The following is a 135,123-nucleotide window of genomic DNA, read 5'->3' as shown; positions in this document are numbered from 1 at the left end:
GGCTTGGCTGGCTGGGTCTGCCCACTCCCAGAACCAGCCCTTCTCCATTCCCTCACAGGAAGCCCATTCCATCCAAGGACTGCGGGAGCCTTGCTGCACCGAGGCTGCGCGGCAGCTGCTCTTAACAGCTCTGCCTTTCAGGTGGGGACACTGAGGCACAGGAGGGAAGGTCACTAGCTCAAAGTCAAAGCAGACTAAGCAGAGACCCAGTCTGGATTTGAACTCACATCTGTGCGACCTCAAGGGCCTGGAGGTTAACTCGGGGGATCTGCACCCAGACCCTGCCCTGTTTGTGGGCCTCAGTTTACCCACTCTGTTCCTCAGTTTTCCCGAACTCACCAGCAGGTGGGGGAAGGCGTCTTCCTGGGCGTCTGTGCAGAAGCTGGCAGCTGGGCCTTCCCTGGAGGGCTCAGGGCAGGGAAGAGCGGGCAGCTCACAAGTGGCTAGAAGAGCAAGTGGGAGCCAGGGTCTGGCTGGAAATCAGAGGGGCTGCCGCACCTGTGTGAGTGTGAGCCTCAGTCTCCCCACCTGGCAACAGAAGAATCGATTGTTTGCCTGGGCACTCTCTTCCCGCCGCCACAGGATAGGGTCTGAGCCCCTCAGCCTGGCTTTTGCAACCCCACCTTGTGTGGCCCAGCCCACACCACTGGCCTCCTAGCTTACCACTTCCCGTCCTTCCTCTCTGGAGTTCCTAAAACAAGCGCCGGGGTTTCGTGCACACGGCCAGCCTCTGTCCTCGCTGTTTCCTCATCCTGGACCACTTTGCTTCACCCCACCGGTTCAGCGGGAGAACTCCTATTCATCCTCCAAAACCCTACTGGGGGTGCCACAAACCCTTCCCTGACTACTGCTTCCCTGAACAGACCAGGTCAGGTATCACCCCTCTGGGCTGTGGGGGTCTCTCAGAGTGGGTTCAGGCGACAGCAACGGCAGGAACTCGGGTCCAACTATGCGCGGAGCAGTGTGCTGTGACCATCACGTGCACCACTTTTATTTATTCTTTTCAAGAGCACTGTGACAACGATGCCATCATCGTCCTCATCTTCTCAAGAGAGAAAACAAACACGGAGCGAAGTTAAGTAACGACACCGTCTGGAAAATGAAACAGCTAAGAAAGGAATCAAAGTCGACTGACTCCAGGGTCTGAAATCTAAATTATTGTGTTATCCTGCCCGAAGAGATACATATTCAATGAATGAATGAATGAACACCCTTGAACAACCAACCCGCAGAGGCTGCAGGACATATTTGCAGAGGGAGACAGACCAGGAGGAAGGAGGAGCTAAAGGCTAACAGTACAAAAGACAAGCAAAACCTCAGATGGTTCCTCCAGAAAAGAGATGGCCACCAGGACTGCAGGGTGCGCTAAACCAGGAGCCCAGACGTGACCCGCCTTCTTGCCCTCACCCACCTCACCTCCTTGTATGGCTCCACCGCTCATGCATCTCTGACCCCAGTTTTCTCTGCTGGACAATCAAGGTCTATGAAGAGTCCTATAGGGAGCCTGGCTGGTGTGGCTCAGTGGACTGAGCACTGTCCTGTGAACCAAAGGGTCGCTGGTTCAATTCCCAGTCAGGACACGTGCCTGCGTTGCAGGCCAGGTCACCAGTTGGGGGCATGCGAGGGGCAACCACACACTGATGTTTCTCTCCCTCTCTTTCTCCCTCCCCTTGCCCTCTCTCTAAAAGTAAAAAATAAAATCTTTTTTTTTTAAAGACTCCTGTAGTGAAGAATACAGCCCATCGCAGACCGCCCTGGCATCTCCCCAAGGGCTCCCCGCACCCCCTCCCACTTTCCTTGACCCCACAGCTCACTCCAGCCCCTGGGCCTTTGCACCAGCTGCGGCCCAGCCCGGAGTGCCCCCCCCTACATATGCTCTGGGCCAGCTCAGGGCATCCAGGTCTCAGGTCTCTGCTCAGGCATCTAAAACAGCAGCCCCATCATCACCAGCTCTCCCTAGGAACCCTCCTGGCATCCCATGCATCACACTGGCAATCACGTATTATTTTAAGTTTCTGTCCCGTTTCATTGTCGGCATCTCTGCCCCCAACGCTGAGCAATAGAAATTCCGTAAGTGTGGGGCTTTTCATCCCAAAGTAGCATCTGGCACATAGCAGGTGCTCAGGAAACAAACATGGTTGAATAAAGGGGTCCGTGGGTGCAGGTAAGGATCCCCAAGCCCGTTGCAGTAGGCAGAGTGATGGCCACGTCCGAATGCTCAGAACCTGTATGTTACATTAGCTAGTGAAGGGAATTATGGGTGCTAAGCAGATGACCCTGAATTAGGGAGAAGACCCTAGATTACCCAGCTGGGCCCAGTGGAGTTCTGGGGTCCTGGTAAGTGGGAGAGGAAGGCAGAGAGCCAGAGGCGCTGCCCCACTGGCTCTGGAGGTGGGGTCACCTCCTGGACCTGGAAAAGGAGGGGCAATGGATTCTCTAGAGCCCGTCACCCAGTTAGGGCCTCTGACCCACCCCCACCCCCCAAATCATGAGATATGTTTGTGTTGCTTTAAGTCACTGCGTTCAGGGGAATTTGCCCCAGAAGCCACAGAAAACGAATATGCCCGTTCCGTAGACCAGACAGCGGAGGCTCTGCAGGTCACGCAGCCCTGCTCCGTTGCTGGGTCTGCCTCTGGAATGACAGGGGGTAGGCGGGGTGGGGTGGGGCAGGCCACAGAGAGCAGAGGGTCTGGATGCAGGACCGCCGAAGGAGGGGCCTGGCAGGAGTGGCCAGGCTGTGGTGGCAGCTGGTGTCCTGGAAAGAGGAAGGGAGGGGAGCCCTGTGGGGAAGTGGGGGCTGTGCTCTGCCACCCTTATCCTGTGGCTCCCGTGGGCCCCCAAGCACCCAAGACTGGGAGGGCGGCAAGGCGAGGGAGGAGGAGAGGGGGTCCTGGATTAGAAGCCACACACTACAGCCTCTCCCTCCCTCCCACAGTCGGTGCTCCAGCACCCTCTGGTCTGGCCGGCCCCTCCCCGCTCTCCCATCTCTGCAGCCCGGCTCCTGTTCTGGCCCCTCCTCTCATGCTGGACCCCACTCCAGCCTCCTCCTGGCCTCTTTTTACCTCCTCGCAGGGCCCCAGAAGGATCTTTCTACACATGACATTGATTCCGGGCCTCCGCTGCTCACACACCTCCCATGGCTCCCCAGTGCTTCTGGACAAAGACCCAGCCCCTCAGCCTGGCCTTTCGCTGAGGCCCATCGAAGCCCCTAAACTTAGCTCTGGGCCCTGCATACCTGGCACCTGCTCTGTCATTGCCATGAGCACCTTGGTCACTCACTGGTGGTGTCCACCCCTGGGGCCAGCCTGCGGCCTCTGGGGTCCCCCACACCACTCACAACGGGGGTGTCTAGGAAGACATTAACACCTTCAACCCAGGCCTGGGTCAGGTCCCGGGGAGGCTGAGGGGGTGGGGCAGCACGTCGTTCGCCACAGGACAGGTCCCAGGAGCGGGGGAGCGGGGGCACCAGCGCAAATGGAACAGACAAGGGTGTGAGACGGTGACATCGCTCGCTCTTCATTTTATTCCACCCGAGCAAGGACAGGAACCAGGAGGCCCATAGCTCACAAGTTCGGAATCCGACCCTGACCTTCTGACCCTGGCTGGGGCCCTGGCCTCGGGCAGGTGAGTCCCACCCCAACAGGGCTGCTGGGGGTCAGTCCGAAAGCAGTCGGTGCCCAGACAACGGGAACAGCCTCACTCCGCAGCGAGGCGCGCGCGCGCGAGCGAGAGGAGGCAGAAGGTGTCAGGCGTCAGGGGTGTGGAGTCTCCTGACAGCTATTTCCCGACTTGGGTGACAGTCTGTCTGTCTCCCACAGCTGGGAACATATCAACCCCTGCGGGTTGGGGCTCCGCCTCGCCTCTCCGTGTTGACAGAAGCAGGCGGTGATTAGGGGTGTGACAGCCGCCCTCCGCGGGCTCTGGCTCCCGGCTCTTCCCCCGGCTGAGCTCCGAGGGCACAGGCTGCGTTCTCGGCAGGCGAGCGCGCATCCCAGGGATGGCAGAGACTTGGACGTGCTGTGTGCTCCGTGGATACTTGTAGGCAGAGAGTAGGGTGTGGACGTGCGGGCTGTGGGACCTGAAGGGTGAGGAGCGTCAGCCTCGGCCCCCTGGAATGCCCCACCACCACCACCACCACAGCCGCAGGACAGGCAGTCCCGCAGCCCCGCCCTCTGGAGTGGCAGCCCCTTTCCATCAAATGTGGCCCCTCCCCCTCAGATGGTAGTCCTTCCTTCACCTTCCTACGCCCAGGTCCTAGAACCCAGTCATTCACGGGTCAGGCACCCACTAACCATGCCTGGATAGATTAGTGGGGTAAGACCATTCAAGTCCCAACTACTACTTACTTGCTGTGCGACCTTTGGTAAGTGACTTTGCCTCTCTGAGCCTGTTTTCTCATCTGTACAATGCACATGATTGCAAGATGCCACTTTTAGGTGTCCACAAATTGAAAAGGCTCTGGACAGAACCTGGTGCACAGGATGTGAGCCACACCTGTGAGCGGTCCCTGTTTGATGACTGAAGGAGTGAGGCGCCTTCTGGGTTCTTACAGAAATCGTATTAGAAAAGGATTTTTAGTTTCTATTTGGCACAGTAAGAATCCGAGGCCCAAGGCATCCTTCACAAATCTCTCCCCAGGAGGCTGCTCAGGGAAAGGCTGAGTTCCTTGCTGGACCACACCCAGAAGCTGTGCCCTGGTGGGGCTGGGTCTTAAAACCAAAGAGTCACAGGTTCGATTCCCAGTCAGGGCACAGGCCTGGGTTGTGGGACAGGTCCCTGGTTGGGGGCGTGTGAGAGGCAATCACACATTGATGCTTCTCTCCCTTTCTTCCCCTTTCTCTAAAAATAAATAAATAAAATTTCTAAAAAGCAAAAACATGGCCCTGGCCAGGTAGCTCAGTTGGTTAGAGCATCGTCCTGATACATCAAGGTTCCAGGTTCAATACTCCGTCAGGACATACACAAGAATTAAGCAATGAATGCATGAGTAAGTGGCACAAATTGATGTTTCTCTCTCTCCGTCTCTCTCTCTTCCTTCCCTTCTCTCTCTCGCAAATCAATAAAAAATTTGAAAATTAAAAAATAAAAAACCTGCCTCACCAACCACCCCCATCCTCCCCACCAGGAGAATCCTGCAGCCAGCTCAAACACCCGCAGTCTTGGAGAAAGACTGCTTCAGTGCCTCCATTAGGCAATCAATGCAAATTTAAAACCTCACCCTGATTCCACTATTCTCCTCAAGAAGGCAAAGGTCAATGACACTGGCAGGGACAGGCTGGCAGGCCCTCGCCTTGGCCACACCTGGGAAACAGCCTTGCAGAGCCCTGGCAGGGTCCAGCCATGTGAAGCAGGCCCTCTGACCACGCCAGTCTCCCAGGAGGCACCTAACAGATGAGAAGAGCAAGAAAAGCAGACACTTACATTGCACCTTCGCAGCACCGGCAATAACGTGCGTAATTCGCACGGCCGCTCTTTGAGGGGGGGGCTACTGTTTTCCTCTTTCGCACAGGTAGAAAGTGAGGCAAGGAGGGTGGATGCAACTTGATTGGTGTCACCCAGGTGCAAGTGGCTATCATGCCATTCTGCCTTTTGGGAATATTTACTAAGGAACACAAGTACAGCCCTGGCTGGTGTGGCTCAGTGAATTGGTGCTGGACTGAGAACCAAAAGTTCACTGGTTCGATTCCCAGTCAGGGCACATGCCTGGGTGGCAGGCCAGGTCCCCAGCTGAGGGTGCGCAAGAGGAACCAATGGATGTAGCTCTTGCACATGAATGTGTCTCTCCCTCTCTTTCTCCCTCCCTTCCCCTCTCTCTAAAAATAAATAAATAAATAAATAAATATATTTTTTTAAAAGAACACAAGTACAAATACAAAAGGATATTATTGTTAGAGAAAGAGAGAGACCCAGTTTCTTATCATTATCTACCTTCTTTTTGGTGAATTGCCTCAATATCTATCAACGCTTTCCTTTATTTTGTCAAGCATTTATTGTATTGGTGTTCTTCTAGCCTCTTGAGTTGCTTGCTTTGTTCACCCCGTTTGGACATCTCTTTTTTCTAATTTGCATTTTAAAGCTATAAATTTTCCTCAAAAGACAGCTTTGGCCCCACCTCTCAAATTTTTATGTAGAATGTGCTCATTTCTAAATAAAGTGGCACACCAGTTTTATTCTTTGTATAATTCAGGGTTTACTTAGAAGGGTGTTTTAAAATGTCCAAGGCAAGGCTGTGTTTTCACTTACCCTTTGTTATTAATTTCTAATTTTTAATGTGACCTGTATTATTTCTGCTTTAGGGAATCAACCTGTGGTGTGTTTTTGACCTACTACTTAGTCCATCTGTGGGGGAGGCAGGGGGAGAATGTCATTACAAGCTTTTGATTAAAAAAAAATGCAATAGAGTTTATTCTTGGGATAATTAGGAAATTTGAGTACAGACTGTTTATTAGTTAATATCAATGTTACAGTTCTTAAGGGTGGTCATAATAGTATGGTCATGTAGGGAAAATTGACTTATTCTTGGGAGACACAGAGTAAATAATTTAATGATAATGGTAGGATGATTGCACCTACTTTCAAAATGTTCGAAATGTTCTAGAGGTGTCGCTAACCACTGGCCCATTGAGGGACAGCAGTGATGGGCTCCCTCCTCGGCCTCAGAGACCTCAGGTCTCCCTAGGGGTCTGTTCATCATGACAGGTGTCCCATGGTATGTACATATGTGTGAAGATAGATGGACAGAGAGACAGGCAGGGGAGATACACAGATGAGGAGAAAAAGAAGATCAGAGGGAGAAAGGAAGAGAGAGAGAGAGAAGTGGGGGAGTGACTGAGGGAAAGAGAGAGAACAGAAGCTAAACCTATGAAATGTGAGGATGGGCCAAGAGCAACATTTGGTACATTTAGTTGAAAGGTATATTGTAGTCTTCTCGTAACTGTAGATCTGACATGCTTCCAATGACACTTTTGAGAGGAAAAGGACAAGGCTAAAAAAAGTCGCAATAAAATTTAGTAGGGGGGAGGGGGAAGGGAGAGAAGGGGGATAAGTAAGGGAAGGGTTTATTCAAAGAACGTATATAAATGACTCATAGACATGGACAACGGGGAGGGATATGATTGCGGGAGAGGGGGTGGGTTGGGTAGGGGAGAGAAATTGGGAGAAAAGGGGACAACTGTAATTGAAAAACCAAAAAAAAATAAAATAAAATTTAGGACAAAAGTTGTCTCTGGAGGAGGAGAACAGGCCGTGTTCCGGGTGACGGACCGTGTTCCGGTCTCTGACCAGGCTGAGTTGTATGGGTGTCCACTCTGATAAATCAATGAATTCCTCCACTTCTGTGTTTGTGTGTTCAGGATGTGGGTTCTGGAGTTTTAAGTTTAAAAAATATCATCACAGCAAATTCAAAACCAACCTAAATGCTCATTTGTAGGGGATTGATGAAATACCTCTGAGCACAGTCTATTCAGACAAGGAAATACCTGGCCACCTGTACCGAAAAGTAACGTGGCCAATCTCTTATGTACTTATATGCAACCATCCCCAAGATATACTCTTCATCAACACAGACACAAAATGTAGGACCACATATATGGAGTGTTTTCTTTGAATCAAAAATGCTGCCCTGGCTGGTGTGGCTCAGGGGATTGAGCACCGACCAGCCTGCAAACTGAAGGGGCGCCAATTCGATTCCCAGTCAGGGTACGTGCCTGGGTTGTGGGCCAGGCCCCCAGTTGGGGGTGTGCGAGAGGCAACCACACATGAATGCTTCTCTCCCTCTCTTTCTCCCTCCCTTCTCCTCTCTCTAAAAATAAATCAATAGTATATTTTAAAAATGCTTACGCATGAATAGGATATCTGAAAGGATACACACAAGAAACTAACAGTCTCCGGGGAGAAGTTGGATGGTGGGATGGGGGTGGGGCGCAGGTAGTCCAGAAGAATAGGAAGAATTCTTTTCTTTTTATTTTGAGCTTTAAAGTTTTGATTTTGAATAAACCACTTTTCCCAGTATATTGTTTTTAAATCCTCACCCAAGGATATGTTTATTGATTTTAGAGAGAGAAAGGGGAAGAGAGAGAGAGAGAGAGAGAGAAACATTGATTGGTTGCCTCCCGTATGTGCCCGGACCAGGGATTAAAACCACAACCTTCAGGTGGATGTGAGGATGTTCCAACAACTGAGCCGCCCAGCCAGAGCTCCCAGCTTACTTTTTCCACGCGCCTCTACCCTTCCCAATACTCAGTCATTGCACCACTTCACCTTCTCCTCACCCACGGACCATGAAAGCACGTGGGGCTCTTTCAGAGTCAAGAGAGCTGAGGTCAAGAGCAGGAGTTCTCCAGGTAATCCGAGCAGGACAGAGCTGTCTCTTCTGATGATGAACAAGTGACATGGTAGCTCTTGGGTTGACTGATTATTTATTTATTTGTTGATTTATTTTTTGCCTCTACCTAGAATCAAAGGAATGCTCATGGTGACCACAGGCCACTGGGACACATCGGTACGGTTACTATGGGTTTCAGGGAACAGAAAACCTGACTCGAAACAGCTTCAACAATAAGGAAATTTATTATGTCACTACGCACAAGTTCCAGAGTTGGCGGCAGGAGAGTGAGGGTAAAGATTCAGCTGCTGTGAACAAAGACACAAAATAATAGTGGCCTCAAAGAGCTAGAAGTCAAACTCTCTCTCCTCCCAGCGTGGGGTAACACATCCCGGGGCAGGGATGGAAATGCAGCCGCGTGCCACATGGTTCGCCACCACGCACGCTGTGGCAGGTTGCAAAGATGGCCCCAGCTCCGCCTGCCTTCCGGTATCTAGGCTCCTTCGCCACATCGCTTTGCAGATTTTTCCATCGAGAGGTGATGCGCACTCCGCCACCCCTTGAACCTGGCAACATTGTGCAACGTCACGTCTCACGCCTTCCCTCCTGCTCCCTGAACCCTCCCTCCTCAGCCTGCAGTTCCACCACTTGCTTGGCCAATCCCATCATCCCAGCCGCCCCTCCCAGAAGCTGTCACTTAGTGGGCCGGCCACCGGAGGAAGCCCAGCCAAGACCAGAAACTGCTCAGCCGAGCCCAGCCCAAATCGCTGACCACCAAAATTATAAAAGGTTATGGCTTTAAGCCTCTAAGCTTTGGGATGTTTGTTATGTGGCAAAAGCTAACTGATACATTTGCATTCTAGATCATGGCAAGGGGAGGAATATAGGACAGACCCCCTTTCCATTCAAGGGCACTTCAAGGAAGTTAGATTGATTACTTCCACTCATACCGACTGGCCAGAAGTTAGTCACATGGCCATACCTGGTTGCAAAGGACACTGGGAAATTTAGTCTTTTTGCATTTTCTTCCAGCTAACCATGGGCACGGTTTAAAACAAATAGAAGTCAAAAATAAAAACAAAAATAAAAATAAAACAAATAGAAGTCTCCCTATAAAGGAAGGATAGGATGGATACGGGGAAATAATCTGGTATCTCTCATGCAGAGATTTAGATAAAGCGATGCCAGAAAGACTTCCTGAAAGAAGAGGCAGGATTGGGCAGCATCTCGGAAGCCAGCCTGCTGAAGGGGCTGCAAACTACGCAGCAGGATTTCCAGCTTCCACTTTACGGTCTCCCCTTTGCCCTGCGCACTTCACCTCAGCAACATGCTGATGGAGAAACCCCTCCTCACCAAATGCCCTGGCCAGGGCAGAAGGCAGAGACTGGAAAAACTTTTCTTTGAAGTCTCTGCCAATGAAGACGTAGAGGAAAGGGTTGAAGGCGCTGTTAAGACAGCCCAAGGAGAAGGTAGCCCACAAGATGCGCAGCATCTCATGGTCGTAAAACTCCTGTCGCCTCAGCTGGACCAAGAGGACCACGTTATACGGGAACCAGAAGATGAAGAAGGTGCTCACCAGCACCAGCAGCAACTTCTTCGGCCGGCTGGCGTGGACCCAGCCCTCCCGCCGGAGCCTGGTGCAGATGAGGCAGGCACAGGTGCTGATGACCACCAGGGGCAGCAAGAAGCCCACCATGAAGTGAGTGATCATCACTGCCCTTTTCCTTTGGAAAATCACTTGATTCCCATCACTGGAGTTTCCCTGCTCCTTGAACCTGAAGTAGCAGTACTTACATCCCTCCCATTCCACTGTGGTCCGGAATATCAGGTGTGGAGAGGTCACGAGGGCAGCCAGGAGCCACACCCCGACAGCCAGCCAGCTTGCTCGCTGCACAGTGCGGTGGTTTCGGGCCCAGATGGGGTAGAGGACGGAGATGCAACGGTCCACAGAGATGAGGACCAGGAGGCAGATGCTGGTGAAGAAGGTGAGGGCCAGGAAGGTCATGTAGAGCTTGCAGGCCAAGTCCTCAAGGAGCCAGCGGGGGTTGATCAGGCTGTGGATGGCAACAGGCAAGGACAATAAGACCACGAAGTCAGCAAGGGCCAGGTTGAAGAACAAGATGGTGTTGACTGTGCGGATCATGCGGAAAGCTGTCATCCAGAGCACCAGCCCGTTGGCCACCACGCCAAGCACAAAGGACACAGACAGGGTGGCGATGGTCAGTACACAGAGACTCCCCATCTCCTCAGGTTGGCATGGAGGAGCAGTGGTACGGTTCATCTTCCTAGAACAGGGGTGACCACATGTCAGAGCCACGGGCCATCTTTCACTGCCTTTCAGCCCTCTCAGTCCCCTCGGAGACCCCTTTATTTCTGCACACAACACGGGTTTACTGAGCACTTATTATGTACATCACTATGATATGGCTCTAGGTACTGTCACTTAACAGAACAGGTCCTCATGGAACTTACATCTTAGTGGGGGCTGTCCGATGGGAAATATTATATACATAATAAATAGATTCATGATAAACTACTTGAGAAGGTTACAAGTGCTGTGGAAAGAGTAAAAATTATTTAGATTTTTTAAAGGGGCTTGTGATTTGGGGGGATGCCTGAGTAACTTTGTCAGATAGTCCTGTAAATAAAAATTCATAAAATCTGGACAAAGTATGAAAAGTCACTCCACTTTTCAAAGATACGGGGGCATGACCAAACTCAAGCTTAAACCGGAGGAGAGTCTCCCCTTGATGGGTGTCAGAGTTATGAGTTTGCGTCTTCTTGGCGTGAGGGCTTTGTGAGGGCCACAGCCTCACTCGCCCGAAGTAGGAAATGACGGGTTAGCTGGCAGATCAGCCAGAAAGGCAGCGAGAGGAGAGGGAATTGTGGAAAGAAGGGAGCCCAAGAGAAGGTAAACTCCAAGATCTGCACATAAAAAAAAAAAAAATCCATCCAATAAGCGGGATAAATGGTAATGGGAAAAAATACAATAAAGAAGAAGAATTAGCAGAAAAAAAATCCATCCAAATTCTTGGCTGATTCAATTACAGCAGTCCCTCGCTATATTGCGGTTCACTTATCGCGGCCTCACTGTATCGCGGGGTTTTTTAAAATATTATATTTAATTATTTATCGCGGGTTTTTTGCTATATCGCAGGATTTTGCAGTACTGTATATGTATGTTGTTAAAATTACGTTGGTTTAAGAGTGTAGAATAAATGTAAGGTTCCTATTTAGCGGGGGCGGGGGTGTCTAGAACGTAATACCCGCAATAAGTGAGGGAATACTATATTCATGTTCATCCCAAGATGCCTGGTGAACACGCAACAGCTGAAATGGGAAAGAAGGGAGCAGAGATTTCAGCTGTTCCCCATCACCGAGTATACTCCGAGTTGGGAGATTGAGTTCCTCCGACTTGACTGCCAGCCAGAACAAGAATCACTCTTCAGAGGAATGTAACACAATGACGAGCCTCTACGATATATCATGCATAACAGCCAGGATCTGATTAAAAACCATGACACACGTGAAGTAATGGGAAAGCACAAGCCATATTCAAAAGAAGAAACAGTCGAAAGAAACCAAGGTAACAACTCCAAAACAGCATGGCTGTAGCAATAGGCAAAGACGTTGAAGCACTTCCTACAAATAGGCTCCAAAGCATAAAGGAAAAGATATGCATAATTAAAGAACAGTTTGGGAATCCTAGTGGGAAAGAGAAACGGCAAACATGCTAGAGCTGAAAAATACAACAACTGAACTAAAATTTTCACTGGCTGAACTTTAAAGAAGGTCGGAAGTGAAATCAATGAACTCGATATGGATCATTAGAAATGATCAACCTGAAAAAAAAAAAAAAAAAAAAGAAATGATCAACCTGAAGAACAGAGAGAAAAAAAATATTAAAGAAAAGTGAATAGACCCTCAGAGGCCTGTGGAATAATAACAGTCAGTCTACCCTACAAGCAAGCAGAGTTTCAGAAGAAGAGGGAAAGGGATGAGACAGAAAAGTATTTGCAGAAATAATGGCCCCCAATTTACCAAATCTGGTAAAAGACATTTCAACAAACTTCAAGCTGAATAAATATGAGAAAATCACACCCAGGCACATGATAGTCAAATTGCTGACATCCAAAACATAAAGAAACGATCTTGAAAGCAGCCAGAGGATGTTGCCCTGGCTGGTGTGGCTTAGTGGATTGAGCATTGGCCTGTGAACCCAAAGGTCACCAGTTCAATTCCCAGTCAGAGCACATGCCTGGGTTGGCGGCCAGGTCCCCAGCTTGGGGCATGTGAGAGGCAATGGATTAATGCATCTCATGTAAGAGGCAACCACACATGGATGTTTCTCTCCCTCTCTTTCTCCCTCCCTTCTTCTCTCTCTAAATATAAATAAATAAAGTATTTTTAAAAAGAGAGAGAGAACAGGGATGTTAACATTAGCTGACTTCTTACAGGAGTAGATGGGAGGCCATAAGACCATGAAACAGTACCTTGAAGGTCCTGATAGAAGAAAAACATTGATAACCCATGAAAGTAGTCTTCCAAAAAAGATGGCAAAATAAAGATATTTTCAGAGAAACCAAATTTAGGATAATTTATTGCATGCAGGCCACAAGAATTGCTAAAGGAGTTCTTTAGGCTGAGGAAATGACACCAAATGGAAGGAAGGAAGGGAGGAAGGCCATCAGAATTTATTTTAAATCAAAGTAAGGGGGATTGGGAATGTGGGGTGAGGCAGAAAGGAGCTCTTTGCAGTATAAAGAGGGTGAGAAGGCACTAAAAATGTAACATTTGAGCAAAGATTTGAAGGTGGTGAGGAAGTGAGCCCTATGGATATCTGAAGGAAGAAGGATTGCAGGCAGCAGTAACAGCTTGTGCAAAGGTCCTGAGGTAGTATGTTCAAGGAACAGCGAGGAGGCCAGTGTAGTGGAAGCAGGGTGATCAGTGGGGAAGGGGATGGAGGTGAGGAGACAGGGAAAGGGGGAAGATCATGCAGGATCTTGTGGGCCACCATGAGGGCTCCCCAGCTTCTACTCCGAATGAGGTAGACACCACAGGAGACTCTTGACCAGAGGAAGGACAGGCTCTGACTTGGGTTTTAACCATCACTGTGGCTGCTGAGTTAAGACTAACCTAATGGGGGCTAGAATGGAAGCAGGAGGCCAGTACAGGGGCGACTGCAATGATACAGGTGAGCAATGCACACCAGATGGGGCCTCTGCCAGCCCCTCCAGACTCCTCCGGCACCTCACACCCCATCACGCACCGCATTCCGGCCTCCCTGCTCTCTCGCCTCCGCTGCCAAGACTCCCTGTGTTCCCTTCCACCTCAGGCCCTTCGCATATGCTGCTTCTCTGTCTGGTACACCCTTCCTTTCTCTCTACCCTTTTTATTTTAAAGGTTCTATTTATTTATTTTTAGAGAGAGGGGAAGGGAGGGAGAAAGAGAGGGAGAGATACATCACTGTGTGGTTGCCTCTCACATGCCCTCAACCGGGGACCTGGCCCACAACCCAGGCGTGTGCCCTGACTGGGAATCAAACCAGTGACCCTTTGGTTTGCAGGCTGGTGCTCAATCCACTGAACCACACCAGCCAGGGCTGCTGCTTTTTATTTTTATTTTTTTAAATTCATTCTTGAGGTCTCAGTAAAAATGCCTCTTCCTTCCCAGAAGCCTTCCCTGGCCACCTTGACTGAAGCAGACCCCCCTGTAGAAGCTTCTCACCCACTAAGGGACCATGACAGGTAGCAGTTAGACCTGAGTTCATGGGACTGTCTGATGCACATCCATCTCCTCCATCAGACTCTGAGCTCCACAGAGGCAAGGCCAGTATGTGGCTCATCCACCAGCCCCTAGTACATAATAGGCACTCAGTATATAACTAACAACTCACTGATTAAGGAAGACAATCTTCTTTGTCCCCTGGACGACAACTTCAATTCACTTAGTCTAAAAATATGTATTGACACTGGCTGGTGTGGCTCAGTGAATTGAGCACCAGCCTGCAAACCAGAGTCGCTGGTCCGATCCCCAGTCAGGGCACGTGCCCGGGTTGCGGGCCAGGTCTCCAGTTAGGGGCGCGTGAGAGGCAACCACACATTGATGTGTCTCTCCCTTTTTCTCTCCCGCCCTTCCCCTCTCTCTAAAAGTGAATAAATAAAATCTTTAAAAAAATAAAAATAGGCATTGAGCTCATATTTTCTCCCAGACACACTCTTCAGCACTGGGACACAGTAGTGATGGCAAGGGTCAAAATAGTCCAAAACCTCTTCCCTGGGGGAAGCGACAAGGGGCACGAGAAAGCCCCTCGCCCAGGCGAGGTGTTGCAAAACTTCCCAGCTCTCCGGCCCTCTCCTTCTTGCATCCCCCTGGCCTGCGGTACCCCAGCTGACCTTCCCCCCAAGCTCCCACCCTCGAAGCCCTCTGAGGCCCCTCCCACCAAATTCCCATCCTTTGTCACCGTGTCCTGTGTTCCAGGGCAAGGGTCAGGCCAAGGAAACTCTGTCTGCGTCTGTTGTCTGTCTGTCCGGAGCGACTGCCAGCCTTGAGCCTGGGGTGGGGTCAAGTGCATAGGCAGGAAGCTGGTCAGTGAATTTGGGAGCAGATAAGGGCCCAGGAAAGACTCTTGAGCAAGCATCGTGGTGGCCTCAGAGACCAATACCACTCACTAGATGTGGGTCCTGATAGGCCCTGGTGGCCAGGAGTTTGGGGACCAAAGAGGAGAGGGCCCCAGAGAGATCATTTCACTGTGTCGTTCCAATTCTCTTCATATGTGCTTTGCGTGTCCCAGCCTGTGCCCCTTCTCTGGAACGGGACTCGGCTTCCTTAAACACCTACTAGGTGTTGTCCATGTGTTACTGACTGCTTAGGGGTTAGGGAGAGGTGACCTGAGTTCGAATCCTGGCTTCACCTCTTTGAGCTGTGTGATCCTGGGCAGATTCCTTGACCTCTCTGTTCCTGAGTTTCCACATTGGCAACACGCAGACGATCATACTTCTTGCTCACCGTGCTCGGCTAGGTGAACGTCAGCTATGCATCACCCCGGGCACGGACTTATTTCTGTGGATGGGGGTGTCGATGTTCAGGTTGCGGGCACAGCTCTGGCAGCGGTAACTGAGACAGACGCCTGGGCGGTTGTATGGGTGACGTGAGTTTTACCTGTGCTGCGCTCTGAGCTGCGCCCGAACGGAACTTGTGTTTTGTGCCTGTTAAATAAGTACATAAGCAAGGCACCCTCAAGGAAGAGTTTGCGGACTGAGAGCGAAGTTTTCTCTAGCACTTGGGTAAATGGTGACCATGTCATGAGGTATTATATTTTAAAGACTTCATTTATTTATTTTTAGAGAGCAGGGAAGAGAGAGAGAAAGAGAGGGAGAGACACGTCAATGTGTGGTTGCCTCTCACGCGCCCCCAACTGGGGACCTGGCCCGCAACCCAGGCGTGTGCCCTGACTGGGAATCAAACTGGTGACCCTTTGGTTCGCAGGCCAGCACTCATTCCACTGAGCCACACCAGCCAGGGCTAAGGTATTTTTTTCTTGATTGATTTTCAAGAGAGGAAGGGGGAGAGAGAAACAGAGACACAGAGAGAGAGAGAGAGAGGCAGAGAGATTTGTTGTTCCAGTTATTGATGCATTCATTGCTTGATTCTTGCATGTGCCCTAACCGGGGATCAAACCTGCAACCTTGGCGTATCCGGACGGTGCTCTAACCAACTGAGCTATCCCAAGAACGAGATCTCAGGATAGAATTACTGCGTGTTTGTAATCGATGTTACCGGCTTCCTTTCCAAAGAGACTGGAGTATTTGCATTCCCCACAGGCTGGACGGTGGGGAGAATGGGTAGAAAACACCCACAGACCTGGGCCCTGCCTGCAGGGAACCCTTGAGAACTGAGAGACAGACAGGAAGCAAACAGACTCAGATAAATGTATTTCTTTACAAAGGGGGCTCAGGCTTCCTTTGATAAAAGAGTTGCAACAGAGGAAGTGGCATTTGGCCCAAGTTTTCTGGGTAAATGACAACCAAGGCGAGATCTCAGGATGATAGGAGTTCACTGCAGGAGGGGAACCTGGTCCAGGGAGTGGGAATGGCATGCGGAATGGCATGTGCAAAGTCCCTGAGGATTAGATCTGCTTTCTCTATAGCTGCAGCCACGCCCCGCCCCGCCCCCTTCTTATCTGGTGGAGGAGAAAGAGAGGGAGAGACGCACCAATGCGTCGTTGCCTCTCGCGCACCCCCAGCTGACGGCCTGGCACACAACCCAGGCAGGTGCCCCACCTGGGAATTAAACCAGCGACCCTTTGGTTCACAGGCCGGCACTCAATCCACTGAGCCACACCAGCCAGGGCCCGTGGGGAATGCTTTTACCGGCTGTTTAGAATGGCCTGAATTTCCTAGACTGAGCGCCGGAATCACCATAGTTGAAGCTTGGGAGAAAACAACAGATAGGCAAGGCTCAAAGCATGAATACAGGAAGGAAATTTTCCGTAAGGGATTATCAGCAAATAGAGAATAGGAAGCGTGAAGTGTGTTTATCTACACAGAGGAAAGCCGAGAAGCCAGCTTGGAGAAGGCCCGACGTTTTTAAAAATCAATTTCATTGAGATATAATTTACGCAGAATAAAACCGTCCTGTGTTTAGCAAACTCTCATGTACCTTCTTCTAAATGTATATGCCCATGTAACCAGCACTATGATCACAATATAGGACATTTTTATCCCCCCAAATTTCATCACAAGACACCTATTCTGCCAGCTGCATTGATCCTAGACTTCTAAGTCTCCGGAAGGACAAGAAATAAGCGCCCGTTGTTTATAAGCCCCCCCATTATGGAATTCTGTGGCCCCGGGCAGTAACGAAGGAGTCTCTGAACATCCAGACTTGAAGTGTAACGTCTCCTGCTCCCCGCAGGGGGTGCTCGTGGCCCCTGAACGTGTGGTCACGGCAGACGCGTATGACTGAAGACCTAGGGAACTGCAATAGTGGGCGGGCACCTGACTCTGCTCCTGAAAAGCCCCACACTCACCTCTGGTGGGCAAGGTCCTCCATCCTGTCTTCTCTCTCCCCACTCTCCTCTCTCTCTGCTTCCCAGCGGCTCACAGTGATGCGATTAGTCCCCACAGTTGACCCTTGAACAACACACGGGTCTGAATGACAGGGGTCCACTTATACATGGATTTGTTCTTTTTCCTTTTTAATATAGTTATTTTTTAGAGAGAGGGGAAGGGAGGGAGAAAGAGAGGGAGAGATACATCAATCGGTTGTCTCTCGTGTGCTCTCTATTGGGGACCTGGCCCGCAACCCCAGGCATGAGCCCTGACTGGGAATCGAACTGGTGACCTTTCTGTCTGCGGGCTGGAGCCCAATCCACTGAGCCGCACCAGCCAGGGCTGTAAAAACTACCCTTACCACATAGCGGCTCTGCAGAAACAGGCCATCGGCCACGGTTTTCTAACCTCGAACTAGACCCCCATCTAGCTTTGGTGAGTGAGGCAGCCTTTGTTTAAAGATGACAAGTGAGAACTAAAAATCATTCCTACTGGGCTCTTGAGTCAGCTTTGCAATTATGTGCTCTAGGCTATCTATGATTGAGTCCTGTTTCCAGAACATTTCGAAACACAATTTACGGACCACCACTTCCTGCCCGTGCCCGGCCCCCAACAGACTGGGCCAGTTCCTAGGGGCCGAGGGCACTCCACTCTCTTCTGCAGGGTTTTTTAAAATCCTCACCCAGGGATGTTTATGAACTTTTCTAGAGAGAGAAACGGAGAGAGAGAAACATCCATGTGAGAGAGAAACATGGATCCATTGCCTCCCGTACACACCCCGTCTGGGGGTGGAACACACAACCTAGGCATTTGCCCTGACCAGAAATCAGGGGCAGCTGGTAAGATGACAACTGTCCTCACCAGGCTACACTCTGCCCGGATATTAGGATTGCTTCTTACAATAGTGACATTCTAAATAGTAGATTCAAGCGGGCAGCCTTGTTTTGTATAATTGATTTCTAGAATTAAGTATTTCCCCTGCTGTGCTATATTCTTCAACCATTTACAAAACATAATACCCCATGCCATGTATGGAGGAGAGACTGCTCTGTGACGTGACCTCTGGCCCACCAACTTAGGAGACCAGAGCAGAGGTTGCTTATTGCAAACCCCCCTCAGACAGAGACTGTCTGGCGGGAATGAATGTTCATTCTGACATAAACTAGCACCCTCCCCTGCCTCCTGCCCCATGCTGGTTCCCGGGCATTGTCCTGTCCTGCTCAAACACATAGGGTAATTTCCCGCACCTGCTATCACTCACATACTAGACTATCCCATCGTGCCCCCATCGTGCCCCATATAATTAATTCTCTGACTCCTCCTAAGCAGCATGAGGAAGCAGTTCACCTTGCAGCAATCCAAGATGTGCTTCGTATATAAGTTTTCCTTAATCAACTTTATTAATTAGCAGACTGGAGCGACAGCCTCTTTCTTCCAACTTTCCCCAACTTATTTTATTTTATTTATTTCATTTTATTTATTTCTTAGAGAAAGAGGGGAAGGAAGGGGGAGAGAGAGGGAGAGAAACATTCATCGGTTGTCTCTTGCTCACCCCCACCTGGGGACCTGGCCTGAAACCCACTCATGAGCCCTGACTGGGAATCGAACCGGTGACCTTTTGGTTCACAGGCCGGCGCTCAGTCCACTGAGCCACACCAGCCGGGCCTTAGCCAAGTCTTTTCAGGACAAATGTAAGTTGTCCCATCACCACCACCACTGCCACCGTGTGCTTTGCTGTTCTAATTCGTGTTGTAAATAACACTCTGGGGGATAAAGCTTTTTTTCCCATGGTGAGGTTTATTTCTTTGGATTCCTAGAATTGGACCCCAAAAGAGAAAAGACCTTGACTTCCTTACCCAGAAGGATGTGACGATAGACAATAGGGCAGGAGAGGGCCCAGCCCAGCCTCAGTCACCAGCTCTGGGTCTTCCTGTTAAAAAATGCCCATGTTTATTGACTTCATTGGAATGATTTTGATTTTTTTATGTGATGGGATATCACCCAAGAATGGTCAGTAACTCACCATATTCCCTCTTTTATGAACTGTCTCTTCATATCTTTTGCCCACTTGCCTCTTGGAATCCTAGAGTTTTGTTTCCTTTTCTGTCACTTGACATGATGACATTATTAATGTGATTTCTGTCACATGAAGTACAACTTATTTTCAAGTCAGTTTCTTCACTTTTTATTTTAGCATGACTTGTTTTTCTACACAGAGCTTTTAAATTTAAGGTTGTCAAATCTGTATCCTTCATACAAGAAAAAAAAAGGAAAAGAAAAAAGTATTTTTAAAATTGAAGCATTACCTGCATGCAAGAATTCCCCGTTTGCAGGGTAGGTCTAGGGTTATGACAAATGCATACATTGTGTATCCCCCCCAAATTCCCTTGTACCCCCTTTTCTTTAAATATTTTAAAACACAGGAAAGCTCAAAGAATCGACGTGGAGAATAGGTGAATCTTTTCCCCTAGCCATTCTGTTTTTAACTATTGAATCCAAACACAGGAGGTCTCTAGCAGAGACAATTACTGTTGACACCATCAAGCAGACCAGCACATCCATCATGGAAGTACCAGGAGAGGAGAGAGAGAGAGGAAGAGGAAAAGAATTGAGTAAGTAATGGTTGAAAACTTCCCAAATTTCTTACACTAACCTACCTACACATCTAGGAAGCTCCGTGAGCTCAAATAGGACAAACATGAAGAGACCCAAAATCAGACACATCCTAGTAAAAATGTGGAAAGTCAAGGACAAGGAGATGATCTTGAAAGCAGAAAGAGAAAAGTGACTTTTCACCTGCAAAGAAACCCCAATAAGATAAGTAGCAGAAAGGATGGAGGCCAAAAGGCAGTGGCATGGCAGTGGCATGACCTATTCAAAGTGCTCAGAGAATAAAGGTGTCAACCAAGAATCCTATACCCAGCAAACTGTCTTTCAAAGTGAAGGCAAAATAAAGACATTCCCAGAAATGCAAAAACGGAGAGAATTTGATGCTAGCAGACCTGCTTTACAAAAACTTATTTTGAAAAACGTCTTCAGTGGAAAGCAATCTGACCCCAGGTGCTAATGCAAACCCACAGGAAAAAAAACTAGCAAAGGTCATTATGTCATTATAAAAGATAGCATAGCCCTGGCTGGTGTGGCTCAGTGGAATAAGCACCGGCCTATGAAACAAAAGGTCGCTGGTTCAATTCCCTGTCAGGGCACATGCCTGGGTTGCGGGCCAGGTCCCCTGTTCGGGGTGTGCAAGAGGCAAGCACACATTGATGTTTCTCTCCCTCTCTTTCTCCCTCCCTTCCCCTCTCTAAAAATAAGTAAATAAAATATTTAAAAATACTTTATAAATTTTTTTAAAAAAACACACTATACATGCATAGTTTTTCTCCTTTACTCTCTTGGCTGATTTTAAAAGCAACTGTAGAAAACAATATGTATATAACTTATTGTTCAGTCTACAAGATACAGAAATGTGGACTTCCGGCCAAGAGGGAGGCCTAGACAGACACACTGCATCTCCCTCCACAACTAAGAAGGAATACAACCACCTCAAAACTAGAGACAACTAGAAGTTCCAGAAAATCGAGCTGCATGGAAGTCCAACAAACAAAGATATAAAGAAGAAATACTCATCCAGACAGGTAGGAGGGGTGGAGCTGGGTTGGAGAGGATGTGGTGTGGGGGTGGCAGCAGCTGCTCCAGCAGCAGGATGGCAGAAACCACAAGTCACGCATTTTAAAGAGTCAATAGGGACACCTGGAAAGTGCTCCCAGCACCAGCACCAGACCAGACCACACAGCTCACAGTCCCAGAGCCGGGGAAAATAAAGCCTCATTGCTTCTGACTGTGCAAACCAGTGGGGGTTGAGATGGAGGAAGAAACTGCTGGTCTCTCAGCAGAGTCTGCTTGTTTAAAGGGCCCCCACGGTCCTAGAACGTTCGCAGACCCACCCACTCTGGGAACAACGGCCAGGGCAACAGTTACAGAGATACCAGTCCCATATAGAAGTGGAAGAAGTGCCTGGAAAAGGGGCAAGTGCTGAGCAAGCGCCATTGTTCCCTCTCAGATCCCTGCCCCACATACAGCACCACAACGTGGTGAAACGACTTGCCTGTACTGATGATGAATAAATTAGGCTCCACCCCTTACAATGTAACAGGTGCCACAGCTCTACCTGGGACACAGAAGCAAACAAACGCAGGAGCCTGTCAAGATGAGGAGACAGAGAAGTATGGCCCAAAAGAGGGAACAGATCAAGGTTCCAGTGGGAGAACTAAGCGATAAGGAGAGAGCCAACCTAACAGACACAGAGTTCAAAATACTGGTGATAGAGATGATCACAGGCTTGAAAGATGTGCTTAAGTATGGCAAACGCATAAGGGAAGAAGTGAAGGCTATGCTAAATGAAAAGAAGAAAACTCCGCACAAAATTGATGATGAAGGGAAGGAAACCAGGGTTCAAATCAATGATTTGGAACATAAGGAAGAAAGAAACAGTCGACCAGTACAGAATGAGGAAACAAGAATTGGAAAAAATGAGGAGAGGCTTAGAAACCTCTGGGACAACTTTAAATGTGCCAACATCTGAACCATAGGGGTGCCAGAAGAAGAGGAAGAGCAAGACATTGAAAGCTTATGTGAAGAAATAGAAGGAAAACTTCCCAAACTTGGAGAAGGAAATAGACATACAAGTCCAGGAAGCACAGAGAATCCAAAAAAATCTAGACCCAAGTAGAATCACGCCAAGACACATCATAATTAAAATTCCAAAGGTGGAAGGTAAAGAGAAAATCTTAAAAGCAGCAAGAGAAAAGCAGAGAGTTACCTACAAAGGTAACTGATCAACTATCAGCTGAGCTCTCAAAAGAAACTTTGCAGGCAAGAAGGGACTGGCAAGCAGTATTCAATGTGATGAAAAGCAAGGACCTACAATCAAGATTACTCTATCCTGCAAAGCTATCATTTACAATGGAAGGGCAGACAAAGTGCTTCCCAGACAAGGTAAAGCTAAAGGAGTTCATCATCACCAAGCCATTATTATATGAAATGTTAGAGGGACTTATTTAAGAAAAAGAAGATCAAAACTATGAACATTAAAATGACAACAAACTCACAACTATCAACAACTGAATCTAAAAAATAAAACCAAAATCCAACTAAGCAAACCAGAACAGGAACAGAATCATACATCTGGGGATCATTTGGAGGGTTATCAGCTGGGAGGGGGAGGGGGAGAAATGGGGAAATGGTGCAGGGACTAAGAAGCATAACTAGTTGGTACAAAATAGACAGGGGACGTTAAGTATAATACAAGAAATGGTGAAGCCAAAGAATTTATATGCATGACCCATGGACATGAACTAAGGGGGGTGGGATTGCTGGAGGGAAGGGGGTCATTGGGCAGAGGGGAGCAAAGGGAAAAAATTGAGACCACTGTATCAACATAATCGATGAGATATACTTTAAAAAAAGATATGGAAATTTAATATATTTGTAAATATTTGCCCATAAAGGAGGTAGGCGAGAGTAAACCTAAGGAAGGGACTACAGATGGTAAGGTATTAATGATAATAATGTATTTATCGTTGGGTCTGTAACATCAGTCTGTATAACAATAATACCACAGAAAGCAAGTAAAGGGAACAGAGTTCTACAGGAGTAACAATTCATTATCTCACTTGAATTAAGCTTGTATTAATCTGAACCTGATTCTTCTCAGTTAAGATGTACGTTATGCCCTGGCTGGTATGGCTCAGTGGATTGAGTGCGGGCCTGTAAACCAAAGGGTCGCTGGTTCTACTCCCAGTCAGAGCACATGCCAGGGTTGCAGGCCAGGTCCCTGGTTGGGGGTGAGTGAGAAGCAACCACACATTGATGTTTCTCTCCCTCTCTGTCTCCCTCCCTTTCCCTCTCTCTAAAAATAAATAAATAAATAAAATATTTTTTTCAAAAAGTATGTTATAAGCCCCAAAGAAACAACTAAAAAACTAGAATATGTAAAGAACGCTAACAACTCAGTAACAGAAAGACAACCCAATTTTTAAATGGAGAGAGGGTTTGAATAGATGTTTTTCAAAGAAGCTACACAAATTCTCAAAAAGCACACGAAAATATTAACATAGAGTCATCAGAGAAATGTAGCGGGGAACTAATTTACACTCACAAGGGCGGGCGGAATAAAGAAGTCAGATAGTAAGAAGTGTTGGTGAGGACGTGGAGAAATCAAACCCTCGCCCACAGCTGGTAGGAATGTACAATGTTGCAGCTGTTTGGGAAAAGTCCGGCAGTTGCTCAGACAGTTAAACAGAGAGTTACCATGACTCAGCAATTCCACTCCTCGGTTATATCCGGGAAACAGGAATACAAGTGTCCACAGAAAAGCTTGTAGACTTGTTCATAGCAGCATTATTCATAATAGCCAAAAAGCGGTAGCAACCCAAATGATAAGCAATGAATGGATAAACACGTGGTATATCGATACAGTGAAATGTTATTCAGCCTCAAAAAAGAACAAGGTACTGCCCTGGATCGAGTGCTGGCCTATAAACCAAAGGGTTCGCAGGTTCGATTCCCAGTCAGGGCCTGAGTTGTGGGCCAGGTCCCCAGTTGGGAGCATGTGAGAGGCAACTTATTGATGTATCTCTTGCATATCCATGTTCCTCCTCCTCCCTTTCCCTCTCTCAAAAAGTAAATAAATAAAATATTTAAAATATTACTTGTTAAAAAAAAAAATAAAACAGAACAAGGTGCTAATATATGCCTCAAGCTGGATGAATCTTGAAAACATTAGGTTAAGTGAATAAAGCCAGTCTCAAAAGACCACATATTATATATTTCCATGCATCTGAAATGTCCATAATGAGCAATTTTAGAGAGACAGAAAATATATTTATGATTTCTTGGTGAAGAGGGTCAGATGGAGAGATGGGGGTGCTGATAATATTAAAAGGAAGGCTCCCAAAATTTCTATGCTGTTTGCTGGAAGCTTTAAGAAGTATAAAAAAATTCATTAAAAATTGAAACAGTAAACTAGTAAGAAAAGGAATTTTTTAAAAATGTCTTAAAGCTTCTAGCAAACACCATAGAAATTTTGGGAGCTTTAGCAAATTACTTGTCTACATTGGTTGAAATTATTACATTTTATTCCTTTATTCCTTGGTCGATTAAATATGATGAATTACATTAAAGACTTTGAAATTTTGAACCATATTTTCATTAGTGTGATAAATCCTACTTAATGATGGTACCTTAGGATATAATCTTGGATTTAGTAGGCCGTTAACTGTTAGGGTTTTTATGCCCACATTCACATGGACCTATAGTTTTCTTTTCTTGTGTATGTTCCTTATCTGGTTTGGGAACCAATATTGCAGTAGTTTCTAGTTTCTGCGACAATGTATATAAAATAAGAATTAAGCATTCCTGGAATGCTTGATATCCCTCCCCTAGAAAATAGTCCGTACCTGTGGATTTTTTTCAAGAAAGAATGAAGAGATCTTTGACTATCCGTCGTCGGCAGCCGTCCGTCTCGAGAGACGATGGTGTAGCTTCTTAAGAGTCTATCTGCACCGCCGAGAATGGCTGTGCAGTCCGACTCGGGAGTGACACGGTATCTGTCTCCTCCCGTGTATCTTTGACTATAACTTCAAATACTTTAGTACTTCTTTATTTATTCAAGTTCTTTTATTTTGTATAACTTTTAGCACTCTATGTTTTTCTCGTAATTTAGCCACTTCTTCTAGGTTTTTAAATGGTAGCACAAGTCTAAGCCGAAACAAACGTTAGACTGTAGATTTGGGTTTTTCTACCGGTTGATGCGTGACAGAACTACATTTCCCATAGTACCTCGGGGCGAGGCCCAAAGGGTGGGGCAGGTGGGGGTGTGAACTCTGACTGGAGCCTGATGAGCTCGCTCTTTACTGCGAAGGGCGTGGTCCTAAGCTTTCAGGGAAATGTGGGCGATCCCTACGCGGAAGAAGGGGGCAGAGCTTGCGGAAAAACCAGCGTGAGGCACCCGATGGCTGCCGGGAAACGTGGTTCTAAGAAGGCTGTAGGGGGCCTATCGCTCAGCCACCTGGGATTTGTAGTCCTGACCAGCTCGTGCGGCTACCGGTAGTTCTTCCCCTGGCTGAATCATCTCGGACCTTGCGTCCTTCCTCCACCATTTCCCTGGGGTTCATTAACGTATCGACCCCAATCAGTTGCGGAGGCTTTCTCTGGTTCGCGGCTCCGAGCTCTCAAAGCAGGTGCTCCGCGGAGAGCCAGGGAGGAGCCATCAGCGAATGCTGACCCTTGATTGGTCTGGGAGGGCTTCTTGGAGGACGGGGGGGGGGGGGGGGGGGTTAAGGGCTCCCATATGCAGACCTGAGTCAGAAATCAACTCAGAATGCTGCGTACACGTGCGCTGATCTGGTGCACATACGGTCCTTGCAAATGCGCTCCACTCACCACCTCGGACCTCTGTGTGCCCCACACAACTGTCTGTCTCTGGGCTGGTGTGACAGACATTCACCAGACAGAGAGATACGAATCATCTCTGAGTCCCCAACCTGGCCGCACACAGCCATCCGCCATTCAACAGGCCCCCAAGTGCCAGGGTATGCTGGGCACACGGAGCTGGTCCTACCCAGCCCTGCCCCACAACGGTCCCCCAGTAGGGCTGATTAGTGCTGGCTCAGAAGTCTCACTCAAGTTTGTCCAGTAGGAAATGGCCTCGGTAGGACTAGAACTGGGGCCGCCTGGCTCCAGAGTCCAGGCGGGTATAACCATGGAACTGCCCAACCCACTTACTTTCCAAATGTTAAGTCTGTAAGGATGGACCCCTCCTGGGCAATAGCAGATACTCATCCATGTCCTCTGGTTGCCTCACTCCCACCCTGGAAAACAAGCTCAGGGGGGAAAAATTTAGAGCAAGGTCATCAGCCCCCTGAATGAAGTCTTCCTGATCAGAGGCCATCCCCTCACCCTCCAGAATGAGAGCATTCTGCACCTCCTATGGGGGCTGGGGGCTGAGAAATGGCTCCTGGAGGGGTTGTGTGGTATATCACCCCCTTTTGGAAATAACAGGGTTACTGAGACTGGTTGATCCAATGGTGACACTTTAGACTGGTGGTGCCACAGCTGAGGGAAGGAAAAGAGATATAAGGATAGACAGGGTCCCACTTCTGTTCCTGGGTTCCATGATGGTGTCAGGGTCAGAACCATGATGCCAGCATCGGGGGAGGGGGGTGGGGACAACGGGGGTATTTCTCGGTGTCCTCACTGCCCCAGGGAAAAGAGGTATGAAAAATAGCGGAGAAGGGAAGGTATCTTGTGGCTCATCTTCCACCATCTCCCAAATGCTCGTGTTCCTGGGCTCACCTGACATCCCAAGAGCCATACAAGGTAAGAGTGATTGTGCGTACATTCAGATGAGGAAACTGAGGCTCAAAGCAGGGAAGACTGGCTCATGGCCTCGCAGGCAGGGAGTAGAGGAGGGAACATTGGGAGGGAGCCCACACTTCCAGGCTGGTAGATCTTCAAGTTTGTGCCTGATGTTATGTTTCAGTACCATCTGGTGAAACAAGTTTGAGACACACTGAACAATATTAAACCGGGGTTTCTTGCAAGGCTTGTCAGAGCCTTCAGCTCCTCCGTTGTGGTTCCCAGATATCTTTGATCAGGACCAAGACCTGAGACAAGGAGTGCCAGGCCTTGGGTCCCCAAAGCCCTGAGTGAGGGGCACAACTGGGATAAAGGTGTCAGCAGTGTGTGCACGTATGTACTCCCGACATCTGTGTGCAGGAGTGGATGACCGTGGGTACGTATGCGCAAGTGTTCTCCATCACTCCGATTCTGGGGCATCCAAAGGCCAGGTTCTTGCCTTTCCGTGCCTGCCACGTGGCGAGATAAGTGCCAAGTGCTTCCACTGCCCGCTCAAGTCAGATTCCACAACGCTTTATTGTCGCCGCACCTAAGCCTTCCGTGTGCGCCCCACTCCCAGGGAAAACAAAGGCAAGAAAGGGAGGGGGGAAGGGCGTTTTTGCGGGGTGCACGGCCCTGTCAGAGGGGCGGGCGGCGGGATGGAAGGGAGAGGCAGGGACCGGCCCCGCTAGAAGGGGAACTCGCAGACGTAGTAGAGGCGCCTCTCGCAGTCGTGGTCCCACCAGGGAGCCGTCGTCCGAGGCCTGCGCCACGCAGTTCTCTAGCGCGCCGCCGTTGGGCTGGTTGGGGCTGAGCACGTGCGGCGCGGCGCTGGGCTCGGAGCCGGGCTCGGGACGGGGTGCTTGGTGCCAAGCGAAGAAGGACACGCGCTGGCCGTTCTCGAAGAGGTAGAGGCCCTCGGCGCGACGGTCATGAACGCCCAGCCACACGGGCCAGTTGTAGGGAGCCAGCGCCGCGCGCAGGTAGCGAGTGAGTGCTTCCATTTGCTGGCGGTCCGCCGGCTGTGCCAGGCTCCCGCCCCGCGCCACGCACCGCGCCTGCGCCGCCGCCTGCGCTTCGAAGTCGCGCGAGAGCAGGAAGCACTTGTGGCCAAGGCGCAGCCCTTTCAGGCAGCCTGCGGGTGGGGCGGGGTCAGGTCCTCGTGGGGCGGGGCGAGGCGGGGCGGGGCGGGGTCAGAACCTCCGGGGGCGGGGAGAAGGCGGGGTAAGAGCCTACAAGATCGGGCTGGGAGGAGGCGGGGCCAGAATCCAGCAAGGAGGCGGAGTCAGGGCCTCCGGGGGCGGTGCCAGACTCGGGACCGAACTGTAGGGGGCGTGGCACGCGTATAGTGGGGTCGGCACTACAGCGTGTTGTGGAGTATGCCTCCCCCTCCGCCTGCCTGCTCTCGGCGCTCACCCTCCCCGCTACTCTAACCTCTGCATCAGCCAACACACCCCAAGTCTCCAGGAACCCCCCCAGCCGTGATGCCCAGGGTCCCCAGACCTCTCCGGACTCCCTCCTCCCACTAGTCCCCGGCCAGACCGCGATCGTCCCTCTTTCCCAGCCCCGCGCTGTGCGGACTCACCCTCTAAGCGGCCATGCTCGCGCTCGGCGCGGCTCTGCGCCTCCTGCAGGGCTTGCACGGCGTCGCGGGTGTCGCCCACCGCCTCCCGCAGCTGCCGCAGCCCTGTGGTCAGCTCGACCACGCGGGTGTCCAACACGTGCAGACGAACGTGCACCTGGTGCAGGCCTGCGTCCAGGCCGGCCAGGCGGCCCACTGCGGACGGACAGGGAGCACGTTGGACGGGGATCCTGGGGGCGAAATCGGGGGACCGGAGGATCTGGCGGGACAGGGACCTAAGGCCTCTTGGGGCGGAATTTGTGGGGGTTGGGGGACTCGGGAGTCCTGGAAGGTCGGTGGTCCCGGCTTTGGGGAAGCAAGGCCGGGACCCGGAGCTCATGACGGTGTGGGCGCAACGGGCTGGGTCGTGAGCAATCGAAAGGTCCTGGACGGTAACAGAACAGTTTGTTTTGGTGAAAATGATGGCGGAGGACTGGGGGGGGGGGGGCAGGGCGGAGCTAATGATAACTCACAGATGTAAGTGACAGTGTCCTCCGGGGTAGGAGAGGGGCTGGGGCTGGAGGAGGGGATTGGAGTGGCTTCCTCTTCCTCCCCCTGACGGTCCTCCCCGGCCCCTTTGTCTTCAAGTGTTCCCTCGGGATTTCTGTCCCCCCTTGCAGCGGGCAGCCCCAAGGCCTCCTGTAAATGCTGGGGCAGGGGAGGGATGGTGAGGGACATCTTGTCGCCCCATTCTGACTCCCCAGATGCTCCAAGCATCCCTCTCCAGCTGTGAGCCGGCTCACTGCCCTCAAGTTCCTTCTGTGAACCAACCACCCCCATCCTCTGAGCCTGTCCCATCACTCCCTCTTGCCCATTTCCCTGACCCTGCAATGCTCCTCCCAAGCCCATAGTCATTGTGGTACCCCACATCCCCCCACACACCACTCCCCAACTCACCTTCAGCATCAGGGCCTCCCTCTCCCGCTCCTCCTCCTGGGCGCCTCCCCAGCCCCCCTCCCACTCCCTCTCAGCTCCTCGAGCCCCGTGGCTGAAGCCCAGGAGCTGGGGGACCACCAGGGCCCCAAGGAGCCAGGCTGCCTGCATTAGGGTGGGCTCACAGCACCCAAGGCTGCGGACAGATGTCTCTGGGGAGGGGATGTCTCTGGGAACTGGAGTGTGTGCAGATCTCTAGCCCCGTAGCCCCCACCTCTCCCAGCTCCTCCCTGGTCCCTCTCCTCCCAACTCCTGTCTCTGTTGGTCTCTGTTCCTCGATGTGTGTCTCTCCCCGCCTCTCTTGGCTCCCCTGAGGCCCTGCCTCTGTGGCCGGAAACCTCCAACGTTCCAAAGCCTGGATCCCGCCCTGGGTCTCCCCCCACCCCCCTCTTCCCACTTTCCAGAGCTCATTTCCGCCCTGTTCTTTCCTTCTGCCCGCGCCAAAGCTCTGATGGTCAGGAAAAGCGTGGAGCTAGCTCTCCAACGGATCCTGGAGACACAGTCTCTGCCCAGGAACCCCCTCAGGGGGTTGTTGGGACTTGACCCCACTCCCCTCTGTCCCCTGGCCACTCCTCACAGGGTCTCTCCAAGGCTATTATTACTCTGTGGCCACCGTGGCACACACTCTCCACTGGAAGTGGCTTTCACACCATCTTCAAGCTTTAGGGCACCTCTGCCCCCGGATCTCCCATACCACCCTTCAGGCTCTTGCCCCAACCTGCAAGGAAGCATGTGGGGAACATAGGAAGAGCATGCATGTGGCTTTGCGTCCAGCCCTAGGAGGCTGGCCTCTGCGATTCATCTGTCATACTTTTCTGGAAGCCTGCAGGCCAGGCCCTTTGTGGGGACTCCAGACAGGCAGAGAGCCCATCCCACTAAGTGAGGGGCTAGGGCAGAGTTGAGGGAGGAGGCTGGCTGGGTGGGGGCCAAGCCTCCAAGAGGTGGAGCAGGCTGAGGCTGGGCTGGTGCACACCGAGCTCCGAACAGCCGGCGCAGTACATCTCTCCAGCCTGGACCACTGCAGTGAACTCCTCCTGCTCTCCCCCTCCTTCCTCCCTAGCCCCTCCAATCCACGCTGCTTGCCGCAGCCAGAGCAATGCTTCCAAACTGTAAATCAGATCGCGTCACTCCCCACTCCCCTGCTCCCCCAGCTTCCCATCACAGGCAGAAGGGAAGCCAAAGCCCGGTCTGCACCGGCCTGGCCTGCCCTGCAGTGGGGCTGGGATGGGTGGGCCCTTTGCATCTCTGCAAGCTCATCACCCCCACTCCCTTGTCCCCCAGGATCCATCACACTGGGGTGTGGGTAGCCTCTTGGCTATTTCCTGAATGCTAAGCTCCTTCCCACCTCATAGCTTTTGCACTGGTCTCTTCCTCCTTCTAGAATACAGCTCTGTGGCCCAGCTCCTTCTCATTTCTGAAATCTCAGCTCAGAGGGGCCTTTCCCCTGACTGTTTTATCTAAAGCTTCTCTTCCTCAAGTTATTTTATTAAAACGCCCCATTGTCTTGCTTGTTCGCTTACTTGTTTGTGGTCGGTCTACTATCAATGAAGGCAGGAATTCTGGTTCCTTGCTGTATCCCCGGAGCTAGAGTAGGGCCAACCTAGCACATAGTAGGTGCTCAATCAGTCTGCTGAATGAGAAAGTAAGTAGCCATTCATGGCGGGGGTAACAGCTTAGCCAAAAGGCTGCAGGCTTGGCTATTGTGTATAGGTGGCACCCCAAGTTCCTGACGCAGAGGCATAGGGGCATAGGGAAGGGTCGGGGCAGCCAGGATAGAGGTGGCGAGGGCAGCGGGAGAGGCTGCACAGGCAAGAGAAGCAAGAGGCCATGCCATGCCCGGTCTATGCCAGGTTCGTGACTCATGCAGGGCTTTCCCAGCTTCAGCCTGGCTGGCTGTGCCGGCAAGCATGGAGCGCCCTGGCCAGGGATGGAGGGCCCAGTCTTCAAGGGAAGAAACCAAGGCTAGGAGAGGGGACAGCACAGCCTGCCGGAGGTCACCAGCATGAAGGCAGCAAGCCAAGGCTTCTGGCTCTAAGCAAGAGCAGGGCACCTGCCCTCAGCTGCTGGGAGCCCCAGGAGGGGTCTTGGAAATCAGTGCATCCAGGCTTCTGTTTTCCAAGAAAGCAGAGGGCAGCGTGACCTTGGGCAGGCTGCTCACCGCATCAGCCTGGACCTCTCAGGTGCCCAACAGGGTTCTGGGGACCCCTCATCAGCATCTAGAGGCCTCCAGACATAATGCACAGGCCAGGAAAGGCCTTGCAAGCTGTAGCGGGGAGGGGGTGCTCTGCCTCTCTCGCTGCTGCCGCAGGCACCAATATGGGCAGCTGTTCTCTCCCAGGGCCCAGCTGCTCACCACCTGGGCTGGTGGGTGTGCATCCAGAGGGGGGCCTCCCAGAGCTGGGCTGGCACCTGCTCCAGCTCAAACAGCAGTACCCCAGAACCTGCAGCCGAAGGTGCAACCAGAGGCTACCTAGACTGCCCCGTAGAGGCACCTGGGCTCAGGCTGGCGGCCCTGGAGGTGCTTTAGAGCTGGGAGGAGGGTAAGAATTTGAGCTATGGGAATGCTCTCAGCAAAGCCCTGTGGGATCTGCCCTGTCTCTGTGGGTGCATCCGGGGCACCAGCAAGCCGAGCTGTGAAGGGTCACATAAACCACGGTGTTCGCCACAATGAACAACCGTGGCGTGAAGACTTGGAGCCGGCCTACCTGTCCCCAGTCCCTGGCACCACCTGGGTGACCTGGGGCAAGTCGCTTAGCCTCTCTGAACCCCTACTTAGCCCTTGGATTGGTGGGAGAAGTTGATGAGTAAATTCAGAACAGAGCCTGGCACACAGGAGGTGCTCAAGGAATGTCAGCAGTGATTACCGTGGAGGTGAGCTGTGGTCCTGTGTTGGGCATCCAAATGGGCGTGTGCACACCTGTGTGGTGGCCGGTGAGGTGGGTGAGCGTGATGGGGGCGTGGGCACACATCTCCCTAGAGTGTGTGTCTGTTCCGAGGCTGTGTGTGAGCTGGAGAGCTGAGCGTGCACACTGGGGTGCATGCTGTGTGTGGGGGGGGTGCATAAATGCACGCGCTGTGCTGCCCATGTGCTCTGGTGCACAGGTGTGATGTGTACACACTGTAGCTGAGTGTGTTTGTGGAAATGTGCACTCAGGTAGGGCGGTCATACAGGGCCACGTGTGGGGATGTCTGCAGGGCCAGCTAGTGACTATGCACCTGTGCCTTGGGGGGAGGGGTGTGTGTATGTTGCGGGAACAGCCCAGGAATCTATAGCTTTCGGAATCCAGTTTGGGGGTGTAGAGTTCAGCAACAAATATTTGTGGCACCCTACTGTGTGCAGAGAGGGTGGGAAGCCCTCTGGGAAAGGGCGGTCCCCGGGTTTGAGTGTGGAGGGGGGTACCCTGAGGGGGCGGGGCCCCATCGTCGGGGTTTGGGAGCAAGCAGGGGTGCAGTCTGTGTTTGGGATCGGATGTCAAAAAAGAGTAGTGGGGGAGGGCAGGGGGAGGGGCGGAGCCGGTGTTGGGGGGGATGGGCAAGGTTTGGGGGCGCGGGGAGGGGCGAAGTCTCCACCGCCGGCTCCCGGAGGGAGGGGAGAGGGCGGAGGGAGGGGAGGGAGGGAAAGAGGGAGGGAGAGAGAGAGAGAGAGAGAGAGAGAGAGAGAGAGAGAGAGAGAGAGACAGGGTGAGGGAGAGACTGCGAGAGCGAGAGAGCGAGAAGGGAGACAGAGGAGGTGCGGAGCGGGCGGCGGCGGCGGCGGCGGCGGCAGCGGCGGCCTGAGGAAGAGGAGGAGGAAGAGCCGGCGGAGCCGCACCGCCCGGGGCCGGCCGGACCGAGCCGGGGGCAGGCTAGCCAGGAGGGGCGCGGCGGCCGCGGCTAAAGGGGGACGCTCTGCGGATGGCCAGGCCCGGTCCGCGGGGGGGGTGAAGTCCTCGGCCCCCCCGCCTTCCCCTCCCCCCCGGCCCCCGCCTGCCCCCTCCCCGGGCCGCTCGCCCTCCGGGGCGGTGGGGCATGGCCTGAGGGTCCTCCTTCTCCGGGGGGGTGGGGGGTGGGGGGGAGGGGGGGAGGGGCTGCGGGCGCCGCCGACCGGGACTCAGCAGCCCCGCCAGGCAGGTAAGGAGGCTGAGAAGCTGGGGGTTTGGGGGCGCCGCGGGGCGCGAGGCTCGGGAGGGGGCGGGGGCGCCCGGACGTCCTTGGCTGCGCGCCGGGCTCCCGGCCGGGGCATGCGATGGGGGTTGGGGGCCGGGAGGGGAGCACTGCCCCAGGCGAGGCCGAATTGGGTTACACCGGGGTCCCCGGTGCCCCGTCCTAGATCGCAGACTTGATGGGAGGATGCGTCCCCCAACCCCACGCGAGCGGAACCCCCCAGCCCGAGCCCACCTCCCGGCGCTCCACGCCAAGGGCTCGGTCGCGGTACCCGCCTCCCGGCCCTGCCCGGCCACTCCCCCGACTCGCCCACCCAGGCCCACCCAGGCCCCTGGACCCTTCCCGCTGCCCCGCCGCGCGAAGCCCCTCCCCCGGGTCACCCCGGTGCCCACCGCGTCCTGCAGGGGTCTGGGCCTCGGCCTCCTCCGCCCCCTTCGACCCCCTTTTAGCTCCTGCTTCTCCTTTCAAGCTCCTTCAATCCGCTCCCACCCGCTTCACAGGCTCCCCCCGTCCCCACCCCGTCGCCTCTCGCTCTGCACCGGCCGGCGCGCCCCCTCGGCTCCCGCCCCCGAGTCCCGCTCCCGGGTGCCCCCGCCCTCTCTCCCGGCCCGGGGCTCTCCCCCGCCGGCTCCCTCTCCCCGCCTCTCGCCTCCTTTCATTCTCCGGGTCCCGCTCTCAGCCACGCCAGCCGCCCCCGGCCCCCGCAGCCTCCCAGGGCGCCCCCCTCTCCCCTTCCCCGCCCCCCCGCGCCGATTCCTCAGCCCGTCTCAGTGCCAGCTGCGTGCCAGCTATTCTTAGCCGCGGAGCGTTTGATTCATGCCGCCCCGGCGGAGTGTGCCCGCTCCCTCCTTCGGGGCCGGAGGGGGAGGGGCCGGAGCCGGTCCCGGGGGCTGGGGGCAGCCGCACGCGCGGCGGGGGTGGGGGAGTGGCGGGCCAGCTTGGCTGGCATCCCAATGGCCACCCCTTTAGTGCCTGGTGTCGGCTGGGGGTCAGCCAGGGTCAGCCGAGGGGGAGTGGCTGAGGGCCCCCTGCAGGGAGGTGCGTTATGGAGTCGAGCAGAAAGGAGGAGGCCGGGGTTCCCCCAGCGGTGGGGCAGCGCTGCCCGGTACCTGGAGGGGGAGGGGGCTTCATAGCCCTGGGCACGCATGGGGGAGGGGCCGGCTGGCCCAGTGAGGATGCGGCTCGCCCACAGCTCCTGGAAGTCTCCTTCTCATACACACATTTCGCCTTCCCTCCTCCAACCCCCCAGCCCATCCCCACTCCCCCAAACTCAGCAGTACCCTCCGCTGCTTCCCATCTCCATGGAAACGGTTCAGGAGCTGGGCCTGGTGTTGGGGGGAGGGACCAGACCAGACATTCTGTTTTTCAGTCCTGGGGTAGGAGTGGGGGAGATGAGCCAGGCGGACCCGCCGGAGGCCCACCTTCCTAAGGCTACCTCATTGGAGAAGAGTAGGGATCTGGCCCCCCAGACCCTCACCCCACGCCTTGTGCCTCCCAGTCCCCCCAGTCTCCCTCAGAGTGGGGCCCCCTGTCCCAAGCAACACGGATTTATCCACCCCGAACAGCCCGTCCTCAAACATGCCCACAGGTCATCTTCAGCCACCCCCACTGACGTAGGCCACCACACTAGTGTGCCCCCACCATGCCAGGGCCAGCCTCTCCAGCCTCCCACACGCCCTCTTAAGATGCCCCCAACACCCTGCACAGCCCACCCCTGTGGTTCCCTCAGGGGCACCCCACACCTGGCGCTCTGCCCTGTGACACCCCCACCCCCGTGCCTGGCTTCCCTGGGACGCTGGTTCCCCAGCCCTCGGCACACGGTGTCGGCCACACTTCGGTGAAGTCACCAGCTCCACCCGCTGGTCCAGGCGCCACGCGCCTCCCGCTCCTACTGCCCCAGGTTCACGGCACCTCTCTCCCCCCTTTACTACACCTCAGCACCCCCCTCCCCAGCTCTGCAGGAGGAGGATGGGAGGGCTTCGGGTGAGAGGCCAGGCTGGGGCCGGAGGGCAGGGTGCCGGTGGGCCGCTCGTCCACCTGTCTGTACTCAGCTAATTTTAGCTGCATTTTTCGTGGCCTGGCAAAGTGGGCCAGTAGCTCCCGCGGTGATTCTGCGGTTTCTGGGACACTGCCACAGTGGGTCAGCGGCAAAGTGGGGCGCAGGAGGGGCGGGGGCTGCGAGCAGGGCCAAGGGCAGGGAAGGAGACGTGCTAGCAGTGTGGCAGGGATGGGGGTGTGTGCACCAGGCGGTGTCTGGGGGTGTGTCCAGCCTCCTTCCTGTCTCCCTCTGGCGGTGTGGGGCCTCTGCCCTCAACCACTGGGCCACCGAGTGCACCTGTGGCCTTGGAGGGTTGGGGCTCCTGGTCCAACAGCCGCCCTTGCCCCCCCCCACAGCGACCTGTGATGCTGCCGTCCCCCACCGCCCCGTGGCCCCACGATGACCCACAGCCCCGCCTCAAGCGAGGACGAGGAACGTCACAGTGCCAGCGAGTGTCCCGAGGGGGGCTCAGAATCCGACAGCTCCCCAGACGGGCCCGGGAGAGGCCTCCGGGGGACCCGGGGCCAGGGCAGCGTGGTACCTGGTAACCTGGCCTCGGCCGGAGGCCTCCAGGGCCGCTCCATGTCCGTCCCGGACGACGCCCACTTCAGCATGATGGTCTTCAGGATTGGCATTCCGGATCTGCACCAGACAGTGAGTGACCTGTCACAACACAGCAGGGGGACAGAGGCCCAAGCCCGCACCAGGAGGCCTCTGCTGCATGGGTGTCCTACGGGGCCCCCCGTCCAGACCCACACATGCTCCCCCAAACCCACCGCTGCGCCCAGAATCACCCTTGCTCCCTTCCCAAGCCCCCTGAGACTCCCTGCTGCCGCCTCCCCCACCAGAAATGCCTGCGCTTCAACCCGGATGCCACCATCTGGACAGCCAAGCAGCAGGTGCTGTGCGCCCTGAGCGAGAGCCTGCAGGATGTGCTCAACTACGGCCTGTTCCAGCCCGCCACCTCGGGCCGCGACGCCAACTTCCTGGAGGAGGAGCGGCTGCTGCGGGAGTACCCCCAGTCCTTCGAGAAGGGGGTGCCCTACCTGGAGGTGAGGCCCATGGCCACCTCCCTTCGACACCTTAGCCAGGCATCTGCCGGATCTCCAGGCCTAAGAGTCAGAAAGAATCAAATCACTGTCCCTTCTCTGGCCAGCAGAGTGGCCTTGGGAAAGTCATTTCCCCACCCTGAGCTTCTCCTCGCCTGTCGAATTGGGGCAGAATTCCTAGTTATAGCAGGTGTTCCAGAACATTCCCTGTGGAATGCATACTCCTCCTTCCCGTTAGGGATTACAGACTGCACCCGGCCCACAGCAGCCCTGCACCCCTCTGCCCACCCAGCCAAGGCTGGGCTGTTGCCACCTTGACCTCACTGAGCTCAGAAGGGAGTCCAGCCTCGTCCCCAGGCCCGACTCTGTGTCTCTGTCTCTCCCTTGACCCTGACCCTCACCTCAGTTCCGGTACAAGACCCGAGTTTACAAGCAGACCAACCTGGATGAGAAGCAGCTGGCCAAGTTGCACACGAAGGTAAGCCTGCGGGCACCTACACCCTCCTTTGTACTGATCTCCCCCCCCCAGAACCCCCACCCCAACCACTTCCTCTCCCACCTCTTCCTCATAGCCCTCCACATTCCTCAGCCCTACTGTTCCTCTGCCAGGGTCCCCATCTGGGGACATCTGGGATGGCCCCAAATATCCCCCACTCTCCCTATCATAACCCCTTCTTAACCTTCCTTTTTTTCCTTCATTCCTCTGCCCGGGCCCACACCACTTGCACCTGGCTCCCACATTCTTCCTTTCTTTTTTATTATTGATTTGAGAGAGAGAGGGAATGAGAGATGTGTTGTTCCGCTTATTTATGCATTCGTTGGTGGATTCTTGTAATGTGCCTTGACTAGGGATCGAACCCACAACCTTAGTGTATCAGGACAATGCTCTAACCAACTGAGCTACCTGGTCAGGGCCTAGCTCCTACTTTCTTCATCCTTGGACTCCCCCGTCTTGTCTCCTAGTCCCTCATGGTCACACAGGGCCCCTTATCCCCCTTAGCCTAGATTCTGACATCCAGTGTCCCTCTGCCTGGGGCTGTTTCATAGATGCCCTGCAGCCCCCCAGTCCCAGAGCCTAAATCTCTACCAGATCCAAGGATGCCCCCCATCACCAGCCCACATCTACCCTCCACGTGCCTTGCCTTCCTTCCAGTCCTTGGATCACGTGTCCACGGGTCTGCCCTGGCCCCCTAAGAGCTAGGAGGAAGCCAGGGAGCTGTTTTGGTCGATAGTGAAGTGAAGGATTCTTGTCACTTGGGTAGATAGCCCCCTGGTTCCTCCTCACCTCCCCCCACCATGCATTCACCCTGTCCTTCCCCAAGTAGTCCGGCTCTCCACACCTGTGCTGTTCACTGCGGGAGCCACTGGCCACACTCAGCACCCGAGCACTTGCCGTGTGGCCCGTCCCCAGGCTTAGCTGGGCTTCAAGTGTGAAATGCATGCCCGGTTTCAAAGACTCAGGATACCTGCCCCCCCAATAAAATGTAAAATATCTCCTTAATAAACTGTATACAGATCCCTAGTTGAAATGGTGGATATAGCAGCTTACAAGAGGTATATCACTAAGGGGAATTCCAACACGGTCGATCATCCCCTTCCTTATTTCTTTATTTACTTTTATTTATTTATTTTTGTTGTTGACTTTATTAGGGTGGCATTGGTTAACAAAATTATATAGGTTTCAGTTGCACAATTCTCTATCTGTACATCGTATTGTGTTCACCATCCGAAGTCAGGTCTGCTTCTATCACCACTCATCCCCCCCTTTACCCTCTCCTACCTCCCCCACCCCAGTCCCCTTTCTTTTTTTTAAAGATTGTATGTATCTATCTACTTATTTATTTACTTACTCCAGAGAGAGGGGTAAGGTTGGAGAAAGAGAGGGAGAGAAACATCAATCGGTTAAATCGAACCAGTGACCTTTCCGTTTGCAGGGTGATGCTCAACCCACTGAATCACCCCAGCCAGGGCCCTCTTCCTTTAAAGAATTTATTTATTTATTTTTAGAGAGAAGGGAAGGGAAGGAGAAAGGGAGAGCAGCATCAATGTGTGGTTGCCTCTCTTGCACCCACAACTGGGGACCTGGCCCGCAACCCAGGCATGTGCCTTGACTGGGAATCGAACCGGCGACCCTTTTGTTTGCAGGCCAGTGTTCAATCCACTGAGCCACACCAGCCAGAGCCCTGTTCCTTTAAAAAAAGAAAAAGTAGCTACTAGGGACTTTTCGACATCATAAGTGGCTTGCTGTGTGTTTCACTGGACAGTGCAGTTCAAGACCCCATCTTTTCTTTCTCTTGCTCCTGATTGGCCTGCCTTCATCTCTCGTCCATGGCTCAGACCGGCCTGAAGAAATTCCTGGAGTACGTGCAGCTTGGCACGTCCGACAAGGTGGCGCGACTGCTGGACAAGGGGCTGGACCCCAATTATCATGACTCGGATTCAGGAGGTAGGGAGGCGGCGGGGGGCTTGGGGAGCGGGACACCCAGCTTGAGGCCTGGGGGCTTCACATGATGGGCCTCTCACCCCTCAGAGACGCCCTTGACCCTGGCTGCCCAGACGGAAGGCTCTGTAGATGTAATTCGAACCCTGTGCCTGGGCGGAGCCCACATCGACTTCCGAGCCCGGGATGGCATGACAGCGTTGCACAAGGCCGCATGTGCTCGGCACTGCCTGGCTCTCACGGTGAGGTGCCAACTCCCCTGGGCCCCTCCGCAGATATGAAGCACCCCAAGCTTGCCATGTTTCCCACACAGACAGCCCCGGGCAAATTGCCCCAGACCCTCCCCCCACCCACTGAATCTGAGAGTCCCCTCAGACCCTCAGGTGCAGCCACTCTCCCCAGCTCAGGACCAGCTGGAAGTCACACAGACTTCCCTGTGCCCAGGTAGATGGCCTGACTCTCCCGACACCCAGATACTTGGTGTCCTCCACTTCCTCTGACCCAGCTCAACACCAACCACTGTCTCCCTGAGGTATAGACCCTCCTGCTGTCCCCTGAAATGCACAGTGAGCCCTGGCTGGTGTGGGTCAGTGGATTGAGCGCCGGCCTGCAAACCAGAAGGTCAATGGTTCGATCCCCAGTCAGGGCACATGCCTGGGTTGCGGACCAGGTTCCCAGTTGGGTGCGTGCGAGAGGCAACCAATCGCATCTCACAGATGATATTTCTCTCCTCTTTCTCCCTCCCTGCCCCTCTCTCTAAAAATAAATAAATAAAATGTTTTAAAAAACTACAAAGAAATGCACAGTGAACTCCCTGCTTTGCCCCCAGATAGAGACCTTCCCCCATCCACACCCTGCAGACACAGCCCCTCAGCCTGCCTCCCCAGACACTGGCCCGACTCAGGCCCCATCTGCCCTTCCCGACCTAGTGCCCACGTCCCCAAACACACTCCCCCTTCTCTCCCATGCAAGTACAGCCCTCTCCTCCCAAACAGATGAACCTCAGATACCCACAAAATGCACTCACAGAGTCAGCGGGCAGAGTCTTATTTTAAAATACTATTTCCATCTCTCTCTCTCTCTTTTTAATTTATTAATTTGAGAGAGAGAGAGGGAGAAACATCAATTTGTCGTTGTACTTATTTATGGACTCAGTGGTTGATTCTTGTATGTACCCTGACCGGGAATCAAACCTATGACCTTGGGGTATGGGGATGACTCTCTAACCAACCGAGCTACCCGGCCAAGGCTGCCATTTCCTTCTTCCTACCCCCTCCCAAGGGTTCTTGATCCCTCTTCCCACACAGGTCGGGATAGACTGCCCCAGAGATGCACAGCTGTGGATGGATACCCCCATTCACAGATACCCCAGCTTAGTGAGCCCCCTTTCCCTTCTCCAACCCTTTCACCAGCCACAGAGGTCTCTTATACCCCCGGAACCCACAAACCCTCTTATGTACCCCCAACGCACTGCCCTCCCTCAGACCCAGACCTGCACTGGCCAATCCAGTGGCCACTAGCCGCCTGGAGCTGTTTAGCTTGAAACTGGTTAACATGAACTAAAACCAAACCTTCCGCTTCTCGGGCTCACGAGCCACATTCAAGCGCTCAGTCGCTGACAGGGGGCCGCCGCGCTGGGCGGGGTAGTTGTGACTGTGCCCAACGGCACGGGACGTGCAGCTGGACAGCGCCACCACCGCCGTCCTCACATACAGCCACCGCCAACACTGTCCTACTGACAGCCAGCGCCACCAGCCTTCTGTGCTCAGAGCTGTTCCTCGAGGGGGACCACTCCCTGTCCCCAAGCCCCTGGCCTCCATGAGGCTGGCCCCCTTGCGTTAACCCAAGCTTGCTCTTCCCCAGGCCTCCTTCTGTGCCCCACGCTTGATTTGCCCCCACAGCCACCCCACTGACTAGCTGGGCGTCAGCTGTGGGGGAAGGGCGGGCTGGGTGTCAGAGCGGGAGGGTCCCCTGCAGGCCTCTTCCCAACCCCCTCATCGTGCACAGGGCATGGCAGAGGCTCAGAGAGAGGAAGGGCCGCGCTCATAGTCGCACAAAGCCATCGTGACGGAGCGGAGGCGGGCGTTGGGCAGTGGAGGTCCGCCAGGACTGCTCGTCCCACCAGCTCCTCAGAGTGAGCCAGTACCCCCATGACTGTCATCTGCCTTGTCTCCTTCCTAGGCACTCCTGGACCTTGGGGGTTCCCCCAACTACAAGGACCGCCGGGGGCTGACCCCTCTGTTCCACACAGCTATGGTGGGGGGCGACCCCCGCTGCTGTGAGCTGCTGCTGTACAATAGGGCGCAGCTGGGCGTCGCTGATGAGAACGGCTGGCAGGAGATCCACCAGGTGCCCCTGCCTGGGCCGGGGGGCTGGGGCCGGGGGCGCGGGGCCTGGGCCCAAAGGGGTCAGGGATCAGGGCCGCTGGCCCGAGGGGCTGGGCACCCACATGCTGGGGGCCTCATAAAGGATGTGGTGAGGGCACATGGTCCCCAGAGGGGAAAAGGGGGAACCCTGGAAGAACCTGGTCTGGGGGCTGGACTCTGGGATCCCTGACGTAGGGGGGGATGACCTCTGGGGCTTCCTGCGGAGCAAAGCCGGACACCTGGGCCTTGGAAGGACTTGCTCAGTGAACGGCCTGGGCCTCTAAGAAGGAACGGGGGCTGAGAGGAGAAGGGGTGGTGGGTACAGGGCTCCCGGGCCTTGAAGGGAAGGGTGCAGACGGCCGCCATGTGCGGAGGCTCTGACCAGGCTTCTCGCCCCCCACCCCCGCCCCAGGCCTGCCAGCGGGGTCACTCTCAGCACCTGGAACACCTGCTCTTCTACGGGGCTGAGCCCGGAGCCCAGAACGCCTCGGGGAACACGGCCCTGCACATCTGCGCCCTGTACAATAAGGTCTGCCCGGCCCTTCTCCTGCCTCCCGCCCTGCCTGCCTGTGCCCTCTGTTCCTTCTCTGTATCATTCATTCATTCACTCATTCATTCATTTGTTCACCAAGTATTTCTTGAGCATCTTCCCTGAGTCAGGCCTGGAACTGCGTGCTGAGGGCCAAGTAGTGAGCGAGCAGGACAGTCATCCCCCCCATCAGGGCAAATGCCTGCCGTCACCGTCTCTCAGAGGGAGCTCACAGGGAATGCAGGTCCCGGTGGGAGCCCACGTGTGGGCTTGGGCTTGAGGCTGGGCTGGGGGTGGCTCTCGGGGAGGTGCCCCTGTGCTAAGGTGAGCAGGAGGCAGCCGGGCAGAAAGAGGCGAGCCACAGCATCCCAGGCAGGGGCCATGGCCAGAGGGAGGGCGTCAGGGCCGTCACCAGGTTACTTTGAGGTTCTGTCTCCCATGAGTCTCATTCAGCGGCACATGGATTCCCTGCTGAGCGCGCGCGTGTGTGTGTGTGTGTGTGTGTGTGTGTGTGTGCATGCGTGTATGTGTGTGTATGTGTCTGTGGTGGGGCGTGACCACTGCTGGGCACAAAGGAGAAGCCAAACCACAGCCCCCAAGGGGACCAGAGCGTGTGGCAAGTTGTAGCAGCTCAGGACCAGGTGGATGGTCCCCACTTCAGCAGTGGAGGTGACCAGTAAAGAGCTGACAGGGACGTGTCCCGTTCCCGCTCCAGCACTCTGTGTTGGCCAGTTGTGTGACAGGCAATCCCAGGTGGATCGGCCCCCTCAGTGCCTCAGTCTCCCCTCCCACTCCCCAAGGCTCCCTGTCCTTGGAGGGTTGCTGCCCTGGGGCCTTGGGAGGACAGGGCTTGGCCCACGCTGCTGCTCGTGGGCCCCGTCCCCCCACCCCCCACTGTTCTGTCTTCCAGAACAGCCCAGCCCCGTCTGCCTCATCAGAACGTGCAGTGCTGGGGCTGGGGCAGCAAGCAGCCTGCTTGGCGCCGCAGAGGGAGAACTCAGTGTTTGTCACACCCAGCGAACATGATGCCGTCACTTCCCCTCCTGGCGCTTCTGTCCCTCCTGCTCCCTGACACGGGCCTCGTGCCCGGATTCCCTGACTCCACCACCGTGGGCATGGCCCAGGGTCCCCTGAACAAGCCCTGTCCTTTCTGCAAGGGTCTGTCCTCTCCCCGAAACGGGAATCATGTCAACTGAGTGAAGGGGATGAACGAGCGTGTATATTAAGTGCTCGTCCCTAGAAGGCAGCGATAATAATAATAATTATTGTCATCATCATAACCATTATCAGTCAGGATCCAGACAGAAGGTGGGAACCGTACCATTAATTTAAACAGGGAAAATTTAATCTGAAGAATTAATAACAAGAGCAATTACTCTTAGTAAGTGAGATGAGCCTGTCATCCCCCTGCCTTGGACTTTCCCTTTCTCGTCCGTGAAATGGGTCCGTAACAAAGGCCCAGGGGGGGCGGATATTTGCTTGCTCTTGGCAAGGTGCTTAAGGAACAGATGCTTGACGCACGTGAGGTCTTTTCTTCTTCTCTCTCCTCGTCTGCCCTCCCAGACTTGATGTTTCCAAGGCCCAGCGCTGGGCCTGGCATTTCCTCGCTCTGCTCCCCTGGCCCCTAGCGTGCCTCCATCCTCTGTCCCAAGGCCCCAGCACATGGGAGGCCTAGAAGCATCTTTGGTGACGTAGTGAAGGAGGGAGTGAGTGAATGAAAGAATGAAGGATGGGTCAGCCACCCCGGATTTCCTCCAAGCCTGAACAGCACCCAGCTCAGAACGTTTAACAGAGATTTGTCTCGAGATGGACTGAATGACTCAAGGAAGGAATGAATGAATGACTTGAGCAAATGAATTTCGAATGACCCAGCACCACATCCGCCATCCTCATCCTTTCCCTGCTTGTTTCTTGAGCAGCTACTGTGTGGGGGATGGGAGATGAATCAGCCGCTGCACAGCGCCTGCCCTGGGGGCGGGGGAGGGGAGCCGCAGTCTGGCAAAGACGCAGACGTGGAAACACATAATTGCCAAGCTGAGCGATAAACGCTAGGGCACCAGTAAACACAGGGTTCTTGGGGAGCAGTTTGAAGAGCCGGTGGAGCTGGTGTTGACGCTGGGCATGCGAGGCGAGGGCTGGGGGCACGCAGACACACAAGAATACACCTGACGGTGGTTGACAGTCTAGTTGGGGGAACAGCGTGTGCACACACAGATGCACACACTTACCAACACACCCAGGAGAGTCACCAGGCTAGCGTTGCTGTCCACTGACCGACTTGGGCCATTGGAGTTGTGCCTTCACAGGAAACAGATAAGCAGTAGGATTAGAAGTCCAGACTCAAGTCCTAGCTGCTCCACTTCCCAGCTGTGTGACTCTGGGCAAAGATCTGCCCTCTGTGAGCTTGTCCTGCAGGATAGGGTTATCCAAGCATCCTTGGGGGGCTTGTCGTGTGGAGAGGGTCAGACCAAGTTGGTTCCTGGTGAATGCAGGTTTGATGAGTATCTGGGGAGCTAGAGAAGAGTTAAGTGTGGGTGGTTGGGGCAGGCTGGCTTTGGCCAGGTCAAGACAAAAGGCAGACGACCTTCCCTGATTCAGCCCCTGTTTGTTGAGCAGCTCCTATGTGCCAGGTAGTGAGTGCCACAGGCAGAATCTGCCCCTACAACATGGACAATGTAGTGGGATGCTAAAGAGACAAAATAGAAATGTAATTTCAGGGGACAGTGTTATGAAGAAAATGAGCTAATACTGGCTTAGAAGACTGCCTGGGATGTAGCAGGTGTCATATAAATAAAAATAATGCAGGGAACAGGGACGGGGTTATTTTTGACAGGAGCCCTCTCTGAAGAGGTGGCATTTGAGCAAAAACCTGATGAAGTGAGAGAGCCATGAGAAGATGGTGGGGCAGAGAATTCCAAGCAGAGGGAGCAGCAGGTGCAAAGGCCCTGGGGCATGACTGTAACTGTCTGAGGAAGGAGTCCACTGCGGCTGGAGCATGGGAAGTGAAAGGAGGGCATAGAAGATGAGCTTGGTGAGGCTGGGGGTGGCAGGGTAGGGCAGATCAGGTGGTACCTCCTGGGCCATGGGAAGGAGCTTGGGTTTGACCCAGAGTGAGAGGGAGTGACATGTGAGGGACACAAGTAAGGAGTTGACCTGTGTGTGGATGACATCCCTACCCCACCGCCTGCTTCCTTCTGGTTCTAGCAGTGTGTGATAAGAACATAGACTTCGGAGACAGACAGATCTGGGTTCAAATGTGAACATTGGTCCACCAGCCCCGTGACCTTGATCTCTTTGTCTGAAAAATGGGAACAAGAATTTCTATCTCATGTCATTGTTGGGTGATTCAGGAGGCTCCTGCCTCTGAAGCACTGAGCACCTGGCATGCAGCATAGTAAGCCCTCCATGAGGTTTGGATGGGTGGCTCTCAGCCAGGGTGCTTTTGCCCCTCACCCTGGGGACATTTGTCACCATCTGCTGACATTCTTGATTGTCATGACTGGGAGGAGACGCTACTGGCATCTAGTGGTAGAGGCCAGGGATGCTGCTATACATCCTTCTATGCACCAGACGGTTAAGAAACCCTGGTTTAGATGAGTGCCATCCAAGTCACAGATGTAATTTTAAATGTCCCAGGAGCCACATTTAAAAAACAAAGAAGGAGCCCGGCTGGTGTGGCTCAGTGGCTTGAGCACCGGCCTGTAAACTGGAAGGCCATGGTTCGATTCCTGGTCAGGGCACAGGCCTGGGTTGCAGGCCAGGTCCCCAGTTGGGGGTGTGTGACAGGCAACAGATCGAAGTTTCTCTACATGTGTTTCTCTCCCTCTCTTTCTCCTTCCTTTCCCCTCTCTAGTAATAAGTAAATAAAATCACTAAAAAGGAAAAAGGAAACAGGTGACATGAATTTTAGTAGCATTTTATCCAAAATAGTATCATTTTATTTTATGTTTTTTTAAAGGTTTCCATTCATTTATTTATTTTCAGAGAGAAGGGAAGGGAGAGAGAAAGAGAGAGAAACATCCATGTGTGGTTGCCTCTCACACGCCCCCAAATGGGGACCTGGCCCGAAACCCAGGCACGTGCCCTGACTGAGAATCAAACTGGTGACCCTTTGGTTTGTAGGCCGGTGCTCAATTCACTGAGCCACACCAGCCAGGGCAAAAACAGTATCATTTTAACATGTGATCAACAGAAGCATTATGGAGACTTTTTTCTCCGTGTTAAGCTCTTGGATTCCAGTGCATTTATTGTACATGCATAGCACGTCTCAAGTTGGCCACACGGAAAAGGCCTGGGGGCCGCACCCAGCGAGTGGCTGCCAGCCTGGGCAGGCCGGGTTGAGATCACATTGCTCCTGAAGTTCTTAGCACAGACCTGTGTCCACTCGTGGTGACCTTTACCTTCCCCTTCCTTCCCCCTCACCCTCAGGAGACTTGTGCCAGGATCCTCCTGTATCGGGGGGCCAGCAAGGATGTGAAGAATAACAATGGGCAGACGGCCTTCCAGGTCTGGGGCTGTCGGGCCTGGTTGGGGGGCAGTGAAGAATTGCAGAGGGGTTGAGGGAAGTGGAGCAGTTGGGTATGCTGGGAGGGAGGGAAGGCAGAGTTTCAGGGGTGAAGGTCTCGGGGAGCCGGGGGGCAGAGGGAGAAGCCAGCCAGGGGCCTGACAGTGTTTCCGGTCCCCTCCCTCTGTACCTGGGCCACCCCACCTCCCTGCCTCGCCTCCCTCCAGGTGGCGGTGATCGCTGGGAATTTTGAACTGGGGGAGCTGATTCGGAACCATCGAGAACAAGATGTGGGTGAGTGAGTGGGGCTGGGTTAAGGGAGAGCCTCAGGTGCTTGGGCAGAGGGGTGCATGGTGGGATCGACAGAGGAGTCAGGGGACCTGATTTGGGGGCCAGGATGGGATTGAAAAATCTCTGGAGAACCTCGGAGGTTTGAATAGTGGTAGGGGGCATGATTCCAGCCCCCCCCCCAAGCCTTTCTCATCTACATCTTTCTTCCCTCATGCCTTTCCCCACCAACGCTTGCCTGCCTCTGTCTCCCTTGCCCCTTGTGCCTTCCCAGTGCCCTTCCAGGAGTCCCCCAAGTACGCGGCCCGGCGACGGGGACCCCCGAGCGCTGGGCTGACGGTGCCCCCTGCGCTGCTTCGAGCCAACAGCGACACCAGCGTGGCCCTGCCCGACTGGATGGTGTTTGCTGCCCCGGGGACCTCATCTGCCGGGGCCCCTGGCGCTACCTCAGGGCCCCAGGGCCAGCCGCAGCCCTCAGCCCCCAGCACCAAGCTCAGCACTGGGACCCTCCGAAGTGCCAGCAGCCCCCGGGGTGCCCGGGCTCGCTCCCCATCCCGAGGGAGGCACCCCGAGGAGGCCAAGAGGCAGCCCCGTGGACGGCCCAGGTAGGGGAGGGCTCAGCCCTGGTCCCACGACAGACCCCTCCCCAGGCCAGCTCGGCTGCCTCCCTCCTGTCCCAGGACAGCTGCCCACCCTCCCAGGCCTAGACCTCTCTCCCAATCCTTAAGGGAGAGTATTGTGAGCCAGTCTTGCAGCTGTCCCAAGTGCGTGCAAGTTCAGCTGAGCATTTGCTCCGCACCAGAGCCTTGAAGCACCCCAAAAATGTTGTTCCTAACCCCTGAGGTCAGACAGAAAGACAGGGTGAGGCGAGAGGAGGCCGAACAGGGTGGGAGGCATTGAGGGGCTTGGGGAGAGGTGCCTGAGCTTGGAGATGAAGCCGGCGGAGGGACTGGTGGGAGGGGAGCAGAGAGGGTGCTCAGGGAAGGGCATTCTGGGGTGCAGAGGCCAGGCTGGCTAAGGAGGGCGAGAAGGGGAGCTGTGGCCGGCCAGCATGTCCTGAGGACGTGGGAGGGAAGAAGGTCATGGCCGACCCGGAATGGCGGACAGGGGGGCTGGTCCCAGCCCAGGAGGAAGCTGGGCGTCCCTGAAGGCTGGCGTGGTCGGAGCTTAGTTTCAGGAGGCGGGGTTGGTGGAGGGGGCAGAAGCGTGGAAGGGGGCAGGGCCGAAGCCAGGAAGCAGGAGAGGGGTCTGGGGAGCAGCAAAAGGCAGAGAGCTGGGAGCCCCGGGTGCCCTCTTCCCCCAGGACTCCAAAGCTGGGGAACCCGCTCAAACCCCCTCCCCCACCCCGCTGCTCCGTCTCTTCCCCGCCCCTCCAAGGAGCCCTGTTCCCCCAGAGGTGCCCCCTCCCTCCACTCTGCCCCGCCTCTCACACCCTCTTGTGTACGCAGCTCCAGTGGGACCCCCCGGGATGGGCCGACCGGGGGCACCGGGGGCTCCGGGGGGCCCGGGGGCTCCCTGGGCAGCCGCGGGAGGCGCAGGAAGCTTTACTCCGCGGTGCCCGGACGCTCCTTCATGGCCGTGAAGTCCTACCAGGCTCAAGGCGAGGGGGAGATCTCCCTGAGCAAGGGCGAGAAGATCAAAGGTAAGGGGCAGCCCGCGCACGCTGGGCCCGGAGGGCAGGCCGGTGCGCACTTCCCAGCGTGGCCTCGACTCTCTCGTGCCCGCCCTGCAGGAGGGTGTCGTGACCCAGGGGCACAGCTGGAGGATTATAGCCTCAGGCAGGGGAAGCCCCTTTGCCCCAGGTCCCCCCGCTGCACCCCGCAGTCTTCCCTGCTGCCTGTGCCGAGCGGGAGGCCAAGCTGCCCGCCTCCGCAGGCGGCCGAGAAGGGGGGCGGGGCCTACTTTCCGGGGGGCGGGGCTCCGGTGCAATGCCGGGGGTGTGAAGCCGGGTCCAGGGCAAGGGCTCCCGAACCAGGGGCTGCTGTTGGAGGGAGTCACCTCTCTGTGGTTTTCCTGTCTTCGTCGGGACAGTGGTGCCGGTAGCCCCCACGTGCAGACTTGCGGGCTGGTGACTTGCGTTCCGGACAGAACGGTGCGCATCAGGGTAGTTAACACGGGTTGGGGGAGCAATTCTTCGCTCAGCTCTAGGCTCCAGAGGAGCTGAGCAATATGGAGGTTGAGAGCCAGGCTGCTGGGGTTCAAATCCCGCCTTCACCTCCTCAGGCAAGAGACTTCTCTGGGCCTCCGTTTCCTCATCTGTAATATAGGACCCTTCTGAAGATGGAAGGAATCATCTCACATAAAGCACTTAGAACAGTGCTTCACCCATAGAGAGCACAGCCATTATTATCCTAAGCGCCACCCCCCCCCAACAGGCACTTAGAGGAGAGGGACCCCTGGTTAGCATCGGGGGATGCTGGGGTGCCCCTCGCATAGGAGACAGAGTTGGAGGGGGCAGGGATCAGTGTCAGGCCGGTTGTGCAGTTGCATCTGTTTTGTGGCCTGAGTTCCTGAAGGTGGGGTCACATGACATTGGTCTCTGGGTCACAAGGGCCCAGTTTAATGACAGAGCACACAGGAAGCCTCAGTGCACATCTGAGGGACCAAACGCAAGAGCTAACGGTGGCGCCACAGCAGTGCCTGCAGAGGAGAGACACACAGAGAGTGTGTGTGTGTGTGTTGGTGTGTGGAGGGTCTGTCTGTGATTTGGAGGGGGAGAAAGAAGAAAGGGGAACAGGCCAGGGGTGAGGGGCCTTCCAGGCAGGCAGAGGGAGGGTCATGGGCAGATTCTTCCCTCTGTCTTACTGAACCTCAAGCCCAATACTGCTGCCCTGTTTTTAAAGCCCTTCCCTTTCATTAACAAGACACTTAATTGCCTCAAAGCACGCCCACGTCCACGACGTCACTGGGTTTCGCCACATCTCGCCAGGCAGCAAGGCTCCTGCTCTCAGGATCCAAGCCCAGTGCCTGAGCCTGGCCTGTGAGATGCCCCTCCCCCCACCCCCAACGCCGCCCGCCCACCTAGCTCATCTCACACCGCTTTTTCCTCACGCACAAGGTTCCACAGACCGTGTGCTCCCCTCCACCCTTCAAGTGCTCCAAGCCCTTCTTCACACCAAGTGCTTTGCATGTGCTGCTGCTTCTGCCTGGACGATCCTTCCCCCTCTCATTGCAGCCTTGATTCCTAGGATCCTTCAGGTCTCAGCCTATCGGTCACGTCCTCCTGGACGCCTTCCTGGTCTCCCTTGGCCATCTGATTTATACGCCCCCCTCTGGATATCCTCTCTCTGATGCCCTGTCTCTTGCCCTTGCATGCTAACCTCGACTTCCGATTGTGAGGTCGCTGCAGACTGACACCTCCCGTGGGCAGCTGTGTGGAAGCTCTGCGTGGGCAAGGGCCACATCTGTGTGTCCAGCAGCTCTGGCTCTTGGCTGTTTAATGAGTGAATGACTGATCCCCAGGCTACCCAGCCAGGTGTGGCAGAGCCAGCCGAGAGCCCAGATCCTTGTCACCCCATTCCCTGTTCTTCCGTGACCTTGAGCGTCTCTTGATTTCATCTCCCAGATCCTCTCAAGGCAGGTGGCCTGAGCAGGGAAAAGCATCACATGGACCCAACTCCAGTTGGAGCCTGACTTGAACCATCTCTGGGCAAGGAACTTCCCTCTTAAAACTTTAGCTGCTTCATCTGTGAAATGGGAAAGCAGTTGTTACCTATTGGGGTAGGCGTGAGGATTGAGCGAGTGAGGTGTGGGAGGGGCTGAGTGTGGACAGGGCCAGGAAAATGCTGGAGGGATAAAGGACTGGGGTTTGGACCAAGTGCTGGAACAGAGAGACAGCAACTTAGTGACTGAAAGCATTTGCGCTTGAAATGCACAGAGCTGTGTTCGAATCCAGGCTCTGCGTATTGTAAGCCCTAGAATCTTGAGCAAATGACCTCGGATCTCCAAACCTGTTTCCCCATCGGTAACATGGAGATAAGAAAAGTAGCCCAGCTAAGGGTTCTGGTCCAGAGTGAGCTCTGGATAAACATGAGCTGTCCCTGCCATTCGTGCTTTGACATCAGCACCCAGACCAGTGGCACCGGCCAGGCCACAAGCTGTCGCTCCTCGTGGGCTGATGGCTTAAGAGGTGGGGCCGGCAGGAGGGGTGGAGAGAAGGAAAGAGGGGATTTTAATTGCCTCCCTGCTAGAGACTGGGGAAGCCAAGAGAGGTGGGAAGATGGGTCTGGGAGCAAATGACAACAGATTAAGTGGCAAGGAGACCGCAGGAGGTGGCAGGATCATGATGGGGTTGCCTGGGGGGGGGGGGTTGGGGAAATTACGGAACTGTAACTGGTCACCGGGGAGATGAGGGCCAGTCGCGACGTGTCCCTAAGCTGTGAGGTCCCATGACATAGCATCTTCCCCATTGCCTCTGGGATGTCCCCATTGCATCCGGAGAGCTAGAAGACAGGAGTGACATGATTTCCTTCTCCCCACCCCCTCACCCCTTCTTGGGACATTGATCAAGGATGCCCTGGGGCCAGGTGCAGGAATTATGGAAAGGTTATGCAAAGTGCATTGGGGGTGGGAGCAGCATGCAAACGTAGACACGTTTCTATGTTCCTGCTCCCCACCCACCCAGTGCTTAGCATCGGGGAAGGAGGCTTCTGGGAAGGCCAGGTCAAAGGTCGCATTGGCTGGTTCCCCTCTGACTGCCTGGAAGAGGTGGCAAACCGCTCCCAGGAGGGAAAGCAAGGTAACGAGGAACCCTGACTGTGTCCACTTTACCCAAGGGTGCTTACTCTCATCCTTTCCTGTCCCCCTCCTGATGGGGGTGGGGTGTGGGAGGATGATCATGGGAAGGCATGGGCCAGGAGCACTGGGGGTGGGCTTGTGGTTTCCAGGCTGAGGGCCCAAGGTCATCCCTTGTCCCCCTGCAGAAAGCCGCAGTGACAAGGCAAAGAGACTCTTCCGGCATTATACCGTGGGCTCCTACGACAGCTTTGATGCCCCGAGGTAAATGTCCTCACTCCCTTGGGTGCCCCACCTCCCTTTCTCATCTGCTGCCTCTAAAGTTTGACCAGGGGTCCGAAGTCCAACCTGCCTTGGCAGCTTTGGGGTGGATGGGGGGGGTGGCGGCGGTGCCTGGGAGCCCTGGATCTCGGGCGTATGCCTGGCTGGAGGTCATGTGCAGTGGAAGTGGCTGCATCCCATGCACTGGGGGTGGGCAGAGCCAGGCCAGGCGGGGTGGGGGTTGGGAGAGGGGCACACTGACGCCTTTCCCCTCCCTGGCTGCTGGCTGACTTGCTTCTGAAGCTTGATGGATGGGATTGGCCCAGGGAGGTGAGAGGAGAGGGGAAGGGGGGGGGCGGGGTCAGGAATGGGAAGGAAGGGGTGCCTGCGGGTGTATGGATGTGAGCGTGTGCACGACCTGAGCTGAAGTTTCCTGTGCGCGAACAGCTTATCCAGGCAAGGGCCCTGGTACTGTTTCCTGAGTGTGTTCTTGCCCATGTGTCTCTGTGGGTGTGCATGACACATGTCTGTATGCATGTGTGACCGGAGGCCCCTGGCCGCAGAGCCCTGTGCCTGCGCCTGTGAAGGCAAGGGGTTCCTGTCCTGCTCTGTAGAGACGGGTGCATCTGTGGCTGTCATTTACGGCTGCGCGATGGTGGCTAATTGTCTCCCTGAGTCTGTATGTCTGAGAATGAGGGCCAGTGTTGCCAGGGATGGCAGCGTGTCTGCTTACCGCGTGTGGACAGGTGGGTCTCTGCACACATCTGTCCCTCTCTCTGCATGTCCCTGTGTGTGCCCATTAGCACATAAAATCGTGTGCATGCATTTGCATCTGTCTGATTGATCTGGAACTCAGGACCTGGGGTGCTGGGGGAGGGGGCACAGAAGGGAGGACTCCAGCAGTTGGGCTTCTGGAAGGGCATGGCTGTGGGGGAGGGGAGGTCAAAGCTGGGCCTCAAAGATGACACCCTCCCCTGCGGCTCCCCTCATCCAGGGAAGGGTCTCCTTGTTCGTAGCTTCCCTCCATTAAATGTGTCCAAACCTACGTGTCTGTGTTCTGGCCAGTGGGGATGAGTTGGGATGGGGAGGAAGACAAGTGACAAATGGGGAGAGAGGGTGGAGCAGGGGCGCCACCCTGCGCCCCCCGGTGTCCGAGGCGCTTGGCCTTTGTGCATGCTCGCCTGGCACGTCTCTGGCTCTGGGCGCCTGGTGAGTACCGAGGTCCTCCCCACCCGAGTCTCCCCACCAGCCTCAGCGCCTCGTCTCTGTCCATGTCTCTCTAAGCCCCTCCTGGGCCTGGGGGTCACTTGATTGCCCTGCTGGATGGCTGTGGTCCCTCTGGCCCTCCACTCTGTCCGGTCAAGTGCGTAGCCTCCCCTCCTTCTCCACTTCTTGTGCTGCGACGTCTGTGATGTGTCAGCCTCTCCTGCCTCGCCCTGCTCTGCCCGACCCCTTCTGTGGCCGCCTGGCCTATCCTGTGCTGTGCGCCTGGCCCCCCACCCCCCACCCCTGCCTGGGCCGCCCTCTCTCCTCCCCTGTGGGTCTCCAGTGAGGTGTGGTGTGTGTGTGTCCCTCTGCCTGGGATTCTTTGCAGCGAGGGGTGTCTCTCTCTGCCTTGGGGCCTGGTCTGAATGTCCTGGCCTTCCCTTTCCGGCCCTTCCAGCTTGTGTTGGGGTGCTTTGTATGTCGGTCTGTGTTGGGGGGCTGTGTGTCCCCTCTTGGAGCCTCTCTCACCTGGATGTCCCTGCCCTGGAAGTGGGGCTCGGTCCGTGCGTCCCTGCACGAGGTTTCGAGGCATCTTGTGTGGTGTGCGTCCCTCTCCCGCTCTCCCTCGCTCTGCACCTGCGCGGGAGGGCTCTGGAGGGGGGAGGGGGTTAAGGGGGGGGCCCAGACCGGAAGTGCCTCCCCTTCTCCTCCCCCCCGCGCCTCGCCCCTCCCCCTTCTCCCGCCAAGGGGGCCCCCGCGTTCCCATCCCGGCCCCCTCCCCCTTGCCCGGCCCCCTCCGCCGCCCCGCGCAGGACGCCAAGGGGTTAAGCCTCGCGCCGGCTGCCCGCCTCCGGAGCTGTCCGCGGTGCTGAAGCCCGCGCCGGCCGTGGTCCTTGCGCTCCCGCGGCGGCCCGACCCCGCGCCCCGCGCCCCCGGCATGTGAGCCCCCGGCCCTGCCCTCCCTCCCACGGGAGGGTGCGCGCCCCCTCCCCCTCCCCCCTCCCGGCGCGGGTCAGCATGAGGCGGGGCCTGGGGGCCCGGACACGGGGGTTCGGCCGAGCGGGGACGGGGACGCGGCGGCGGCGGCGGGGGCGGCCGGCACCGGGACCCGGGCCGGGGCCGCGGTGGCGATGGCTTTGTCTGCGGTCGGCGGCGGCGGGGGTCTCGGGGGCGGCCCCAGCGGGGGCTCCCTGCCGCAGCCGCCCCCCGCGCTCTCCTCCAGCTGGCCGGCCCTGGGGCCCCGGCGGCGCAGCGTCTGGTACATCTACAGGTAACGGAGCGCGCCGCCCCTTTCCCCCGCGGCCCGGCCTGGAGGCCCCGGCTCGCTGTGACGACCCTCCCCCCGCCGCTGATCCCTCACCTCTGGGACTCCTCCTCACCCCCCAAGCCGCCCCCTCCTCCACCCCTCTCCCCTAACCTTCTCTGAACGCTGAACGCGTATGGGGCCCCTCTTCGCCACCCGTCTGTCATCCCTCTCCTTGGGCCGCGCTTTCTGAGTACCCCCTCCCAGCCAGGAATCTTTCCGCCAGCCCCGCACAGGCCCTTCCAGGCCCCCTCAGCTCTTCTCCCAAGATCTTCCCCCCAGCGAGGGCCTCCAAAGGATCCCACCTTCGGGTTGGGAACCCATTTGTCCTTTCTGCTGCCCTTAGCGCCCCCACCCTGGGGAGCCCTCCCCTTGGGGAGCCACAGTGGCTCTCCTTCAGGCGCCTACACCCTAGGCCCCTGCTCCCCTGCTCCCCGTATCCCCACACCCCTGCACGGAGCTGGCAAGTCCCCCCATTCATACCCCAGTCTCCCATTCACAGTCACCCCCCCCGCCCCCATCACACACGCATCCCGCCCGCCCAGCCTCCTCTCCCCTCCGCTTTTTCCGCTGCGTGTCACTGAGCGGCTGTGCGTGTGTCAGTGTGCATGCGTGTGTGTGACCGCCTGCAGCTGTGTGTGTGAGAGGGAGAGGGCAAGGAAGAGAGAGAAAGGTGGGGAGATGGTGGGCTCCCATCCCACCCCCCAGCTCTGTCCATCTGTGTGTCTCTGACAGCGTCTGTCTCTGTGTGTGACTTGGAGCGACAGAGAGGCTGTCTGGGGACTGTGTGTGTGTGTGTGTGTGTGTGTCTGTCCCAGGCACTGCGGCTGTTTCCCCACACCCACCCTCCCATGCCAGGCCGCCCTCCCCCACAACCCCCCCACCCGTCCCTCTGTGTGCCTCGGTCCCTCTGTGCCCCTCTCCCTACCCCCAGGGGTCTGTGTCTGTGAGGGGCACATGTGCTGGGCCATGGCTGAGCTTCTGCACGGGGCGCTGCATCTGCTGTGTGTACCACTTCTCAGCATGGGAGGGGGCTGGCGCCCCTGCCTGGGGCCTCTGTGCTGGCCCCGGGGATGCCCATGGAGATGGGTACATGGGGAGGGGCTGAGGACTGGAGGCGGGTGCCAGCAGCAGCAGCAGGCTCAGGGCTGTGGGATCCTGGGTGTGTGAGAGGGACCTTCAGGGTGGGGGTGGGGGGAGTGGACGCTGCTGCAGTCTCCGCGTGTGGGATCCAGTGAACAAGAGCCGGCTGCTGAGCCTGAAGGCCGCTCGGGGTCTCTGAGAGATGGCCTGGGGGAGAGCATTGTGTGTGTCCCTGCAGGGCAGGTAGTCAGCAGCAGGGATCCTGAATGGGGTGCTGCGTGGGTAGCAAGACTGGAGCAGGGGGTGGGGTTAGAGGGTCTGGGTGGGAGGGCGTCGGATGAAAATGGAACAGGGGAGAGCGGGGCACACTGAAGTGGGGGAAGAGGGGGAGACCGGAGCAGGGAGGTGCACTGAGTGTGCGGAGCAATGGGGTAAGGAGGGAATGGAGGAGCAGGGAGGGAGATTTGAGGGTGGGGGTTTAGGCAGTGCAGACAGAGGGTGCAGGAAATGGACGTGAAATGCAGCTGCAAGTGACAGGAGACGGAAAGGTGTGTGATGGAGGGAGCTGAGGGAGAGGCCTTCGCAGGTGATGGGGCGGTGGGGGGGGGGGACCAGGGCGTATGAGAGGAGCCGAGGGTGCTGTAGGGGAACACAGTGGGACTCGTGCAGAAGGGCGGGGAAAAGTGGGTGGGACAGGGGACAGGGATGGGGCAAGGTGGCGTGAGAGGAAGGAGAGGTCACAGGAGTCTGAGGAGGACACTTTGGGGAAGGGGATGGGGGTGTGCCAGCCAGAGTGAGGGGGAGGGGGAGGGGAGGGGCGGCCCCATGGGCCTGAAGAGGGCTTTGGGAAGTGAGGTCTGATGGTGGCCAGGGCAAGCGAGTGAAGCCTTCGGATGACACATGGGGCAGCGAGCAAGGTGCAGAGAGGGGAGGGGACACACAGGAGTGAGGGAGAAGGAGCACAAGGTTGCAGGAAGCTGCAGGGGCAAGCGTGCAGGCGGGAAGTTCAAGGAGAATGCAGTGGGGTGAGGGAGACTCCACGTATAGCTGGGGATTGGGGAGAAAGCCACAGAAGTGGGGGCACATACATGATGGGGATGCCCGAGAGGGAGGGAAAGAGAGGTGCTGTGACCATTGGGGGTATCAGGGTTGTCTGTGGGGGATTCAAGTCTTGGCTTTGACACTATTCTAGCTGGTGTGACTTTGAGCAGGTTATTTCTCTGTGCCTCAGTTTCTTCATCTGTACAATGGGCACAGTTCACAGTCAACCCCTAACTCCCCACCCAGGGGTGTTTTGGGGGCTAAATGAATAAGTAAATGTGAGGTGCTTGGAACACTGGCTGACCCGCCGCGATGGTTCAGTACAGGCTATCCGTTGCTGTCAGGCTGTGATGTAGCCGGGATAAGTTTCAGGCACTGGAAGGGCACTCATGGGGGCAGAATGGGGCCGGGGAGGTGCGCTTGAGGCGTCTGGGTGCTGTGGAGAGTGGAGGGTGTTACTACTGCTGTTACCCAGGTATCTTCTCGGAGGCTGTTGAAGAATGGTGTGCACTCTGTGACCTGAGACAGACTGTTAACGTTTCTGTCCCTCTGTTTCCTGAGTTGCAAAGTGGAAACAGTGCCTGTGCCCACCTTGGACGGGCTGTGGAGACAGTTGTGTTCTTCAGCAGTGAAGGTTTCAAGTCTTGCCTCGCACGTAGCAAGCGCTTCTTCCTTGCTTGTAATGGATGTGGGAGTTTTTTTGAATTATCTTGAAGAATGGGGGACTTGGGGAAGGCTTATATATGGGGTGTCAGGATAATCAGGGGGGAGATTCCAGGGCCAGGGGGGAGAGATGGGGAAGGTGGGGGTTCAGGGCATGAACAAAGGAAAGCAAATTGGCTATAAATGAGAAATAAAGGAAGCTGAAGGGCACGGCTACTGGGGGGCCCTCGAGACCTGGAAAGGATATGAGGCTAGCGAGGGCCTGAGGGTTCAGAGGAGGTTGTCAGGGTAGGTGGTGGGGACAAAGGTGGGGACAAGGGCGTCACAGAGCACGTGATCAGGAGCAGGCATCTCTGACCTCCCAACCAGTTTCCGTTGGCCCTATCCACTCTCTGTTGGACCTTCTAGGCCCCCCTTCTCCCCTCCCCTCCCTCACTCCTTTCAACCCCTCCCTCCTCCTCTTCCCACACCCCCTCCACCCAGCCACAGAGGTGGCTGATCTCTGGGCTGAATATAAAGGAAGACATAGTGGGTATGATGGGGTCGTGTTTGCTGGACATGGTGAACTCTGAGCGAAGGTGGTGGCAGGGGTGAGTCTCTGTGTACAGACACGTGCTGTTGAGCACATGAGTTATAATGGGGGGGGCTGGGGCAGGGCTGGCGTACCCACGCATGTGCAGAACGCTGTCGCTATGGTACAAATGTATGGATTTAACGGTGGAAGTTTGGGGGGGGGGGTCGTGGGACTATACAGGGTGCTTGTGTGGCTGGGCAGCAAGGTTGCCAGAATACAGCAGGAGCACATTAGGTATTATTGGAGTGTGCTGGAATGTGTTCAGGGGGCGTGTTATGAGAATATACTGAGATCAAAGTGAGGGGGAGTTATTATTGGAGCATACTGGGATGTGTGGGGCTGTTACTGAAATATACTGGAGTATTCAAGGAGGGCTGTCTTGCTGAATTTGTGGGGGTAGGTAATTGGAGTGCACGAGGAGCATGCGCGCTATGACTGGCGTTGTGTTGGGGCTGGGGGAGATGATGGGAATCTGCTGAGGGGGTCTGCGCATGCGCTGGGTCTCAGCGGTCACTGCAGGGTGCTGGGTCGCAGCGGCCGTGCGTTCTGCTCATCTCGGTGTCCTCGGGCACTCTGAAGGGAGCGGGGTTGGAGCCAGGGTGTTTGGGTATTCCTGCTGTATACTGGGGTGCCTGGAATGGAACAGGTGCGTAATATTGAGGTACACGGCGGTGACGTCAAGGTCTGGCGGCTGCGTCTGAGCGAGCCTGGGTGGATACTGAGGTACACGGAATCCGCTGAGTTGCCTGGTGTATGAGCATTCCCTCGATGTGCTAGCAGGCGCGGTGGCCTTCCTGAGAAGCATCGCCATGTTCACGGGCAGTTTGCCTTTTGCTAGAATCTGCCCACTGGGTGCAGGAGAAGCGTTTGAGGCATACCAGGGTATACAGATGTCAGCGTGGCCCGCTAGAACTTCCCTCCGCGATGAAATGTTCCGCATCTGCCCTGCCCAGCGTGGGAGCCACCAGCCTCATGCGGCTACTGGGCACTTTGGAATATAGCTAGTGAGACTGAGGCACTGAGTTTTTCTGTTGAATTGTTAATTCATTTGCATATAAATAGCCACATGCAGCTAGTGGCCACCATATTGGACAGTGCTGAATAAGCAATGTTACAATATGCTTGGGGACCTGGGGAGGTATTGCTGTAGTGTATATATATATATATATAGATATATAGTCAGAGTTGGGAGGGATATCAGTGAAGTACACGTATCCTCTTGACTTAAGAACTTGACTGAGACAGCGAAGGAACTCTACTGAGCGTGTAGGATGTGCTGGGCACAGTGCTGAGTACTATATGTACTTTGCTACCACAGTGACCTGTCACGTAGAGCCTGCTCTTATAGATGAGGAAAGAGAGACCCCAAAGGTCAAAGTCGTAGGCTCAAGGTCACAGACAAGAAGCAGTTAGCAGGGGTTCGAGCCAGGCTGTCTCACGATCTGGCGGTGGACCTCTCCGTCCCCGGATCCATGCCTGCTGCGCAGTGGGCTTGGTAACCGCTTGCTGAATGGATGGGTGGATGGATGCTCGGATGGATGAATGAGGAAAGTGTGAGTGGGAGAGCAGGCACTCTGAGCTCTGCGGGGGAGGCCCGTCAGAGGTGCTGGGAGCGGAGCTCACTCCCAGAGTGGGCGAGGAAGATCCTAGGTGGGGTGAATGGTCCTGAAGCAGGGGCTCAGGCCACCGGCTTGCTGGTGGGGCCTGGCTCCATGTCTCATGATTCCTTCTCCACCCGCCCCACCCCTGTCCCTCCCTGCCCTCCCCCCCAGCGATTACATCATTAAGGAGAAGACAGTTCTGCTGCAGAAGAAGGACAGTGAGGGGTTTGGGTTCGTGCTCCGGGGGGCCAAGGGTGAGTGCCGGCCGGGAGGGGATGGGACAGTGGCTGACTGACCCAGGGGGATGGACAGGGGAGGGGACCCCAGCCCACCCACCACCCCAACCCCAGGGTGCTGGTCCCTCAGCTACGGTGAGGCCTCCGTGACTTGGGTCTGAGCCCCATCCACTGCTCGGCCTCTCCACCCCCTCCCCTCCGACCCCGCCGGCTCCTCCCATCTGCAGCGCAGACCCCCATCGAGGAGTTCACCCCCACCCCGGCCTTCCCGGCGCTGCAGTATCTGGAGTCGGTGGACGAGGGTGGCGTGGCATGGCGTGCTGGACTGCGCATGGGAGACTTCCTCATCGAGGTGCGTCCTGGCCCCAGGCTCCAGGGGCCTTTCCAAGCCCCAGCCCCAGGGCCACCTGCCACAGACAGCCCTCTCTTCCCTGGGACCCTGGTGACAAATCCAAAGGCCCCCTGTGATGCATGCCAGGATCTGGCTGCCCAAGTCCAGGTTCTCTTTTGGCACCAGGCTTAAGGCCTTTCTGAAATATCTCAAAAGATGGCAGAGCTGTCCCCTAACACATGCAGGTTCTCTCTCTCTCTCTCTCTCTCTCTCTCTCTCTCTCTCTCTCTCTCTCTTTCTGCAAGGGGGACAAAGAGGAGGAGTCGGGGTGAGCAGGGTGGGCCCAGCCCCTCCCGCAACCTTGAGGTCAGAGGAGTTATAGGAACCACGAGCTGGGGCCTTGCAAGGGAAGAGAGTGGTGGGGAGGGTCGGAGAGAGGGAGGAGTGGCCCACGGTGCTACCCACAGGGGACTCTGAAGCCGAAAGCACCCCTCCCTCGTGTACTGAGTGTGATTGGGCGGGAATCTGTGCCACAGGTGAACGGGCAGAATGTGGTGAAGGTCGGCCACCGACAGGTGGTGAACATGATCCGCCAAGGAGGAAACACGCTGATGGTCAAGGTGGTGATGGTCACCAGGCACCCGGACATGGATGAGGCCGTCCATAAGAAAGGTGACCCCCGCTGATTGGCCATGCTGGCAGCCCCACCCCCAGACCAAGCCCCTTAGGAGCGCTGCCCAATGCGGGCCTTCCCTTCCTCAAGGTTGCTCATTTGGGCGGCCTTTCTGGGGAGAAGCTGAGGCAGGGAGCGTTCATCATGCTGGTGGGGGCTGTTTTCTGAGCTCTGGAAGCACTGCGGTGGTGTTGGAGAGGGTCGCGGGGCTTCTCCCCATGCCTGACCCCCCACCGTCCCCTTTTCAGCACCCCAGCAAGCTAAGCGGCTCCCACCCCCAGCCATCTCCCTGCGTTCCAAGTCCATGACCTCGGAGCTGGAGGAGATGGGTGAGCCCCTGGGGCTGCCGGGCCAGGTGCTGCGAGGGGAGGGCCAGAGGGGGGGGACCCGCCGCGAGTCTGTTAGTGTCGTTAGTGACCAAGGGTCCTCGTCCTCCTCCCGTCCCCAGTCCGTGGACCAGGCTCTCTCTGGCCTGCGTGTGTGTCGCTCGGAAGGGGCGTCTGAGAGTCGAGACTTGCCTCTGTCCTCGTGTTTGTCTCTCTGTCGGGGTCTCTCCGGGTCTGTCTGTCCCTTTCTGAGGGTCCGTTTCCTTTCTCGCCCCCTCTCCATCTGTCCCTTATTCTTCATCACCCGCCACTCGTTGCTCCCACCCCCACTGACAGAAAGGAAGGCCAGCCCGCTCCCCCGAGACAAAGCGGACCTTGGGGGTCCGGTGTCAGAGGCGGGTCAGGCAGCTGAGCGTCCCCACCCCGGGACCCTAAGGGAGGCGGGCGTTCCAGACAGGGGGCCCCTCGTCTCCCCCTGAAGTCCTAACTCTTGGCTCCTCTACTGCCTCTCCCCCGGGCTAGTCTCCCCCTGGAAGAAGAAGAGTGGTGAGTGGGCACAGGACTGGCGGGAGGGCCCCCGTCCCGATCCCGCCGGCGGACTCGCCCCTCCCCGTCCGGGCCCCTCACTGCCCCTCTCGCGCTCGCGCGCGCCCGCTGGCCACGCCCACGGGCCCGCACCTGCTGGCCACGCCCACGGGCCCAGCCCGCTCCGCCCCGCCCCCCGGGGCGCCCCTGGGCTACAGCGGCATCCTTTGCCCACAGAGTACGAGCAGCAGCCCGCGCCAGTGCCCAGCATGGAGAAAAAGCGGACCGTGTATCAGATGGCGCTCAGTAAGATGGCCCCGCCCTGCTCTCCGGGCAACCCGGGGCCCCTGACCCGACGCCCCACGGCGGGCGTTGCTTATCTGCTCTGTCCCTCTTCTGGTCCGCTGATGACCCTCATACCCAGCCTTAGCCCGGCCCTCTGGCCTGCGCTCCCACCTCCTGTGATAGCTGTCCTGTTCACCACCTCACCCCTGCCATCGCTGGGTCCTGCCTGTCCACCGGGATGGAGACGGGTGTCCTTCTGTGGGTCTCACAAACCGCTGCGTGGGCTCCCGGCAGCTCTGGCTCTGCTTGAGGCCCAAGCAATCTTTACTTCGCTGTGTTTCCACCCCGCTTCTGCCTCGCTCTAGATAAACTGGATGAAATTCTGGCTGCAGCTCAGCAGACCATCAGTGCCAGCGAGGGTCCTGGGCCTGGTGGCCTTGCGTCCCTGGGCAAACACAGGCCCAAAGGCTTCTTTGCCACTGAGGTAGGTGACCTGGTCTGGGGAACTGGGGGAAGGAAACTCGGTGGGTGCACATGCCAGCCTTGAGCCCCATCCCTTCCCTTGCGAACACTTTCTGAGCTCCTGTATTTAATGCCAGTCCTGGGGGTGCCACTCTTCCTGGGACCCACTTCTTTTCCCACTCTGGGGCCTCCTTTCCTCTCTGCCCATCCTCTTCCTCCTTGTTCCTACTGTGCCCCACCCCCATTCATTCTCTCCCTCCTGCCCCCCCCACCCCCCGTCCCTTCACTCCACTCTCCATTCCTGCTCTTCACGTTCACTCCTCCCTGTCCATCTCTGTCCCACTTCTCAGGGAAGGTAAGCCAATGTCATGACGGAGATCCCTGGCATAGGCCCAGCACATACTAAATGGGAGCTCAACAAGTGGTCATTACTAAAATATTAATTATGATCTCTGTCTTGGCCCTGTCTGCTTTACCCTACGACAGAGGCTAGCTGTAGCGGGTATTGATAGTATTTTAGAAAGCACATTTTATTTACATGGATCATGTCATTCATGCCTTAGAATCATCTGGTGAGGTACGCATGGTAGCCCACTTACAGGGGGGAAATTGAGGTTTTGAGAATGAGCCAGGATTTCAACCCAGAAACTCAGGCCACTGGATCTATGGTCCAGCCACAGCACTGGTTCTTCTGGTGGGGCCCTGATGGTCCCTCCCTGGCTGTCGTCCCCACTGACATGTGCCCCTTCATGGGAACACCCCCTGCCACCAGCTCTTCCTTCCACCCTCCAGAGGTCACACTCGGCCCTATCTCTCTCTTAGCATTTCCTTCTTCTCTGCCCAGGCTCTGCTCTATGAACCCCTCTTCTCACCAGCCATATCAACCACCTGGTGGCCAAGAAAACCATTTACTCAAAAACTAGGTTCTTTGGCTTCTGGGGAGGGGCCATGGACCCCAGTGGTGGGCTAGCATAGTGCCGAGAATTATGCTTATAGAGGCATACAAGAAAACACATCAGGTAACAAAAGAAGCCAATTGCGCTGAAATGCAGCTATCAATATATTTTTAAAAAGCAAATTTGCAGTATAGTAACATAAGTTCCTTTTCGTCAGCATGTTAGCCAGCAAGATCGGGTGGTGAATCTTAACTCCTCGAATATCCAAGACAGAGGGAGCGTAAAACACTATTTTGAGAACCTGCAACCACTGCGATGAGATATGGAAATATCTGTGATTTCTGTTGGGGGTAGAGTCACAGGTCCTGCTGACACTAACGTGATTTGTGGCCTACATTTTTAATTGAGGAAATGTTGCATTTTAGTTGGAGGACGGTGAAAATAAAGATGTCACTGTTCTCCTGTCCTGGTGCAGAGCCTACTCAAAGAGGACCTAGTACTTTTACAAGAACCAAATGCAGGTGGGGCATTTTGTACCCAGACTGCTAGAATTTCTTTCTGATTTAGAGGTGGAGGGTCCTTGTCCCTTCTCAGGGCTTGACAGAGACCCCTGTATACAGTGGTTGCTCAAGGAACTCGAGGTCCTTGGGACTGTTGGGGTCATCTCCTGTGCCCACCCCTCACCACCACCAAGGTCAGTGTAAGAATCACAGCATGGGCCACCACAGAGCCGTGCAGACCTGCCTTTAAATCCCGACTTCCTCTCACTTACTTGGACCTCACTACTTAATTTCTCTGCACCTCAGTTCCCTGTCCTGTAAAATGGGACAAAAGCCGGTCCTGCTGGTTCTTACAAGGAATGAATAAGATCAACTCCTAGCACAGCAGGTTCTCAACAGACAGTGAGCACCCAAGGCCACCAAATAGCAAAGTAGAGACCCTGTCGTGGCTCATGCACGCCGGAGACCCCACAGTAGTGTATCGGGCGTGGTGTGGAGTCTCCTATAACAGATTAGAGTGTTTATTCAGTGACTGTCTAGAGCACCCATGGAGTGCCAGGCAGCCAGGGTGCCAGCCCCTCTGCATGAACTGGGGTTACAGGATGGACAAGATCCTGACCCTCACAGTATTCACCATCTGAGCTCCAAAGACACCCCTAGATGGGCCCAAATGCTGCCCAACAGTAACAGCAGCTTCCTGCCTGCCCCCACTCACCTGAGGGCTTCCTTGGGGCCTCCCTTCCCTCCAGGTCCTCGAGGCCCCGGTTGGGCCTCCCCTACTTTTCCCTCCCTCTTGGGGCCTACCTCTGGGCCTTCCCCAGGTACCCCTCTCATGTGCGGTTCTCTCTCTCCCTTCCCACAAGCCATCCAGATCTTTCTCACCCCGAGTTAGCACAGGGGCCCCTTCCTGAGATTCCTGCGTCTCCTCTCTGTGGCTGTCTTGGTGTGTGGCCTTGTCCTCTGTGTCTCCATCTCCCATTTGTTTCCATTTCTGTCCCTTCTTCAGTCTCCCTGTTGAACCCCTCTGCACGAGACTGGGGGCAAGTGGGCCTCTTTTATCAGACCTGCACAACGGTGAGCAAGAGGAAAATATTGCACGAGAGGCCACTGTTATAAACTTCAGAATGGGGAGATTTCAGCCCTTCGTAAGAGACACACATCTGCATAAAACCTATGGGGTTGGGGGAGACCCACTAATGCCAACAGTGGGGACACAGACCCCAGGCCGATCCACTGTAGGTCAGGGCACGTCGTGGGTTCTGTCTCCTGGCAGGACTTTGCTGTCTGAACACCTGTTCTTTCCTCTGTGTGGCTTTGGCTTTCTCAACAAATGTCTCTGCTACCTGGTCACTGACTCCCCACTCCTGCCCACACAAGGGGTCCCCTGCCCATCCTCTCTCCCCCCGTGTTTGTATGGGTGCAGCTTTCAGCCTTTCTCTGGACTCAGTTTCCCCTCTGATTATGATTATCATGCCTCTGGGTTGCATTCTCTGCCTCCGTCTTACCCCAGTACAGCCTCAGCCCGCCCCATTTCAGGGTCCCTCGGGTCTCCATCGCGTCCCTTTTCCTTCCCGTCGCTGTTCTGTCTTTCCTCCCGTCTCTTAATCTCTGTCTCTTCCCTTTCTGGACCTGAGTCTCTGTGCCCCGCCCCCCCACCCCCATCTCTCTCTCTCTCTCTCTCTCTCTCTCTCTCTCTGTCTCTGCACCTGTCTCCCACTCCTCTCTCTCCACCCTGGCCCCTCTCAGGGCTGTCTCCGTGGCGCGACTTCCCCAGCACATACTCTGTCACAGAGGCACCAGACCCACAGACCACTCACGAGATGGCACAGCAGGAGGCTGGACCTCCGGCCCACTCGCTGGGGAGGAGTCTGCCCGGCAGCTGGTGACGTCACGCGCACCTGGCGCACCCTGATTGGCTGCCTCCTAGGCGCAGGAGAAGGTGCTCCCAGTTTGCTGATGGAGGTCCTCCGCGCCCACCTTGAATCACTCTGCCCCTCAAGTAGTCAGTTCGCCTCCTCAGAAGCTGTTATGGCTCCTCCGTTAGTCTGACATCGCCTCTGCCACTCTGACGCCTCAGGACGTCAAGCTAACCCGTTATTTGATCCCTCCCTTCCAATTGGATGTGTCCTCTGTCAGTTTGTAAATCTGTTGCCTCTCTCTTCACTCTGAGCCCTTTTCAGTTAGGGGCACCTGCCTCTGTCATTGTGACTCCTCTTCTATCTCTCTGCCCCCTTCTCTGCCCCTCGGAGCCCTCCCTTGACCCTCTGACCCCCACCTCGCCCACCCCAGGCCTCCTGCAGGCCGCTTCCCAGACCTTCCCTCCCTCCTCCCAGCGATCCCCTTGCCCTGCCCCCCCCCCCAGCCTGCTTCTGCCCCTCAGGGGTCCCCACATCCTTTCTGGCAGGTCACACCCCTTTTCTTTGCTCTTTCTAACCCTTCTTCTTCCCTCTTACTTAATCTTAGCATTTTCTAGTCCCTCCAGCCTGTTCTCTACAAGAGCTCTGTAACCTCCTCCCTACTTGCTGGCTGGCCTGGAACACGGCCCTTCCCCGCTGATCCCCAGCCTCTTTCACTATCGTCAACATGCCTGTAACCAACCCTGAGTCATGAGTTTGAGGATTCAGTGAGGACTTACACATAAAACAGCCAGCAAAGTGGCTCGCACAGGAACGGCTCCTTTCACTTCTTTCTCTCTCTCTCTCTCTCTCTCTCTCTCTCTCTTCACCCTCACCACCCAATCTCTCCTCTTTTGTGGGGTTCAGCTCCCTGATACCACACAGATCCTCATGAGCTGCAGGACAGGATGGAAAACCAAGCAGGATGTTTGGCCGAGGCTTAGGGAGAAATGGCTGTTTGAGGAAAATATGAAACAAAGTCAAGAAGAGTTGGCAGCCGAGAATTCTGCTCAGAGGAGATCAGAATGGGGTAAACCAGGCCAAACGGGCATGCCTTCATGAGACACTTCCTGATGCCTGCTTGGGGCCCCCCGGCTAGTGGTTCATGGGGATGTTCAGAGGAACAGGACTGGGGGTTTGCCTTCAGGGTGCTCCCCCCTATCTTGTGAGCTTATATCATCACTCCCAATCAGTCCTTCATTCTGCAAATATTTATTGAGCACCTACTATGTGCTGGCCTGCTGCTGGGCCCTGGGGGTGTAGGAGCAAACCAATCAATGAAGGTCACTTCTCTTCAAAAGTTTACATTTGGGGGAGGATTGTGTAGAATGGGATTCTGCCGTATATAAGGGAAACTTCCAAATAGCAATGCCTGATGTTGGCTCTTTCTGAGGCTCTTGCTCATTTGACATGAGCTTACAGAGCATAGGGCCCTGTTTAGGGACTGGGACCCAGCAGACAAGACCAACAAGGCTGACATACTTAACCAGTTTCCATGACTTCTGTGGATCTCTGGCAGTTTTGCCTTCATGTGCCCCAACCCCCTTTAAAAAAAAAAAAAAGTTAAAAAAATCTGTATTTTATGACTGTGTTGGTACAAAGGTGAATAACATCCAGGTTGATTATATTTTTTCCCTTCTGATTTTAAAAGAAATTAAAACATTTCCCCTGAAAGGATCATGGGCCCCCAAGACTGTACCCCCTGTTACCTAGGATAACACCTGGTGCCTTCAGGGAGCTGACGTTCTAGGCCGGGAGACAGACAAGCAAGTCAGCGAGATCGTTTCAGATGGAGAAAACTGCCAGGAAGAAAACAGCACAGGGCCATGCAGTAGACGGTGACCGGGAGGGGACAGTGGAGCGCAGAACTTAAAGACGGAAAGAACCTGTGACAATCAGGAGGAAACCACTGCAGAGAGAAGATCGAGGTCTCCCAAAGCAGAGATGGACCTTGGGGCCATGGAGGAGCAGGGAGAAGGGGACGTGGTGCGACCAGAGGGAGCAGGAAGGAGATGCAGTCGGGGCTAGATCATGCAGGGTATCTGAGTCTGGGTCTCCTACAGTCGGAGCCTAGATGGGGATTCTCCTGCCACCTAAGGGGGAACTGGTGACGGAGTGAGAGAGGCAGAATGGGCTGCAGAGGACAGCAAGCCTGGTCCCCGCCAGCGCCCACCTTCAGCCTGACCCCTGGGAGAGCTCTGCAGTGTCAGCTGCACTGGGGAGTCAGTCCTGCCTTGGACCTCCCTGTCTCTCAGTCAGTGGCTGCTGGTGGCTTCCAGAAGCGGGGACATGGAACTGAATGGGCTCGTCAGCTTCTTCACAGCAGCTGAGGATGGGCACAGCATCCTGGTCAAGGGGACCTGGGTGGGTGGGGGGCGCACTGTCTGCAGCCGAGGAACTTGAAGACCAGAGTTGGGAATTAAGATCCCTCTCTAACTGATACAGGCTGTGACTGTAGGGTTTGAAGCAGGGCAGTAGCATGACCTAAATTACTTTTTGAAAAGATCCCTCTGACCCTGTGCGGAAAACAGACCAGGAGGGTGTGGGGGAGGGTTAGGGTGGCAGCAGGGAGACAAGGGAAGGGTCTACTGCAGCCATCCAGGCAAGCCATGGTGGTGACTTGGACCTGGGCAGTGACAGCAGGAATGAAGACAGGTACCGAAAGGAGCCATCAGCATGGCAAGCAGAGCCAACAGGGTGCACTGAAAAATCTTCCTTTTCCCTTCTCTCCCCCCACTACCCAGACCTGGAGACCTTTCCCTCCACCAGAATGCCCTTCAACCCCCGCCCCAGGCCCCTCTCCCTGCCTGCAAAGGCTTGGAGGTGGAAGAGGGGCTGGCCACTCATGGAAGCAGGAGTCTTCCTGCCCTGACTGTTCTTCCTCTGCTGTCTTTTCTCTCTCTCCTCCCCGACTGCCACCCCCAAGTCGAGCTTCGATCCCCATCACCGCTCGCAGCCAAGTTATGACCGTCCTTCTTACCTGCCTCCAGGACCTGGGCTGATGCTCCGGCAAAAATCTATTGGTATGTCAGTGGGGGCAGGGGGTGAAGGCTGCTGGCAGGGGAGGGGGAGGCTGGAAGGGTGACTGTTCACAGAAGGAGCAAGGGGGCTCGGAAATGTTCCTTTCTACTTCCATATGTGGCCTCAGTTCCAGGGAGTTGGGCAAAGAGCTCAGGCTTTGCTGCTGGGCCAACCTAGCTTTGAATCCTGTCTCTTGCCCATCCCAGCTGTGTGACCTGGGGCAGGTGGCTTTCTGTCTCTGGGCCTAGGGCTCTGCATCTAGAAAATGGGTAGATTATTGGCTCTTCCCAGATATAGTTGAGTCGCCCTCACCACAGACCCTGGTTCCTTCTCTCTTATACTCAACTCATTCATTCATTCATTCAACTCATTCATTCATTCATCCACTCTACAAATGGTTTTTTTTGAGCACTACTATGTGCCAGGTTAGACTGTCGGGGATATGTCTGTCAGTGAACAAAAGAGACTAAAGGTTCCTGCCTCCTGAAGCTTACATGAAGGAAAGACAGACAGCATACTATAAATATAAGAAACAAGAAAATTATATAGTACAGTACATGTGGTAAGTGCTATGGGAAAACAGAAAGTGTAGAGTAGGATAAGAGAGATCACAGATTCTGGAAGGGGCAGATTTGGGCTGAAACTTGGAGACAATCTCCAGAGGTAAGGCATTCTAGGCAGCAGAAGCAGCCCGTGCAAAGGTCCTGAGGTAGGACTGAGCTGCCATTTGTTAAGATGGGGGAGGCCAGGGGTGGGATGAGATCAGGAGCTCAACTGGGGATCTGCTGAGTTTGAGATACCAGTGAGACATGAAGTGGATGTGGCATTTAGCTATAGGAGCCTGGAGCTCAGGGGAGGACACTGGGCCGGAGGCAAAGGTGGGGGTCTTCAGCAGAGAAGCAGCAAATGAAGCCATGACACTGGTCAAGGGAGGGAGTAGCCAAAGGCTTGAGAAGAGGGTCAAAGACAGAGCCCTGATGTTGATAAGTAAGGAAAAGACTCCCCTCCTCCAATCTTACGAGTTGCTTTGCTAGTTGGATCTCGCTTTTCCTCAGCTTCCAGTGTCCACAGTCTACCAGTGTGTGTCTTGCGTGTCTGTGAGGTCTGCCTCTATCTCATCCTTTACGTAATGTCAGCCGCCTATAAAAATGTACATAACGTCGTCCATCGGCTCCCTCTTTTAAACCTTAGCCTCATCCTGAGCAGTTCTATCTGTGACATCAGGGTTTGATGTGCTAATTGCATCTCATTACTGCCTATCCATGAAAAGAAATCTGTAACTATGCCCATAACCATGGGGTCTCTTCCTGGCTCAAGCCACTTTTGCTCACCCCAAGCCACCACCGCTAACCAATACCGTGGTCGTGCGTAGATTGGAAATGGCGCCCCCTCCTGGCCGTGGGTGGAAGTTCAGCTGAATTTCGCCGCAGATCCCTTTGCTTCCTTGGCTCTTCGGTGCTACTTAGAGCACAAGCTGATTTGAATTTACCATAGCGGTGGCATCCCATGAGAAGGTCTTCTTACATATAGGGCTGCAATTATTACTATTTTTTACCGATATTGTAGTTCTATGGACTAGGGTCACAGGGAGACCCCCACCCGCCCCCGCACCCCGCCCCACTCCTGGATCCTCTGTGTCTTCCCAGGGGCTGCAGAAGATGAGAGACCCTATCTAGCACCCCCAACCATGAAGTTCAGCCGCAGCCTGTCTGTGCCTGGTTCGGAGGATATTCCCCCGCCTCCCACCACGTCCCCGCCGGAGCCCCCTTACAGCACACCTCCAGCGCCCTCCATCTCCGGCCGCCTCACCCCCTCCCCTCGGGGAGGGCACTTCAACCCGGGCTCAGGGGGCCCCCTCCCTGCCTCTTCCCCCTCCTCCTTCGACGGGCCCTCCCTTCCCGACACCCGTATAGGGGGCCGGGAGAAGAGCCTGTATCACGGCGGACCCTTGCCCTCCGCCCACCACCACCCGCCCCACCACCACCACCACCACGCCGCGCCCCCCCAGCCCCACCACCACCACGCCCACCCCCCTCACCCCCCGGAGATGGAGACGGGCGGCTCCCCCGACGACCCCCCACCCCGACTGGCTCTGGGGCCCCAGCCGAGCCTGCGCGGCTGGCGGGGCGGCGGGCCCAGCCCGACCCCGGGAGCGCCGTCCCCGTCGCACCACGGCAGCGCGGCCGGCGGGCCCTCGCAGGCCCCGGCCCTGCGCTACTTCCAGCTGCCCCCTCGGGCGGCCAGCGCGGCCATGTACGTGCCCGCCCGCTCGGGCCGCGGGCGCAAGGGCCCGCTGGTCAAGCAGACCAAAGTGGAAGGCGAGCCGCAGAAGGGCGGCGGCCTCCCGCCCGCGCCCTCGCCCACGGCCCCCGCGTCCCCGCAGCCGCCGCCGGCCGCGGCCGCCGCGTCGGAGAAGAACTCCATCCCCATCCCCACCATCATTATCAAGGCTCCGTCCACCAGCAGCAGCGGCCGCAGCAGCCAGGGCAGCAGCACCGAGGCCGAGCCCCCGGCCCAGCAGGAGGCCGCCGGCGGCTCCTCGGCGCCGAGCCCCGCCTCGGCCATGTCGCCCGTGCCGCCGTCCCCGTCGCCCGTGCCCACCCCCGCCTCGCCCAGCGGCCCGGCCACCCTCGACTTCACCAGCCAGTTCGGAGCGGCCCTGGTGGGGGCGGCTCGCCGGGAAGGGGGCTGGCAGAACGAAGCCCGCCGGCGCTCCACGCTCTTCCTCTCCACCGACGCGGGCGACGAGGAGGGCGGCGACGGCGTGCTGGGCGCGGGCGCGCCCCCCGGCCCCCGGCTGCGCCACTCCAAATCCATCGACGAAGGCATGTTCTCCGCCGAGCCCTACCTCCGGCTGGAGTCTGCAGGCGCCGGCAGCGGCGCCTACGGGGCCTACGCGGCCGCCAACCGCGCCTACGGGAGCAGCGGGGGCAGCAGCGCCTTCACCAGCTTCCTGCCGCCGCGGCCCCTGGTCCACCCGCTGACCGGCAAGGCCCTGGACCCAGCCTCCCCGCTCGGGCTGGCCCTGGCGGCCCGCGAGCGGGCGCTGAAGGAGTCCTCGGAGGGTGGCGGGGCCCCCCAGCCGCCTCCCAGGCCCCCATCGCCCCGCTACGAGGCCCCGCCGCCCACCCCGCACCATGCCCACCACGAGCCGATGCTACGCCTCTGGGGCGCGTCCCCACCGGACCCCGCGCGCCGGGAGCTGGGGTACCGGGCAGGGCTGGGCAGCCAGGAGAAGTCCCTTCCGGCCAGCCCGCCAGCTGCCCGGCGCTCCCTGCTGCACCGCTTGCCCCCCACAGCTCCCGGGGTCGGGCCCCTCCTGCTGCAGCTGGGGCCTGAGCCCCCCGCCCCGCACCCCGGGGTGAGCAAGGCCTGGAGGTCCGGAGCCCCCGAGGAACCTGAGCGGCTGCCTTTACACGTGCGGTTCCTGGAGAACTGCCAACCCCGGGCCAGTGGGGCGGGGGGGAGGACCCCCGCCTCCGAGGACGGCCCGGGGGTGCCGCCGCCCAGCCCGCGCCGATCTGTGCCCCCCTCGCCCACCTCCCCGCGGGGCAGTGAGGAGAACGGGCTGCCCCTGCTCGTCCTGCCGCCCCCGGCCCCCTCGGTGGACGTGGAGGATGGCGAATTCCTCTTTGTGGAGCCTCTGCCCCCACCGCTGGAGTTCTCCAACAGCTTCGAGAAGCCGGAGTCGCCCCTTACCCCCGGGCCTCCGCACCCGCTGCCGGACCCGCCCACCCCCACCACCCCGCTGCCCCCCGTGCCGCCCCCCGCCGTCGCTGCCGCCCCGCCCACCCTGGACTCCACCGCATCCAGCTTGACTTCGTATGACAGCGAGGTGGCCACGCTGACCCAGGGGACCCCCGCGGCCCCTGGGGACGCCCCTCCGCCAGGCCCACCAGCCCCGGCCGCCCCAGCCGCCCCTGCCCCGCAGCCGGGGCCAGACCCTCCCCCCGGCACGGATTCTGGTATCGAGGAGGTGGACAGCAGGAGCAGCAGCGACCACCCTCTGGAGACCATCAGCAGCGCGTCCACGCTGAGCAGCCTGTCTGCTGAAGGCGGCGGCAGTGCAGGGGGCGGCGGCGGCGGCGTCGCCAGTGTGGCCGGTGGACCGGAGCTTCTGGACACGTACGTGGCCTACCTGGACGGCCAGGCCTTCGGGGGGAGCGGTACGCCTGGGCCACCATACCCACCCCAGCTCATGACTCCTTCTAAGCTCCGGGGCCGGGCACTGGGGGCCGGTGGAGGCCTGCGGCCAGGCCCCGGTGGCGGTCTCCGCGACCCCGTCACCCCCACAAGCCCCACCGTCTCAGTGACAGGGGCTGGAACCGATGGGCTGTTGGCCCTGAGTGGTTGTTCAGGACCCTCGGCGGCAGGTGTGACCGGGGGTCCAGTAGCTGTAGAGCCGGAAGGCCCACCAGTGCCGTTGCCATCCGCCTCCTCCCTGCCTCGGAAGCTGCTGCCCTGGGAGGAGGGCCCCGGCCCGCCGCCCCTGCCCGGGCCCCTGGCCCAGCCTCAGGCCTCAGCCTTGGCCACAGTAAAAGCCAGCATCATCAGTGAACTCAGCTCCAAGCTTCAGCAGTTTGGGGGTTCCTCGGCAGCTGGGGGCGCTCTGCCCTGGGCCCGGGGAGGCAGCGGGGGAAGCGGGGACAGCCACCACGGGGGAGCCAGCTACGTCCCCGAAAGGACCTCCTCCCTGCAGCGGCAGAGGTGAGCAGGGGCTGGTGGTGGGCAAGACAGGCCAGAAGGGCCGATGCTCTGGGTACCCGGGGCCTCCTTCGCCACAGCTGCCTCCCTTTTGGGTCCCAGGTGGTAGGAAAGAGAAACCAGGCTGGCTTGGTGAACTTTGCCCTCCGAGAAGCATGCTTTCGGGTGCTTTCACCTTCCTTTCATTTTAGTAGCTTCTGTGGTCTTCTCCCATCACCATGACAACCCACATGCCATGATGAACAAAAAAGAGTTATTAACAAAGGAGATGGGAGCACAACTTGCCAATGTCTGTTCCCCTGGCGGGTTGTCAGTTCTGAAGATCCTTGAAATCTGCAAGTCCCTTGAACTCACTGTGGCTCAAGACAAGATGCTTAGAGCACAGTGCTTCCACGTGATTCTGGAGCCGGGCTTCTTGGGGTTCTAGGCCCAGCCCTGCACCTTCTAACTAGGTGACCTCAGGCAAAGGAGTCCACCGCTTCGTGGAAGGGGGACAGCATAGCACCCAATGGTTTTTGAGACCATTGTTATAACATGAGGTGGGGGAAGGGAGGGGCCCAGCAAATATAGATGGAGAACCGTGGGATGATACTGAAGTTTTCCAAAGGAGCTAGCTAGCCAGGATTGCCACCAAGTTCAAGTTCATTCAAGACCTACTCTTAGGGAAGGGAGGGTCACATTTCTGATTCAGACACAGAGAGAGTGGAGGGGTTTTATTTGTTTAAGATTTTGTTTATTCATTTTTAGAGAGAGGGGAGGGAAGGAGAAAGAGAGGGAGAGAAACATCAATTGGTTGCCTCTTGCACGCCCCCAAATGGGGACCGGGCCTGCAACCCAGGCACGTGCCCTGACTGAGAATCGAACCAGTGACCTTTCAGTTAGTTCATAGGCTGACACTCAATCCACTGAGCCACAACCCCCAGCGCAAGAGTGGAGTATTTTAATCCCCTTGTCCATCTGCACCGCTCACTCTAATTCTGTTTGAAGGTCTGGTGTCCTTAGAGTTCATATTTGAATGCGGTTTTACCAGGCCTTTGAGATCTTGAGGCAACTCGTTGGGTATTAAGTATTCTGGGTAGAGAAAAGGATGCTTGATTTCGGCGACAGATGAACTATTATTGATTTCTCATCTATTGGGTGCTGAGAGCTGTTATGGGTGAGAGGGGCCCCACAGAGGACAAGACAGGCCAGGTGTTGCCCTCATAGAGCTCACAGTTCAATGAGAGAGATGTAGAGCCCAGACAACAAAATAACTGCAGTCATCCTGGGGGTGGGGCGGGGGGGAGAAATACAAGAACAGGATGGTTAGAGAAGTTCTCAATGGCAAGATGAGTAGAGACTGGAGGAGGGGAAGAAGCAAATCACATAGCTACTTGGGGAAAACAGTGAGCCAGGCAGAGGGAACAGCCAGTTCAAAGGCCCTGAGGCTGGACTGTTCTGGAGGGAGCTAAAGGGATGAGGGGAACCTTTTTCTCCCCTCGTTTCTTCTCTCTTTCATCTCCCTCTCCCCATCTCTCTCTCTCTCTCTCTGTTCCCTGTCCCCTTCCATTTCTCTCTCCCCTGAACGCTCACCCTCTTTTTGTTCCTCTCCCACCGTCTCCCTGTCTTCCACTCTGCTGTGACTGGCCATAACCCAAAAGGCAGTATAGAATAGTGGTTAAGAGCTCAGACTTCGGTGCCATATAAACGGGCTCTGCCACTTCCTGGCTGTGTGTCCTTAGGCAAGTTACTTAACCTCTCTGTGCTGATGATGATGATGATGATAATAATAGTAACCTGCACCAGGGCTGTCATGGGGATTAAATTGAGATGCAATATGTAAAGCACTTAGAACAATGCCTGGCACACATGAGCATCAGTAAGTGGTGACGATTATTATTATTATCACTTAATGTCTCTTTTTCTTTCATTTCTCTTGACTGTCACCCTCTCCCTGTCCTCTCATTTTTCTCTCCCATTTCTGTCCTGACATCCATCTTACCCCCTCGCTCCTCTCTCTTCCCATCTCTCTTCTCCATTTCTCTACCCCCACCCCTATGTCTTCCTTCCTTTCTCCCTATTTCTTGACCTCTTCCTGCTTCTCACCTTATCCTTACCCCCAAACCCCTCTCCTCCACCCTGCCCCCCTTGTCACATTCCAGACTCTCCGAAGACTCCCAGTCCTCGCTCCTCTCCAAACCCGTCAGCAGCCTGTTTCAGAACTGGCCCAAACCACCTCTGCCGCCACTCCCCGCAGGAACCGGGGTCCCCCACTCAGCTGCTGCGGCCCCAGGGGCCACCTCACCCTCAGCCTCCTCCTCCACGTCCACCCGCCACCTCCAGGGTGTGGAATTCGAGATGCGGCCGCCTCTGCTCCGCCGGGCCCCCAGCCCCTCGCTGCTGCCCGCCTCGGAGCACAAGGTCAGCCCTGCGCCCCGGCCCTCATCCCTGCCCATCCTGCCTTCTGGACCCCTCTACCCGGGCCTCTTTGACATCCGCAGCTCTCCCACTGGAGGGGCAGGAGGCTCGGCTGATCCCTTCGCCCCTGTCTTTGTGCCACCGCACCCGGGGATGTCTGGGGGGCTTGGTGGAGCCTTGTCAGGGGCCTCCCGCTCCCTCTCACCGACCCGTCTGCTTTCGCTGCCCCCGGACAAGCCATTTGGCGCGAAACCTCTGGGGTTCTGGACCAAGTTCGACGTGGCTGATTGGCTCGAGTGGCTGGGCTTGGCTGAGCACCGAGCCCAGTTCCTAGACCACGAGATCGATGGCTCCCACCTGCCCGCCTTGACCAAGGAGGACTATGTCGATCTGGGCGTGACGAGGGTGGGCCACCGCATGAACATCGACCGGGCTCTCAAATTTTTCCTGGAGAGGTGATGGCTGGCGCGGACGGACCAGCCCGTCCACAGAACCCTTGAGCCCGCTGGCCTCTGGACCTTTGACCCCTGACCCTTATCCTCTCCCTGGGCCGGGGACTCTGCTAAAACTGTGCCCTGCCCTCATCCCCCAAGGCTGAAGGTCGCCAGGTGGCCTGATTCCAGCCAGACATTTGCACCTCACAGGAGGGGGCAGCTGATACTAGACTGTGTGTGCGTGAGTGGGGAGCGGAGGGAGTGGGAATGGAAGAAATCTCAGAGGGGATGGAGAAGAAGGGAAGGGTCGATTCTGGGAGGGGGGGGACAGACAGAGCCATAGAGGGCCAGCCCTGAGCCTGACTGGATGGGGGTCATCCCCCAGGCCACAGGGGAAGGGGGTGCCCTCAGATTCCACCACCTGCCGCCCCTCTAACAACCCTTTCCCCCCTCTCCAGGCCCCTCTGTTCTCCCCGCCTTCCCTTCCCCCTGGCACACACAGCAGCCCCCACCTCTTGCACGCTCCTTTGCACGCCTGCTTGCCTCTCTCCCCTCCCTGGGCTACAATTTTGCACAAATTTGCCCTCTCGCTGTCTTGCACACTCCGCCTTCGCTTCCGTCCCGTGAGGCCCTCTCAGCTCTGTTTCCCCCGCACACATCGCGTTTCTTTCCCCACGCTCCACGCCCCCCTGCTCCCTCCAGCTCTCGCTGGCCCGCTCTTCCCTTGGCGTCCTCCCTGACACACCTCACTTCTCAAAATCTCTGGGCCCTTGCTGCAGACACACTTGGGACACCCTTTCCCTCACCCACTCGCAGGCTCTGTGCACACATTCATGCTCTGGAACACCCTTCTCTTTGCTCAGCCCTTGCACACGTGCTAGCCCGTGCACTTCTCCTAACATGCTCACCTGCATTTTCTGTAAGCACTTTCTCCTCTTATTCTTGAACCCCCACATCCTTACTCTGCCCCCCTCTGCCTGTCACAGTGACACTCCGATGCCCCTCCTCACCCTGCCCCCTCTCACAGCCGCTTCTTACCACACGGCTTGCACACTTGCTCCCCAGGAACACCCTCTCTCTCTCTCTCTCTCTCTCTCTCTCTCTCTCGCAAATGCTCGTTGCTCTCCTCTTTGCCAGGCTCCCACCCTTGCCCCCTCTTCTTCCAGATCTTCGTCTGTCTTCATCTCCTGTGGGCCTTCTTGCACTCACACACGCCGCTTCCCCTGCACCTTTGAAGCCTTTTTCTTTGCTTTAACGACACTCTTGCACACCGTGGCTTTGCTGCACACACGTTCTTGAATTTCTCCTTGTCCTCATCAGCTCCTGGGCAACGTTCTCCGCCCCTCCTTGGGGAACGCTGCCGCCTCTTGCCTTCTGCACACTCGGCTCATGCCGCGCGCCGGGCCTGTGCTTCGGTTTCTTTTCCTGGCGGGCTTGTCTGCCGGCCCCGTGAGCGGCCAGCTCCTGCGGCCATCGCACTCGGCCTGTTCTCTCACGCCTTCACACCTTTTCTCTTTCTGGCAAGAGAAGGTCCTATGCACACTCCCTGCTCGCTCACCAGGCTTCCTCCTCTCCCCGCTCCAGTCTTTGCCCTCTCGCACACCCTCCCTCCTCTCGCTCTTCCCAGTCCTTCCTGGGTCATCTGTCTTTCCATTTTGCACGTAGACCCCGCCCCCCATCCTTTCCATCTCTCCCGAAACTCCTTCTCCCTCCAGCATGGCTGTTCCTGTCTGCGCACGCTTCTCCCCTCCTTTTATTCCTGGGGCTTGGAAAATTTAAACCACCCCTTCCCCTGGGAAGCCCCCTCCCCTACTGTGGGTAAAGGGGGGAGGGCATCGCCCTCAGGTCCCCCCATGTTCAGCTGCCAAAGAAGGGAGCTCCCCCTCCTTCCCCCAAGCCCATTCCCCCTCTGCTGCTCCTACCCCTGAGGGGGTGGGGGCTCCGTCCATGTGGGGGAGGGTGCTTGCAGCCCTCTCCCCTCACCACGTCAGGGATCTGCGGGGAACCTTGTGGGAGGGTTGTGGGAGGGGGGAGGGGTGGCAATGAGGGGGCGGAGGTCGCGCTGGGCCCCTACCCGCCCCCTCCCCCTTGTCGGATGCCCCCGTCCGCAGGGGGCCTGCGCGGCGCCCGTCTATCAAGGGCTTGATCATTCTGGATGGGTGCCGCGGGGTTGGGGAGGGTGTAGGGGGTGGGGGGGGAGGAGAGGTTGGGGTGGGGAGGGGGAACGGACTGGTTGGGGGTGCAGCGCGGGGCGGAGAGACAAAGCAAAAAGAGTTACAATAACAAAAGAAAATGCAAAAAAGAAAAAAACGTACCCTAGAACACACAAGAAAAAAATCCAGAAAAAAACCTGAAATAAAAGCCCGGAGAATTGTCTTCCAAGGGGGGTGGGAGGAGGAAGAGGAGGGGGGCGGATGAGGACCTCTGGTTCTCGCTAAGGCAGAGATCGGCACGCGTCGAAAGCCCCGGCGCCCAGGTCTTCTCTCTCGTTGGCCTCAGTTCATTGCTCAAGGAATTGGGACCCAGGGGTCCATTTGCAGGGACCGGGGAAAGAGTAGGAAGGCGGGATTCTATTATGGGGGTTCGTTCCTACCCCCCATCATCTCCCCAGACTTCCCACCAAGATTTTGCAGAGAGAAATGGCTTTTGTACCAGGTCATTCTTTATAATTAAACTCACAGTATCCACCCCCTCGAGCCGGCCCCGCCTCCTTCCTGGGGAGGCAACGCCCCCTTTCCTCCCGAGTTCAGGGTGAGTAGCCCGAACCAGCTGGGCGATGCGCAAGCGCAGCCGGAGCCCGTCCCCTCTTGTCAGTCTTCCCCAGTCGGCTCCGCCCCCAGAGCCTCGAGCATGCGCCGTCGGACCAGGGAGCGGCGCAGGTGCAGGCGATAATCGCCCAGGAGCAGTTCGTCGTGGCGCACCAGCGGGTGCGCTAACCTGCGGAGGCGGAGCCCCGAGCGCAGCAGGCGGGAGCGAGTCTGGAAGTCCTTGACCGTGATGAGCCACCTGCGAGGGGGCGGGCCAAGAAGAGAGGGGCGGGGTGGAGACGGAAGGGTAATCGCCGGTGGTCCCAGCCTCGCCTTCGATTGTCGAAATGTGCCTCTGGTCCCTGTGCGTTTACCGACTCCGGTCCCTGCACCGGTCACTCCGTCCCTAAACCTCTCTCCAGCCCTGACCTCTCGCCGAGGTCCACCTGTACTTCGACCCTCACCTGGGTCATTCTAGGCCACTTCTCTCAGCCTGGTTTTGTCCTCTAGTCGCGGTCAAACGGCCCTTTCAAACTGCGGCTCCAAGGCCAGGCCTTCACCCACAATTCCCAGGCCCCGCCCGCTTCTTCAGTTACCACCACCCTTTCAGTTTGGCTCTCAGGCCTGTGCCCCGACATCCAACCCTCCTGGATCCGCCCCCAACAAAACCCCAACCACTGGGCCCCGCCCCTACAAGGCCCTCAGTCCAGGCTCCGCCTCCACACCCCTCGGTATTGCCTCTGTCATCGCCTGAATCTTGGCTCCGCCCCTTCCCTGGGCCCACTATCAGTCGCGTCATCCCGTCCTTACGTCAGCTCCGCCCTTCTGGAGTCGCTCCAGTCTCTACCCCACCCCCGCTATCTTAACTTCCCGGACCTGCCCACTCAGCCCTCAGCCGGGACTCCGCCCCCTTCAACCCCGTTCTCACTAGACTCCACCCCTCTAAGGCCCCGCCCCAGACTCCAAGCCCCGCCCCTCAAGGTCCCTCTAGGCCCCGCCCCGGGTTTCCGTCGCCCCAGCCCTCCCGGTCGTTCCACACCCCACCGTAGCCCAGGGCTCACCGGTCCCTGCGCCCTGCAGTCCCACAGATGACGTTCAAGTTCTCAAAGCGGATACTGCTCACTCGGCCACTCTCCATGGCCCCGGGTAATTCGGCCTCCAGCGCCTCCAGCACCTCCAGGTGGGTAAGGTCCTCCTCTGGCTAGGAAGTCAGAGAGAGAGCCTCAGCCCGTGACAGCGGGTTCGCTCCGGCTTTGAAACTTGGCAGAGTGCCAGGTGGCATTTGAGGGGCAAGTATCACACCTGATCGAAGGGTCCTGTCCCTTTTGGCAGAGTAGGGAGGACAAGCGTCTCTCAGCTAGAAAAGCATCTACTGCCATTCAGAGCCATTCTGCAAAAAATCCGTTCTCACCAAGCTGATTTGTCAAAAATCAATGAACAGTTGGCCGAAAGATTTACCAATTTGGCCAACTTTACCAGTCTACTGAAAACTCCAGCAACCCGCAATGGATGGCAAGCTCTTAGCAGCTCTTGGAGATTTCCACAAGGATTTCCAATCGCATACTTTTCCTTTGATATTCCTATTAGCATTTTAAGGAATGTTCAGATGTAAAAACTAAGGATTATAGGGGGTTTGACTTCTTGTGGCTCTACTTAACATTCAGAAATATATACTAGTCACAATCACATTTTTCATCATGCCAAAGGTGATGCCATTGTCAAGGCGGATAAAATTGCTAAGAAACTGAACTGAAACCATGAAATTGGTCTTCTCCAGGAAGGCAAGCCTTGGTGGGGTGGGAAGAGAGAGGGTTCCAAGTTCAAAGTCATGAAGAAGAGGAGCGATGGGGTGGGGATCTGTCCCTAAAACGACAGCAATCCCTGTGTTGGGGTCAAGTCCCCCAGATCAACTGAGGGGCACACAGTAAGTGTCCCTCCCATTCATGTCCACGCCTCTCATTTAACTTTTGCGCTAGTGAGACTCTAGTAGAGATACCTCCTCTGACTGAGGTCAGGGATTGCCGCAGGATTTGTACACTGAATGACCGGTTCGCCGACCCTATTAAAAACATGGGATTTTCTTAGGTTTTTGCTACATCTGTCAAGTTCACGTAAGTTCATAGTGGATGAATTAGCAGAACTCACTTTGACCTCAGTCTTTCCATTCTCTGCTTTTCATCCCTGGGATCAGCAGTGATACATTTGACCACTGAATCTGATAAATACACAATCAATTTTCAGCCACCTGTACCAAGCCCACAGCTGGTCAGCCTCAGAGCCTGGGTTCCAGCGCTGTCCACCTGGCTCTGTGACTGTGCACTTTTCACCACCCCACCCAATGCCACAAGGGCTGGGGGCCACTCACCAAGGTCTCCATGCACAGGCAGAGGGGCTGGGCTGTGGGTGGTGTGGGGAACTTCCGGATACATGGGAGCTCTCGGTCCAGTGCCTCATATTCTGCAACAACCTGGCGCAGGTACTGCTTCCTGGGGAGAGAGTGAGCAAGCAAGGACCGCCAAGGCCAGGGGTCACTGTCATCGCCTTCCAGGGTGCTGAGGTCAGAAATCATGGGGCAGGTGATCACTCACGAGGACTTAGTGGGCCTGCCCAGGCTCCAAGCCTGCGTCTCTTCTGAGGTCTTGAGTTCCCCAAGGAGGGTTCCTGGGGAGGGAGAACCCAGCATCAGCTGCCCTGAGACCTCTTCACACATTATTCTGCTTAAATGGGCAACACCATTTATTAAGCTACTGTCTCTCAGCTTCAAATGCCACCCTTCTACACCAGGCTCTACCAACCCCATTTCATCTGACAACTGGGTTCCTATTAGATTCTTGTTATATTCCTATTAGGCTCTGCTTAAAGGTGGTGCTAGAGGGAGACTGGAAGGCGGCCTTGCTTCTTTACAGTGTCGGTTTACTCCAGCAGCATCATCTGAATCCAGTTTGTGGTTTTTCCAACACTCTCAGAAAAAACCTTGTGATTGAAACTTGACTGATAACACCTCTCAAATCTGGGCCCTTCTAGACAACCCTACAGTCAGCTAACTGGTTCTTTATGACTAGCTGCTAGTTGCTCCAGATAATCCATTTTTCCCTTCCTTTACAATCCTAGAGTTTTACCTGCACGTGGCCGCCCAGCTAGAGACAACAGTTCCCAGGCTCCCTTGCAGCTAGGTGTGGCTATGTGACCAAGTTCTTACCCACAGTGTTAGAGGAAATGAGGATGCATCTTTGGAGTTATTTGCTTAAAAGGAGACTGTTCATCTAGACTGGTTGCCCCTTCCCTTAAACCAGAATGTGGGTGTGGACATAAGGCAGCTTCAGCCATCCTAAAGATGATAGAGCCACAATACAGAGGGAAGCTGGGTCCCTGAGTCATCTCGTGGGGTGACATGTCTCACCCATCTGAAACACTGGCTTCCCATTACACAGGAGAGAAATAAACTGTCTCCTTAATGCCACTGTGTTTGGGAGTCTCTTTGTTGCAGCAACTGAACAAAGTGGAACGCAGCCCCTGACAGACAGGAGCTGGCCTGGCATCCCAGTCTGGCTCTGGCGCTCTACTGTTGACATAAACAATTTCACACAGCACCAACATCAGCCACTCCGTGACCATGATGGGCCAAGATAAAAATAAGATCACTCCAGAACCATGTCTCAACATAACAAAATGCGAATACTGCCCAAACCACAAAAATGACCAGACATGCCCTTCTTGGCTCAGAGCTGACACTGCTTCTTTTCCAATAGTAGTGTTAGATCCATTCCCTCCTCCTGCCTCCACTTCCTGCCAGCATCTGATCCGGAGCAAAGCCCTGCTTCCCCAAACCTCCCAAAGCTACCTCAGGTAGCCCAGCTCCTATAAAAATTTCTCTCTGACACCCCCTTACTAAGATGTCACATGTGTTGGTCTCCCTCATAACAGGTCAATAAATTCAGTGGTGCGCGCGCGTGCACACACGCACACACACACACACACAGACTGCAGCACTTGTCAGTTTGCATGGGGCCAATCCCACTGCAACCAATTCCATGCTACCCACAGTTTTAACAACCAGTTTGCAAAACTCAACAATGGGCTATTGTGAGCCAGGACAGGCTGTTTCCAGCACTCAGCTATGTCACAACGGTGCTCCTAGGTGGTTTTGATTCAGGGCATTGACAGAGCTTAGCTTGTACCCGATAAGTTCCCTTCTCTGGTCCCCATCCTCCCACCGCCCACGTGTTCCCGCAGGGCAGCTGGGGTGATTTTCACATCTCAGCACCGCATGCGTACCAGCCACCAGAGGCTTCCTTTTGCCTTCAGGGTAAAGTCCCATTGATTGAAACACAGCATTTCAGGGTCCAACCCAGACCTACTGGATCAGAACATGCATTGTAACAAGATCCCCTTTGAGAAGCACCTGCCCTGTGCATGGTCAGCCCTGTTGACTTCTCCGGTCATTCTTCTCCAGCCATACTGGCCTCCCCTCCATCTCTCCAACACAATCATCTTCTAGAATCCGGCCATCAACAATAAAAATAACTACATGCTTACAGTCCCTTTTAAGAAGCCAAGCACTTTCAAAAGTTGTCTCACAGCAACTTTCTAAGATAGTGGAGTTTAACAAATAATGAGACGGAAGCACAGAGAGGTTACGTAGCTTGCCCAAGGTCACAAAGCCCAAGGTGATAGAATCAAGATAAAAGTCTAGGTGTTTGGATCCAGAGTCTGTGTTCCCAGCTCCTCAGTATGCTGCCTCTCACCGCACTCTTGTCTAGACAACAGCTTGCTAATTCCTCTTTCTCTCTAGTCAATTTATCAGAATAGCATTTTGAGCCCTGGTGGGTGTGGCTCAGTGGATTGAGTGCTGACCTGAGAACCAAAAGGCCACTGGTTCAATTCTCAGTCAGGGCACATGCCTGGGTTGCGGGCCAGGTCCCCAGTTTGGGGGTGTGCAAGAGACAACTGATTGTTTCTCTGGTACATTGATGTTTCTCTTTTCTTTCTCCCTCCCTTCCCCTCTTTCCAAAAGTAAATAAAATCTTAAAAAAAAAAAAAAGAATAGCATTTTAAAATATAGATCTGATCATACTGCCTACTCCCACCTAAGACTTCCTAATTAGAGTATCTCAATTATCCTTGAGGGAAATTAAGTCCAAAGTTCCCCCTGTGGCTCACAAGATCTGACCCTCCTACTGGGACTGGAACTCTCCATGCCCCCTCCTGCCTCAGGACATTGGTCTTTAAGCAAAAGAGAATATGGTCATCTGCAGAAGCTTCCCAGAATTCTCGTCATCCCCAAGACTCAGGAGCACTTACAGCCATTCTAGGTTATTAATTATTTGCGAGATGCTGTGTTTCGTGTCTGCCCTCTCTGCATACGCAACGGCTGGGTCATTTCATTCATTTGGCTCTACAGGCAAAACGCTTGGGACCCACAGGCTTTCTAATGGCCTAGGCCAAAATTTGCAACCTGATAAGCTAAAAATGGCATTGGTTCCAAAATACCACAAAGAAAACAGCAAAGCTAAAAGTGAACAAATGTTGATATTCAAAACCAACCACCTGGTCGACTCAATTCCACTCAGCTTTTCTGGAACTATACACCTGGCACAGAGCAGGTGCTTATAGAAGACACCCAGAAAGGAGACCCCCTTCAGCCATTCCTATCCTTCTTCCCTCATTTTAAAGGGGTTCCATTCTTCAACCATGCAATTCAAGGGTGGCTCACTCATTTCCAGTTCCCTTGGGGATTTCCCATCGAGTTTAAATCAATGCCTTCCAACCCCAGTGTTCTTCATAACTACCTAGTAAACATTAAAAATATATAGATGCTAAGACTCCAGTCATAGATTCAGGTTAAATTAAATCTGAAATGGGATTATGTAGAGGTTTGTTTTTTTTTAAACCCTCCCACTTGATCTGTAGCTAAAGTTGAGGACCACTAACTAAAAGAACCATGATAGCCCTGGCTGGTGTGGCTCAGTGGATTGAGTACCCTGGCTGGTGTGGCTCACTGGTTTGATTCCTGGTCAGGGCACATGCCTGAGTTGCGGGCCACACCCCTGGGTGGGTGCGTGTGAGAGGCAGCTGATCAATATATCTCTCACACATTGATGTTTCTCTCCCTCTTTCTCCCTTCCTTCCCATCTCTCTAGAAATAAGTAAATAACTTTTTTTTTTTAAATCATGAAAATTTCATTCATTTTGCCTCCAATTGAGATAAGAGTGAGCAGTTGACTGGGTGCTCATCAGTGAAATATGAGGCACGACCGTTTGGGAGTTGTTAAGATGAAGACGTCTGGGAGTGATGCCTGGAACTGTGGCAGCCATCTTGCAACCATGAAGTTAGCTGGTGTGTAGGGGGAATATATCCCAGCCCAAACAGCATGGTAATAGAAACTAGGTTCTCAGTGATATCATTGAGCTGCTGCCTCAACCAAACCCAAACCCAACCCCACCTGTGGGCTTCTTTTTGGGTGAGATAATGACTATCTTATCCTTTGCACTAAGTCTAGTTTTCTATTACCTGCTAGCCAAGTGCATTCTTACAGAGCTACTTGAACGACCGAATGAACGAATGCACTGTGCTAAAGTAGAATGCAAGCAAGGAGCCATGGCACATAAGCCTGAAGCTGTCAGGCCACACATGGCCCCAAGCACCAGGCTGAGGATCTGGGACTCTAGCCTTGGGGTGATGAAGAATAGCTGCGAGCTGTGAGCAGGGAGAGAAAGAATCAGTGCTGGTGTCAGAAAGCACCCTCTGGAGGCATGTGGGCGACTGCTGAGGGGAGAAAGTGGAGACCAGGGATTTAGGTGGAGAAAGGGTCCATATGGAAAGCCTGGCTGCTGTGACTCAGTGGTTGAGCGCCGCCCTATGAGCCGAAGGGGACGATGGTTCGATTCCCAGTCAGGGCACATGCCTGAGTTGCCAACTGGATCTCCATTTGGGGGCGCGTGAGAAACAGCCACTCATTAATGCTTCTCTTCCTCTCTCTCTCTCCCTTCTCCTCTTTCTAAAAATAAATAAATAAAATTTTAAAGGGTCCATATGGAAGAGGATAAGACAAGAGCTAGGGCCGTCGTGGGGATGGAGAGGTAGGGGTGGAGCAGAGAGAGTGGACAGGAAGGTGAGGCTGGGGACCCATGGCTATGGGAGGGAATGGGGGGTGCAGCACCTGGGATCTGACCCAGTGATCAGGTCAGCGGTGAGGCCATTAGAAAATGGGACACAGGAAGGTGGCTTTGGGGTAAGATGCTGAGCTCAGTGTGGGTGACAAGAAGAGTGCGAGGGACCAGGGCAGGGGTCTAGGGGAGATAATGGCCTCAGAACAGTAGTCTGGGCCCCAGAGGTTCATGGGAAGTGTAGTTCTGCTTCCAGAACATTGGTCAGGGAACTGCAGAGGCTCATGGGAAATGTAGTGCACGGTCCAAAGGGCACTACTGTTCAGGAATCTATCTGGTCGACCTAAGAGTCTGGGCGGCCGTCCCTAGAATGCCAATGATTCCCTTGAGGCCACAGCGCAGGCCAGGGCTACGACACTGTGCGTGAAGAAAGCCCTCACCCCAGCCCCCACACGGAGACATACGAACGTACAGACAGTCACGGCTCGGTACCTGCTTCCCCGTGCAGGCTGGGGGCGCCCACGGTGGAGCCGCACGGGGGCTCCACATCCTGCTGCTTCCTGGGAAGGCGGGTGGAGGTGGTCTCAGGACGGCGGAGAGAAGGCCTCTGCCTGGGACACCCACCCCAGCTCCTTCTCCCCCTGCTGCCTCCTCTTCCTTTGGGGAGCCCCAGGGAACCCACACCGAAGAACCAGAAGGCTGAGACCACGTGGGGACCCTCGTCCCCCTAACCTCGGGGAGCTCCTGTGTGCCCCAGTTCCTTCTTTCCCACGTTCCTGCTTCTTCGCCTCTCTCTCCGTCTCCTTGAGTCTCTTCTTTCCCCTCTCTCTCTCCCTCTCTCTTCCTCCCTCCCTCCCCACCTCACTGCCCCCTCCCTCTCTCCCAGTCTTGTTCCCCTGATTTCTAATATCTTGCCCCATCTCTCCTCCACTCTTTCTCTTGATGTCTCCGCCCCCTTCCTCCCCACTTCTCTCCCCTTCCCCGGTTCCATCTCCCCAGTCTCCTCTTCTCAGTCTCCCCAACATCTCCCCCGCCCCCTCGGCCCTCCCTCTATTCATAGTTGTCTGCCTCTCTCTGACCCCATCGCCCTCTCTCTGTCTCCCTTCCTCTCTCCCCATCTCTCCTCTCTCATGGCTGCCTGTGCCCTGCTTCTGGGCTCCCCTCCCCTCTGTCATCCCCTTTCTGTTCCCACTTGCCCTCCGCTCATCCCTGTCTCACGCAGGAACTGGTTAGACTCAGTTTAAGATTCAAACGGAAACTAGATTCTATGTGGGGGAGGCAAAGGTGAGCAAGGGGCTTGGTTGCCATGGTACCTACAGAAGGGGGAGGGGCTGGGGACTCTGACTTCCGGGTCTGAGGGAGGCCAGGGCTGTGGGCCTGAACTCCTGGGTCTGCAGAGGAAGGGTCTGGGGGCTCCTGGGCCCCAAGTGAAGAAGTGAAGGGGTCTAACCACTTAGGTGCCCACTAGGTATCCCTTTCTTTGTGTCTGCAGGTTTCAGAGCAGGAACTGTGCCAGAGGAGGCTGGACTGCCTTAGTCCTTCTGTCTGTCCTCCCCGTCTGTCTCTGTACCTGTATCTCGAAGTCTCTTCTTTCCACTTCCAGATGGCCTCTGTCTAGACTGTCCACTATTCCTGCTTGATAAGCATCAGTTCCCTGCTTTCTAGGTAGTAGCACCTCAATTTTCTGAGTGATTTGTTTAGGGATGAGCTTAAAAATCAACCAAGGAAACAGTCAATGCTTGGACTTCTGCTGTACTTGTTATTAAAGAGGATCTTTGTTTTTCCACTGGGGTTGCCAGGCTGGTCAGAATCTAGGTTGGAGCTGTGGGGGGCCATCACCCGGCCATATGGTGAGGAGACACCCTGCCTGAAAGCAAAGACCAGAGGAAAGCAGAGACCAAAGATGTAAACAGATTCCTGATGAGGATTGGGGTACCTGGATCCAGCCGTGCCTGAAACCCTTATCCACACAATTAATTCCCCCTTATGCTTAGGTCATCTGTGTTTCTGTCATTGGCAATGGAAACAGTCTAGATTTAAATAGACTCATTTCCGGGCTCGGTTCCTTTGCTTCTTCATATCCTTGTCTCCCACCAGACTGTCTTCCAGTTCTAGTTGCCAAGCCCATCGCTGGAGGACAGAGGACATCTCTCATTCCCATGACCACAGGCACACCTAGCCCTGCCCCATCCCCACCCCCCAGCCCATCAGTCCCCAGGCTCTAACCCTTCCGCTTCCTGACTATGCTTCCTCTCCTCTTCATTCCTATGGCCAGACACCCACTCAGGTGTTGTCCTCTCCTGCCTGGACCCTCTCCCTAGCCTCCTTCTTGCCCCCCATCCTCATTCCTTTCTGCATAGGGTTCCAGAGGGCTCTTTCTGCCCCCAGAGCTGACCCTGCCCCTCCCCTGCTTACGGCTCCCCAGACGTTTCAGCACCTCACCCAGGTATCTGAGGTCCACACGATCTGGTCCCACCCTCCCTTCCCTTCTCACTCCTTCAAACATTCTCCAGTCACTTTTTATTACTTATTTTATGTAACAAATGCCTCCCAGCCCATTCATGTCTCCACTCTCCACATGCTGTCCCTTCGAGAATGCCCTTCTGGGACTCCCCTTTTCCCAGTGCCCAAATGCTCTCATCCTTTCATAAGAAGCTCAAATGCTTCCTCCTCCAGGAAGACTTCTCTGACTCCTCACCCTCCCAGTTGTGTTTTCTGTATTCCTCCTCCACATGTTCTTTATCTGCTCCTTTCCCAGACCTCTGAACACTGCCTGCTCCACCTGTCTTGTTCAGGGATTTAAACTTGTGTCTGCCTCCCCCCACCAAACTGACAGCTCCTAACTCCTCTCTGGTTCTCCAGCATCATCTCCCTCAGGGAAGTGCAGAACATGTATGCTGAATGAATAAAGGAGTGAGTAATTCCCTCTATCACTGTGCCCAGACTTCACGGCCCCAACCCCATCCTCCTTGTCCCTTTTGGTCCTCCTAAGGCAACATAGAGTGAAGAAGAGAATAAGGACTCTGGAGTCAGACAGACCACCATTGAATGCCATGTCCAGGCTGTGCAACCTTGGGCAAATATCTTCCCCTCTCTGAGCCTAGCTTTAGCTGCCTCTTCTGAATCTCTCTCTTGCTTCCATCCTTGGAGGGGTACCCCCCCCTTTCCTTCTGAAGTCGGCATCTCTGTTTCCTCTGTGTCTCCATTACTCTCTGTGTCTTTATTTTTCTTCCCCTCTCTCTACCTGTCTGTCTTTGGACCCCTGCCGCATCTCACTATGTGTCTGAATTTGAGTTTCTATTTCATGTGTCTCTAGTTGATGTCTTTCTGTGCCTGTCTCTGCCTTTCTGCAGTGTGTGTGTATGTTTGTCTTCACTGTTCTCTTTCTCCGTCTCTGTTGCCCTGTGTCTTCCTCTCTCTCTCTTTCCCTGTCTCTCTGCCTCAGCCCTACCGTTCTCCCCCTGTCACTCCCCCCATCTCTCTCAGACCATCTCTGTCCCACCCCCTGGTTGGCACCCAGCCTGGGACACAAATACCTGAGTCAGCATTTTCCTCCTATTCCAGAAATTATGTCAGTGCCGCAGCGGGAGGTGGGGCTGGTTGGAGCCTAGTCCGAGGGTTTGCCTCGCTGCATGCTCATCCACACTGGCCCTGGCTGGCTTGGCCTACACTTCTTCCCGTGTTTGTTCCCTCTGGGGGAGCACCGGGAGTAGAGGTGTATCTGTGTTTACACACGGGTGTGTGTCTCTGGGTGTGAGTCTGCATTTAGTTCCATGGACTCCATAGATATTTGTGCAAACTTGTTTATTCACTCATGCATCCATGCAGCCACCCACTCATCTATCCACTTATCTGCCCATCCTCCCAGCCATCCATCCTCCCACCCACCCATCCATCCTCCCACCCATCCATCCTCCCACCCACCCATCCATCCTCTCACCCATTTATCCTTCCACCTATCCATCTTCCACTCATCCATCAATCCATCCATCTATTACTTATTCATCCATCCATCCATCCATCCAAACTTCCATCCATTCATTCATCCCTCCACCCATCTATCCAACCACCCACTCTTCCTTTTTTTCCTTCCATTTCTTTCCTCTATCTCTCCCTCCATCTTTCCATTCGTTCATCCATTCATTCTTCCTTTCATTCACTCATTCATTTCTTCATCCATCCATTCATCCACTCATTTATCCATTTACTTTTTCATTCATTTATTAATTCAACCAGCCAATATTTATTGAGTGCCTACTGTGTGCCAGGCATTATATCAGGCAGTGGAGACACAGCAGTAAACAAAACCAAGTTCTGCCCCCATGAAGCTTGCGTGCTCAGCAGTCCCCGTCGATAAGCCAAACCCTCTCCCGCCTCAGGCCTTGCACAGGTCGTTCCTTCTCCCTCAAGCTGTTCTGCTCCCCTCTCCCCTCTTCACCTGGCTCATGCTTACTCACCCTCCGGAACCCAGGGCAAATGCCCTTTACTCCATGACCTCCTTCTCACACTCGCAGCATCCTGGACTTTCCATCATGTCCCCTGTCCCAAGGCTGGGATTTTTGTCTGCTTTGTTTCCAGCTGCATGCCCGGTGCCTAGAACAGGGCTTGGCACACATCGGATGCTTGGTATGTATCTATCAAATGGCTGCATGAGTTAAATTGAATGAAAGCGGAAGACTCTCTGTCTCCTGGTTCCCTGTCCAGTGCTCTATGCTCTTCTGTACTCCCAGGGGTGATGACAGTCAAGGTCCTCAAACTTCCTGAATGCAAACAAAGTAGGGGCAGGACTCTACTCTGACACTTCCCAGCTGTGTGTCCTTTGGTCTCAATATGCTTGCTTGTAAAATACAGTTAAGGAATACATAAGAACCCTGGCTGATGTGGCTTGGTGGATTGAGCACCAGCCTGTGAAACAAAGGGTTGCCGGTTCGATTCCCCATCTGGGTTGTCGATTCCCCAACTGGCCAGGTCCCCATTTGGGAGCGTGCAAAAGGCAACCACACATTTACGTTTCTCACTCTCTCCCTCCCTTCCCCTCTCTAAAAATAAATAAATAAAATCTTAAAAAAAAAAAAAACGTATCTAAGAAACCATGACTGGTGTGGCTCAGTGGTTTGGGTGTCCTCCCACAAACCAAAAGGTCATCGGGTTCAATTCCCTGTTGGGCACATACCTGGGTTATGGGCCAGATCCTGGATCGGAAGTGAGCAAGAGGCAACCAACCAATCGATGCTTCTCTCGCACATCGATGCTTTTCTCCCTCCCTTCTCTCTAAAAATAAATAAATAAAATCTTTTAAAAAAGAATGCATAAGCAAAGCATGTAATTACTAATTATAACAATACTACTAGATACTAAGCATCTCTTCACCTCGTATACATTTCATTTAAGCCCCAAAATAACTTCGTGACCTAGAAACTGGGTGTTTAAAAAATTATTCTCCTTTACAAATAAGGAAAGTGAGGCATTGAGAATATAAGTAGTCATCCAAGGTCACACAGTGCTGACTGAACAGAGCTGGGATTTGAACTCGGGTCCTCTGCACTGACCAGGGAACTACAGCTGCCTCTCAGTGCTTTGGCGGCCTCAGAATCTGAGTGTCTGGGCACATGTCACGGGAATCTGGCAAGCCCATCTGTGCACACGTCTGCGAGTGTATGCATGTCTCTCCTGTGGAACGGGCTGCCCATATACCCAGGCGGCCCGCTGGGTGTGAGGGTCATGCTGCGGGAGTGTGCTTTGGAGTGGCCTGGACTGCACGCGCACAGTTGTGACTGTGCCGCTCTGGACCTTCTCCAGGGGACTTAACCTCCATGAACCTCACTTGCCTCCCCGGTGAAATGGGAATAACAGAACTGCACCCACCTCATAGGGCCACAGTAAAGATTAAGTGGGAAAACGCTTTCATGGCACTTAGCCCAGTGCCCAGATCAGAGTCACTGGCGATTGTCATAAACTGTTATTAATACACCAGTAGCTGTTTCTTGCTGCTTTTAAGAAATATTCACTAAGCACCTCTTTGGTGCCAATCTATCATATCTTGACTGATCCCTTAGGAACCTGATTTATTGCCCATATTTTGTTAATGAGGAAACTGGAGCTCAGAGCAAAGAGCGCAAGGTGACACGTGCAGGAGCCGGCCCTGGCAGGATTCGAACTCAGGTGCTGGCTGGCACCTGCGCAGCGGGCTGGGACGCCCACCGCAGGCTCTGAGGCCCCGCCTCCCTCCCACCACTAGCAGCTCAGCTGCTCCCGGGCCAGGCCTGGAGCGCCGGGTCCCGCGGAGGAGGGGGCGGGGGCGGGGCTGGGACTCCAGGGTCCCGGAGTTGGGGAGGGCGGGAGGGGTGGAGGATTCCTGGATCTGATGGGTAGGAGCTCCGTATCCTAGATTCTGGGAGAAGAGGTGACTGAGGTCCTGGACTTCTCTGTCGGAGAGAAGAGGGGCCGTGGGTTGGGTCCCCTGGATCCTGGGGGAGCAGAGGTCAGGACACCAGATCTCTGTATCCTTTGAGGAAGCGCGCCGGGGCTCTGACGCCTCGGTCCCGGGCAGTCTCCCTCCTCCCTCCCAGCGGCCGCGCGATTTCGGCTTGCAAGCCGCAGGTTCGGAGGGGAAAACGGGGGGGTTTCAGGGGAGGAGCGGCGGACCTGCGCCAGGGCGGGGGGAGGAGCCGAGCGCGCACCGCGACGGGCGTGCGGGGCTGCTGCGGCGGCCGCGGCGGCTCCGGTGAGTCCGCTTCTCCCCTCCCCCCGGCCCCGGCCCCAGCCCCCGCCCCGGCCGGATCCTGGGGGGCAGCCCGGGCTCATGGGGGCGGGGTAGTCGCTGAGGCGCGCGGATCTCGGGCCCGGGAGTGGGAGTGCTGCAGCTCTCGAGGGCTATCCCCGGGAGGGGCACGTGGCCCTGGCGGGGGGGGTCCCAAAACACCGGGGTGTACCCCAACCTCGCCCATCGATTCCCCTGGGCGTGGGGATCGTTAATCCACCCCACGACCCCTAAGGACTTAGGACTCTGCGCCCGCTCCCGGTCCCAGACTTCATTCCTGTCCCCTGCAGTGCTTTGGGACCCCGGCATCTCATAACCCCCCCACCTCCAAAATATTCCCATCCTCTCTGCAGCTGGGAGAGGCATTAAGGACTTTAACTCCCAGTAGCCCCTGCAGCGCCAGGCCTATAAAGTTGCTGCAGTGCGAGCGCAAGGCCTGCCGGGAATTGTAGTCTCCAAGCTCAACGGGAGGTGGGGGCCCGGAGGTGGGAGGGGGTGGCTGGACCTCCCCGGGGTCGCCTGGGGTCGAGCAGCCGGCCAGCGTAGGACAAGATGTGAGGCTCGGACTAAGCCTCTTATCCCGGCCACGGCCCTCAGATCCGGCACTCCCTTTCACCACCTGGCGCGCGTGGGGACGGGTCCACAGTCCCTCGTCCGCCCTCCAACCCCCATGGGCTGCCGCCAGCCGCCGCCTCGGCTGCCACCCAGGACACAACAGGGATAAGCGCAGGTGAGTCCCACCATGCCTGTCTCCGAGTCCTAGCCTCCTGCAGAGCCCCCACGCCACCTGTCCATCTGTGAGCCCTGATCTGTCTGTCCCTGGGTCCCCCTGCACTCTCCTTCCAGTCCATCCCTGAGGTCTGGCTCCACACCATGTGTTGCTATTTACCTTCTCCCCACGTCCACCTCTTCCTCCTGGTCCGCTCTCATTTATGCCCCCACCCCATCCAACCTTCCTACTGAGCCCATGCCTGCTGTCTGCCCAGCCCTCTTCTGCATCCTTTTGTCCATCAGCGGTCTCTGGCCATGATCTGTCTGTCTCTCCTGAATCACACGCCAGCCTGTTCCTTCTGGATGCCCACCCCAAGTCTCAGCCCCTGACTTCTGTCTGTCTGTTCATCCCGCTCTTCTGAGCCTCAGCTTGCCCTTCCCATTACCTGTATCTCCCCTCCCCTCCTCTCTCCCTCCCTCACCATGGTCCCTATCTCTGCATCCCGCAGCTGCATCCCTCCCCAGCCACCGCCACACATAACCCTCTTCTCTCTCTACCTCCACCCATCCCTCTCGCTCCGTCCTTTCCCTGTCTACTCCCAGCTGGCGTCCCTGGGACCCGCCAAGCCCTCTCCCACCCTGGGCCACTGCTCATGCTGTTCCTGCTGCTTTGAATGCTTGTCCCCATCCAGCCCCACCGGCCAGCTCCATCTCCTCCTTCCAGTCCCTCCACCTCCTGCCACCACCCCATGGCTGCCCACCTCCCATCCACCCACTCTTTGTTTAGAGCACTTCTCGCAGTTGGAGAGTGTTCTGTTGTGTATGTGTGTGTGTCTGCGGATGTGTTTACTCTTGGTCACCCCTCAGTGGATTGTGTCACCAGGAAGCTGGGGAGTGCATGGGGTTCATCCCTGCTGGTTCTGCAGCAGCCGGCATAGCGCCTGGCGTGGAGTTGACGCTCAATGAATATTTTGCTCAAAGCATGAATGATGAATGACTGCCCCCTCGTCTGTCCATCCCTAGACTCTGTCTGTTCCTGTCTGCACCCATAATCTTTGTCTCCTTGTCTCTTCACCCCTTTTGTGTGCATCCTTAATCTCTGCCCCTTGTGGCTTTCCCAGTCTCTTCTTCCTGGTCCACTTGTCCTTATTCTCTGTCCCCTTGTCTACTCATACCCATCTCTTTCTCCTTGTTTGTCCGACCCCCGTGACTGTCTTCTTGCCTGTCCACCCCTAATTTCAGTCCTCTTGACCCTCTGGCCCCGATTTCTTTTTCCTTGTCTATCCCTTCCCAATCCCCGTCCCCTCGTCCATCCCCCCAATCCCTGTCCCCTCATCCATCCCCCAATCTCTGTCCCCTTGTCCATCCCTCCCCAATCTCTGTCCCGTTGCCCATCCCTCCTTTTCTCTTTCTCTTTCCACACTTTATCCACTCTCTCCCCCACACCCTTGCTGGCCCTTCTCAAGCCCAGTACCCACTGGCCACCATGTCGGGAGACTATGAGGATGATCTCTGCCGACGGGCACTCATTCTGGTCTCAGACCTCTGTGCACGGGTCCGAGATGCCGACACCAGCGACAGGTGCCAGGAGTTCAACGACCTGCGGATCCGAGGCTATCCGCGGGGCCCAGATGCAGGTCAGCACACCCCCCACTGTCTTGGCCAGCCCCCTGCCTCCTCTACGATCAGGATTTTCAGAGATTCAGAGCCCACCTGCTCAGCTTTCTGTTCCCTGTGGGGCCGGTCCCACTTAAGAGTCTTGCCTCCATCCTGCCTGCTGCTGGTCCCCCAAAATTCTGATCTAAGGAGAAGGAGCTTGTGGTCCTCCCTGGCCTTTTGGATTTTCGCCCTGTGAGCCTTCCCCAACCACCACACTGCTGCCATACATCCCCTACAGATATCTTTGTACATCTCCCCTAGTGCTTACAATCTCAGGCTCTTGAGTCAGACTGAGTTGTCTGGGTTCAAATCCCACCTCCCCCACCTACTTACTGGATGGCTTTAGGCAAGTGACTCTTCTGTGCCTCAGTTTTCTCACCTGGAATGGAGATAATGGAAGTGACTACCTCGTGGAACAGTGGAGAGACTCCAATGCTGTAACACATATGAAGAGCTTAGCACAAGCTGGGCACACAGTGGTCATTTAATAAATGTTGGGACGTACTTATTATGCACCAACTGTACCAGGTGGCTCGTGAGGTCCTTCACCTAATTCATCAACGAATCACAGTGACCCTTTGTGGTATATATAATCTCCATTTTCATTGAGGGAAACTGAGCCTCAGAAAGGTGAACTGACTTGCCTGAGGTCATCCGTTTAGGAAGCAGCTGGGTTCTAAGAGCTAGGAGATGCCAGGAGGGCCATTGTCCAGGAGGCTAAATAACGGTCACACTTGCGGAGTGCTGGGGTGAGGCTTGGCATCTTGCCCGTGGGATGTTCACGGGACAGGAGTGAGGAGTGAGGCCCAGAGGTCTGCCGTTGTGCTCTCAGCCAAAGAGCCAGAACTTGACCCCGGGAAGCTGAGTCCGTTACTACCACGCAGGGGTCACCAAGCCACCCCCGGGTTCAGTGATTTCCTAGAAGGACTCACAGAACTCAGAAAAGCAGTTTGACTCATGGTTACAGTTTCTCTTTTTTTCTTTTTCTTTTTCTTTTTTTTAGAACTAGGAGACAGAGTCCCGAAGCACAGAAGACTTGTGCTATTTTATTTTTTAAAAGATTTTATTTATTTAATTTTAGAGAGAGGGAGAGAAACATCAATGTGTGGTTGTCTCTCGTGTGCCCCCAACTGGGAACCTGGCCTGCAACCCAGGCCTGTCCCTGACTGGGAATCGAACTGGTGACACTTTGGGTCGCAGACTGGTGCTCCATCCACTGAGCCACCCCAGCCAGGGCCTGGTTACAGTTTCTTACAGCAAAAGCCTGGAGATGGAAATCAGCAAAGGGAACAGACACATTGAGTAGGGTCCTGGAGCGATCAGGCAGACTCCTATGTTGGTCACACGGACAGGGCTTAATTCTGCCAGCGATGGCGTGTGAAAGCACGCACAGATCATTGCCCACCAGGATCAGAGCTCGCCCCAGCCTCGGCGTCCAGGGTTTTTAACTGAGGCTCGGGCATGTAGACATGGCTGCCTGCCCGTGGGGCTGGTCTTGGCCTCCAGCCCCACCAGGGTCAACTGATACCACGTGGCCCAGGAAGCCCACCATCAATCACGTTGTTATGTAGACTACCCGGCGTGACTCAGGGTTTCTCCGGGGAACGAAAACACTCAGGCAGGGCGTTCCGAAGCCTTGGAGGTCCCCTCCAGGGCCCACCTTTCTCTGGGCAGGTGAAACTTTCACTGCACGACCCCCCTGCCTCGCCAAGCCCAGTGGCTCCCCAGTCTGGGAAGGGGACAATCTATTCGAGTTTGGGGACTGATGCTTTGACTTGCAGAGGGTCTGAGTCAGGCCGACAGTGGGGAAGAAAATGCCCGTTCAGTTTGCTCCTCTCTTCTCTGTCTTGCTCTCCAAAACGCCCCCCTTTTCTCAATTCTTCTCATGTTCAGGAGGCAGGGGTGTGCTGGTTATGGTTTCTAGCAGGCCCACAGAGCTCAGCCGATGTTGGGGGGAGGACACTCAGAGTTGTGCCTCTGCCTGTTCTATGGCCCTGTGGGGTCCCCTGCTGTCTCTCAGGGCCTCCGTTTCCTCACCTGTAAAATGGGACACACCCCCTCCAGGTTACACAGTGTCGTGAGGATTAACACTGTGGGCTGCTGACTTATGTAGATTCGCCGGATAATTCAGGGCTGGAAGGCAGTCCCTCAGCACCCAGAGTCCCCTGAGGTGACAGGATACAGCCATTCCACACAGCTTGAAGACCTTTTTTTTTTTTTTTAAACCCCCACTCCTGGTACCCATTACTCTTTGGTTCAAGAACTGGGCTGTACTTGGGTTTCTCTGAAAGGCACATCAGCACCTAGTAGGCACTCAGAATGTGTTTGCTGTGGCGGTGGATACATGGGGCACAGCAAAATTTACCCTAGTAAGTCACACTTGAAACACCATTTACTGGGGCATATTGAGGGATGGTGACATAATGTTGGAGAACTGTGGCTCTGGAGCCAGGCATTCCGGAGAGGCAGGGCTGATTTTTCCTATCTATCTGGCAAATGGGGAATATAAGGCTCAGAGTGGTTAAGGTATCTTCCCAAGGCCACACAGCAAGCTGGGATTTGAACTCTGACCTGCCTAACTGCCATGCACTCTCTTTTCTTGGATCACGTCTGAGCATTCTGGGGGACTTTGGTCCTGTCTCAGATGGTGTATCCACTTATAGAGAGGCATCGTATGCTAGCGACAAAGAGAATAAAATCTGGAGACCTTCTGCTGAGTTCAAATCCCAGATCTGCCATCTGTGCAGCCTTGGGCAAGTCACTCAGCCTCTCTGCCTCAGTTTCCTTATCTTTAAAATGGTTATAGAAAAACACCCAGTTTTAATTAAAAAATTATCTTAAAAAACATTAAAGAAGCCCTGGCTGGTGTGGCTCAGGGGATTGAGCATCGGCCTGTGAACCAAGTGTCGCCGGTTCAATTCCCAGTCAGGCCACATGCCTGGGCTGCACACTAGGTTCCCAGTTAAGGGCGCACAAGAAACAACCACATACGGATGTTTCTCTTCCTCTCTTTCTCCCTCCCTCCCCCTCTCTCTAAAAATAAATAAATAAAATCTTTAAATAAAATATTAAAAATAAAAATACCTTGTATGGTCATAGAATTTAAACTAAATATATATATATATACATGTATATATACATATGTGTGTGTATATATGTATGAATTGCTTTGGACGGCACAGCAAATATTAAAAATTATTTTTTTAAATTACTTTTAAAAGCTTAGCTCTTCAGGGATTGCAGGGGGAGGGAAAATTGTGACCCCCCCCACCCTGACCCCTGACCCCTGACCTCTGTCCTCGCTCTCTCCAGACATCTCGGTGAGCCTGCTGTCAGTGATCGTGACCTTCTGCGGCATCGTCCTTCTGGGCGTCTCCCTCTTCGTGTCCTGGAAGCTGTGCTGGGTGCCCTGGCGGGACAAGGGAGGCTCGGCAGTGGGCGGTGGCCCCCTGCGAAAAGACCTGGGCCCTGGGGTCGGGCTGGCAGGCCTGGTGGGCGGCGGCGGGCACCACCTGGGCGCGGGCCTGGGTGGCCATCCCCTTCTGGGGGGCCCGCATCACCATGCCCACACGGCCCACCACCCGCCCTTCTCAGAGCTGCTGGAGCCGGGCAGCCTGGGGGGCTCTGAGCCCCCTGAGCCCTCCTACCTGGACATGGACTCGTATCCAGAGGCCGCGGCGGCCGCAGTGGCTGCTGGGGTCAAACCGAGCCAGACGTCTCCCGAGCTGCCCTCTGAGGGTGGGGCCGGCTCTGGACTGCTCCTCATGCCCCCCAGTGCTGGGGGGTTGCCCAGTGCCCAGTCACATCAGCAGGTCACAAGCCTAGCACCCTCCACCAGGTGAGACGGGCTGCTGGGCTGGGGTTCGCTCTGAACGTCTGTTCCTCCCCTGTGCGTGTTCCCGTCTACGGCACTCCTGGGTCCTGGCCATTAGAGGGCTTGAGGTGTGGACCCCTGGATCCTGGGGATAAAGGAGGCTGGGGCTGCGGCCTCCTGGGTCTGGGAGAGGAGCTGGGGAGGAGCCTGTGATCCTTGGACCTAAATGGAGGAGAGGGGCAGCAGCCGGAGGCCTGTGCTCCTGGATCCAAAGGCGGTAGGAGGCTGGGGACAGGACTCCAAGCTCAGGAAGGCGAAGAGAATGGGGGCTAGCTCCCCACCCCCAGGATGCTGAGGCAAAAGGCAGTGCACAGGGCCTGAGTGTTGGAAACACAGAGGTGAGCAGGTGGACAGACCCCACTCCAACGTCACTCACAGTCCTGGGCAAGTGTGTCCCCAGATCGGCTGTCTTGGCCCAGCCGGCCAGGCCAGTGCTGCGCACAGCAGCCAGGGCACTGCAGCTGTGGGGCGTGATGTGTCACGTGGACTGATTTATGGATGTTGAACCATCCTTGCATCTCGGGGTTGCATCCCACTTAGTCATAGCGGATAATCTTTTCAGTGAATGTTGAATCTGTCTGCTGATATTTTTTGAGAATGTTTGCGTCTGTGTGCATCAAGGAGATTGAGCTGTCAGTTTCTCCTTTTGACAAAAAGAAAAGACAGGTCAGGGAGATCTGGAGACGGGCAGATAAGGGCTGAGAGGGTCCATGGAGAAGTGACTGAGTCACCACACTGAGGTTCCGAGGAGGCTTCTGGAAGCTGTTGCCCAAGCAGGTGTGGGCTGGGGTTAGCTTAGGGAAGGGGGTAATGCCCTTCCCAATATGGATGGGCAAACTGAGGCTCAGAGAGTATATGGGGCTTGCTCCAGGTCACGGTGAGCCAAGGTGGGAATTGGTGGGCCCCTGGCTGTGCGGCTTGGGGATGAGGCGGGAGGAGTCTCCCAGGTCTTCAGGTGCAAAGATCAGAGCTGCCCACAACACCTTCGTCTTCCCCACCCCTCTGCAGGTACCCAGCCCTGCCCCGGCCCCTCACCCAGCAGACCCTGACCTCCCAGCCAGACCCCAGCAGCGAGGAGCGGCCACCCGCCCTACCCTTACCCCTGCCAGGCGGTGAAGAAAAGGCCAAGCTCATTGGGCAGATCAAGCCGGAGCTGTACCAGGGGACTGGCAGCTGGCGGGGCAGCGGGGCCCCGGGGTCTGGCGAGGCCGGCGCGGGCGCACCGTGCGGCCGCATCAGCTTTGCCCTGCGGTACCTCTACGGCTCCGACCAGCTGGTGGTGCGGATTCTGCAGGCCTTGGACCTCCCAGCCAAGGACTCCAACGGCTTCTCAGACCCCTATGTCAAGATCTACCTGCTGCCTGACCGCAAGAAAAAATTTCAAACCAAGGTCCGGGGCAGTGGGCTGGACGCTGGGTCCCACCGAGGAGGGGCTGGGGGCCTGGACTCCTGGGCCCTGGGGAGGAGGGGCTGGTGGGCATGGTGTCTGTCTCCCTCCACCTCCCCCTGCCCCAGGTGCACAGGAAGACCCTGAACCCTGTGTTCAACGAGACGTTCCAGTTCTCCGTGCCCCTGGCTGAGCTGGCCCAGCGCAAACTGCACTTCAGCGTCTATGACTTCGACCGCTTCTCGCGGCACGACCTCATCGGGCAGGTGGTGCTGGACAACCTCCTGGAGCTGGCGGAGCAGCCCCCCGACCGCCCGCTGTGGCGGGACATCGTGGAGGGCGGCTCGGTCAGTGGCCCCTGCACCCCTTTGGTTTGCAGCCTCCTTGTCCTCGGACTTCACAACCTTCTAACTTCTTGACCCCAGAGTTTTGTTTTGTTTTCTTTTCTTCTCTTCCCTTCCTTTATCTTTTCTTTCTTTCCTTCTTTCTTAATTTTTAAAAAACTGATTTGGGAGAGAGAGAGAGAGGGAAATATTGATTTTGTTGATTCTTGTATGTGCCCTGACTGGGGATCGAACCCACAACCTTGGTGTATCGGGATGACGCTCCAACCAACTGAGCTACCCAGCCAGGGCGACCCCAGAATTTTCTTTTAAATTTTATTTCATTGCAACGTATTCCAAGTCTACAAGAAAGAATAGAGACCAACCCCCAAGCCCTCCACACTTGGCCAGATAGTAAGTAGCATCATGCCTGGGCCCCAGATTTTCCAAATCCTGACCCGCCTTAACATCTGATGTTTACAGTTGGGAAAACTATAATAGATGCCCATGTACCCACTAGGCAGCTTTATCAAAATGTTGTGCCATGACCCTGTGACTGTGACTTCTGCCCTCTGACCTCAGATTCCTGATCCTCCAACCTTCTGACTCCAGAATTCCAGCTTTTGTTTTTTTCCCATTTCTTTCCCCTTCCAATCTCCTGATTTTCCACTTCTCAGACTCCCTGTACCCCCATCTCTGATCATTTCACATTTCCAGCCCTTGACCTCCAGATTCTCTCACTGAATCCAATCCTATTTCTTCACAGTCTCCTCCTGAATCTTCATAGCCTGATCCCCCAGGCCTTAGACGTTCTGGGATCCCAATGTCCTGACACCCCCAACTCCCCAGCATTCAGATTATGAGACCCTCTGGCCCCCTTCTTCATTTTTCACGATCCTCACCTTCTGGAACTTCATTCTCCTGGGTGCCCACCCCTCCCTTAGCTCCTCTCCTGGGTCCTTGGTGGGTATCCAGACCCCTTCCTCACCCAGGACTCAGCCCAATCTAGGGATTGCCAATATTCCAACTCGGCTGACCTGGGGAAGCTGTGTGTGGGGGGCTGAGGGGTGAGCCCTGTCCTCATACCAGCAAAGGGCTGGCTGCCTACTCAGTGGCCACGCTCAGGTCCTTTCTTTCTCTGAGCCTCAGTTTCCCCATAGGTACAATGACATAGTGAAACTGGTACCTGCTCCCCTTCACAGGGCTCTCTGTGGTCTGCTTGCTTAGTCCCAGCCCGGCCTCTGAGAGCCACGCACCTAATTCCAGAATTATAGAATTGTCCCCAGGGACCTCATCTGTCCCACCCACCCCCACTCCCTCTCAGGACCCAAGGTGGTTCCACACACAGGCCCTCTCCCCACATCCATCTTTGTCTCCTGTGTCTGTCATTTCTCATTTTCTCTCCCCCTCGTTATGACGTGGGTCTCCAAGCCTTCATGGGTTTGTTCCTTCCTGCAACAGCGGGGTTCTGTTTGCGGGGTCAGGGCCCAGGGACCCCAGACGGTCCTCGGGAGCTCCGGGCCTAGGTTGTCACCCAGCTCACTGTTGGGGGCCAGCCTTGTGAGGGACAAGAGGAGCATCTGCTCAGGGGTGCAGGGGCTCTGGGAACCTGTGGGAAGAGGTGACGGCTGAGCTGAGACTTGAAGACCAGAGAGAGGGGAATAGCCTGGGGCAGGGGGAGTGAGGGGCAACCAGGGCCCGAGGCCTCGGTCGGTATGGTTGGGAGCCTGGGGCCCATGTGAGGTTGCAGGGCTGGGCGGGGTGGGTCCTAGGTCCAGGCTAGCTCTGGCCACTGCTCTGCGTCCGTCTGTCTGCCCGTGTGTCAGCAAGGGAGGCTCTGTCTCCTTTTTGCCTCATTCTGGGTCTGCGTGGGTCTCCGGCCCTCCTCCCTAAGACTGACTTCTCTGTGTGTCTCTTCCTGATCCCACTGTCTCGGTCTCTGTCCCTTTCTGTGCGTAGGTCTCTGTTTCTCTTTCTCTCTCGGGGTTCTTGCACCTCGTTTCTCATTCTGGCCTCTGTCACTCTGGGTCTCCATAGTTCCCCACCAAGTCTCTATCCCCCTTCGTTTGGGTCTCCGGTCCTGCCCCTGGGGGCTCTGGCTCCTCCCCAGGACCCCTGCCCCCCACCCCTCCTGCAGTCTCTGCTCTCCCTCTCTGGTCCTGGGCCTCGGAACTCTCTGGAACTCTCCCCGGGGCTCCGTCTTCCTGGGTCTCGGTTCTTCTGACTTCAGCACTGTGTGGGCCTGGCTTTCTGACTGCATCTCCCAGTGCTCTGGTCTCTGTCTCCATTTATTTTTCACTGTGCTCTCTCTGTGGGTCCCTCTCCCGCTCTTCCCCCACTCTTGCCTCTTCCCATCTTCCCTGCAGAACAAATAGGCTTTGACGGTGGCAGACAGCTGCGGCCGAGGAGTGACCAGGTTTGGCTCAGAGTCAGACTGTTAAGTGGATTGGAAACCCTGAGCCCTGGACGGGTAACAGCGAAGAGAGCGCCGGAGGCTCGAGGTGGGAGAGAAGTCAAGGAGAGATGGGGAGACTGAGGCAGGGCATCCCTAAACCCCTTTCCCAACTGCAGGAAAAGGCAGATCTGGGGGAGCTGAACTTCTCACTCTGCTACCTCCCCACGGCCGGGCGCCTCACCGTGACCATCATCAAAGCCTCTAACCTCAAAGCCATGGACCTCACTGGCTTCTCAGGTGGGTTCTGAGGAGGCGCTGAGATTGCGGGGTGGGGGGTGCTGGACCCCTGGGTCCGAGGGAGGAGGGGCTGGGGAAGAAAAGGCTGGGACCCAGACCCTGGGAGGGGCAGGCAGTGTCCAAGGCAGGAAGTCATGGTTCAGTTCTCCTCCTGCCCACCCCCAGACCCCTACGTGAAGGCCTCTCTGATCAGCGAGGGGCGGCGGCTCAAGAAGCGGAAAACCTCCATCAAGAAGAACACGCTGAACCCCACCTATAACGAGGCGCTGGTGTTCGACGTGGCCCCCGAGAGCGTGGAGAACGTGGGGCTCAGCATCGCAGTGGTAGACTACGATTGGTGAGGGGAGGGGCCTGGGGGCGTGGGCAGGAGGGTCCCGGGCTCCCCCCGGGCCTACGCGGATACTCACTGCCCGCACCCCGCCCCGCCCCCAGCATCGGGCACAACGAGGTGATCGGTGTGTGCCGCGTGGGCCCTGACGCTGCAGACCCCCACGGTCGCGAGCACTGGGCGGAGATGCTGGCCAACCCCCGCAAGCCCGTGGAGCACTGGCATCAGCTGGTGGAGGTGAGTGGGGCGCCGTTCACCCAACGCATCGCGTCGTTTTGGATTTTGGAGTCAAATGGCCTCGGTTCGAATACGCGCTCTACCAACTTTTGCTGTGTGACTTGGAACCAGTTACTTAACCTCTCTGTGCCTCAGTTGTCTCTGCTGGGAAATGAGGCTGTTAATAGCATCTACCGTTAGCATAGATGTGGAGATTCAGTGAGTTACTGCAGGAGGAAGTGTCTGCCTCTTAGTAAGGGCTCAGCAAACGGTCAGCTACTGTTCCTATTATTTCTCATGAAGCTAAGTCCAAGATAAAGGGGAAAAACTGAGTGATAGATTGGAGCGTGTTGGCTTTTTCTATTTGCTTTTTGTTTTTAAGCAGGGTGTGAAAATTTTGTGGATTGTGGTTTACTGGATAAGGATCAACAATTTTTTTTAAGGAGTAAGAAAGTCAAAATACAACAGAATTAGAAAATGTCACGAGGCAGTACCCATTGTAGGGATTGTGGTGTCTTTTTGGGGGGGCGGGGGGGTGTCCTATGGATTGTGATCCAAAAAGTCTGGACATCTGGAAAGTAGAAGGAATGTGGATGGGAAATGGGACTGCCCTTTAGGGGATCGGGGAGGACCTCTAGGAGGAGGTGACATTTGAGCGGAGACCTGGAGGTTGAGAGGGAATGGGCTCAGGTGAAGGTTTGAAGGAGAAAGTTGCAGGGAGCGGGCACCCAGCACCCTCAGAAGCAATGCGGAGGCTGGAGGCCAGAGGTCGTTGCAGGTGGGTGAGCCTGGGGCAGAAAGGGAGGGAGTGGGACAGAGCACATGAGGCCTTAGGGGTCATGGGAGAACAAGCTGGGCAAATTTTTTTTTAATTAAAAATCAGTTAAGTCCCTCGCTGGTGTGACTCAGTGGATTGAGTACCGGCCTGTGAACCAAAGCGTTGCTGGTTTGATTCCCAGTCAGGGCACGTGCCTGAGTTGTGGGCCAGGCCCCCAGTTGGGGGCGTGTGAGAGGGAATCACACGTTGATGTTTCTCTCTCTTTCTCCCTCCCTTCCCCTCTCTCTAAAAATAAATAAATAAAATATTTTTTTAAAAAATCATTTAAGGTAGACACGTGATCCAGAGAAATTTTCAAACATGGCCACGCTCCCATTTGCAACCAAGAAAAACAAAGGAGTCTATTTTAAAAAATTATTGTTGAATTTGCTGCCAATAAAGCCAAGAAAGTAAAATTAGACTGAGTTCTGTTTAGGGTATAAATAAAACATTTACTTAAACTTAAAATTGTGTAAATTTCAATAGTTACTCTTCATTTTTAAAAATATTTTTCAATTAGTTTAATAGTCCAGAAAAATATTGACCATAAAAATGGGGGTGCATTTTTAACATTTCAGGTTCTGATATGTCATGGGACTGGCCTTTATTAAATTTTAAATTTTGTTCATGGATTATTTTTTTCATTAATTTAGATTTTTTTTGTAAATATCGCATTCTAATAGTATTTCTCCTGACTGCCGGTTTGGGCAGCCCTCATTTTGTGCCCTGGGTGAATTCCTCACTTGCCTCCCTCTAGTCCAGCCCCGCTGTGCGCTGTTTTCCTGGGGTAGGGAGGGATTTAAGCAGCTGAGCATGGAACTCGGATTTGAGTTTTTAAAAGACTGTGACTCTGCTTAGACGACAGATGGCAGCTACTCCCTCCTTCTGGCGTTCGTTTTCCTCCTAATTCATTCACTCATTCATTCCGCAGACTTCTCCAGAAGCTTCTGTGGGCTGCACTCACACTGACGATGCGGAGGCGCAGCGAGAAGTTGAACCCTGGCTGAGTCTGGCCTTAACCATGACTTTCAGCCGATAGTTCTATGTGGCCTCAGAGGGTCATTTTATCCCTAGAGCTGACCCTGTCCCCTCACTGCTCACAGCCCCCTGTGGCTCTCTAGCCCCCAGGACAGAGTCCCCGCCCCCTTAGGCCCTACACAGTTTGCCCCATTCACCCCTGTGGCCCCGTGGCTCCCCACATTTCCAGTGACTGTTTTGTGCCTCAGTTTTCCCATCTGTAGAACGGGGCTGTCAGGTGCCCCATCACTTCCGAGTTGAGTGAGGAAGAGCACTGGGAATGTGGAAAAACAGGACGGGTGTCTTATTATGCTGATTATTAGTGACTGTTTTGCCTCCGTCCCCCTCTCCTGAACCTTCTGGATTTTCCACTTCAGGAAAAGACTTTGACCAGCTTCACAAAAGGCAGCAAAGGATTGTCAGAGAAAGAGAACTCAGAGTGAGGGGTAAGGAACCCAGATGAGAGGGAGGAGGGGCTGGGGCCCAGACCCCCAGGTCTGAGGGAGGAGGGGCTGGGGGCCCAGACCCTTGGGTCTGAGGGAGGAGGGGCTGGGGGCCCGGACCCTTGGGTCTGAGGGAGGCGGGGCAGGGATCAGGACCCCTGGGTCTCTGGGGAATGACAGAGCTAAGCACGCCATGAGCTCACTCTCTGCCATCACTGACCTCTCCTCCCTGCCCAGTCCTGCAGGTCTGGCCTAGGCCGGGGATCAGACCAGGCCCCTTCAGAACCCCATCCCTTCCTGCCCGGACCGTGAATTCATCTCCTCAAAGCCATAACGTCCGAGCTGCGTGGTGCGGGGCAGTCCTGAGCCTGCCCAACCTTCTACCCCGAGAGGCGTGAGGGTGGGAGGCAGGCGAGCCCAGCTCCCTGTTTCAGGGTGGGGGGCATTCAGTCTCCATGGTGTCTGTCTATCCCTCCCTGGGGCTCCCCTTCCAGGCGAGGAGCCGTGCATGTCTGGGGGACCCCAGCCCCCAGAACCCTCTGTCTATCTGTCTGTTTGTGTCTTTGCTGTTTGTTCAAGACTTGGTGTCTGATCCTCGTTCTCACCGTGAATGTCAGCGGACCGATTCCCTGTGTTCCTCCAAACACAGACACACACATGCCGTGTCTGCTCCTTCTGTTCGCCACACCCTGCGTCTGGCCAGTCCACCCACTGCTGCTGCTATCAACACCAGAATAAACACACACGTGGGTCTCACTCCACCTGGGGCTCCTGTCCTCTCTGGGACCCAGCAGCTGGGCTAGAACATCGTGGTTCTGGGTTCAGACAAATGTTCCATCCGCTGATTGGATGACTTTTGGCAACTTAATTGATCTTTTTAAGCCTAAGTTTGTAAATGTTACGTTGGCCAAGACCACTATGATTATAGGACACAAAATGGAACCCAGACTGCCATAATCACAAGCAGAACTGGAAGACCTCTGTATATGGCAAGTCTGAGAGTATGCGAGGATTTCAGGCATGGTTGGATCCAGGTGTTCAAGTGACTGTTTAGCTCATTATTGGTTTTATTCTCAAGCAGGTCTTTGCAATGGTAATAAGATGGCCATTTGGAGCTCCAGGCTTAGAATGCTGCATCTGTTATGATTCCTTCAGCTGCGTTTCCAACAGAAAGAGCTGAAATGATAGAGATTTCTTTTGCTCAAATAACAAATCTTACAAAGACACAGAGTCCCAGGGTTAGTTTCGCTGCAGTAGGTTGGCCTCTCTGAGTCGGTTTGCCTTCCCCTCTGAGTACACACTGTGCGCCTCCCCCTCTGAGTACACACACATTCTGTCCTAACACAGCAGCATCTAAAAAGGGACATATTGGGCACAGGCCTCCCCTTATGTGTGCGTCTTTTTTTCTCCCCAGAAGGGTTCTCCTTCTCATTTGCCAGAACGGGGTTCAATGGCCACCTGAGTCTGGGGAAGTGAGCACCTGTCATTTCTAGTCTCCATCAAGGGGTGTGGGCTTTGTCAGCAAGGAACAACAGAGGAATGATTGTTAGGTAGAAAGTTAACTTCAGAGGCAACAAAATCGGCGTCTCCTCTAACTCTCTCACACGCACACAGGAGAGAGAGCAAGACAGAGTCAGGAAAAGGATTCTGATTGGCCGCGCTGGGGTCTTAAATGACCACCTCAAGCCAACTGTATGCCCAAGTAGCAAGCTTGCTCTTGGGCCCACCCGTCCTTCTCTCGCCTACGATTGGCTCAGGCCCCCTCAGGACCTCACCCTTTCTTACTCAGCTGTGAGTTCATTTCCTGAAGTCCTCCCGTTCTTGAGTAGAGAACATGAGTCCCTTGATTGACAGCCCCGACAGAATCCCACGGCAGGGGGCAGGGGAACAGTCCTTCAAATTGCAAATGCCTGGTACATTCCTCTCTTGCTTATTTGGCAATAATTCATACCCACTTGCCCATAAATATCGTTTCAAGCAATTGTAGCATGAGAAACGGTACTACCACTGCAGTGGTTTGCCAGGTAGGGCCTCCTGTAACATGTTACCTCAAAGCAGCTGGCTGAAAACAACAGGATTGTGTTCTCTCTTAGTTCTGGAGGCCAGAAGTCTGAAGTCGGGGTGCAGCAGGGCTGGCCCAGGGGAAGGATCCGCCCCGCGCCTCCCCTCCAGCTCCTGCAGCTGCCGGCGAACCTTGGCGGTCCTCGGCTGGTAGAGGCAACGCTCCAACCTCTGCTCCCGTCGTCACATCTCCTTGTCTCCCGCGTTCCCTACTTCAAATCTCCCTTTGCCTTTCTCTTCTTATGCACATAGAGCATTAACTTTTTAATTGCATCTAGGCGTCCGTTTACTCTTTTCTCAAGGTGCAAGCTGCGCTTTCCAAACCCTAAAAAACGTCAACGTTATAAAAGTACAATATCATTTGTGAAGTTCAGCTTAAGGCGGAACAGGGCAGCCTGTTGGCACCCACAAGAAATGCAGGTTAATTTTAACCTAATAAACATCTTGAAAATACACGTAAGAAGACATTCCATCATGCCAAAGAAACGTATCCTTTAAACGGATGTCATATTCTCCTGGTTTCTTGGGCAGGCTGCTAGTTTACTCTTTGTAATGTTTGATGGCGCCATCTTGAGCAAGAGTGTATCTGGAATGCAAATGAGCTTTGAAGTCAAACGGCCTAGATTCAAATTTCTCCTCCCCACGTATTTGCTCTGTGAGTTTGGGCAAATTTTATAACCAATCTATGCCCCAATTTCTTGAACTGTTAGGCAAAATGACAATGCCTACTTCATAAGAATTTGATGAAGATTAAATAAAATAATGCAATGAGATAGCACAGGATTTGGCATAGTAATGTGACTCAAAAGTTAGCTATTAATATTGATAGCAATGGTGATTATAATTGCTAATAATTATCATATGAGGGGGGACCCAAAAAACAATTTATTTATTAAAAATTGTGTATTTATTTTTACATGTTTAAACTTCTGTCACCTTCAAAATACTCTCCATCTGATGCAATACACCTATCAAGACTTTTTTTCCCACTGCTCAGAACAGTTTTTGAACTCGTCAATTTTGATGTCTTTTACTGCTTCTGTCATTTTTTGTTTCACCTCTTTCATATCGGCAAAATGTTTCCCTATGAGGACTTTTTTTATCTGGGGAAACAAAAACAGTCATTCAGGGTGAGTTTGGGTGAATAGGAAGGGTGGGGCACAGGGTTATGTCATTTCTGGCCAAAAAATGCTGAAGACTCAGCGTGGTGTGGGAAGGTGTGCTTGTAAATCACCCATCATAAAATGGGCAAATTCATTGTCTTAAAAAAAAATTTTCACTGAAGCTGAACGCAGCCTCTCACAACAACACCAGCTGGTACACTGATACAGATGAGTTCCTAGAACACTCACCTAGCGGGGGAAGCCTGTACTACAAGGGGCCCCGCCCTTCAGAAGATAATTCTGGCCTTTTTGGGTCCCACCTCATATCAGCATATGTTTGTGCATTAGGAATCTTTATAATCACTTCAATATTGACTGGCTTAATATATAAGTATCAGCTGTTCCAGAAGGGAGCAAGATGTTTGCATGCAGGTAAATGTAAATAGGACATTTTTTTTTTTTTTTACCACCAGTTTGCTTTGAATAGGCATATGTTGGTTGCAATAATTCCTACGTGTCTTATTTTTTTCTGCCTTTCCTTTATAAGGACACCTGTCATTGAACTTGGGACCACTCTAAATTCAGGATGGTCTTACCTGGAGAGCCTTAACTTCATTACATTTGCAAAGACCCTTTTTCCAAATCGGGTCACATTCATAGGTTCTGGGGGATTAGGACATGGATATGGCTTTTGGCGGCCACCATTCAACCCACTGCACTTAACTTAAAAAACAGTTTATCGTTAACATAAAGATTTTAAAAGATTTTATTTATTTATTTTTAAAGAGAGGGGAAAGGAAGCAGAAAGAGAAGGAGAGAAACATGATGTGCAAAGAAACAGTGATCTTTTGCCTCTCTCATGCCAACTGGGGACCTGGCCCACAACCCAGGCATGTGCCCTGACTGGGATCGAACCAGCAACCCCTCAATCTGTAAGCCAGTGTTCAATCCACTGAGCCACATGAGCCAGGGCCATTAACACAAATTTAAAATTAGCCCTGACCAGTGTGACTCAGTTGGTTTGGTGTTGTCCCCCAAAGCAAAAGGTCGCCGGTTTGATTCCCAGTCAGGGCACATGCCTGGGTTGTGGGTTCGGTCTCTGGTTGGGACACATACATGAGGCAACTGATCAATGTTTCTCTCTCACATGGCTGTTTCTCTCTCTCTCTTTCTCCCATGCCTCCCCTAAAAAATTAATAAACACATAGTTTAAAATTAAACATAAATTGACCATGTGAGTCAGCAATCCTATTCCTAAGTATTTTCCCACGAGAAAGAAAAAGATATGTCCACGCAAATATTTACAGCAACCTTGTTCAGAAGAGCCCCAGTCTGGAAAACTGAAAACAACTGAAATACCTGTCAACAGGAATGGGTAAACAAGCGGTGGTGTGTCCATAGGATGGAATACTATTCAGCAACAACAGCACCAAAAAAAAAACAACAACTACCTACTGGTAAGCATAGAACCATGGGTAAATCTCAGAAGCAGTGTGTCTTGTGAAAGAAGCCAGACACAAAAGAGTACATACTATATGACTCCATTCGTGTGAAATTGTAGACGAGGGAACAGTAAACTAGAGGGACAGAAAGCAGATCAGGGCTGCCTGGGGCTGAGGGAGTGCGGATGGGATAATGATTACACACAGGCATGAAGGAAAATTTGGGGATCATGAAACTCTTGATGGTGAAGGGGGTCACACACTGTATACAATTGTCAAAAGTCATTGAAGACTTCAAATTGGTGTGTTTAATATTTTTTTTAATTGTAAGAAAATACAACATAACATTTACCATCCTAACCCTTTCCAAGTGGCCAGTTCAGTAGCGGCAAGTGCATTCACATTGTGCAACCAATCTCTGAACTCTTTTCATCTTGCAAAATAGGAACTTTGGACCCATTGAACAACTCCCCATTCTCCCCTCCTCCCAGCCACTGGCAACTATCATTCTACTTTTTGTGTCTATAAATCTGACTGCTCTAGTCCTGGCTGGTGTGACTCAGTGGATTGAGTGCCAGCCTGCGAACCATAGGGGTTGCTGGTTGGATTCCCATCCAGTCAGGGCACATGTCTGCATTGTAGGCCAGGTCCCGGTTGGGGGCGTGTGAGAGACAATCCCACATTGATGTTCCTCTCCCTCTCTTTCTCCCTCCCGTCTTCTTTCTCTAAAAAATAAATAAATAAAATCGTTTTCTAGGTATCTCATGTAAGTGGAATCATACAGTATTGTCTTTAATTGTAACAAATGTACCACACCAATGCAAGATGTTAATAATAGGGTTCCATTATACTTTATACCCAGTGGGGTATAGGGGAACCTTCTGTACTTTTTGCTCAATTTTTGTGTAAACCTAAAACTGCTAAAAGAAAATTTTATAAGTTTTTAAAAAAATCATGGATAACAGGTGTTAGTTAGGCAAACACAACAGGTGTCCATTACACAGGTCCATAGCTACAGTAGGTGTCCTCTCTAATAATAACATGTCTCAGAGTGGTTATGGAGATTAGCAGAGATAATTAAGGTGAATTCCCTCTGCATATTTAAGTATTTGAGACCAAGGTCACATCTTATTCCTGGGGACAGTTTTCTTCCTCCTGTGATATAGCTCTCTAAAACCTCCCTTATGACTTTGTTATTGCAGAGAGTTGTAACCAATCAAGAGTGGCTCGTTAGTGACGTCACCAGTCACCACGCCACCAAGGGCCCAGCACACTGTGGCGCCCTCTGGCGGGATAAAGGAAGACTGCCGAATTTCAGTGCCCTGTGCGACACCCCTCATGCCCCCTGGCGGCTCAAGTCACTTTCCATTGCCCGTGCTTGTAGGAAACACTCCGCCGGAGAAGAGCAATGCTGAGAAAGGAAGATCAAAATTCTCAGGCATCCAGTCATACAAGCATTGACTCGACAAACATCCAATGGGATTATCCAACCAAATAGCTCAGGTATCCCATCAGACAGGGTAAAGTTGCCATAACGACACGAGCTTTGCAGGGTCTGTGATCTCAGGAGATGAGCGCCACCTGGTGCTTGGCAACGCTTGGCTACTCGCTCCGACAACCGCGTGCTGGCTGAGGCAGCCAAGGAGGCGGGGCAGAGCCCCCGTGACGTCACCAGTTGCCGAGCTAGCCGCCAGAACGCGTGAGCTTGCGCGCCCGTTCGCAGGGGCTCGCGTGAGCCCGCAGGCGGGTCGCACGTACTTTCTTGAGCGCGGTGGTTGGTGCGCATGCGCTCGAGTTTCGTCGTCAAACGCGAGGGAGCGGTAAGAGCGGGAAAGGGCATGAGGAGAGGTGTGAGGCGAGAGGCACGAGGGGAAAGGCAGGCTGGCTGACTGATGAACCAGAAAAATCTTGAGAGAGGATGTGGCTACCTAAAATTCTCCTCAAGGGAGAAAACCCTGAAGAGAAACATCCAGAAATGGACTTGGAGAAACAGAGCGCCAAAGGGACAGAGCTCCCCCACCACATACGCAACCCCCCAGAAGCAGAAGACAATTCAGAGACAGAAGGAGAAGCAGAATCGGACAGAGGAAGAAAGTGTCGCGGCAAGGACCCAGAGGCGAGCAGAGGATGACGTGATCAGCGCCGATAGAGGGGGGCTGTTACAGAGATGGGGGGTGGGACGGAAGTGGATCCATAGTCATCGGTGGAGAGCCGGAAGGCTGAGGGGACTGGGGCCAGGGTGGGGGGAACAGCAGCAGACAATGACAGAGGGGATTGTGTCGGAAGTAGAATCGACCCTGAGGAAGATGATCAGAGGCAAAGGAGAAGACAGTGGACCAGACAGGGGTGAATGTTGCAGAGGAGATGGAGAGGGGGTCAGTAGAGACTGAGGGGACTGAGAAAGAAGGGAGAGAGACCAAGAGGACAGTAATAGAGACAGAACAGTGTCATGAACAGAGAGAGGACAGTGGGAGAAGGGACAAAGACCAAAGAGACAGTAATAGAGAGGAAAGATAAGGGGGACAGTGGCAGATATAGAGAGGGTGACAATCACAGAAACTAAAGACAGAGACTCAGAGGTGACAAAGATATAGAGGACAATGACACAGAAAACATGTAATAGAGTGACAAGTGACAAATATAAAAGAGAAAGTTCAAGAGACAACGTTGGAGTCAACAGGGACACAGGCAGAAGGACACCTGCAGACAGAGGGGGGTGGAGGGAAAGGGAACAATGTCAGAGACACAGAAAACAATATGAGATGAGGAGTGGGCCAAGTTCCAGAGGGGACTGAGGAAGAATGCAAAGTGGCAGACAGAGCAGTGGAGGGAGGAGAAGCAGAGGGGACAGAGACATACCTGGAAGGTTCAAGGGCAGAGAGGGGACTATGACAGTAGAAGAGAAAAAAGAAGCAGAGTGGGGGACAGTCATGAAGGGTTCAGAGTTGGGGGAAGCAGAGGAGACAGGTTGAGGGAGAACAGCAATGCACGGCCTTAGAGTAGAGAGCAAGGGCGGTGACAGTGCCAGAGTGGGAGTAACAGCACATTCAGTGACACAGTGACAGATGAAGAAATAACGGCCGAGGAGCTGGTTGACAGGAGAGACAGTGACAAAGGTGACAGCAGAAACAGAGTGTAGCTACAGAAAAGGCATAGACACAATAAAAGGGAGTCGGGTGGGAACGGGAATTGGTGACCAGGATAGAAATCGGCTTGGCAGGCATCCTGAAGACAAAACTAGGGAGTAGGGGTGCAGGCAGAGTCAGAACCCCTGGGATTGTATTTTACAGAAGAGGAAAGAGATAGAAGGAGAACTTGACCAAGACACAACAGGGGAAAACAGGAACGCAAAAACAGAGATGAAGTCATAGAGGTGAATAGAGAGAGAGAAGAGCAAAGAAAAAGGAAATGGGAGGGTCACAGTCACCTGAGACTCAGTGAGAGGTCAGGGTGACAGACAGGCAGATGGGTGAGAAAGTAATCACAGTTCCAGAGAGAGTAAAAGGGACACATCAACCCACAGATACCAGCGGCGACCCACAACCCAGCCTGATACCTGTCCCTTGGAAGTGCTGAGAACCAGGGCTCGCTTTTTTATGCCACTTTGCTAAGTTGTGACCTTGATTTGGGGTGGTGCTTTAAAAGGTTTTCATACAGTCTCTAGACTTGTGACCATGTTTCTAAATCCCCCCGTCATCTTGCTTTGGCCCACTGTAGTCATAGCACAAAGAGGTTGCAAAATAGCTTTTTTTCTCACTCATTCATTCAACAAATATTGAGTAGTCACTACCTGCCAGCCGCTATTCTGGGTGCTGGTGAAACAGCAGCGAACAAAACAAAGCATATGCACCTGTAAAGCTTTCAACCTAGTTGGTGGACAAGGAAATACATAATGTCAAGTAGCGCTAAGTGCCAAGAAAATTTAAGCAAAGCTAAGAGAGCAGAGTAATTGAAGTTGTTGATAATGGCAGGCTAGGTTATTCAGATCAACCTCCCACGGAAACAACTAAAAATGCTGGATGAAAAAAATTTTTTAAGTCTTAAAAGCATTGAAGGTCTCACAAGATTTATCAGACCATAACTGAAGGGAAAATGAGAAACCAGAGAAGTAATCAGTACTTCAGCCCTGAAGAAATTTTACAATCCTGGAAAATTTGAACTTTTACTTTGATGGCTCCTCAGAAAAAAAGGGAATAAAAAAAGCTCAAGGCCCTGGCTGGTGTGGCTCAGTGGATTGGGCTCCAGCCTACCAACCAAAAGGTCACTGGTTCGATTCCGAGTCAGGACACAAGCCTGGCTTGCAGACCGGGTCTCCAGTAGGGGGCATGTGAGAGGCAACCGATTGATGCTGCACACTGATGTTTCTCTCCCTCCCTCCCTTCCCCTCTCTCTAATGTAAATAAATAAAATCTTAATTAAAAATTTTTAAAAATTGAAAAAGCAAAGCTCAGCGCCCACCCAACAGGAAGAGTCCACATTAAACTGGGAAAGTAGTATCTGGCTATACCTTAATGGTAAGGGGATCTAGAAGGAAATTGACAGTCATTTGTGAATTTTCAGCCCATTACCTGGGTGATCCAAAGACCTCGGGCTGTGAATTTAGTTTAGTCTCAGACTGGTAGTGTTGCTAAGCTTTTGACAAATGCACACACACACAAAGGAGTCTCTGGTGAAAAGACACTTCATTAAAGACCTCAAATTGCTCCTTCAAACACATTTTCAAGGGAAGTGGGTATCACACAGATACAACCAAGTAGACAAAGTGTCAGGAGCAAGAACCAGCAAAAATAAGACACACTATAAACAGATGCACTAAATACCTGTGATTTTGGGATTGTTAGACAAAAACAACATACTTTGTTTATATTAAGTATAAGATTGCCATTTTTACCGAAACCAAGGAACTCTAAAAATCAGAATACTTTGAAAATGACAGAACTAATAAAAACTGAAAACTTTGTGAATAAGTTTAAAGTTAAAAGCAATAGCTGAATAGAAAAATAGTGAACTGTAACATAGGTGAAAGGAAATTACAATGCACCATGAAGAGATAAGGTAGAAAATATACTGTGTACAAGAAGTTAAGAGACATGAAGATTGGATTGGGAGGGTCTTATCTACATTTATTCCCAGTCCCCCAAAAAGAGGAGAGTATGTGTCAAAAGGAATATTTAAAGAAATAATGGTGGAATTTTACAAAATTGATGAGAAACTAGCCCAAAGATAGAAGAGCCACAAGCAGGATAAATATAAACAAATTCACGCCTAGAAACATAATTGTATATTTGAAGAATACCAGAAGCGAAGGTCTCAATAGCAGTTAGAGGAAAGAGATATTCTTCAAAAGACCAATCATTAGATAGCAACTAACTTCTCAACAATAACCGTGGAAGCCACGATAAGATCAACGTGCTGATAGAGACAGCCAATTTTATAGCCAGTAAAAAATAACTTTCAAGAATAAGATCAAAATACATTATTGAATTTTACAAATGAAGAGAGTTTACCTCTAGCAACAGATCCTAGTAAAAGATATGCTAAAGGATATGATTTAAGCAGAAAAACAAAGTAATCCCAGGTGAAATATCTGAGATGCAAAAAGAAATAAAAAGCAAAGAAAGTGAAAAATATGTGAGTAAACCTGAACAAACTTTAGGTGTGTAAAACAATAACAACAATAATAATATATTTTGTATATTAAAGAACATAAACACATAACAATAAAAATACACGTTAGGAGAGGTCATACGGTTTAAAGTATTCTAAAGTCTTTGTATTGTCTAAGAGATAAATAAAGGTGTTGCTTAATTATAGGCTTTGCTAAATTACTTTGAGTTTTTATTTCTTAGACAAACGCTAAAAGAAATACAATTTATTATTTAAAAACTACTATATACTTCCAGCCAAGATGGAGGCCTAGACAGACACACTGCATCTCCCTCCACAACTAAGAAGAAATACAATTACCTCAAAACTAGAGACAACCAGAAGTTCCAGAAAATCGAGCTGCATGGAACTCCAATAAACAAATATCGTCGTCGTCGGCAGCCGTCCGTCTCGAGAGACGATGGCGTAGCTTCTTGAGAGTCTATCTGCACCGCCGAGAATGGCTGTGCAGTCCGATTCGGGAGTGACAATCCCTGCCGCACTTGGTACAGGTGAAGGCAGATGGCTGTTGTTGCTGCTGCTGACGCTGCTTCCGCCTCGATCTTTTCTGGACCGCCTCCTCGTTGCGCGCAGCCTCCGCGCGTGATGTACCTTGCCTGACCGCGAGCCTCCAGGCTAGGCGGTCGTCTGCTTGAACTTCCCATGTGTTGAGATTGATGGAGCATTGTGTCATGTCCTTTTTGCAGATGTCTTTGAACCGCAGTTTTGGGCGCCCTGTCATCCTCTGGCCTTCTGCTAGCTCGCCGTAGAGGAGGTCTTTGGGGATACGGCCTGCATCCATTCTTTTGACATGGCCGAGCCACCTGAGGCGTCTCTCGCTAAGAACTGCAAATAATAAACAAATATATAAAGAAGAAATACTCATCCAGACAGGTAGGAGGGACGGAGCCGGGGCGAAGAGGACGCGGTATGGTGGTGGCTGCAGCTGCGTCAGCAGCAGGCCAGTGGAAAGCACAGCCACACATTTTTAAAAGTCGGTAGAGACACCTGGGGAGTGCTCCCAGCACCAGAACAGACTGCACAGCTCACGGTCCTAGCATCAGGGAAAATCAAGCCTCATTGCTTCTGACTGTGACAACCAGTAGGGGCTGAGGCGGAGGAAGAAACTACCAGTCTTTCAGTAGAGTCCACTGGTTTAAAGGGCCCCACAGTCCTAGAACGCCCGCAGACCCACCCACTCTGGGAACCACAACCAGGACAACAGCTAGAGAGGTGCCAGTGCCATGTAGGAAGTGGGAGAAGTGCCTGGAAAAGGGGCAAGTGCCATTTTTCCCTCTCAGACCCCTCCCCCACATACAGCACCACAACGTGGTGAAACGGGTCACCCTGTACTGACGAATACCTAAGACTCCGCCCCTTACAATGCAACAGGTGCAACAGCTCTACCTAAGACACAGAGGCAAACAAACAAAGGAGCCTGTCAAGTTGAGGAGACAGAGGAGTATGGCCCAAAAGAGGGAACAGATCAAGGTTCCAGTGCGAGAACTAAGTGATGAGGAGATAGCCAACCTAACAGATGCAGAGTTCAAAACACTGGTGATAAAGATGCTCACAGGTTTGACAGATATGCTTGAGTACAGCAAATGCATAAGGGAAGAAGTGAAGGCTATTCCAAATGAAACAAAAGAAAATCCACACAAAACCAATGGTGAAGGGAAGAAAACCAGGGTTCAAATCAATGACTTGGAACATAAGGAAGAAAAAAAGTCAACCAGTACAGAATGAGAAAACAAGAATTAAAAAAAAAAATGAGTAGAGGTTTAGGAACCTCTGGGACAACTTTAAACATGCCAACAGCCAAATCCTAGGAGTGCCAGAAGAAGAGGAAGAGCAAGAAGTTGAAAGCTTGTGTGAAGAAATAATGAAGGGAAACTTCCCAAATTTGGCGAAGGAAATAGACATACAAGTCCAAGAAGCACAGAGAGTCCCAAACAAGCTAGACCCAAAGAGGACCACACCAAGACACATCATCATTAAAATGACAAAGGTGAAAGATAAAGAGAGAATCTTAAAAGCAGCAAGAGAAAAGCAGAGTTACCTACAAAGGGGTGCCTATAAGACTCTCAGCTGATCTCTCAGAAGAAACTTTGCAGGTAAGAAGGGACTGGCAAGAAGTACTCAGTGTGATGAAAAGCAAGGACCTTCAACTAAGATTACTCTATCAAGCAATGCTATCATTTAGAATGGAAGGGCAGATAAAGTGCTTCCCAGACAGGGTAAAGCTAAAGGAGTTCATCATCACCAAGCCATTATTATATGAAATGTTAGAGATACTTATTTAAGAAAAAGAAGATCAAAACTATGAACACTAAAAGGACAACAAACAACTATCAACAACGGAATTAAAAAATGAAAACAAAATTCAACTAAGCAAACCAGAACAGGAACAGAATTATAGGTACGGGGATCATCCGGTGGGTTAACAGCTGGGAGGGGGAAGGGGGAGAAATGGGGAAATGGTGCAGGGATTTAGAAGCATCATTGGTAGGTACAAAATAGAGAGGGGGAAGTTAAGAATAATGTAGGAAACAGTGAAGCCAAAGAACTTATATGGACGACCCATGGACATAAACTTAGGGGGGGTGGGATTGCTGAAGGAAAGAGGAGTACTGGGTGGAGGGGAGTAAGGGGGAAAAATTGGGACTACTGTAACAACATAATCAACAAAATATACTTAAAAAAACCCTACTATATAGCCCTGGTTGGTGTGGCTCAGTGGAGTGAGTGCCAGCCTGTGAATCAAAGCCTTGCTGGTTCGATTCCCAGTCAGAGCACATGCCTGGATTGCGGGCCAGGTCCCCAGTTAGGAGCGCACAAGAGGCAACCACACATTGATGTTTCTCTCCTTCTCTTTCTCCCTTCCTTCCCCTCTCTCTAAAAATAAATAAATAAAATCTTTAAAAAATAAAAATAAAAATACTAAATGATATAACAGATGTAAGGGAATCCATGTTCTGGTTTTTCCCTTAATGGCTTCTTGCAATATTACATCTTTTCAAAAAAAATTATGGAGGATCCATACTTTGCTGGTCCTTGAACATGTATTTGGTTTGCCTCTTGGTTTATCCACTATTGATTTCAGGGAGAAGAAAGAGCAGGGAAAAGGATGCATGTTTGGCACATTTGAGAGACAAAAAGCCAGTGCAGCTGGAGGGAGCATAGTAATTGAAAGGAATAAGAGGTCAAAATAGAGGCAGGGGCCAAAGTGTATAGGGCTTTGGCCACAGTGAGATGTATCTTTTTTACTCTAAGAGGAAAGAGAAGGACTCCTAATATGTAAAAGAGCCAACTAGGCCAGAATTCAAAACCTTCTTCACACATTTGCTGTGTATCTTGGGCAATGCACTGCACCTCTCTGATCTTTAGTTATCCCAAGTGTGGAAAAAGAGAAAAGAGAAAGAAATGATCTAGGAAGGCGATTCAAGAGATGCTAAATTTTTTCCCATCTTACACCCTCCCTCTGGTAGATTCCAAAAAAGGAGCTGAAAGATTTCCCTAAAAGAAGCTAAAAGTGACTTGATTCCCAAAGACCCTTTTGCACCTTCCACAGAGAGTGCCCACCATCAATTCCCTGACCTAATCAGTTGACTATGACTCAGATCAAAGCTCCTCCGCAGGAGCAGAGGGGGACATGCTGGACTCCCTACAGACGTTCTCTCTTCTCTGCTTCTCTTTGATGCCTCGCTGGCGGCATGTGTTTGGAACAGAGAAGGACTTCATAACCTGGGGCCTGGCTCATTTTGGGGCTCAGAAGTCTCCCTGAACTTGTCTCCAAGCATTTGCCTGTATGTATGTGTTTTTCTTTAGAGAAAGGATTTCTAGTTCATCAGTGAACCAGAGGAATGTTTCTCTTACAAAGGATAAAACTCCAATTCAAAATGACTTTAAAAAGGGAGGCATGGGACTTCTGGCCAAGATGTAGGTGTGGGTAGACACACTTCACCTCACTCCACAACCATATGAAGAAATACAGCTCCCTCAAAAATAAAAACAACCAGAAGTAGCAGAAAATTGAACTTCATGGAAGTGCAACACACAAAGATATAAAGAAACAACACTCATCCAGACGGTTGTCTACAGCCAGGGACAAGGACGAACCAACAGTGCCAACCAAGCCAGGTCTGCAGTAAGATGGAAGCTCTGCCTCCCTCCACGACAGTCTCAGGAGGAACAGCCTCTTCCAGCTCATGATACACACCCTTGACCCACTCGCTGAAGATGAAAACATTCCCCAAAGGGAAATGATTTGCCCATGTGGAAAAGGTGAAACAAAAAACAGCAGCAGAAGCACTAAAAGGCATCAAAATCGACAACTTCAAAAACTGTTTTTGAGCAGTGGAAAAAAACATCTCAATAGGTGTATTGCATCAAATAAAAAGTGCTTTGGCCCTGGCTGGTGTGGCTCAGTGGGTTGACTGCTGGCCTGGGAACCAAAGGGTCGCCAGTCCGATTCCCAGTCAGGGCACGTGCCTGGGTTGCAGGCCAGGTCCCCGGTTGGGGGCATGTGAGAGGCAACCACACATCGATGTTTCTCTCCCTCCCTTCCCCTCTCTCTAAATATAGATAAATAAAATACGGTTTTTAAAAAAAACTACTTTGAAGGTGACTGAAGCTTACACATGCAAGAATAAATACACAATATTTTATAAATAAATTCCAGGGATCTTTTTCTTTTGGTCCCCCACCTCGTAAAAATGTAATAATAATGAATAAATAAAATAAAAAATAAAAAGGGAGGCGTGGCGGTTTGTTGCGTCATGTCAATGAAAAGCCATGGCTAGCTCAAAATTTCAGGCATGTACCCAGGTGCCCCTGACGGTGTCATCAGGAAGGTGTCTCTTCCCATTTCTGAGCCCTGACCTCTGATTGGCTTCATCTTGGTTATACTGACCCCCGCACCCCAATCCAGGCTCCTCTATCTGACAGCCAGCTCATCAGCAAGCTTAATTCTCCTTTTCCGTCTAACCTGACACCGTCACAGGCTCTGGGGATTAGGACATCTTTGGGGAGCCACAATGCTACCTGCCAGAGAGGGGACAAAGCGGAGGAGGCAATCACGAAGCAGCCACCCCAATCTGACTCCCAGGTTAGAAGCAGGGCCAGGGTTAGGAGGGAAGGGAATTGGCGTGGAACTGAACTCATACTACCTGGGAGACGCTATGCTTGGGACTTTCTGTACGCTACTGTGTAGTCATGACGACAACCGTATTTAATGTGCAGGAGTATCCCCATTTTTCCTATGAGAAAACAGACATTTAGAGCAGCAGAGGTACAATTTAACCTCAGGCCTATTTGCCTCTAAAGGACATTTCAAACAGAACCTTAGGTTTATATACATAGTATGCATGTATATATGTTCATTTTTTTTCCTTTTAGAAAATTATTGTTCAGTTGAACAAGAAATGCGTGTATAGATTGTCTTTGCTTTTCATTTTAATTTTTTAACATTTTAAAAATTTTAAATTAATTGATTTATTTTTAGGGAGAGGGGAAGGGAGCGAGAAAGAGAAGGAGAGAAACATCAATGTGTGGTTGCCTCTCATGAGCCCCCAACTGGGGACCCGGCCCGCAACCCAGGCCTGTGCCCTGACTGGGAATTGAACCGGAGACCCTATGACTTGCAGTCTGGTACTCAATCCACTGAGCCACACCAGCCAGGGCTATTTTTATTTTTCAGATTTTATTTATTTACTTTTTTAGAGAGGGGAAGGGAGGGAGAAAGAGAGAGAGAGACAAACATTATGGGCTCCCTCTTGCAGGTCCCCAACCCAGGCATGTGCCCTGATCGGGAATCAGGAATCTAACTGGCAACTCTTCACTTTGCGAGATGACACCGGACCCACTGAGCCACCCTGGTCAGGGCTGTCTTTGCTTTTTAAAAACTGTATTACAGATAAAGCTAAAGCCCCCTTTAATCACCTCTCTGCAATCTAGGTCTCTGTCCTGGCAGTAACCATGGTAATCAGCTTTGTCTAAAAATGCGAATATATCTAAGACTATAGTGTATGCATAGTATTGTGTAGTAAATGAGTAGTATTGTTTTGAACAAGCATGTGAGTGTGTTTTAACGTAAATTGGGCCATGCTGTATATATTGTTCTGCAGCTCGCTTTTTTAACTCAACAATATGTCTTGGAAATCTATCCAGATTTATTTAAATCACTCTGTACCACTTCTTTTAAGAGCTGCAATGATATTCCAGAAAACTCATGTTTCTTTTTCTGTTTGGCTGTTGCTGGACAGTTAGGTTATTTTTGGTTTCTTTGCTCTTACAATGCTGCCGTGAATGTCTTTATAAGAGTTTCCTTGGGTACACGTGGGTTTCCTTAGCATCAGGAAGGAGAGACGGGATCGTCAGGTCATGTGGCCACACCCACTGGAATTTTAATAAGCACTTCCTATAACTTGCAACTATTGCTGTACAGTGAATACCAGAAACTGGGCAACTTCACGTGTTATTGCAACTTCACGTGTTATTGCTTAGGTGACAGCTGACTGGCTTGTTGAGGGCAGCCCGGCAGTAGGCTGTAGGTCTGGCTGGCTCAGGACTGCTCCAGGTGGCTCGTTCTGGGGCCCAGGCCGAGGGCAGGCCAGCTACTACAGAAGCTTCTCCGTGCTCAGAGCAGACACACAGATGGCTAAAGGCAACATGCAAGGCCTCTTAAGCCTTAGATGCAGAATCGACACACTGCTGTTTCCGCCCACATCCTATTGGCCAAAGCATTCACATGACCATGCACAGAGTTACATGGTCCCCACGCATGAGAAGCCACAGCAAGGGTGAGCAGGCATACCAGTTTTTTTTCTTAAATTAAAAAAAAAAAAAATATATATATATATATATATATATATTTTTTTTTTTAGAGAGAGAGGGGAAGGGAGGGAGAAAAAGAGGGAGAGATACATCACTGTGTGGTTGCCTCTTGCACGCCCCCAACTGGGCACCTGGCCCGCAACCCAGGTATGTGCCCGACTGGGTATTGAACCGGTGACACTTTGGTTTGCAGGCCTGGACATAGAAGTTTTTACTTCTGTGAGTGAAGGGATAGAGGACCTGCTTTCCCACATCCTCACCAGAACTGAATTCAGCAGTCAGCTTAGCTTGTGCCAATCCTGTTGGGGGGGAAATAGACATTTTGTTTTGTTTTTTTCCCCCCCAAAAATGCTTTTATGGCGACTATCAGCCAAGAGGCTCCACAAGAGAAAAAACACAAGTGGAAATGGAAGAGCCTGCCACTGATTACTCTTCCTGCGGTTGAGGTTGCTTCCTCCGTGAGGATCACAGCTTATGTATCTGTCAACACAACACAGGACTTGGAGCTGGATAACCCACGGTCCAAATCCCAGCGGCATCTGGACAAATCTCTTAATCGCTCCCAACCGCCATTATGGCAGTGGTAGAATGGGGTCAGCAAACTCTGCGTTCCCTACTGCCTGTAGCAAATAGGGAGCACTGCCCATTCAACCCTTTCGTTTTAGAGTTAAATAAACTGACATTCCATAGGGGAGCGATAAGAGTGTGCGGAGGGAGGGGTGTGAGTAGGTAGTTAGCAGGCAGCCTGCTCCGTATCAGTCAGCCCTGTTACACCTGCAAGTTACAGAGCCCCAGGGAAAACTGGTTTGAGGAAAGAAAGAAAAGAAAGAAAGAAAGAAAGAAAGAAAGAAAGAAAGAAAGAAAGAAAGAAGGAAGGAAGGAAGGAAGGAAGGAAGGAAGGAAGGAAGGAAGGAAGGAAGGAAGGAAAGAAAGAAAGAAAGAAAGAAAGAAAGAAAGAAAGAAAGAAAGAAAGAAAGAAAGAAAGAAAGAAAGAAGAAAGAAGGAAGGAAGGAAGGAAGGAAGGAAGGAAGGAAGGAAAGAAAGAAAGAAAGAAAGAAAGAAAGAAAGAAAGAAAGAAAGAAAGAAAGAAAGAAAGAAAGAAAGAAAGAAAGAAAGAGAAAAGGAAGGAAGGAAGGAAGGAAGGAAGGAAGGAAGGAAGGAAAAGAAAGAAAGGGGAGGGCATATTTCTTGGTTCATGTAACTGAAAAGTTTACAAATAGAGCCTGAACCAGGAATGGCTGGATCAGTCAGGGGCTCATCTTTCTGTCTCTCCCGTCTGCTTTCCTCTGTTTTTCCTTCATTATCGGGCAGCCTCTCCTCTACTAGGGTAGGGTCACCAGCGGCCTTAATGGAAAATTACTAAACAACTCAAAAAGAGGCACCTGGAATGGACAAATGACAGAAGCCGCTACCTCTGGGTGGATACATTTAAAAGAGGCTCCTCCCATGCCATCCTGGGTGGAAGGTTTGGCAAGAGGAGCCCAGGCTGAGTTTGCACCGAGCACCGACTGCGCGGATGTGCGCCCAGCCCTGAGTGCAGCCAGATGGTCCCTGGCAGCTCCAAGTTGCATTTCTTCCCGCTAACGAAGTCCAATATTAAGGTAACGCCAGAAAAGCTGCCAAGATTGGTTCTCATTGATTGGGAGAAGAACTTCTCCAATGCCCAGGCATGGGTTAGCTCCACCAACATCACACAGAATGAAAGTAGGACCGGGAAAATCCCCAGAGGATATTATAGCGCCGTTACCAGAAAGAGAAGGGAATACATGCTGGACCAATGAGAGTTGCTTGTCCAACACCCGCCCCCATTTTGGGGATGGGAAAACTGAGGCCAGCGATCCTTCCGTGAGGCAGGAATCATTGTAAGCTTCACAAGGGCAGCGTTTTGATCCCTGCTCATTTGTTCATCACTGTGTCTCCAGCTGTCACCACAGAGCCTAATCCATAAGAGAGAGGAATGAATGAATGATTAATAAATAGATAAAGCAAGAGTGATTAGAAATGAAAACAAGCCCCGGCTGGTGTGGCTCAGTGGATTGAGTGCCGACCTGCAACCCAAAGGGTCGCCGGTTCGATTCCCAGTCAGGGCACATGCCTGGGTTGTGGGTCAGGTCCCCAGTTGGGGGTGAGTGAGAGGCAACCACACACTGATGTTTCTCTCCCTCTCTTTCTCCCTCCCTTCCCTGGTCTCTAAAAATAAATAAATCTTTAAAAAGAAAGAAAGAAAGAAATGAAAACAGCAGCATACAGAGACAGCGACTTCCCCAAGATCACCCATACTCTATCATCATAATCTTTAACCTTGAAGTTGCTTTCAAACTGGCTATTACAGATGATGCCGTGATTTGCCTCTGAGAGTGAGTACTTGTACCTACCTCTCTGATTATGTCTTTATTGTAAGTTCGGAGAAGTTGAATTACTGGGTCATTAACAGAACTCCGCAGTGAAAGCGGAAGCGATTTTCACATTAACTGCTTTGCTTGTTTCCTTCTGACGAAGCCCCGAGGGCACAGCACTAAAGCAGCTCAGTGGTTCTTTTCTCTGCCCATCAAACGAGCAACACAGGCTTTAAGGGTCTACTGAACGCTAGCGAGTGCGGCAGAGCCGGCGCCCATGCCCATACTGCGCCCGAATGGAAATTGCCACCACCCTTCTGGAAAGCAATTTGGCAGCAGATGGCAAGTGCAGGAAAAACGCTCCTGCTCTTAAAGCCCGGGACTCCACCTGAAAGTCAAGCAGGGACTTCTAGACACAGAGGTTCACCATGAGCTATTTATAATAGCTTTTTTTTTTTTTTAATGAAATTACCAGGGTATCCAACTAGAAGGGGATGGTGAAGTTAACTCAGTCCATAGAATATTACATGGCCATTTCAAATGACATTTTGAAGAATACATGGGAATGCTGATGAAGTGATGTTCCATGAGCAAAAGGCAGAAGGCACACATCTTACATAAAGTACAGATGCAACTATGCTTTTAAAGACTAAGTAGAAATGCACCAAACTGTTAAGGAGCAATTATATTTGGAAGGTGAGAGTATGGAAAATTTTTTCTACTTAAAAAAAAAAAAAAAGTTTTCCATTGATTGGCTTTAGAGAGAGAGCGAAAGGGAGACAGAGGTGGAGGGAGAGAGAGAGACACATCAATTTGCTGTTCCACCCATTCATGCACTCATTGGTTGATTCTTGTATGTGCCCTGACCGGGGATCAAACCCACAGCCTTGTAACCAACTGAGCTACCCAGCCAGGGCTTTTTTTCCCTACTTTTCTCTATTTTCCATCTGTTCTTTTATGATCATTGTGGCAGTTTATTCTGTCCACGTCCTAATCCCTGGAACCTGAAAATATGTTGATTTCCATGGCAAAAGGAACTTTGCAGATGTGACTAACTTAAGGATCTCGAAAGGGGAAGATTATCCTGGACTATCGGGGGAGCCCAATGTAATTAGAAAGGTCATTTTGAGAGAGAGATCGAAGGATCAGAGTCAGAGAAAGTGATGTGACGGTGGAAACACAGAGCGGAGTGATGGGAGGCCTTCGAGAGCCCCCAGAAGGAACACACCTTGATTTTAGCCCAGTGACACTGACTTTGCATTTCTGACCTCCAGAGTTCTCAGATATTAAATCTGGGTTGTTTTAAATCACTAAGTTTGTGATGATCTGTTATAGCAGCAATAGAAAACTAATACACTCATGAACTACTTTACTTTAAAAAGTAAACCTTTTGCCCTGGCCTGTGTGGATCAGTTGGTTGGAGTGTCCTCCCATGCACCGAAAGATCATGGGTTTGATTCCTGGTCAGGGAATATACTTAGGTTGAGGGTTCAATCCTCGGTCAGGGCACATGTGGAAGGCAAACTCATCAATGTTTTTCTCTCATCTCTCTCTCTCTCAAATCAATAATAATATATATATTTTTTTAATTTTAAGTAAGTTGGACAAGGAACTCCCTTTGAGATGGTGATATTTGAACTAAGATCTGAAAACTACAAGGAGCCAGCCACGTGGAAATCTGGGAGAGGATGTGTCAGGCAGAGAGTAGCTAGTGCAAAGGCCCTGAGGTAGGAGTGAGCCCACAGCAGTGGAAGGAGCTGGATTGTAGTGAGTGAGGGGAGAGTGGCAGGAGTTGAGGTTGGAGTGGGATCCAGTCCAGACCACGCAGGGCCTTAGAGGCCACAGTAGGGAGTGCAGATTTAACTCAAAGTATGGTGGAAAGTCCTCACAATGTCTCAAGATGAATGATAGTATGATCTGATTTACGTTTTAACCAGGTCACTCTGGCTGCTGTAGGGAGGCAGGAGTGGCAGCCAGAGGCCGGTGAGGACCCGTTCAGTTGACCATGGGAGAGAGAATGGTGGCTTTTGCTACTGTGGTGGCAGAAGGGGTGGGAAGAAGGGTCTGGCTACAATACGTCTTAGAGGTAGAGCCACAGGACTGGCTCATGGATTGAATTTAGCGGTGAGGAAAAAAGGACCATGGAGGCCCTGGCTGCTGTGACTCAGTGGATTGAGCGCCGGCCTGTGAACCAAATGGTTGCCAGTTCGATTCCCAGTCAGGGCACATGCCTGGGTTGCAGGTCAGGTCCCCAGTTGGGGGTGCACGAGAGGCAGCCGCACACTGATATTTCTCCCCCTCTCTTTCTCACTCCCTTCCCCTCTCTCTAAAAATAAATAAATAAAATCTTTTAAAAAAATAAAATAAAATAAAGAGGACCATGGAGAACAATTTCTACATTCTTTCCTCAATAACTATTGACTGGAGGCAAATAAAAGGTGAGTGTAGTTGTGGGTGGGAGTCAAGAGCTCCGTTTTGGAATTGGACGGGTTGCACTTGAGACGTAGAGGTGTCAAGCAGCCCTTTGCGTGCAGACGGAGGTCAGGGCTGGCAGCCCCTTGGGGAGTCATCAGTTGGCTGTGGGTTTCAAGACCTGGAACTGGGCGAGGGCACCTGTGGGGAGAGAGCTGAGCACAGGGCGGGTCTGGCCCTGGGGCTCTCCTCCCACAGGGAGAGGCCGAGCTGCGGTGGAGAAACCAGGCAAAGTCTGTGGAGGGAGGAGGAAATCAAGGAGAGGCTGGAGCCCACGAAGCCAGGAGAAGAAATGGTTTCAAGGGGTCCCATGTCAAGCATTGCCAGGGGGATGAGTAGGATGGGGTCAAGAAATGGCCCCTGGGTATGCCACGTGGAGGTCATCGGTGACGATGACAAGGGCAGCTTAATGGAGCGAGGGGCAGGAGCCCGGCTGGCATTAGAGGAGAGAGCAGACGTGAGGAAGTGGAGCGATTGAGTCTTCCCACGGTTTCAGAAGCTTTGCTCAAAGGACAAAGACTAGGGTGAGCTGCAGAGAGAGGTGTGGTGACAAAGGAGGGGGGTTGAGTGATTTTTTAAAATATATATTTTTTATTTATTTTAGAGAGAGGGGAAGGGAGGGGGAAAGAGAGGAAGAGAAACATCAACATGTGGTTGCCTCTAGCGCGCCCCCTACTGGGGACCTGGCTCGCAACCCAGGCATGTGCCCTGACTGGGAATCGAACCAGCGACCCTTTGGTTCACAGACTGGCGCTGAATTAAGTGATACTTTTAAGATGAGAGCTACCAGGGCAATCTTATTGCTGATGAAGAGCGGCGAGGGTGATTGTTTATGTGGAATGGGGAGGAATTCATTGCAAGAGACGACATGCCTTAAATGTTACTTCTATCAGCCAACACCCCACCACCACCATTTTTTTTCTGAAAAATGTCAAATATACAGAAAATTGGGGGAAAACTTAAATGTAATGAGCATCCATATATACCCACGATTTCGATGCAACAACTGTTAACATTTCAAACGCTGGATTACTTGAAAATCAGTTTCAAGTGTAACCACTTCAGCATGAATCTCCTAAAAATAAGAACCTTCTTTTACATACTCACAATATCCTATTATTACCACATCTAAGAAAATTAACATTAATGCCCTAATGTTTCTACGATCAAGTCCAACCTCACATTTTTCCAACTGCCCAGAGATGGTCTGTTAGGGCTTTTAAAATATATATTATTTATTTATTTATTTTCAGAGAGAGGGGAAGGGAGGAAAGAAAAGGAAAGAAACATCAATGTGTGGTTGTCCCTTGTGCGTCCCCAACTGGGAACCTGGCCCACCACCCAGGCCTGTGCCCTGACCGGGAATCGAACTGGTGATCCCTTGGTTGGCAGGCTGGCACTCAATCCACTGAGCCACACCAGCCAGGGCTAGGGCTTATTTTTTAAAATGTTTCAAACTAGGATCCACAGGAGACTCATGCATGGCATCCAGTTGTTATAATTCTTTAATCTCTTCTAACCTAGAGCAGACACTCCAACCTTTCCTTTCTCCCCTGTGGCATTGACATTTTGAAGAGACCAGGCTGATTACCTTGCAGAATGCCCCACATTCCGCATTTGTCTGATCGTTTCTTCCTGGTGTCTTTTAACTTGGTCCTCTATCCTGTTTTCTGTAAGAAAGGAAATGAGGTTGGAGCATAGGGTCCCGAACCTTCTCACCTCCCTGTGCCTCCCATGTCCTGGTCATTTTTTTCATGGTGTACCTAGACCCAAAAGAAATACCTAATGGTTCCATTTATTAACTAGTTAGGGTCATACAATGTAAGAAGTACTTACATCCTAACAATTTAACGCCAGGTGAAAAAGTAAAGCACAGAAGTTGAAAGAAAAATAGTTTACTGCATTCTTAAGACTATTTATTTTTAGAGAGAGGGGAGGGAGAACGAGAGGGAGAGAAACATCAAAGTGGTTGCCTCTCACCTCTAGCACACCCCAAACTGGGAACCTGGCCCACAACCCAGGCATGTGCCCTGTCTGGGAATCGAACTGGTGACCCTTTGATTTATAAGCCGGCACTCAATCCACTTAGCCACACCAGCCAGGGCTTTTATTGCATTCTTAAATGGCACTATGACTAATGGGAGGTGTGCACCTGTCGGGCATGGTTCAACCTCTCAGACTTCAGGATCAGCTTGGACACCACCACCCTCATGTCCTCTTTCACAAATATTTTCAGGGCAGTGCTTGCTTTTCATCGAAAACCCAGCTTCACAAAGATTTCTTTTCCCCAATAAGGTAGTGTAAATCTAAGGCTGAAACTGATGTCTAGTAGATATCAAGTATCACTTGAAAATTTTAATGTTTTTTAAAATCCTCACCCGAGGGTATTTTTTACATTGATTTTAGAGAGAGAGGAAGGGAGAGAGATAAAAACATCCATTGGTTGCATCCCATACACAACCGGACCAGGGATCAAACCCACAACCTTTTGGTTGGCTCCAACCAACTGAGCCACCCAGCCAGGGCTCAAATTGTCCCAACTTTTGTCAGTAGGAGCCCTTTATATTTTATTTTATTTAGTTTTAGAGGGAGGGGGAATGGAGAAAGAGAGGGAGAGAAACATCAATAGGTTGCCTCTCCCATGACCCTAGCCAGGGACCAGGCCAGCAACCCAGGCATGTGCCCTGACTTGGAACCAAACCAGCAACCTTTCAGTTCATAGGCCAATGCTCAATCCACTGAGCCACATCAGCCAGGGCCCCTGTGTCTTTTTTGTTTGTTTGTTTGTTTTTTAAGCATATTTTATTGATTATGTTGTTACACTAGTCCCAATTTTTTTTCCCTTTGCTTCCCTCCGCCCACTACTCCTCTTCCCTCCAGCAATCCCACCCCCTTAGTTCATGTCCATGGGTCATCCATATAAGTTCTTTGGCTTCACCCTTTCCTATATTATTCTTAACTTTCACCTGTCTATTTTCTACCAACCGATTATGCTTCTTAGTCCCTGCACCATTTCCCCATTTCTCCCCCTCCCCCTCCCAGCTGATAACCCTCCAAATGATCCCCATACCTAGGATTCTGTCCCTATTCTGGTTTGTTTAGTTGAATTTTGTTTTCATTTTTTAATTCCGTTGTTGATAGTTGTTTGTTGTCCTTTTAGTGTTCATAGTTTTGATCTTCTTTTTCTTAAATAAGTCCCTTTAACATTTCATATAATGAGGGCTTGGTGATGATGAACTCCTTTAGCTTTAGCTTGTCTGGGAAGCACTTTATCTGCCCTTCCATTCTAAATGATAGCTTTGCTGGATAGGTCCTTGCTTTTCAACACATTGAATACTTCTTGCCAGTCCCTTCTTGCCTGCCAAATTTCTTCCGAGAGATCAGCTGAGAGTCTTATAGGCACCCCTTTGTAGGTAACTCTCTGCTTTTCTCTTGCTGCTTTTAAGATTCTCACTTAATCTTTCACCTTTGTTATTTTAATGGTGATGTGTCTTGGTGTGGTCCTCTTTGGGACTAGCTTGTTTGGGATTCTCTGTGCTTCTTGGACTTGTATGTCTATTTCCTTTACCAAATTTGGGAAGTTTTCCTTCATTATTTCTTCACACAAGCTTTCAATTTCTTGTTCTTCCTCTTCTCCTTCTGGCACCCCTATGATTTGGATGTTGGCACATTTAAAGTTGTCCCAGATGTTCCTAAGCCTCTACTCATTTTTTAAATTCTTGTTTCCTCATTCTGTACTGGTTGACTTTTTTTTCTTCCTTATGTTCCAAGTCATTGATTTTACCCCGGTTTCCTTCCCTTCACCATTGGTTTTGTGTGGATTTTCTTTTGTTTCATTTGGCATAGCCTTCACTTCTTCCCTTATGCGTTTGCTGTACTCAAGCATATCTGTCAAACCTGTGAGCATCTTTATCATCAGTGTTTTGAACTCTGCATCTGTTAGGTTGGCTATCTCCTCATCACTTAGTTCTCCCACTGGAACCTTGATCTGTTTCCTCTTTTGGACCATACTCCTCTGTCTCCTCAACTTGACAGGCTCCTTTGTTTGCCTCTGTGTCTTAGGTAGAGCTGTCGCACGTGTTGCGTTGTAAGGGGCGGAGCCTTAGGTATTTGTCAGTACAGGGTGACCCGTTTCACCACGTTGTGGTGCTGTGGGGGGGGGTCTGAGAGGGAACAACGCTGCTTGCTCAGCACTTGTCGTTTTTCCAGGCATTTCTCCCACTTCCCACATGGCACTGGCACCTCTCTAGCTATTGTCCTGTCTGTTGTTCCCAGAGTGGGTGGGTCTGCAGACATTCTAGGACCGTGGGGGCACTTTAAGCCAGCAGACTCTACTGAGAGACCAGCAGTTTCTGCCTCCGCCCCAACCCCCACTGGTCTACACAGTCAGAAGCAATGAGGCTTGATTTTCCCCGGTGCTGGAACCATGAGCTGTGTGGTCTGGTCTGGTGCTGGGAGCGCTCCTCAGGTGTCCCTCCTGACTTTTAAAAATCTATGACTGCACTTTCCACTGGCCTCCCGCTGATGCCACCGCTGCCGCCACCACAGCGCCTCCTCTCCACTCCGTCTCTGCCCCTCCTACCTGTCTGGATGAGTATTTCTTCTTTATATTTTTGTTTGTTGGACTTCTATGCAGCTCGAGTTTCTGGTTGTCTCTAGTTTTGAGGTAGTTGTATTCCTTCTTAGTTGTGGAGGGAGACTCAGCGTGTCTGTCTAGGCCTCCATCTTGGCTGGAAATCCACCCCTGTGTCTTCTTAATGTGACACTCAATTAGTCTTTGAGCACTTCCTTGCCTTTTTGTCACGAAAGGTGTCCCAGGCTTTCTTTGTACTTGCCCTTCCCCAAACCTGTAAGCAGTTACTTTTCCAAGGAGTCTGGTTCCTTTAGGGGGCTTAATATCTAGAAACCAAAACCAGGGGATACGTATGCTTATTTCAACCAAAGTTTCAACCGCTGACAGAGCAGATGGCTTGAGATTGCCCTAGCTGGTGGCACTAGAGTGTTGTCATTCTGTGTTGCTGGGTAACAAATCATGCCTGATACTTAGTGGATTAAAACAACCAAATCATTTCAGTATCACTTAAGGTTTCTGTGAGTCAAGAACTCTTAGCCCTGGCTGGTGTGGCTCAGTGGATTGGAGCATCATCTCATAACCAAAAGGTTGTAGGTTCGATTCCCAGTCAGGGCACATGCCTAGGTTGTGTGTTTGATCCCTAGTTCGGGTGGGTACAGAAAGCAACCAATCGATACTTCTCTCTCACATCTATGTCTTTCCCTTTCTCCCTCGCTAAAAAAGCAATGAAAAAATGTCCACAAGTGAGGATTCTTTAAAAACTTTATAATTAAAAAAAAAATTTGGCGGGGGGACTCCGCTGGGCAGTTCTGCAACAGAGGAGCACTAAAGCAGCTGTGTGCTGGCCCAGCCTCTGTCCTTCAGTATCAGGGCCTCTCCTCATGGGTTAGTTGAGCTTCCTCCCAGTATGGCAGCCTCCAGGCCATCAGTTGGCTTATACAGCTGCCAAAGGCTCAAGAGCAAATATTCCAGCAAAGAAAGAGAAAGTTGCATCTATTTTATGACCCAATCTGGGAAGCCACATGCTGTCACTTCCACCCTGGCTGGGTGGCTCAGTTGGTTGGAGCATTGTCCAGTAAACTGAAAAGTTGCAAGTTCGATTCCTGGTCAGGGCACAGGCCTAGGTTGCAGGCTTGGTCCCAGCAGGGGCGGCTTACAGTCACACCTCTCTCTCTCTCTCTCTCTCTCTCTCTCTCTCAAATTAAAAAAAAAAAAGCCACTTTCCCCAGGAGGACCCTCATAATCAGCCCCTGTTCTCCCTAGGACCCTCCTATTTCTCTGAAATGGGTCCTTCGGTTACCTCTTCTGCAAGGCACACTCCATGACTACAGGGATCGTTCTGTCTTGCTCTCCAGCTGTTTCTTAGGGTCCCCAACTATGCTTGGCACTAAATCAGGCCTTCTGTGAACACTGGTAGTTGGTGACAACTCACTTCTCCTTCAGTAACCCAGGGGCAGTCATATCCCATGGGCAGAGCCTCAGACCCATCTCAGGAGGCCTCATGGGTCGGTAAGATATTGATATTCTTCCCTATTTTCCTTCTCTGGCCTCTCCCTACAGACCCTCTAGTCACTAAAGGGTTAACGCTGGGCACAGCAAGCAGGTGCCCACCAGTGCCTGCATGCCTAGGAGTCAAGTTCAGGGTGGTTGTAAGGAATAAATGAGGTGTTCCCGAAGGGCTCAGCACAGCATCTGACAGTAGCAAGAGCGCGGGACTTGCTGGCAGCTCGTTATTACTGTTTTACCAGTGTTACCATTGACCTTGGGTCTTCGCTCCGCTGCGCTCTGGGGAGCACACGCGTCCACTCCTCTGGTCTCCTAAACCAGATGTCAGTGGCGCCCACGTGGGAACCCAAATCGCCACAACACACCTGTTGCTCTCTGGCCCTCACCTGACTCTCCTTTCCTCAGTTTTCCCTCTTGGTAGCTCTCACACCTCTGGGTTCACCAACGCCCCTCTACAGCTGCTTCGTATGCGCCCAAATGTGACCTTACTTGTCTCGTGAACTCTGGGTCTGTGGGTCTGTGGGTCTGTCTCCGGCTCTGGCTCATTACAAACGTCTGTCTGGCCCCCTTTCCCTCCCTTCATCCCAGCCCCCCTCGATGCTCCCCAGCCTGCCTCCACTTGGCCTCAGTTCTGCCTCTGGGGTGAAGGGCCACTCTTTCCCCACCACAGGGCTCTCAGAATGAGGAGGGCCAAGAGGGAGGGTCAGTCTCTTGTCACCGTTCTCTTGTCACTGACTTTTTGAAGGGACGGGGAAGACATGAAGTTTCTGTCCTAATTGCAGAACCTGGAAGGAGACCCAGTGTCCTGCACAGCGGCCTGACTCCTTTCAGCCTGCTCCTGGGTTCCTTTGCCTTGATTCCGATGTCCCCATGGTTGGTGACAAAGCTTTTGGTGATAGTAGACAGGAGGAGCTGTTGGGGGGGGGGGGGCAGGTGACCTCTCTGAGGCCTCTGCATCCGCCCTCCCCCTCCCCGCACCCAAGGTGCTGGCTTCACAGTTCTAAATGCGTCCCCACAGCCGCTGCCAACACCTGGGGGAGGTGAGAGGATTGGGGGGGGGGGGTTGGAGGCTGCGGGGCCCTGTCCTCTGCCCCCTCCCAGGCGCCTCCACCTGACAGGCCTGGGCCCCACCTCTTCTCGCTCCTTCCAGATCCCCTGTGCACAGTCCAGGACTCTGGGTGTGGATCTTCTTGGTCTTGCGGACAGCCCCTCCCCCTGCTCCCCTCCTCCCC

General features: G+C 53.4%; 5 protein-coding genes across 6 annotated transcripts; 2 read left to right on the top strand and 3 right to left on the bottom strand.

The window, feature by feature from the left end:
* Positions 1-9,566: 9,566 nt before the first annotated feature.
* On the bottom strand, positions 9,567-10,604 carry LOC149995145 (putative G protein-coupled receptor 32). Its single transcript, XM_090260812.1, has one exon. The coding sequence runs from the start codon at positions 10,602-10,604 to the stop codon at positions 9,582-9,584; it is 1,023 nt and encodes a 340-aa protein (XP_090116938.1). The 3' UTR covers positions 9,567-9,581.
* Positions 10,605-27,293: 16,689 nt separating this feature from the next.
* On the bottom strand, positions 27,294-29,664 carry CLEC11A (C-type lectin domain containing 11A). Its single transcript, XM_090259976.1, is given in 5 exon segments — positions 27,294-27,520; positions 27,522-27,910; positions 28,361-28,552; positions 28,870-29,044; positions 29,294-29,664. Coding segments are annotated over 5 exon segments (960 nt in total). The 5' UTR covers positions 29,441-29,664; the 3' UTR covers positions 27,294-27,463.
* Positions 29,665-35,870: 6,206 nt separating this feature from the next.
* SHANK1 (SH3 and multiple ankyrin repeat domains 1) lies at positions 35,871-78,011 on the top strand. Of its 2 annotated transcripts, none has more exons than XM_090261146.1 (23): positions 35,871-36,164; positions 36,359-36,562; positions 36,966-37,037; positions 38,897-39,005; positions 39,090-39,241; positions 41,181-41,348; positions 41,778-41,894; positions 46,323-46,400; positions 46,626-46,692; positions 46,961-47,291; positions 48,135-48,328; positions 51,311-51,424; positions 51,609-51,684; positions 59,324-59,406; positions 59,616-59,740; positions 60,256-60,391; positions 60,641-60,721; positions 61,241-61,264; positions 61,481-61,549; positions 61,894-62,012; positions 68,208-68,304; positions 69,949-73,009; positions 75,148-78,011. In XM_090261146.1, the coding sequence occupies exons 1-23, from the start codon at positions 35,910-35,912 to the stop codon at positions 75,860-75,862; spliced, it is 6,447 nt and encodes a 2,148-aa protein (XP_090117272.1). In that variant the 5' UTR covers positions 35,871-35,909; the 3' UTR covers positions 75,863-78,011. The 2 variants fall into 2 exon arrangements, with proteins under 2 accessions (XP_090117272.1, XP_090117273.1); XM_090261147.1 differs by lacking the exon at positions 61,241-61,264 and adding an exon at positions 51,985-52,011.
* A 63-nt stretch (positions 78,012-78,074) lies between these two features.
* On the bottom strand, positions 78,075-90,138 carry CUNH19orf81 (chromosome unknown C19orf81 homolog). Its single transcript, XM_090259129.1, has 6 exons — positions 90,130-90,138; positions 86,184-86,418; positions 81,173-81,245; positions 80,950-81,070; positions 79,646-79,785; positions 78,075-78,843 (listed from the first exon to the last, which is right to left on the bottom strand). The coding sequence occupies exons 1-6, from the start codon at positions 90,136-90,138 to the stop codon at positions 78,648-78,650; spliced, it is 774 nt and encodes a 257-aa protein (XP_090115255.1). The 3' UTR covers positions 78,075-78,647.
* Positions 90,139-94,530: 4,392 nt separating this feature from the next.
* Positions 94,531-106,471, top strand: SYT3 (synaptotagmin 3). The gene is made up of 9 exons (XM_090260221.1): positions 94,531-94,799; positions 98,134-98,659; positions 99,704-100,085; positions 100,211-100,429; positions 102,977-103,097; positions 103,263-103,434; positions 103,530-103,662; positions 105,853-105,921; positions 106,156-106,471. The coding sequence occupies exons 1-8, from the start codon at positions 94,649-94,651 to the stop codon at positions 105,916-105,918; spliced, it is 1,770 nt and encodes a 589-aa protein (XP_090116347.1). The 5' UTR covers positions 94,531-94,648; the 3' UTR covers positions 105,919-105,921; positions 106,156-106,471.
* The last annotated feature ends 28,652 nt before the right edge of the window (positions 106,472-135,123 follow it).

Source organism: Furipterus horrens, unplaced genomic scaffold (assembly GCF_987537825.1).
Source record: "Furipterus horrens unplaced genomic scaffold, mFurHor1.1.pri manual_scaffold_13, whole genome shotgun sequence".
Taxonomy (NCBI): Eukaryota; Metazoa; Chordata; class Mammalia; order Chiroptera; family Furipteridae; genus Furipterus; species Furipterus horrens.
This window is presented reverse-complemented; position numbering and strand designations above follow the sequence as displayed.

Bases quoted from the DNA above. Each gene is read 5' to 3' on its own strand.
- SHANK1 (XM_090261147.1), top strand. From the start codon at position 35,910: ATGACCCACAGCCCCGCCTCAAGCGAGGACGAGGAACGTCACAGTGCC. The intron at 36,563-36,965 runs GTGAGGCCCATG...CCCTCACCTCAG, and splicing joins AGGGGGTGCCCTACCTGGAG to TTCCGGTACAAGACCCGAGT. The intron at 61,550-61,893 runs GTAAGATGGCCC...GCCTCGCTCTAG, and splicing joins CGTGTATCAGATGGCGCTCA to ATAAACTGGATGAAATTCTG.
- LOC149995145 (XM_090260812.1), bottom strand. From the start codon at position 10,604: ATGAACCGTACCACTGCTCCTCCATGCCAACCTGAGGAGATGGGGAGT.
- SYT3 (XM_090260221.1), top strand. From the start codon at position 94,649: ATGTCGGGAGACTATGAGGATGATCTCTGCCGACGGGCACTCATTCTG. The intron at 103,098-103,262 runs GTGGGTTCTGAG...GCCCACCCCCAG, and splicing joins GGACCTCACTGGCTTCTCAG to ACCCCTACGTGAAGGCCTCT. The intron at 103,435-103,529 runs GTGAGGGGAGGG...CCCCGCCCCCAG, and splicing joins GCAGTGGTAGACTACGATTG to CATCGGGCACAACGAGGTGA.
- CUNH19orf81 (XM_090259129.1), bottom strand. The intron at 81,246-86,183 runs GTACCGAGCCGT...CTCCCTCCCCAG, and splicing joins CAGCCTGCACGGGGAAGCAG to GAACCCTCCTTGGGGAACTC. The intron at 81,071-81,172 runs GTGAGTGATCAC...CTCTCTCCCCAG, and splicing joins GGCAGGCCCACTAAGTCCTC to GAAGCAGTACCTGCGCCAGG.